The 144,179-nt window shown below is 35.9% G+C and overlaps 1 non-coding gene across 1 annotated transcript; it reads right to left on the bottom strand.

The window, feature by feature from the left end:
* Positions 1–103,670: 103,670 nt before the first annotated feature.
* LOC141722103 (small nucleolar RNA R71) lies at positions 103,671–103,777 on the bottom strand. The gene has a single exon (XR_012575134.1). It is a non-coding gene; the product is annotated as a small nucleolar RNA R71 (small nucleolar RNA).
* Between the last annotated feature and the right edge of the window lie 40,402 nt (positions 103,778–144,179).

Genomic DNA, 144,179 nt, shown 5'->3' on the forward strand with positions numbered 1-144,179 from the left:
GAATAGTGTGAAAACAATAATTGCATGAGTGTAGCATACTCATGTCTAGCCATTCTCAACCCTTTGCTACTATAACTCATGGTAAAAGCCTTGAATTCACAAGAATCAAGGATATTCACTTGGAGTTTTAACAAAACACCACCATGCAAGGTCAACACATAAATTTTTCTACTCTAAACTCTTAAGATATACAAGAACAACATGTAGGGAGTAGGATTACTTGATAATAGGATGATTGTTTGAGTGAGAAATGAAGAAAGAAGGGGATGGGGGCTCGGTTTTTGGGAATTGCCGAGAGGGGAGGGGGAAAAGCCGAGAGGGAGGGGGAGGAAGGAGATGAGAGTGAAGTGGTGGGGTGAAGTGAAGTGGTGATCACTTCTTTGAGTTGTTTTTATGTCTTGATTTGACTATATTGTGAGTGGGTTTGAGAAATGACAAGGGTATCCTTCTAGCTAGAATTAAGCTAACTTGCATGGAAGGTCAAGGAGGTAATTTGGCTACTAGTTCATGAGTTAGTGGGTTTGGAATTGTCCTCTTTGTCCTTGAAAAGAATGAAAGGGTGGTTTGCATGCAAGGGCTTCCTTGTAATTTGCTAAATATGACAACTAAAATTTATAAAGATTTATTTTTATAAAATAAAATACAAGTTCAAAAATTATAAAATTTATACCATAAAATAACTTGGATTTTTACAAATTTTATAAAACTACTTTTGAATTTTGTGAACAAATAACTTTTAAAAAGATATTTATTCAAGGTTTAAAAATATTCCTTATAAATAAAAAAAATGAAAGAAATAAATAAACTTTTGCTTTGAAAATTCATATACCATATATCGAAAATTTAAGACGCAGAATTCTCATTCACACAAGCATACAATAGTTGCATATATTGGCATTCGGCTTTATAATTATACCAAATTTACAATTAATATTACACAAAAATGCCGGTTGTAACACTTGATGATCACTTATACAAAACATCTAAGTAGATTTTACTTAGTGAAATAATGTAGCACTCGACGGATAAGAATTATAGTCCCGACGGATAACTCATTATAGTCCCGACGGATGATTAACTTATTATCCATCGAGTGAGTAGCATATGTAATAATAAGTTTGTAGCACAGTGATGTATGCACCTTTGTATAGAATCTGTAGTAGCATATATGTCATGTTGACTTTAACTAGATATGCAGAATATGTTGATTAATTGTAAATAAGTAATGTCTTGTAATTCTGTATAAGTGAAATGAAGTCAAGTGCCAAAATAGCTACCGACGGATGATTAACAAAGTCTTCGACGGATGATCAAATGACTATCAACGGATGTTTAACATAGCAGTCAACGAATGATCAATTAAGTCATCGACGGATGATCTGAAAGTCGACGGATGATCATATCAAGAATTCAAACATCAGTTGAATAGTGAAAGCTGACACACAACCATCGAGTTGGATACAAACACATTGTGGAAGCCCATTAACTGGGTAATAGAGGACGAAAAGCAGCAAAGATTAAGACTGTTAGATTTTATATTTGTTCAGTCTTTTTGACTTTGTAATCTTGGTATTATATAAACCAAGAGAGTAGCAAATAGAAAAATAACTGAGAGAGAGTTGAGAAACACGAAAACAGAGAAATCTTCGTAAGCTTAATCTTTAGCATTTCCTGTATTCTCAGCAGTTCTATTTTGTAAGCAGCTGTGAGCATTTCTGCACACAGAGTCCTCTCGAAATATTATATATATCTCTGGTGGAATTGTTTAAATCCACCAGAAAGTTTTTAAAGACTCTTGTTTTTAATTACTTGTGTTTTGATTCATTTGAGTTTATATTCCGCATTGTGCTAATTAAAACAAATATATCAATAATCGAGTTGAACATTTTCATTTCAAGAAAAAGGTTCAAGAATTCCATTCAACCCCCCTTCCGTAATTCTTGCTACATTGTCAAGGGACTAACAATTGGTATCAGAGTAAGCTCTTAATCTACAAAGAGTTTAAAGATCAAAACAATTCAGTAAGATGAACAAGAAAGATGTTGGAGTCAAGATTCCTTTTCTTGATAAAGATAATTACCATCATTGGAAGGTAAAGATGCATCTTCACATGCTTTCTCAAGATGAGGCCTATTTGGACTGCATAGAAAGAGGTCCTCATGTTCCAATGAGAGCTGCAACAGGAAACGAGACATCTGTTCCAAAGCCAAGGCATGAATGGTCTGATCCTGACATTGAACAAGTCAGGAAAGATAAAAAGGCCATGAACATTCTGTTCAATGGTGTTGATGCAGACATGTTTGATAACATCATCAACTGCAAAACTGCCAAGGAAGTTTGGGACACAATACAGATAATTTGTGATGGCACTGAGCAAGTAAGAGAAAATAAAATACAGCTCCTGATTCAGCAATATGAGCATTTTTACAATGAAGAAAGTGAGTCACTCACTAACATTTTTAGTAGATTCCAAAAACTACTAAATGCTCTTAAGTTGCATGGAAGAGTCTATCAGACTAAAGACTCCAATCTGAAATTTCTCAGATCTCTTCCAAAGGAATGGAAACTAATGACAGTCTCATTGAGAAACTCACAAGATTATAAGGAGTTTACTTTGGAGAGACTGTATAGCATTCTGAAAACCTATGAGCTTGAGATAGAGCAGGATGAAAGAATGGAGAGAGGAAAGAAGAAAGGAGGATCCATTGCACTAGTTGCTGATCTGGAAAAGGAGAAGGAAGTGAAGATGGAAGCTGTGGAATCAACTTCAAAGGTCTGTGAAAGCAAGGGTAAGGGGCTAGCTGCAGAAAATGAAGATTCATTGAGCCAAGATGACATGGAGGATATTGATGAGCACCTAGCATTCCTTTCAAGAAGATTTGCCAAGCTCAAGTTCAAAAAGAACTTTGGAGCAGCCAAGCCAAATAAAAACATGGTGGATAAGTCAAAATTCAAATGTTTCAAATGTGGCTTGGCAGGGCATTTTGCAAATGAGTGTAGAAAGTCAGAATCCAGCAAGAAAAGGTTTGAGTCTGTAGATTATAAGCAAAAATACTTTGATCTACTCAAACAAAAGGAAAGGGCTTTGATTACACAAGAGAATGACTGGGCAGCTGATGGTTTGGATGAAGATGTCAGCTATGTCAATCTAGCCCTAATGGCCAAGTCTGATGAAACAGAGACAAGTTCCTCAAGCAATCAGGTAATCACTACAAACCTTGCACATTTATCTAAAGCTGAGTATAATGATGCAATAAATGACATGTCTACAGAATTGTATCATTTGCGTGTTACACTTAAGTCTCTCACTAAGGAAAATGCTAAAATCAAAGAAAAAAACTTGTTTTTAAGTGAGAGGAATAATGTGCTTGAGTCTCAATTTGTTGAGTTTGAGAAACTAAAAATTGAGTGTAGGATTGCCAAGGAGGAATTAACTGAGTCCTTGAAAAAGGAAGAAATTTTGAAGAAGCAGCTCGATCGTAAACAAGAGGTGATTAAAGCATGGAAAACATCCAGAGATGTTCATGCTCAAATCACCAAGGTTCAAGGAATTGAGTCTTTTTGTGATGAAGCCTGAAAAAAGAATAAGGAGAAACTAGAACCTATTTTGGTAGATGGGTTGCTGACAGATGTAGACTTGACGGATGATGAGCACTATCCGTCGGATAACAAAAAGTGTTATCCGTCGAATGATAAAAATCCTCATCCGTCGGCTGTAAGCAAACCCATTAGCAAAGCCAAATTAATCAAGCTAAATGATAAGTATGGGTCTGTTTCCAAGAACTTTGTTTCAGGAGAGTCAAGTCAAGCTAATAAAGGGAAAAAGGCTAATGTTGGTCACATGACTGTCAAACAGTTAAGTGACAGACTTGAGAAAATAGAGGTAAAAACAGAGACTAAAAAGAAAAACAATAGGAATGGTAAGTAGGGATTAACAAACACAATAACTACACACCTGATAAATATGCTCCTAGATAGATCTGTGTCAAGTGTGGTAGTATAAATCATTTGTCTGTTAATTGCAAATCTGCCATGCCTACTCCCATATCTGTTCAACCTCAATTTCCTAACATGAATGACATGCCTCCCATGCCTGTTAATGCTATGCCTACACAGAATATGAATGCACAGTTTGCTAATATGCCATTTGCACCTAATCCATATTATGCTGCATAGAATATGCCTCAAATGCCATTTATCATGCCTTACTGGAATAACATGTTTGCACCAAGCATGCCATTTCCTGTCAGCCATAACATGCATGATAATTCTGTTGCATCTAGTGGTTTCAAAGGCCCAACCCAAATGACTAAGGAAGAATCTGAAATTCCTAAGTCAAATGAGTTAAGACATAAGAAACAGAAGAAGAAAGCTAACAAGGCAGGACCCAAGGAAACTTGGGTACCAAAATCAACTTGATTTGATTTTGATGTGTACAAAGAAACAGAAGAAATCTTTGGTACTTAGATAGTGGTTGTTCAAGACACATGACTGGTGATTCTACCCTGCTCACAGAGTTTAAGGAAAGAGCTGGCCCAAGTATTACTTTTGGAGATGACAGCAAAGGATATACTGTGGGATATGGCTTGATTTCAAAGGACAATGTCATCATTGAAGAGGTTGCCATAGTGGATGGTCTCAAACACAATCTGTTGAGTATCAGCCAGCTTTGTGACAAAGGCAACTCAGTAACCTTCAACAAAGAAGCCTGTGTTGTGACTAACAATCAAAACAACAAAGTGGTTCTCACTGGTGTGAGAAGAGGAAATGTGTATCTAGCTGACTTCAACTCAATTAAAGCAGAATCTGTAACTTGTCTTCTCAGTAAAGCAAGTCAAGATGAAAGTTGTCTATGGCACAAAAAGCTATCCCATTTAAACTTCAAGACCATGAATGAGCTGGTAAAGAAAGAGCTAGTTAGAGGCATTCCTCTAGTGGAGTTTACAAAGGATGGACTGTGTGATGCCTGCCAAAAAGGGAAGCAGATCAAAGCATCATTCAGGAAGAAACTTGATTCAGCAATTGAAGAGCCTCTATAACTCCTTCACATGGATTTGTTTGGACCAGTCAATGTATTGTCAATTTCAAAGAAAAGATTTTGCCTAGTAATTGTAGATGATTTCTCAAAGTTCTCTTGGACATATTTCCTAAAGTCTAAAGATGAGGCTAGTGAAATCATCATCAATCACATAAGGCAAGTTAACAATCATCCTGATTTCAAAGTTAGAAGAATCAGGAGTGACAATGGAACTGAGTTCAAGAACCATATTATGAGAGCATTTTGTGAGGAAAATGGGATCTTGCATGAGTTTTCAGCAGCAAGGACTCCATAACAGAATGGAGTCGTGGAAAGAAAGAATAGATCTCTTATTGAAGCTGCAAGGACAATGCTTGAAGAATCAAAATTACCAACATATTTCTGGGTTGAAGCTGTAAACACTGCATGCTACACTCAGAACATCTCTCTGATTAATCAAGCAAGATGCATGACACCTTATCAATTGTTCAAGAACAAGAAGCCAACTCTAAACTTTCTTCATGTCTTTGGCTGTAAATGCTATATTCTGAGAAATCAAACTGATCAAAATGGGAAGTTTGATGCTAAAGCAGATGTAGGAATTTTTGTTGGATATGCTGTTGGTAAAACATATAGAGTCTACAATCTAAGAACCAGCATTGTTGTTGAATCTATACATGTTGTGTTTGATGATAAAAAGATTGAAGGACTAAAAGATGGAGATTACCATGAGAGCCTCAAATTCAACAATGTTGAGATGGTCAGTGATGAAAGTGCTGATGAGAGTGATCAAGAAACAGTGTCTAAGGATAATGCAGACAAATCTACCACCAATGAAGCACATAACTCAACATCCGTCGAGTTACATAATGCTTCATCCATCGGAAGGCAATCTGTGTTATCCGTCGGAAGACAACCTGCCTCATCCGTCGGTACTCAAAATTCACCATCCGTCGGGTTATCTAAAGGAGCAGGAAATCAAGGAAGGTCACCTATAGAAAGTACCCCTTTCTCAAATCAAAGATCCACAAACTCAGGGGGAGTTTCTAGCAATCAAAACTCAATCACACATCAAGACAACATTGAGGTCTCTTCATCTAGAGCTAATCTACCTCAACCAAGGAAATGGACAAAAGATCACCCCTTTGAACAAATTATTGGTGATGTTTCTTCTAGAGTTCAAAGCAGGAGAGCAACTCAAGAAGAATGTCTATACATCAGCTTTCTGTCAAAGGAAGAACCAAAGAAGGTAGAAGAAGCCTTGTTAGATCCTCATTGGATTTTAGCTATGCAGGAGGAGCTAAACCAATTTGAAAGGAATAAAGTTTGGAAGCTGGTACCCAAGCCTAAAGGAAAGAATCCAATAGACACCAAATGGGTATTCAGAAACAAGATGGATGAAAATGGCATAGTAGTAAGGAACAAAGCTTGATTGGTTGCTAAAGGCTATTGCCAGCAAGAAGGAATAGATTTTGATGAAACATTTGCTCCTGTTGCAAGACTTGAAGCCATCAGAATCTTCTTAGCCTATGCAGCCCATGCCAATTTCAAGGTCTATCAAATGGATGTCAAAAGTGCCTTTCTGAATGGAGATTTGGAGGAAGAAGTGTATGTTAGTCAACCTCCTGGTTTTGAAGATCCAAATTTTCCAGAGTATGTCTATTATCTACTGAAAGCACTTTATGGACTGAAGCAAGCACCTAGAGCCTGGTATGACACTTTATCAAAGTTCCTTTTGGAAAATCACTTCACAAGAGGTACTGTAGATAAAACTTTATTTTTCAAAAATGTTAATGGCTCTAGCATACTTGTTCAAATTTATGTAGATGATATTATCTTTGGCTCTACAGATGAGAAACTTTGTAAAAAGTTTGCCAAACTAATGCAAATTAAGTATGAAATGAGTATGATGGGAGAACTAACTTACTTTCTTGGTTTACAAGTTAAGCAAGTTAGTGATGGAATATTCATTAGTCAAACTAAATATATTTTTGATCTTTTAAAGAAGTTTGATCTAATGGATTGCACATCTGCAAAAACTCCCATGGCCACTGCAACTAAGCTTGAACTAAACACTACTGAAAGGTCTGTGGATATTTCAAGCTATAGAGGCATGGTTGGCTCACTTCTGTACTTAACAGCTAGTAAGCCAGATATAATGTTTGCTACATGTTTATGTGCTAGATTTTAGGCTGATCCTAGAGAGTCTCACTTAATAGCTATTAAAAGAATTTTCAGATATCTCAAGGGAACTCCAAAACTTGGCATTTGGTATCCTAGAAATTCTGGTTTTGATCTAACTGGTTATTCAGATGCAGACTATGCAGGTTGCAGAATTGACAGAAAAAGCACAACAGGAACTTGTCAATTTCTAGGAAACAAGCTTGTGTCCTGGTTCAGTAAAAAGCAAAATTCAGTTTCTACTTCTACAGCTGAAGCTGAATATATTGCTGCTGGCAGTTGATGTGCACATATTTTATGGATGAAAAATCAATTGCTAGACTATGGTCTGCAAGTTGAGAGGATTCCTATTTTCTGTGATAACACAAGTGCAATTGCCATCACTGAAAATCCAGTGCAACATTCAAGGACAAAGCACATACACATCAAGTATCATTTCATAAGGGAACATGTAATGAATGGTACTGTAGAGTTACATTTTGTTCCAAGTGAGAAGTAACTTGCAGACATATTCACCAAAGCACTGGATGAATCCACCTTTTCTAGGTTGGTAAGTGAGTTAGTTATGCTTAATTACTCTTGAATCTATCTGAGTTATTTTGCAAGTTGAAAAGTAGCCAGAAATTTAACTGATTTTTAGTCATGAATGAAATTTTGACTAAGTCAAAATTTGCATCTCGACGGGTGACCATTATCCATCGAGTTAAGTCATCCGTCGATATATAATGTGCAAATAAAAATCAATTATTTTTCTGGAATCTTTTAAAACTCGACGGATAACAGTTTATCCTCATCCGTCGAAGTGTCTAAATCTTAACCGTTAATTCCCTGAACATTATCCATCGAGTATACTTACAGTTTGTAAGCATTACACGACGGATATTGAGTGGAATTTTTACAGTTTATTTTTTAAAACGGCTAATTTAGGAAATTTATATTGGGTAATTTACTTCTCTTTATTATTTTTATCCGTTGTTTTTGAGCAAAGTATAAAAGCTTATTTCATTCTAATCATTTTCTTTTATCATTCTCAAACTCAACTGTGTTTATTTCATTCTCTCTCTAGCAAAAATCCTCTTTCTCTTCAAGCTTTCCTTCTCTAACAATGGCACCTGTAGTAAAGATTATGTCTCAGACTGGGTTCATTTATGAGAAGAACAACTTCACTGCTTTGGTCAACAAGGGCATTCAGCAATCAGAAGACTATCACAAGATGATGGACTTCGTGAAGAACTGCAAGTTAAGTTTTGCCATGCTTGAATCACCCACTATCTTTTATGAAGTTGTAGAAGAGATGTGGACCTCTGCAATTTACAACTCTACTGATAAAACCATCACTCTGACCATCAAAGGTAATGAATTATGTATCAATAATGATGTGATAAAAGCATGTTTCAAGATTCCTGATGATAATATAACTTCACCACACACTGACACTGATTTGATCAATATGCTTAATTCCATACATTATGCACTTCCTACTAATAAGCTAAGTGATATTAGGAGATTAGGTCTTAGGAAGGAATGGAGTTTTATGTGTGATGTTGTAACTAAAGTTTTCTCTGGAAAAATCAGTAATTTTGATTATGTGAACATTTCTATGCTTAACATGCTATACATGCTAGTTACAGACAAATTTTACAATTTCAGTGACCTTGTCATATATGAGTTAGGTTTTAAACTAGGTGAGTTAGCCAAAAGGGGAAAGAACATATATTATGCTAGATTTTTTATTCTATTGGCTAACCATCTTTGTCAAGAAATTGCACTTGAGAACCCAAACAACAAATTAGCTTGTTGGGTTCAAGAGAGAAGAATCATTGCAGATTTGAATAGAGCCAACCACCATAGGGATGTGCCAATGTTCTATTTCCCTGTAATGCCGACACCTCAGGTAAGTGAGGTAAGTTCATCCATACCCTCAACTATTCCAATCTCCTCTATTTCTTTGACTTCAGGAATAGCTATGGCAACTGTGACAATGACCAAACAGTTGCCTACCAAAGCTGCCAAAACAACTGTAATTTCTAAATCCAAATCAAAGAAAACCCCCTCTGGTATCTCTCAAAAGGTACCAGTTAAAAAATCTACCAAAGCAAAAGAGGGGAGTGTGAAGGAGGGTCAGATAGGTGAGGGAAGGTGTGAACATCAAAGAAACCCTAAGGATAAGGTTGCAGAGTTGAGTGAATCCCAGCCTAGCCACACTGCAGTTTCCCAACAAACTGCAGTGCTTAAAAAGGACAAAAGCTCACTTCTAGCTGCATCCTCCCAAAAGGATGTGGCTATTGAACAAACCTCTCATCGAAGAGCACAGGCCAAAAGGGTTAGGGACATAAGCTCACCCCAAACTTACACTAGAAAGAAGAAATCCAAAACAACTGGGGATGCACAGGGCACACACACAGTGTAAACTGGTGCTAAAGACACAGTCCCTGCACCTTCTCAAATTCAAATTGATGTGGCTCCAATAAATGTGGAGTCACAGCCAAAATCTCTTATAATAGAAGCCACTGAAACACCATACTCACCAACTAACTTAATGGAAGTGGATATGATAAACACTTCAATTCCTGATTCCCCTTCTTTAACTCTGTTGGGGAAGCCAAAATCTAGTGCAAGTGAGCATCATCTTTTAGATGATTTGTTGGCTCACTTGCCAATTCTTTCAGATACTATTGTGACATATGTGCCTCAAATAACCTCAATCAACACAGAGTCAACAATAATTTCTCTTCCCACCTCATTCATTTCTACTCTCTCGATGGATATTTCTTATCCGTCGAGTAGTGATTGTATCCCGACGGATAAGCTTAACAGCAGTTATCCGTCGGATAGCTTTACCACTCACCCGATGGTTATCACTTATCCGTCGAGTGTCTCTACACAACTTCAAACTTCAATTATTTCTAGTGCAGAAGATATAGTGGTAATACAAGCACTCTTAGGACTGAGAGAGGAGAGTGCTTTGAGTGAGAGGCTGGGTTGCTCCCAGGCAAAAGGAGAGGAAAACAGTGAATCTCAGCAATCCATTTATTCAGGATTGGCAAAAGTGAGTGAGAGGAGTCCCACCTTAGTAGGTGAAGGTGAGGGTGTGAGGGTGGGGAGCCAGGGTGAGACCCTGATGCAACAAAAGAGAGAATATGAGAGAAAGGTAGGTACAGGAGAAATAAGGGTGGATCCAGCCATTGCTAGTGAGTCAACGATTGTGGATGATGCTGAAAAGGAAAGACAATTTCAGCAACTTTACAAAGCTGAAATTGATAACATTTCCTTGGATGCTGACATTTTTACTCATCCTGTGTCAGCCTATCAATTGTTGGCTGCTCAGGGCAATGTGGAGGCAGAGCAGACTTTGAATTTGGTGCACACCACAGAATCTCTTCAAAGAGATAAAGCTGCTGTTAACAGGATACCTTCTCAAGCTGGAGAGCCACCTGAAGAATTTGGAGTAAATTCTAATGATGATGACTCTGGTTCTTTGGATGGAAGCATAAACTTAGGGGGAGCTGAAGGCCCAAATTCTGCTTTAAGTTTACCTGAATGGGCATGGGCAAAGGAATCTACACCAGGACAATTTGAGGTGTCTTTGGTCAAACAAGTAATAGCTATTCAATAGGCCCTTCAGGAAACTTCAGATGCTGGTACCAAAGCTGTTCTTCAAGCTCACCTAGACTCTCTACATCTAATAAAGATCCAGCACTTAAGACAGAATCTCAGTGTGGATGAATTGAAAAGAGATATAGCTGACTTGAAGACCTATAACTCTGAGAAGCTGGATTCCGTAATGTCATATGGTACCATGCAAGATCTACTACTAAGATTAAGGAGAGAATCAGAATCTGAAAAGAAGCTAGCCAAGCTGGAAAACAGATTCAAGTTATTGAAGATTCAGTGGCTATTCTTCTTCAAAATTAACAGACTCAGACAAATATTCTCATGCAACTGGCTAAAGTACAAGGCCTAACTCCTCAACTTGATGATAACAAAAAGGGGAGAGAGAATCAAGTAAGAGGGAGAAAGGACCAACAGAGGGGGAGAAACTTCAAGTACAAATCAGCAAAGTAATTGTACCTTCAATTACTATCTCCAAGCCACCAGTTGTAGATGGTATAGATCTAATTAAAGCAGCAGCAACAAATTTGAAAGTTGCTGAAAAAGGAAAGTTGAGTTTAATCAACTGGGAAAAGATTGATGAGGAAATTCAGAGTAAGTTTAAACTAGTTGAGGAGCCAGTTAAGTCAGCCATCCATCACTCTCATGTCAAGCCAATCAGTGTGAATGAGATGAGCATGAACTATCTGGAGAAAGGACAAACTTCCTGCATCAAATCACAAAAGGTTGAAATAATTCTCAAACCAAGGGCAAATTATCCAAAGTCATCTTTGAAGAATCCCTTGGACACTGTGTATGAGACACCCAAGCCTGATGAAAAGAAGCTTCTGTCAAGATCCATTGTCTTCTATAAAGATCCAGCTGATTCAGCCTCAAAAAGGAGAATTGCTAAGATATTCAGAAATGGAAAGGAAATTTGTATGGTAGCTAGACATCCATAATTTGCTCAAGCAAAGAAAGAAGAGAAAGCAAGATTAAAGAAGGAAAAGAGGCAAGCTGCTCTAGATGCTAAGAAATCTAAATAAAAGAAAGAGCAGATTGTCATCTTGGCCAAGCTACAGGCTGTAAACTCTTCTCAACAAATTCCCTCTCAACCATCTGAAGCTGCTGAATCAAAGAAGAAGATTGAAGAACAGAAGAAATCCCCAAGAAAGAAGGAATTGGCTAGAAGAACAAAAAGGAAACTGGATGTTGTTGACAAGGAATTGGAAGATCAATTTCCTAAGGAATCCACACCAGCTAAAACTCAAACATCAAAGCCCTCTGTGGTATTTGAAGACATAAGGGTGGTGGATCCCTACAGGAACATACATGGAGAAGCTATTGTGCCAAAGGATGAGCCAATAGAGTGGGATAAATTACCAATTCCTGACTTCAACTTGCCAATCCTTACCAAGCCAAAAAGGACAAAATCAAGGGCAGTCAAGAAAGTGAAGCTGTCACCTCTCAAATCCAAGTTAGTAGTTAAAGCTCAACCCAAGGTCAACAGGGGAGACTACTTGTACTTGTGTGACATCAAAGAATTCTCAGATCTAAACCTTTATCTGGAGGAACTGGATGAAGTAAGGGCAATTGATGCATACAGAAACCTACCTGAAAGGTTGGTGTTCAAGTACAAAGGAGGAAGGAAGATTCAGTGGCCTCTTCACAGGATACTTCAAGAAAGCCAAGCAGTGTTGATCAAAGTCTATCCATCCTTCAAGAAAAACTTTGGGTTCAATGTAACTGCAAGAAGACTAGTATTGAAGAAGATTGAAGAGCTGAGGAGTGTTAGAGCTAAAGATGCACTCCCAAAGACTCTAATCATCCCATACACAGGGAGAAGAGTGCATCTAAGGCCCTACTGGCTGATGGAATTCATTGATGACAAGGGTGTGAGAAGATTCTTTAGACTAGAAGACCAATTGAGTATCTCTAGCAATGAGACTCTCTTGGAGATGCATGAAATGCTAGATCTCTCAGAATCTGATGAACTAGAATTCCACAGGAAGCTCCAGAATCAAATTGAAGAAAACAACAGAAAGCTTGGAAGAAGATCCAGACCTTCAAGAAACTAGAAAAACCTGCTCAGGCTAGAGGAGCATCTTGAACTGACTGTGAGCCAAACCTTGTACATTTTGTTTAATTGAAGCACTTTCAGTTTTATCTACTTATCTTTAAAGATATATGTTTAGGATGTTTTGTTATCATCAAGTATCTCTTAATTTATGGCTACAATTCCAGTAGACATAAATTGGGGGAGATTGTTGTGAATATGTTGTGTACTTGATGATCACTTAAACAAAACATCTAAGTAGATTTTACTTAGTGAAATAATGTAGCACTCGGTGGATAAGAATTATAGTCCCGACGGATAACTCATTATAGTCCTGACGGATGATTAACTTATTATCCATCGAGTGAGTAACTTATGTAATAATAAGTTTGTAGCACAGTGATGTATGCACCTTTGTATAGAATCTGTAGTAGCATATAAGTCATGTTGACTTTAACTAGATATGCAGAATAGGTTGATTAATTGTACATAAGTAATGTCTTGTAATTCTGTATAAGTGAAATGAAGTCAAGTGCCAAAATAGCTACCGACGGATGATTAACAAAGTCTTCGACGGATGATCAAATGACTATCAACGGATGTTTAACATAGCAGTCGACGGATGATCAATTAAGTCATCGACGGATGATCTGAAAGCCGACAGATGATCATATCAAGAATTCAAACATCAGTTGAACAGTGAAAGCTGACACGCAGCCGTCGAGTTGGATACAAACACATTGTGGAAGCCCATTAACTGGGTAATAGAGGACGAAAAGCAGCAAAGATTAAGACTGTTAGATTTTATATTTGTTCAGTCTTTTTGACTTTGTAATCTTGGTATTATATAAACCAAGAGAGTAGCAAATAGAAAAATAACTGAGAGAGAGTTGAGAAACACAAAAACAGAGAAATCTTTGTAAGCTTAATCTTTAGCATTTCCTGTATTCTCAGCAGTTCTATTTTGTAAGCAGATGTGAGCATTTCCGCACACAGAGTCCTCTCGATATATTATATATATCTCTGGTGGAATTGTTTAAATCCACCAGAAAGTTTTTAAAGACTCTTGTTTTTAATTACTTGTGTTTTGATTCATATGAGTTTAAATTCCGCATTGTGCTAATCAAAACAAATATATCGATAATCGAGTTGAACATTTTCATTTCAAGAAAAAGGTTCAAGAATTCCATTCAACCCCCCTTCTATAATCTTTGCTACATTGTCAAGGGACTAACAATTCTGTTTCATATTATTGTAATTTGTAGCATGGTGACTCCTCAATCTAGGCCCCTGATTGTGAGGGTGTCACAGTTTGGTATCAGAGCTACAGGTTTTTGTCACTGAAACAAGTCAGGATTAGGTGGGTTGTAGGAATGTTAAGTTAGGAATTGAGTTTTAAACTATATAGAGTTTGGGTTGGGATTGTAGGATATAGTCTCGACCTTAAGATCTCTACGATACAATGGCGTTAGAATTTAAGATAACCTTTTTCGTTTCACCTTGCATACCTATATTATCGCAGATGCCGGATAGCAGCATCAGTGATGATGAATCGGATAGGACTTCTCCTACCGACCATTCAGCCTTAGCGTCTAGTCATGAGTACAAGTCTGATATTGATTTTGAGGAAGAAATTGTGTGACAGCCGGTCAGATCGACTACCGGGACTCTTGTCTTACCAGCTATGGAACCTGTTTCGGCCCCTGTGATAATTCTAGTTCCACAAATTCCCTACTATATTTATGCAGAGCTATCACGCGACCAAGAAATGGTGTTTGGACAAGGTTCAGAATTAAGATCCTTAGTTGATCAGATGTCTAACGAGACTAGGCAACGGGTATACATTTCTGAAAGTGAGTCGGTATATAGGATTGAACGTCTAGAAGAGATGGCATGTGGTCGTCTTCGGGAAGGATCATCTATTTACACTTCTTGGGAAAGGACTGGGAGACTGATGAAGTTGGAAAGATGGATGTGGACTGTGTTAAGGATTGCTCGACAAAGGAGATATTAAGCTATTGGGAAAACAAGTTGTTGGCGTGGTACTCAGCTCAGTTAGTAGAACTTGTTTAGATACTATTTTACGTCAGTATCGGATGGTTCTAAGTAAATCTTTTCAGATGTGTAGGTCACCATTGATTTCGATAATTTCCTTGTTGTCTAGCAGCTTGTGACAGTTGGGGTTGTTTTTCCCATTATTTTACCCCTTTGACTAATCATCGGACTGCTGTTTTCTCTCCTGTTATTTTTGAACTCAAGTGTTGGAACCATAACTTTTACATTTACAGATGTACGCTTTTTTTTCATATTTGTTGAACACCTTACTATTTCCTCCATATGCAACTTTTATATACCCATCTTAACATTCCAAAATTGTTTTATTACCAATAAACCATACCTTGTTATTTCCTTGAGGAAAGTGAGCAACTTATAGGATAATAAGACTGCATGAGTTAAATCTTTTTATTGTACTACAAAGATAGAATTAAATCCTTTTACAAGGATAGAAATTACATGGTTTCTTAAGCATGTAGCATATTGCTTAGAAAGTTGCTTGTTTACTCGTCAAGAGGATATCGCTCTCAAGCCAATTTCTCAAACCTATAACACTGGAAGTTTGGAGTCAAACTGACCCTACCATAACCCAAATTTATAACCAGTCTGACAATAACTGCTGCTTTGACACAACAATAACAACATCATCAAGCCGTAAGTGGTAAGTTTTATATCCTCATAAGATGCCAAATTCCCATAGGCTCAGGAAACTGCGGAACTGACCAAAGCCAGAGTTTGGCTTAAGTAAATACATAAAACTTTTGGCTTGGTTAAAGTTGGTGAAGACCAAAAGACAGAGTTTTCAAGTTGGTTTCTAGTGGAAATCAGTTAGAGAAATGGAAAGAGAAAGTACGATGACATGGTAGAGATTTACAGAGCCGTTTCTAGTAAAGGATACACAAGACTGTATGAAGGAGCACTTGGGGGTAAAACTTTGAAGTTGAAAATAAGAAAATATAAGCAAAGCGGTTATAAGCCCAAGATTAATGATTTAACATAAATGGTGTCAGAAATAGGCTTTTAAGGATGTAAAAAGAGTCAAGAGCTTCAAGCATCGGATTAAGCAGCAGGTTAGAAGCTGGATGGCTGTATTTGAACATCGAACTTATGGGAGCAGTGGTTTATAAGGCTGTGATTATAAAAGAAGAAAGTAAGTGATCTAGGGAAGAAAAGAAACATATATAAAGTTGAAGAAAATAAAATGGATTACTTTACTGAGAAATGCCACGAGCATAAGTGTAAGAGTGGATCCGGATTTTACTTGTAACAAGTGTGGTATGGTGGGCTATTCTATAAGGTATTTTAAGGAACTACTCCAAACAACTAAAATTTTAAGGAACCATCACGAGCATTGGAATTTTTAGGTAAGGACCTTCATTATATCTAAGAAAGATATAGTTCAAAATGTGGAAGTGGTAATAGGAACGCTGTAATTTAAGATCAACCGTTATGACCAAATTTGGTTATAAGAGTAGTCGATCAGGACAGAGTTCACGTTGGTCAGGTATGTTAACATTTTGACATTAAGATAACATATTGTTCTTTCATCGTGAATATGATATCTTCCAAATTAAGAAAAATTTGATAGAACCCTAGGAATGGATTTGTTATAGGATTACGATGCACAAATAAGTACAAGAAGAAACAGATTAACATGAAGTCTATGAATGACGAGGAAGTTATGCTTCAAGGACAAAAGCACGTTAAGAAATTCAGACCCTTATTTTAAGTTAAAAGGATTGTGAAGACGAGGATGTGAAGCCTATGTGTGACACACATGTAGTGAATATCCGTCAAGAAATACTCACGATTGAAGAAATCCTCATGATTAAAGAGGTCAAGGTGTGTTTACAGATAAGCAACTTTGCTTATCTCATAGTAGAGAAGTGAATTTTTAGTGCGATACCTAGAATTAAATCAGTGGCAAAAGACTCCACAGAGTGGTACTAGTTGAAATGAGAAGACTGGCAATTCGACTTCCAGAAATTTTGATAAAGGAGTTATAAGGCTTAGTATATCGATTATGGAAAGCTCAATTAGACAATCAAGCATAAGTAACTGAAATGATGATTGAGTTGAACTGTTGGGAAGAGCAACATACTTCTCTATGGTTGATTTAAGAATGGAGTTACTATCAAGTAGAAATTAAGTTTGAAAATCTGCTAGAGACAGTAATTTATACAAGGCTTTAATAATGTGTTATTTATTCAAATACGTAGGGTGAGTACACCAAACACTGGAAGGACGACTTGATGATCCTAAGAAAAGAAAAGAATAGCTGTATGTGAAGTTTTTAAATTTTGAGTTATTAAAGAAATAGGTATCCGTGAGGGAATCAACGTAAATTCCACAAGTGTTGAAATTTAAATGAAGTGGGAAATGATAGAGTTATCTACGAAAACAAGGAACTTTAGTAATGGCCAACTCTTATAAGGAAATTGTTTAAGAAAGATAATGACATCAGTGACAATGATAATAAGGAGGAGGGAAAAGTTTGATTAGAAAGATAAGCATGAGAGATTTTTTTTTTTTTTTAGTTAAGGAAAGGGTTAGTGTCCTAACCATGTTGGTTCTACTTGGTGATCGAGACAATCTTGCGATTTATAATGGTATTTCTTATAATGGGTTAGAATGCATTTTGGTACAATATGGTCAGATATTGAGTATAGTTACCGAACAGCGAAAGTCTTGCAAGTAAAATCATTTAGCAAATGATTTGAAACTAATAGAAACTTGAGTGCCCCAAGATTTGGAGACATTTATTCGTATAGAAACAAGTAAGAAAACCCGTATGGATTAAAGGAGCCAGAAGTTTTGTCTTTATATAGAAAGGACTTAATATAAGACAAGAACGATGGTAGAAATCGATCAAGTTAGTACACTTCTAATTGGTTAATGAAACATTTCTACAAGACAACTAGATGAGGATAATAGTCATGTGGTATGGGGTTTCAGAGTGTATTGCGAAAGGTATAGGCAAAGAATTACTCAAAGACTTTGGAATAAGTTCCAAGTTTGTGTAGACACTAAAATGTAGATGAGAACAATTCATCGTCAATGAGTGCATCTTCAAAAGAAAGGATGATTCAGACAGGGGATGATATACTAAGAGTGGGCATCTTATACAGTAAATAAAACTAAGGATGAACATCCGTCGTTAGTGGATTTATACCGTAGCAAACATAATGCGAATATTGGTATATCACCTTATGGGCTCTATGTGTAAGAAGACCATTAATGTTATCAAACGAACCTAGATAGATTTTGATCTATGAGTGTATTACGAGGAAAGAGCGATTCGGAAGCTCCGAGTGTGAATAACGTGGAAAGAGGTTATTGCTGCAAATATTCATGTTGGTGAGTTTCCGTGATTGATGGAAAAGAAGTAATGAATCTGGTATGAAAAGCTACATTGATGTGGATGTGTAATCGACTCTCGAGATACGAAAGAATGTGTTATAGTTGTTATACGAGTACGTGTATGAGAAACCTATGAAAATGACCAATGATAAATTTCTCTTCTACCACTCTAAAGTGTAATTTTTATTGTTTTCTAAAAGTATCCAGAATCTGTTCTATACTTCCAACTCCCTTCGAACATCTTTTGTTTCCTTGAAAATTTGGTCATCTGATTGAGATAAACAATACACGTATTGTGGCTGTTTGTCTTCGTGACAAATAGTTTGGTGGGATGCCACCTAAATGTATGTTGTGAACTGTATGGTACTATGACAAGCCATCTTAAGTACTAATATGGTTGTTCTCAATCATGTCAATATCATTTTCATTCTTTTCTTCTTAATAATTGAACCTTAGTTCCAATCAACTATTCTGAAACAATGTGTTTCATCGACAAACTTTTGAATCAAGAATTGGCGCAAGTGAGAATTTTGCATTTTATATTCCTTGCCTTCAATCCAAATATGTTGGAGTATAGACGAACCATCAAAAGAGATTCTGTGCATCAGGATTTATGCAAAGATTTGAAGGACAAGATAAGTCGTGTTTGAGATGATATTATCTCTGCATATACCCCATGTTCACATTATATTGTGTAATGGTTCTTAAAATTTAGGATTCCAATTGCAGACCATGAAATAGAATATAGATACTTAAGGATTTAGCTTGTCTTATGAGGAACATCTGATAAAGATGGTAGATCGGAGAGAAAAGCGCTTAGGATTAAATCTGTGTCCCTAGTGAAAGGCTCGAGAAGTATCCCTAATTGTTTACTTAGGCGTGATTCTGGGGACAGAATCCTTTAAGGGGGAAGAATATAACGACCATAAAATTTTAATATAATGATTATTTGTTTCTATGCTATTTATGTGAAAGTAGAGAATAAATATATATAATTATATATTTACTCCAGTCTGATGTATTTCAAAGGAATTGTAATAAAGTGAATTGTTGATTTATTGATGCTATAATAGCATTATAAAATTTAAAGATGGAAATTTAAATGTGAAAGTAAAATGTGAAAGTAGAAATTGAAAAGTGGAAAAGTGGGAATTATGGAAATATGAGAAGTCAGTTAGAAAAATAAAATATGTGATATTTATATGCTAAAGTGTGGTTTAAGTGATTATTAGTATGTTTGAAATTTATTTATGTGATTATTAGAGTGCTTGGAAATTAATTTATGAAATTTTAAGTGAATATTGAAAAATAAAGTGTGAATAAATGTTTATTTAAAATTCTGAAAAAATAGTTGGAAAACAATACATTTTTATTATTATTCTACAATCATTATTTTGGTATTAAAAACTTTATAATAATGTGAAAGTGAGTATTTTGGGCTATTTCCTATTTTTAATTCGAATTAAGAACTGTTTTTGCACTTTTCGTAGCCAAACTTGTAAAATTCATACAAAAATAACCGTGCATCAGACAAATATTTTAAAAATATGCACGCGAAGCTAATTTCGTGCTCTACATTTTAAAAATATAAAATTTATAATTTTCAGAACTTTCAGAATATTTTGTATTTTATTAAAAAACATTTTTGCATTCATTTATCAAAGGAAAACTATTAAAACAAAAACTTTTATATGTGAAATTACCAAAATACCCTTATTTTATTAAATAAAACATCAGCCTCCCTCTTTCTTTCCTCATTTTATCCGAGACATCATCCTCCCCCATCTCTTCCTCTCAGTTTTCTTTTCCCCGGCCAAAAACCACACACACAAGCACACAACTTTTTCTTCTTCCTTTGTTGCTAGGTAAGAATCTAATCTTTTCTCTTCTTTTACATTAAACTTGTACTTTGCATGCTGGTATCCGTATGTATGTATAGTTGTGTGTATATTTGAGTTTGGTGTTGTTGAGGGAGAAACTAGAGTTTCATGTGATTTCACTTGGGTTTATTGAGTAATAGAGTGTTAGTGTTAGTTAATTCGAATTGCATGTCATGGATTATAGTTGCATGTTGGAAATTGGTGTCTTATGTGTGTTGTATACATGCGGGTGTATGTATATGTGAAGAATGTGTATGTATAAGGTGTTTCTTGGTGAAAATAGTTGTTAATTTAGTTGTTTAAAGTACTAAAGTTTTGTATCATGAAAGTATATATATACATATATATATATGCGGCTTATGTATATGTATATATGAGAGAATGGATTTCTTGACTTATGTGATGTAGTTGATGGTGATAAGAGTGTTTAAGTGAATCTAATTGTTTAAAAAGTGTTGTATGTAATTAATCTCCTTTAGCATGTAGTGTTCTTTTATGAATTTAAGTTCTAAACATAATTATGGCAATAAATTAGTAATGCATGCTAAGATATCTTGATGTATATTAGTTTTGATATATGCATATCATTGTTTTGTTGTTGCTGAGAGAAACATGTGTTTAAATGGCTTTCTGTGTGAAATTGATTGTTAATATAGTTATAAAAATATAAGGTTTGATTTCAAAGTATTAGGTTCTGTTTTCTTGCTAAATTCGTATAAAATTCATTACAGGTCGGAATGTTATGATTTCAGAGTCTCTAGAAAGATAATTCAATTCTCTACAACTTTGATTCTTTAAGTTTTTCGAACTTCTGCTTATAAGGAGGTGATTTCTGCAGTTTTTGTAACCTGCCAGAAAATTTTCAAAACTGAGAGGCAGACTTTGAAAATTTATAGTAAATTAAATATTTATCAGAAAATTTTAAAGAATACCATTCTGAAAAGATCTTTTCAAACTATACATCTTGTGTTCACAACTCAGAGTCATATTATGGGATTTAGGAGTCTTAAATGTCAAATTACTTCTGTGATCAGGGCCTGACTCTGTTCGGGCAGCCCATATTTATCCAATTTCCGAATTCATTATTTATCCGGTTTTAATGAGCCTTACCCTTCTGGAAAGATCTCAGAAGTATCTACAACTTTCATGTTTTATGATTTTTCATTTGACTTTAATATAACAGAGTAAATTGGCATTCTTTCGAGATGGTCGGGTTATACTTTAACTCTTAATAGTCTATGTATAGGACATTTTGATGAGTAATCTTGTATCTAGCTTTAATATGGTAAATACGATATAATATGTGTGTTTGTGTGATGGCGTGTGCTAGTATGTGCCTTATTGAAATTGGTTTATGTCCTTGGTTGTTAAATGTGTTTGGCTATTTGGTCTGTTTTGATTGTAAACTAGTATCCATAATAATGTACTAGTTATGTAAAGTGTTTATAAGTCAATGTACTTAGTTTTTATAGAATGGTTTATTATTTACTTGTTTATTCTTGAAATAGTATAAAGAGCAAGTAAGTTGAATGGTATGTTTGTGATGAAATTTGTATAGTAGTATTATACTACCATAATATAGTATTGTGATTGCATATGAGGCTGATTGCTTGTGTTTGGGTGTCGACAATGGTCGACTGGTATGTTGGAAATACAGAGGATATGCTGCCGAAATTTCGTTAAAATCTTTTAAAGATCTAACGTAGTTTGGCTAGCTATCCAATGTAGTTTCACTTATCGAGTAACTAGACTATCTTCGAAAAGCGATTACGTTTTCAAGATGCTTAAATACTATTATAGTTTCATTAGGTTAGTTGCTAGTCGAATTAAGTTATCAAATGACGATCAGTTATTCGAATCAACTTAGTTTGACTTACAATTAATTCGTCAAACTATAATATGGATTTCAAATTCTTTTAAACTTAAAGTTTGTTTTCTAACATGATCAAATAATTTGCAAGAGAGTTTTAAATTTAAAATTTTGTTTCAAATAAGGAATTATTTCCTAAGTTTGAAATTGAAGATCGGATAGTGACTATATGTGCAATATGTGTTATGTGCTATGTGACCTGTTTATGATATGTGTGCTATATATGTATATGAAATAATAGTACATATATGAGTATAATGTAGGTATCGCGAAAGGGGTAGTTAAGGTAGACGTTTAAAGTGAACGTCGAACTGTATTTAGAATGATCCTGAAATAGAGTTCTTACTCGTGTAGAGTTAAAGAGTGAGTACGCAAGCGTAGGAAAGGAAAAAGTTAAAGCTAAGATCCAGTAAAGATTGTGGTTTGGCAGGACTGTGATAGTGTGATACTTTTGAGAGGCAAGTAACGAAACCTCAACTGCTCTCTCTCTCTTACTTATATTCCTGCATGTTGATTTAAATTTTGAATACCATATCTCAGCCATTGATAAATAAGCATGTTTCCTTTATATTTTCAAATGCTCACAATTTCATTCATTATGAGAACCTTTTGGTTCATTATTGATAATACCTATGTTTGAAACCATTGCGTTCTTTTTGATACCTGATACTTGACATGATATCCCTGAGTTTCAAAAATGAACTTAAATATGATTTCAGACTTTCCAATAAGGTCTTATTTCATCAAAAGGTTGGTAAAGCTTAAAATTGAAAGATATTTTCATAAATGATATAGGAATTCCGTCAAAAATGTTTTCTACGGATTCCTATAGATTGGAGGCGTAAGTGGCCAAGTGACGCCGGTCCAGCATTTTTGGTTGTGTTGCGCTAGCAATGGCAATAAGTCTAGCTGACTAGTTTTGGAACTAGTCTTAGGGGACCCTATATACATGGAAGCTCAGAAGGACGATTAGGTCCTGATGGGAGGCATTATGTGGCTGATCACCCGTATTGTCTATGACGTTGTAGGAAAACTCCAATCAAAAGATATGTTTTGAAATAAAGATTTCCTTAGAAAATGTTTGCTTGAAAAGGTTTTTGAAAAGATGTTAGAAAAAAAAAATTTATGAAGAGTTTTGAAAGAAAACTTGAATTTTGAACTGACGATAAGGAATTTTTCTATAATTCCTTTCCTTATTCCTTATATTGGATTTCCATTTGAATATCATAGTTGGCCTTGACACCTATTGATCCCTAATAGCTTAACTGTTTTAATGTTATTGTTACTTGCTGAGCTTTTGTAGCTCACATTGCTTTGTTATCTAAATTTTACAGTTAAGCTCGAGTATGGTTGGATTTAGAAGGTCAGCTAGGAAGAATGCTAACTTTGGACCTTCGCGCACAGTTAGATTCGATATGACATCACAGGTAGCTAGAAAGGGGGTAGATCAGTGGCAGCTTCTATATGAAGTTATCTTTTGTATTTAGAAAAGATTGTAATAGCATCATGTTGGGTAATTAGATGTAACTTGTTTCATACCTTAACCTGTATTAGATCCTGTAGCAGTGCAAGGGGTCATGGCATTATGTTTATGATTCTGTTTCATATTATTGTAATTTGTAGCATGGTGACTCCTCAATCTAGGCCCCTGATTGTGAGGGTGTCACAGTCTAGTCTTCTTTCCAAGTTTTTCATTGTTCTCTTCAATTTGGTGTTGAAGTTGTATATAGAAATCAGATTCATCTTCATTAGATAGATCCAGCATTACCTGCATTTTCTTGAGAGTTTCATTGCTTGATATCTTTAGCTGGTCTTCTAATCTGAAAAATCTTCTGGTATTCTTTTCATCCTTGAACTCCATCAACCAATATAGCCTCAAGTGCAATCTACTTTCAGTGTAAGGAATAGTTAAGATTCTTGGTAGTCCACTTGGATCTCTCCAACTTTGTCTTATATTTTCAATTGAGTATCTCCTTTTTGGCCACCATGGTGAATCCAAATTTTTTCTGGATTGCAGAGAATACTTTCACTAAAACAGAGTAGCCTTCATTGACAATCCTATGAAGAGGCCAAGTGAATTACTTTCCACCCTTGTACCTGAACACTAGTCTTTCTGGGAGTCTGTTATGTGAATCAATTGCTCTCACTTCATATAGCTCATCCAAATAATGATTAATGTCCGAAACTCCTTTATGTCACAAATAAATAGTTGATCTCCTTTGTTGAATGTTGGCTTGGGTTTAGATAAGGTTTTACATTTAAATGGGATAGCTTTGATTAGTTTTCTTGGTATGTTCTTTCTTCTTTTAGAAGTGGTTGGTGTAAGACATATATCATAGCCTATTTGTATATTCGAGGATTTAACTCAACTCAAATAAGAATGTAATAAGTAAATAGTGGATCTACCGTCAAAGAGATCTCGCAAAGTAACATCTGTCAGAGGATTCAGAAACAAGGTTCATCTACAGACTTGAGGAGTTAATTCACTGGAAGAAGTTCAAGAAATTGATCAAGCCTCAGTGATATAAATCAAGATCGTGGATTTAATCAAGTGACAGAGATCTCGTCAGTGTATCAAAGAATTACAAGGATTTAATCTGAAGAAAATCAGTTGTCAAAGTCAAGACATGAAGAAACGTCACGGAAGTTAGTCACTCATGAACCAGACAGTACATCGAGTGTCAACATTGAAGTGGTGGAATTGATTCATAATTTTCAGTGATTTTCAGAAGATATTCAGAAGAATGGTTGCTGCTCAGGATTAGTATTAATTCTCAATTAATTAATTAAGTCATATAATTTAATTAAGAAAATAAATTATATCTGCAAAGATTAATTTATTTATTAATTGAATTAATTGATTAATTAATTCAGAATTAATATTAAGGATTTTCAGAATTTAAATTGGTTTAAAAATCTGTTTTAATTCAACAAGACAACCGTTTGTATTAGTATGACAATCGGTATGACAATCAATAGTCATACCGAAAGTCATGCCAATTCATTTAATTGTCTTATCAGAATTATTATTGGATTAAAATCTATTTAAGTTCACAAAGACAATCTGATTGTACTAATATGACAATCGGTATGACAATCAATAGTCATACCGAAAGTCATACTAGCTCAACTGATTGTCTCACCGAAAGTCTCTCCAGTTCAACAGATTGTCTTGCTAGCACAATTGGATTTTCTCACCGATTGTCACTCCAGTTCAACATTTCGGTTGATTACTTAAAGACAAGCAGCAATACATTCAGAATGCAATCCAACAGAAGTCAAGAACACAGAAAGAAAAACCAGGAGCCTTAGAAATATTTCACTTTTCATTTGCTTATTTCAAGATCACATTTCTAGTATTTAAAGTTAAATCCAAACCACTAGAAATCTTTATCTTGTTCTTGTGTAACAATCTAGCGGATCAAAATCCCTAGAACTTAATCTCAAATCGCTTTTAGCATTTGATCCTTTTTATTGCAAAAATAGAAAAAGTTCATGTCGAATTTATTCTAGATTTTTGATAATTAATTTGAGATTAATCCCTTGTAATCGATACAGTTGTTGTAACACCCTTCAAGTTTAATAATATTCTTATTTAACTTGAATTTTGTTTCACATTTTTTATTCCGTATTTATTCGATTATTCGATACTGTTTGTATTCAACCCCCCCCCTTCTACAAACACATTGGGACCTAACAATTGGTATCCGAGCCTTCTTATTAACGAATCAAGATCCTAGACTTTTGTGATTTTTTCAACTCCTTGAATTTTTATTTATTCAAAAATTCATAATGACTTCACAAAAAGTTGGAACCGTTAAAATTCCCCTATTTGATAAAGAAAATTATATCATGTGGAAGAAGAAGATGCTCTTGTTTTTACAAGTGGCAAATCCCAAATATCTGAACTTGTTAAAGAAGGGTCTAAAAACTCTGATGGTTATTGAACCAGAGGTGATAGTAGATGATGTTGTGATTACCAAAGCTAGAACCTATCCAAAAGTGTAATAACCCCAATTTTTAGAAATTTTTTGAAACCCTTATGAATAGTGATTTTGCAGATTATTGCTGAATAAGAAAACTGTTCATGCCACACTATGTAGTGTTTCTTTTATGGATATTCTGAGATTGTATTGGTACTCTATATGATATATAAGTGTATGTAAAGATCGTCAGAATCCAAATTTGAACCTTTTGATTTTTCCCGAAAATCCACCAGATATCGAAAGAATTGAGTATAAGGTAACAGGATAAAAAGGATTTAAATTAAAGGATTATAAGAGAGGATCATAAAAGGATTATAATGTATTGAGAAAGGTTAAGGAAACCCAAGTAATAAGATCCCGGGTATGATCCCTCAAGCGAGAAACGAGAACGAAAGTTAAGCGAACCGTATAACAGATCAGCGGTCATTAGGCAAACAATTAGGAAGTTAATCAAGGAGGTTAGGGATGATGAGGTCATCCAACCAATAAGAAGAGGGCAAGTAAGGGATGATGACATCACAAGGTGACATAAGCATGACATAGGGGGGAAGGAGGTGTGGATGAATGATAACCACACAAAGTTCAAGGTTAATAAGGTAATTAACCAAAAACAAATCAAAAGCAACCAAGCTAGGCAAAACAACTCACAAACACAAAATCATTTCATTTCTTCAAACATTGCTCTCGGCTTTTCTTCATTTCAAGAAGAAGAAATTTCAAAATTCAAGTTCCAAGCTTCCTAAATTGGTAAGATAATTATCTAGTACTCCTTATGCATAGTTATGGCTATTCTATAAGTTTAAGCCTCCAAATTATTCTCAATCTCTTCCAAGAAATCAATGAAGAAGATAATGAATAGTGATTTCAAGATTTTTAACTTGATTTTTCTTGTTTTTCCTTTAAGATCCAAGCATCCCTAAGACATCTCAAGGCTTCTTAAGGCTTCCTAGCTACTCACATCACTTCAAGGAAGGTATAACATCTCCAAACCCTAGCTTTACTTTGTATATTAGGATGATTTTGATTGTTATGGTAAAAGAGTAGCTTCATGCTTGCATGTTTAGAGTTTGGGTTGGAGTTGTAGTAAAATGGATGTTGAAATCTTATTGATTAGTTAAAGGACTTAAGTATAATTTTAAATCCATGTTTGAGAATAACATAAATTGGAGAACTTGAGGTGTTGGGGCTGTTGTAGTGTGATATGGATGGATTTTGGTTGTATGAATAAATTGGGGTTGATTGGTGGTTGTTTTGGAATGGTATAAATTTGGGAAATCGCGTAAACATAGCCGTCATAATGTCCGATTTACTTTAGACTGCTTTTGTTCATAACATTAGGACCCGAGAACTCTCTGCTAGGTTTTGACCATTACCATGTTTAGATATTTCATGTTACGAGCTTCGTTTTGATATGTGGTTCGTTTGATTCCGATGTACGGTTTAGGAGGAACGGCCGTTTTAAGTAACGACGTTTTGCGAACGAACCATTACCCCTCGCCTTACTTTGAAATATAGGTTAAAGACCTTAAAGGACTAATTGGAGTATGAAACAATTATGTTAAGTGTATTAGGAAGTTGGTAAGGTACTCGCGAAAGAATCGCCTTAAAACTCGTAATGGTTAATTTATTAAAAATGGTGGAGCCGAGGGTAATCGAGCGACTTAGGAGAATCAGTAAGCGCAAAGCGAGCGTTAGAGTCTAATTTGGTTAAAGTATAGATTTACAAGTAAATTTGGTTTAATTCCAACTTACATGTTGTTTATAGGTTACCAGACTCGTCCCGAGCCATTTGTAACCCCCAGTCGCTCAGGCAAGTTTTCTACCCGTATAACTGTTATTGTGATGTATATGTGTATATGCATGATCTTGTGATAAATGCATATTTGTTATTAGCAAATTCTTGCGATATATTGTAGCATGTGATATGGTATATATGCATGCCTGTTTCGTATTCTTGATTTATATATCTGTTGGTTCAAATGCTTATTAGTTGCATAATACCTATGCTAGAGATAAGCGGTATTTGAGTATACCCTTGGTATAGGGGATCAAAAGGTGAACTTTTTCTAAAACCGGGAGGCGAGGCTCCCGAGTATTATATATATACATATATATATATGAATAGTTTTTAAAACTATTAATCGAATAAGGTTTATTCGATAACTTTATATTAGTTAATGAATATTACTTGAATATTCATTCGAGGATTTATGACTCCTTTTATTTTATTTAATGAATATTACTTGAATATTCATTCGAGGATTTATGACTCCTTTTATTTTATTTAATGAATATTACTTGAATATTCACTCGAGGACTTATGACTCCTTTTATTTTATTTAATGAATATTATTTCGAATATTCATTCGAGGGCTTATGACTCAGTTTATATTATCTAATGAATATTATTGGAATATTCATTTGAGGATCTATGACTCCGATTATTTGCTGAGATATATTCTTTATTTTATTAAAGAATAAGGTGTTGATAATCAAACTTATCTTTGATTATTCAAATAAAGATAGTACTTTCGTATAAGTATATCTTTGGTTATTTAATACTCATTTCAAGTATAAGTTTTACAACTTCTAACTAAATTATTTGTATAAAGATTATTCTTTATGGGAATATTATTTAAATAATAATATTCAGATATTTTCTAATATATCGGGACTGATCTATTTCATTAAATCAGCATTACTCCAAACACTCTTTAAAGTGTTTTCAATTCTTTAAAATGATTTTTAAAAGTTAGAGCGGATCCCAAAACTCATTATTATATATTTAAGATCTTCCTTTTTAAAGGGGATTTAAATACTCGATCAAAACCAGAAGGATCCGGCTCTGTGGTGTATTTTACATTCGCAACGAGGTTGCTGTTTTGATAAATGAATTGATTACTTACCCAACGTTCGAAGTAAGTCCATCTATTGAGTCGGCATAAGCAACATGGGCTCAGTGGGCGTCCATGAAAGTGTAAGTGGCTCAGTGGGAGTCCATCAAATGCGTAAGTGGCTGAGTGGCAGTCCAGCATAAGGTCCTATTGCGACCAGGGTGATGACCAGTGGGAAATTCGTCCATCTACTAGTAGAAAAGGTTACTTATTGGTATCTTTGCCTGATCAGCAAGATATCGGGTTTATGCCACAATTCTTTTTCCTTCCAAAAATTTATTGGATGTTACAAACTCTGTTCATACTTTACATGACAGAGGTTTTCAGGAAATGTATAAAGAAGATGTATAAGTGGATATATATATATATATATATCGGAACTTAATGAAGTATATCATAACTTCATTTCCTTCAATAATACTTCAAAGATTAATCTATTCAAATCTTGTCTTGTAGTCTCATCTATGTGATGTACTGTTGAAAGCTCATTATAACTTGAACGGTGGTAGTTCAAGTAGTATTTGGCAAAGATATAAGTATATTGGAGTATCTTGTAACTTCATCTTTTAAACTTATATCTAGTAAATGATTATCTTATGTATATCAAAGATTTTCAGAAAAACGTTGAGACAAGGTTAGATATATGAGATCACCTTGCAATGATAGTTTTATACAGTTATAAACTGGAACTCTGTGTATATTATGCATGGAAGAGGACTTCCAAGATTTTGAAAAGTATATATGTATATATACTGAATATTTTGCGACTTCATCGCATTAAGATATCAAACTTGGTTCATTTCTTTTGACCAAGACTTTCATGAGTACTATGAGAAGGCTCATATATTGTTAATCATTATATATATTATTTTGGTGGGCTTCCTGCTCACCCTTGCTTTCTTCTTTCATCACACAACAACAGATAGAAAAGATGAACAGGACCAAGCTCCCGATTCGCAAGCGGTTGGAAAACGTTCCGCAGTCTCCTGGAAGCGTTGATGCCGCCGTAGCTGAGGTAGGAGCTACCAATAGGCTAGGTTTTCAACTATTGATGAACCAGACTTATGTATAATATGAATTGTATTAATGGCAAGGAATATGTAAATTTATTCAGAACTCTTTTAAGGTGTAACGGTTTATAACTGTGGAATATAAGGACTTGTGTTATTTTTTAGTGTTCATCTCTGAGACTATAACTTGTGGTGTGTGTGTTTATTGTGGGGTCACAGTACAGAGTAGTTGATTATTTATTAAGATTGGGTGTTTTTAAGGGAAATGGAACTCGTGACAACCCGGATCCCCGACCCCGGATTTGGGGGTATTACAGAAATGGTATCAGAGCCAAGCGTTATAAACCTCAGAGATGATGTGACGTTAAGATAATAAGTTCATTAAGATAATAAGAACTCTTTCCAAGTTCATAGTAGGGCTACCTAACGTATTACTGACAGTTAAAACCCTTACGGGAACCCTTATAAATATCGTGATAGTAACATAGTTCATTCTCGTATAGGGCAGCGGGGCACCGAACCCTGAGGTTCAGGAGCATCAGTATGAGGATATTTTATTACAAGTTGGAGATCAAATTGTGAATCCGATAGAGTACCCTAATGAGGGACCGGATGAGATTCATATTGAGAATGTTGCGGTTGAGGATGTTATTCCGGAAAGGATTGTGGCTGTGGAGGATCTCATGGAGGATCCTGATGAGAATGAAGAGAGGACCGCTGAGGAATCGATGACCGTAGTCAGGGAGACTACCAGAGAAAGAATAGCCGCGAGCGTGGCACTAGAGGATGAAGAGTTACCAAGGGCACAAAGGTTAATGAGGGCAGAAGGAGTGGGGCCTTCCACGACACCAATTATACCAGTATCAGACCCTCTTCCAGAGGTTCCTGTAGACATCCATGAGGTTCCACCAATTCCTGTTCCCTCCCCTGTATAGAGCCCAGCACCTACTGAGGAAATGCCACCTTTATCTCCTGCACCATTGTCACCTGATACCGTGCTTGGTTATCCGTTTGGATCTCCTGGGTCTGCGCCACCTGCACCCCATGGACTGCTAGATGCTACCACTCAGGCTTCTCTTATCGCCAATTATCACATGACTTTGGGTGGCCTGTCCGAGGCCCGTAATGTTAGGAGTGATCTGTTGGATCGACTTACTGCACCAAGGATTGAGGGCGGGGTACTTCCGGCAGGATTAGCTCATAGCATGGAAAGGATTGAGGCTACCACCCGTGTTACAGCTAGAGGCCATCTTGAGGGTCAGATTGATCTAGCTCTACTTGCAACTATCTTAGACCTCATCACCTCTGTGATGGAGCAGGTTAGGGATGTCGTGCGTGCCCGCATTTCTTGATCCATGGTAGTGTGCAGAGCCAGAGCAATCAGACAAGGGTTTCATGTAGCACCGCTTTTGGAGGATTAGCCTAAGTTATGAATGATTAGTTTTAATGACTAGATGATTATCTATGGTAGTACTTTTGGGATAGAAGCGATCAGATCACATGATGTAATTCTCTTTAATGTGTTCAGTTGTTGTACCCTCGAACCAATGGTTATGTATATATTCGTTAATTTCAGTTCAGATCAGTTTGTTGTGAAAAGTTCATATTGTTAATTGCACTATTAACACTTAAGAGAGTGTCATGAAGTTAATAGAACTTGAGAATTCAAAATTTGCAATCATGCAAGGACAGAACGAGGGAAAGACTTAAGCAAAGTAAGTAAGACAAATATCCAGAGATTCTCAAAAAAAAAAATTTCAAGTAATATGCCCCCACAAGGAATAAGATTAGAGCAAACCCTGAACGTGATAGTCAGGGAGGTCGCCATCAAGATAAAAGGAACCCATAACATAATGAAGTGGAAAATGAGGATTTAAAACATGTAGGATGACCCCGATTATGGGGAGGAGGAGGGAACGTCCAGACTAAGGAAACAGAAGTTGAGTAAGGAAAGGAGACCCGAGACGGTACTCCTATATGACAATTTATGGACCTTTCTAGACAAGACTTAGACTATTATCCCCAACCACCACCCTGAGGAGACAGTGCGGTGAGAAATTCTTTCAGGACCTTTAAGTCGTTAAGCTCTCAGAGTTCCAAGGAACAAGCTGACCCAGTCGAGGCAAGAGCCTGGCTAAAGGAAATATAGGAATCATTTGAGATTCTAAATGATGGACGAATCACAAAAGACTGTTTTGTCACTTACCCTCCTAAGAGAGAGGCCACCCGCTGGTGAAAGGCCAAGGAGGGCACGGAGCAAGAGGTAATAATAAACTGATTTAAGTTCAGTCAACTGTTTTGGGGAAAGTAATTCCCAAGGTTATGGAAATAGTGTAAAAGCTTTAGAGCCAGAACAAAGGCGGACGAGTATGATGAAATATGAAGCTAAGTTGTAAAAGTTGTCAAGATTCGTTCTGAGGACACAAATCTAGAATGACGGGATGTTTGAAATAAATGCTTATGTTGTGTTGGTTCATGAAATAATGATAAGAGAAAGGAAAAAAAAAGAAAAAAAAGAAACTGAAGTGGAAGGGAATATAAAGGCAATAGAGTTTGAGGTATGATAAGGGAGTTGGGTATGAGGAAACCCTAAAGACTCGTAGCAATAGAAATAGAAGAGTATGTATTCGTCGGGATGAGGGTGATTCACCATGAGTTAAAAATTGATGGTTGAAGGCATAAGAGATACATATATTTTATCCCCTGTAAGTTGGGAGGATTCGAGGAAACCTTGAGATAATTCGAAGGATAAATAATGAGACGCGGATAGACTGAGGAGACAAGGAAGTAAGAAATTAGGAAAATTGGGTGAAGGAAGTGACCTTCAAGAATGTGAAGTGTAAGACAGTGGCTCGATACCCAGAAAGGGAGACGCCAGGTATGAAAGATATCCCAACATTGAGGTGACTGTTGAGATAAACAACTAAAGTAAATAAGGAATTATTAAGAAGAGGTTCACGTTGAACACGACCAATATCTTCCAGAACATCCTTGTTATCGTTACCAAATTAGGCAAGAAAAGCGGATAACCGTTGTTACCTTTTGGAGGCCATATTGATTGACCTCATTTTGAATACAGTTGTTATTGTGAAATTAGGCATATACTATCGAGGTGGGAATGATTGAATAAGACACCCTTATCAGGGATATATGACTTGATTTATCCATGGAAGGATGCATGTACCTTTTTAAAGGTAGAATTAAGGATAGAACATCGGTAACTTAAAACGAATCCTAGGGGAATGCATAAAGGTTGGCATTTCACCCTTAATAGGGATAGTATGAGTTTTGACAGTATGAATTGGAAAGGATTAAGGTAATAACAACCTTTAAGAATCAGTGGAGAAATTTTTCAGAAGTATATAGACAATGAATCCGGTATTAATAAATGGTATCTTGATATGCCCTATATCTAAGGAATACAGGAGGAACGATTCAAGGATAACCTTAGAGGTTTTACAAGGAGAAAGGTAATATTCAAAATTCTCAAGAATAAAAATGTTGATAAAGGAAATATGACGTAATTATAATGATGCCAAGTGGGGCACGTGTTAAACCACGAGAAAGTATGGATCGAACCAGTAAAGGTTGAAATTGTTCAGGGCAATTAGGACCTAAGATAAAAGATGTTCTAAGTATGATTGAGAGTTAGTCGTGACAGTGATTAACCTCTAAAGACTGAGGCAATAACTCATTGAAAAATGGTTATATTTTTTTTTACTCATCAGATTTTAAGGAAAACATCTTCACATAAGCAGTGATTGAAATGAGGTAGAAAATTTATTTGGAGGTGGTTAAAATGACATTGACTGTAAGGAAATTTTACTATCAGGAAAGGCCAAAGAGGTGGCCGACACTTTAAAGGTAAGAGGATAATTATAGGCGCTTGTGCCAAAGGAATATAGTGATGATGGTTAAGGTTGTGAAGGTTATATTATGGTTTGGAAGATTGACATTCCTTCTGATGACTGTGCAATACCCAACCGTAATAGTAGTTGGTAAAGGTTTAATTCGTGTCATCACCATGAGCGGGCTATCTATCTCAGAAGGTACTATCTTGAGATAAGCCAGGACCATATTTCAAAAAGGACTAGACGAACCTTCGAGTTAAGTCTTCCATTGAAGGTATATGATTAAGAATGGGATTAACCTGCTATCGTTGCTTTGATTGAAACTCTTCTGTAATTTTATCTGCTTTATGTCATGTATGTACATTAAGATCTAGAGTGTTCTTCATGAATCATGAATGGTAATTATGTTACCTCCTTAGGAGAATTCTATACGACATGTATGGACTCCGTATGGTTAGATATTAAGATTTCTTGGAAAGTGAATTACGACAGTAGGTCAGTGGTGGACCATAGTAATGCAGCAATGATTCTGCGAGTAATGAGTCGATTACAACCATGAGATTGGGTACTACTAATCGGGTCGTGGTGGTGTATAAATTATCATTGTAGACTAATTAGTAGATTATCTACCTATTGAATATTTATTCCTTCTTATGAAAAGAGAGTCGTGTTACTATATGAGGAAGGTTGCGGTGCAATCATAGAATTCTAGTAACGATGATGTCTAGAATGAGATCCCAGATTCGATTTTCGATATCGAGGGAGTTTCAAAGGTGATTGTGTATAAGCTCGAGGAAGAGCAAGGGTCCATAGAATGATGGACGGAATAGCAAAAATATTTAATCATGTGAAGTGCGATGCGATAATACTTGATATATATACACATATGTTTTGTTCTCCTATGACAATACTTTATAGTTCAGAGGTAGGCTCCAAGCCAGTTATTTTGTGGCAGTATATTTTTTTTTCATATATACAATTCTCTTCAATTCGTTCTTTCTTCTTCTTTTCATTTCATATAAACTGAGAAGAACAACCCTTTCAAAAGGGGAGGTATTGCCGAATGACTATCTATCTGTGTGATAGAAGCCGAGTAGGATACCAGCTATTGTTTAATTGCTTGTCAAGTACTAAAGGCTGGCCACCTTTTGTACTAACTATGCAATAGAACAAGTGTTCATGATCATAGTGATCTCTCAATAAATTCTTTTCCTTCTATATGATGGATCAAGCTTTCGAAGATGGAAGCAGCTAAAGGAAGTAGTATCAGTACGGTGGTATTCTAATTCTAACACGTTCGTGATACTAAGGTTGACGTGGTTATTAAAAGGTGGTAGAACGCTAACGAGCAAAAATGTAACCAGTATAGTATTATATACGGAAGATAGTAACGACTACGAACTGGAAAAGAATGGATATTGAGAAGCAAAAGCTATAATGCTAGAAGCTATGATGAGAGTCGGTGTAATAGACTTGAAAGAATTTGGAATGATCACTTAACGCGGATTAAGTTTTCTCACGATAATCGATCGTATGTCAGTATCGAGGTATCGTCTTATAAGATCCTTGAGGGAAGACAATGTCGATCTCCCTTATGATAGGATGGAGTTGGAGAGCGCAAGATGCTCGGACCAGCAGTGGTCCAAAGGACCAAGGATATAATAGATTTAATCAGAGGACGGCTGGTAGTAGCCCAAGATGGGCACACGAAGTATGTTGATTTGACACAAAAGGACAATGAATAGGAAGTAGGGGACCTAGTGTTGTTATAGGTATTCCCTTGGAAAGGATGGATGAGGTTCAGAAAGAAAGGAAAGCTAAGCCATGAATTGTTGGACCCTTTGAGGTATTAAGACGTATTGAGAAGTTAGCATATGAGCTAGCCCTACCCCTGAACCTGTAGCAAGTTCATAACGTATTTCACGTATCAATGTTAAGGAAGTGTAATTCGGATGCCAGATAAATAGGGGCATATGAGCGCATAGACATGCAACCCGACATAACCTATATGGGGCAACCAGGAAGGGTTATAGAGTCAAAAGGAACAAGTGCTTAGGAGAATGGTTATCAAACTAGGCAGAGTTTGGTGGTAGGACCACAATATGGGAAAATTTACTCGGGAGTTAGAAAGTGCAATGCTAAGAGAGTATCCCTAATCATTTTCTATCTGATTCCGGGACGGAATCCTTTTAAGGAGGGGAGACTGTAATAACCACAATTTTTTGAAACCCTTATGAATAGTGATTTTGCAGATTATTGCTGAATAAGAAACTGTTCATGCCACACTATGTAGGGTTTCTTTTATGGATATTCTGAGATTGTATTGGTACTCTATATGATATATAAGTGTATGTAAAGATCGTCAGAATCCAAATTTGAACCTTTTGATTTTTCCCGAAAATCCACCAGATATCGAAAGAATTGAGTATAAGGTAACAGGATAAAAAGGATTTAAATTAAAGGATTATAAGAGAGGATCATAAAAGGATTATAATGTATTGAGAGAGGTTAAGGAAACCCAAGTAATAAGATCCCGGGTATGATCCCTCAAGCGAGAAACGAGAACGAAAGTTAAGTGAACTGTATAACAGATCAGCGATCATTAGGCAAACAATCAGGAAGTTAATCAAGGAGGTTAGGGATGATGATGTCATCCAACCAATAAGAAGAGGGCAAGTAAGGGATGATGACATCACAAGGTGACATAAGCATGACATAGGGGGGAAGGAGGTGTGGATGAATGATAACCACACAAAGTTCAAGGTTAATAAGATAATTAACCAAAAACAAATCAAAAGCAACCAAGCTAGGCAAAACAACTCACAAACACAAAATCATTTCATTTCTTCAAACATTGCTCTCGGCCTTTCTTCATTTCAAGAAGAGGAAATTTCAAAATTCAAGTTCCAAGCTTCCTAAATTGGTAAGATAATTATCTAGTACTCCTTATGCATAGTTATGGCTATTCTATAAGTTTAAGTGTCCAAATCATTCTCAATATCTTCTAAGAAATCAATGAAGAAGATAATGAATAGTGATTTCAAGATTTTTAACTTGATTTTTCTTGTTTTTCCTTTAAGATCCAAGCATCCCTAAGACATCTCAAGGCTTCTTAAGGCTTCCTAGCTACTCACATCACTTTAAGGAAGGTATAACATCTCCAAACCCTAGCTTTACTTTGTATATTAGGATGATTTTGATTGTTATGGTAAAAGAGTAGCTTGATGCTTGCATGTTTAGAGTTTGGGTTGGAGTTGTAGGAAATTGGATGTTGAAATCTTATTGATTAGTTAAAGGACTTAAGTATAGTTTTAAATCCATGTTTGAGAATAACATAAATTGTAGAACTTGAGGTGTTGGGGCTTTTGTAGTGTGATATGGATGGATTTTGGTTGTATGAATGAATTGGGGTTGATTGGTGGTTGTTTTGGAATGGTATAAATTTGGGAAATCGCGTAAACATAGCCGTCGTAATGTCCGATTTACTTTACACTGCTTTTGTTCATAACATTAGGACCCGAGAACTCCCTGCTAGGTTTTGACCATTACCATTTTTAGATAGTTAATGTTACGAGCTTCGTTTTGATATGTGGTTTGTTTGATTCCGATGTACGGTTTAGGAGAAACGGCCGTTTTAAGTAACGACGTTTCGCGAACGAACCATTACCCCTCGCCTTACTTTGAAACATAGGTTAAAGACCTTAAAGGACTAATTGGAGTATGAAACAATTATGTTAAGTGGATTAGGCAGTTGGTAAGGTACTCGCGAAAGAATTGCCTTAAAACTCGTAATGGTTAATTTATTAAAAATGGTGGAGCCGAGGGTACTCGAGCGACTTTAGAGAATCAGTAAGCGCAAAGCGAGTGTTAGAGTCTAATTTAGTTAAAGTATAGATTTACAAGTGACTTTGGTTTAATTCCAACTTACATGTTGTTTATAGGTTACCAGACTCGTCCCGAGCCATTTGTAACCCCCAGTCGCTCAGGCAAGTTTTCTACCCGTATAACTGTTGTTGTGATGTATATGTGTATATGCATGATCTTGTGATAAATGCATATTTGTTATTAGCAAATTCTTGTGATATATTGTAGCATGTGATATCGTATATATGCATGCCTGTTTCGTATTCTTGATTTATATATCTGTTGGTTCAAATGCTTATTAGTTGCATAATACCTATGCTAGAGATAAGCGGTATTTGAGTATACCCTTAGTATAGGGGATCAAAAGGTGAACTTTTTCTAAAACCGGGAGGCGAGGCTCCCGAGTATTATATATATATATATATATATATATATATATATATGAATAGTTTTTAAAACTATTAATCAAATAAGGTTTATTCGATAACTTTATATTAATTAATGAATATTACTTGAATATTCATTCGAGGATTTATTTATTTAATCGAATAAGGTTTATGATCTATTTCATTAAATCAGCATTACTCCAAACACTCTTTAAAGTGTTTTCGAGTCTTTAAAATAATTTTTAAAAGTTAGAGCGGATCCCAAAACTCATTATTATATATTTAAGATCTTCCTTTTTAAAGGGGATTTAAATACTCGCTCAAAACCAGAATGATCCGGCTCTGTGGTGTATTTTACATTCGCAACGAGATTGCTGTTTTGATAAATGAATTGATTACTTACCCAACGTTCGGGAAGTAAGTCCATCTATTGAATCGGCATAAGCAAAATGGGCTCAGTGGGCGTCCATGAAAGTGTAAGTGGCTCAGTGGGAGTCCATCAAATGCGTAAGTGGCTGAGTGGCAGTCCAGCATAAGGTCCTATTGCGACCAGGGTGATGACCAGTGGGAAATTCGTCCATCTACTAGTAGAAAAGGTTACTTATTGGTATCTTTGCCTGATCAACAAGATATCGGGTTTATGCCATAATTCTTTTTCCTTCCAAAAATTTATTGGATGTTACAAACTCTGTTCATACTTTACATGATAGAGGTTTTCAGGAAATGTATAAAGAAGATGTATAAGTGGATATATATATATATATCAGAACTTATTGAAGTATATCATAACTTCATTTCCTTCAATAATACTTCAAAGATTAATCTATTCAAATCTTGTCTTGTAGTCTCATCTATGTGATGAACTGTTGAAAGCTCATTATAACTTGAACGGTGGTAGTTCAAGTAGTATTTGGAAAAGATATAAGTATATTGGAGTATCTTGTAACTTCATCTTTTAAACTTATATCTAGTAAATGATTATCTTATGCATATCAAAGATTTTCAGAAAAACGTTGAGACAAGGTTAGATATATGAGATCACCTTGCAACGATAGTTTTATACAGTTATAAACTGGAACTCTGTGTATATTATGCATGGAAGAGGACTTCCAAGATTTTGAAAAGTATATATGTATATATACTGAATATTTTGCGACTTCATCGCATTAAGATATCAAACTTGGTTCATTTCTTTTGACCAAGACTTTCATGAGTACTATGAGAAGGCTCATATATTGTTAATCATTATATATATTATTTTGGTGGGCTTGCTGCTCACCCTTGCTTTCTTCTTTCATCACACAACAACAGATAGAAAAGATGAACAAGACCAAGCTCCCGATTCGCAAGAGGTTTGAAAATGTTCCGCAGTCTCCTGGAAGCGTTGATGCCGCCGTAGCTGAGGTAGGAGCTACCAATAGGCTAGGTTTTCAACTATTGATGAACTAGACTTATGTATAATATGAATTGTATTAATGGCAAGGAATATGTAAATTTATTCAGAACTCTTTTAAGGTGTAACGGTTTATAACTGTGGAATATAAGGACTTGTGTTATTTTTGAGTGTTCATCTCTGAGACTATAACTTGTGGTATGTGTGTTTATTGTGGGGTCACAGTACAGAGTAGTTGATTATTTATTAAGATTGGGTGTTATTAAGGGAAATGGAACTCGTGACAACCCGGATCCCCGACCCCGGATTTGGGGGTGTTACAAAAAGAGCCTGAAGATTTTACTCCTGCTGAAAAGGAAGAAGCCTCCTTGGATGCCAGCCTTCAATTAATATTAATTGATTCCCTTGATCCCTTGATGAACAGACATGTGATGAACTGTAAAAATTCTAAACACATGTGGGAAACTATTGAGGTAATTAATGAAGGCACAGAGGAAGTTAGGGAGAACAAGTTGGAGATCCTAACCTCTGAGTATGAACACTTTAAATCCAATCCAGAAGAAGGAATTACTGAAGTGTTTGAGAGGTACAATGTATTGATCAACAACCTGAACATAAATAGAAAATATTATTCAATCAGGGAGGTCAACAAAAAGTTCCTTTTAACAATGCCAACTCATCTTGAACATAGAATCACTGCCATTAGAGAAGCTAGAGATCTGAGTGAGATTTCTTTGGATAGACTCTATGTTGTGTTAAAAACCTATGAGTTGGAGCAGATTCAGTAGAAGGAAGTCTATGGGAAAGATAGAATGGTCAGCACATCTACTGCTCTTGTAGCTGAAGGTCAACAACAACAACAATCTCAACAGTCGGAAAGAATGGTACAGTCTTCCAAGGCTGAGGAAAATATATTAGTAGCAGAATATGATCCTCCTACTACAAATCAATCCAGTGATGATTTTTATTCCTTGGAAGAGCTGGAGCAATTGGAAGATGAGTCAATGGCCCAAATTGTCAAGAGATTCTCCAATGTCAGATTCAAGAGAAATCCCAAGTTCAAGTACAAGTCCAACTACAACAAATTCCAGAAAGGTGGATCTTCATCCTCTAACACCAGCAGTGGTGGATACAAAACAGGGATGGTTGATCAGAGCACCATTAGATGCTATAACTGCAATGAGTTGGGACACTTTGCCACAGAATGTAGGAAGCCAAAGCAAGTAAGGAAGAACTCTTATAATTCCAATCAGAAGAGTAACTCTGAAAGGGCTTATCTGGCAAAAGAAAGAAGCTGGGATGATACTGATAGTGAAGATGAAGAAGAAGGGAATCTTGCTCTTATGGCTATTGATGGAAAAGCTTCACCGTCAAGAAAAGAGGTAAAATATACTGATGTTGAATTAGTTTATCATTTATGAGGTAACTTAGATTATGCTCGTCGTGATAATGAACTGTTAAGTTTACAGATCAAAGACCTTGAGAAAGAGGTCAATGAATTAAGACTTGTGCACATTAATCAAGACAATTTAAAAGAACAAGTATCTTTTCTAGAGAATAGAGTTGACTGTTATAGAAAACTCGAAACTATTCTCAAAGACAAGATCACCGGTCTTGAGAATAAGGTTAGAGCCTACTTCAATTCTTGTTCAAAGGCTAAATAGTTCTATAGTAAGCAAGTTGTTAATCAAACATCTGGAATAAGTTATGTTTACAATGTTGCTATTGGAGAATTATGCATAAACTCCCCTCCTCATGTCTGTGCTAAAGGGAGGGAAGTACCACATGTGCTTAAGGGTGTTGATGAACCCCTCTATAAAGCTTCAATTGATGAACCATTTGATGCGACCTCTTCTGTTATTCAAGAAGAAATACGTGCTGAAGATCATGCTAATGAGAAGGTTGTTTCCAAGTCGAGTGTGTCGAAAGTTCCAGTCAAAGTTGTGAAAGCAACTAAGACTAACTCAGACACACATGAGTTGGATAACAAAAATGCCATGTCTACCATGCATAAATTGCCTGCTGTTAATACCTCTCATAAAGTATGTGGTGTTTCTAATTGTATGTCTTGTGCTTTTAATATGATGTATGCTTATTTTAATGGTAATCATGTTTCTACTGATAAGACTACTCCTCGTCAGCATCTGAATAACAAGAAGCATGATAGGTCTAAGACTGCTAGTCCTTCTAAGGCTAGAAAGGAGACATTTGTGCCTAAGCTTAAACAGAAATTTGTTAAGGCTGTTTACAAGGTCAAATGTTCAGTCATTGAGAGAGTTGAGACCATTAAAGTTAAGAATGTGGTTTTTCCTGACAAAGGACAATTCTACAAGTATGTCGGGCCCAACCAAGTTTGGGTTCCGAAGAAGGTCTAATCCATTTGTAGTGCAGGGCATTAAACAGGTGGATCCGGTAGTGTGGATTCTTGACAGTGGATCATCAAGACATATGACCAGAGATAGAGCCCTGCTATCAAATGTGGTTGAGAAAGCTGGCCCCCTGATTACCTTTGGAGATACCAGCAAAGGTTTATCCGAGGGATATGGCTGTTTGTAAGCTGGTAATGTTATCATTGAAATCAAACTTCTTTCTACATTAGTGATTTCTTATTTCATGTAAAATCCTTTGAAATCACTAGTTGTAAATCATTTCTCTCAAAAGATAAAATGTATAATTTTTATTTATTATATATCTTAAGTACATTTTATCTCTCTATTGCAATATGTTCTGTGATACAGGTTCAGTCTCCAATGACTTTCTTTCGGTGACAGTCATGAGGTTGAAAACCCACAATGTCTATCCCACACTGTAAAGACAAACACAGAAACAGAACCAACCAACACTCTCTTACCACTAAATGTAGTATGAATGAGCGTGAGGGAGATAGTGCCTTAGTGCACCACATAAGGAAGGTTCTGTAGTCAACCCAGTAGCTCTATCTCCTACATAGATGAGTAGTATTTAAACCGAGACAACTGCTAGCCCCCATACATCTTCTTAAAAAGATGTAATGGCTGAAAAGGCACATAAACAGTTACTAGATTCATTTTCTCAACAGGGTGCGTCTATTGAAATTTGCCTGTCGGCCATGGTATCCGATGTAGTGTCACCACCTCAAATATAAACAATTCTTGATGCACAAGGAAAGGGTACACACACAAAGGATGAGTTGATGGAAACAAGAGTTTCGACCATTTTAAGGTCTAATTCGATTGTTTAAGGTTCGTTAATGGACCAATTGTCTTTACAGGTGTTAGGAGAGGATACTGATCCAAAAGCCATATGTCAGTGGTCAGTGTCTACCTCCCCAGGCTTAAATCCCCTGGATGCATCTGCGGATAGTGGATCGGACATAGGTGAAGATCGACAACTTGTTGACAATGATTCAGATATTACCTGATGAGTCACAAGGAAATGTCTTCACAGAAATTAGAAGGGAACTTTGATCTTTATACTAAATTCGTTGGATCATTGTTTACCTTCCCAGAATTCAAATCTGGAACCCTAAAAGGGAAACTAGCAACTTGTAGATTATGACTCAGATTCATCTGACGAGTTTAACAAGGATGGGGATTTGCGAACTCCCATTGCACTACCTGTGCCCTCCTTAAGGATGGCTAAGGTGATTTTCCTTGCAGGTACAGCTGAATGTTAGAGCTATGAGAGGAGTGATACACTTGTGAGAATGAGTGTAAACACGAGTGAAGAGAAGAGTGAAACACATGTGAGGTACACTAAAACAGAATCACACACTCACAGTGAGGAAGAAAGAGAAACTACTTGTTATTTCTTTTCCAACCCAGTGAAATATGAGAACTCCTTCAGACGACGGCATACATTCCTTCACTAAGGGGGAGATAAAAGCTTAAGTAATAGTTTGGAGGATTCCTCAACTAAGGGGGAAAAATAGCAGGGAGGGAGAAAAAGATCCTACATGTACACTACACCACACCATTGTTGTTTGTAACTACGGATCCTATTGTACGGGAGAGGTGGTAAACACAAGGTGATTTTCTAGTAAGGGAAGAAGCTATTAGGGGAGTACCATTGGTTTTTATCTGCGGATCCTATTATACGGGAGAGGTGGTAAACGAAGGTGATCTTCTTTAATCAGTTGATTCTCATAGGGGGAGAAGCTAGAGAGATATGGGCTTCTCAACTGGAAAATATGGTTGTACATATGAAGATGAAACTACTTGAAGATATGTTCAGTCTAGAGGAACATCTATTTGGAATCTGGAAAATGTTAAATCTAGTCCAGAACTTTTCTACTATTTACTTTGCATTTCTGTTTATATCTTTTTCTTATTTGTTAGTTGAGTTATCCTCTAGGTATTTTTGTGTTATTGTCTAACAAACAAATAGGGGGAGATTGTAAGACATATGTCATAGCCTATTTGTATATTCGAGGATTTAACTCAACTCAAATAAGAATGTAATAAGTAAAAAGTGGATCTACCGACAAAGAGATCTCGCAAAGTAACATTTGTCAGAGGATTCAGAAACAACGTTCATCTACAGACTTGAGGAGTTAATTCACTGGAAGAAGTTCAAGAAATTGATCAAGCCTCAGTGATATAAATCAAGATCGTGGATTTAATCAAGTGACAGAGATCTCGTCAGTGTATCAAAGAATTACAAGGATTTAATCTGAAGAAAATCAGTTGTCAAAGTCAAGACATGAAGAAACATCACGGAAGTTAGTCACTCATGAACTAGACAGTACATCGAGTGTCAGCATTGAAGTGGTGGAATTGATTCATAATTTTCAGTGATTTTCAGAAGATATTCAGAAGAATGGTTGATGCTTAGGATTAGTATTAATTATCTATTAATTAATTAAGTCATATAATTTAATTAAGAAAATAAATTATATCTGCAAAGATTTTATATTTATTAATTGAATTAATTGATTAATTAATTCAGAATTAATATTAAGGATTTTCAGAATTTAAATTGGTTTAAAAATCTGTTTTAATTCAACAAGACAACCGTTTGTATTAGTATGACAATCGGTATGACAATCAATAGTCATACCGAAAGTCATGCCAATTAATTTAATTATCTTATCAGAATTATTATTAGATTAAAATTTATTTAAGTTCAGCAAGACAATCTGATTGTACTAATATGACAATCGGTATGACAATCAATAGTCATACCAAAAGTTATACTAGCTCAACTGATTATCTCACCGAAAGTCTCTCCAGTTCAACAGATTGTCTTGCTAGCACAATTGGATTGTCCCACCGATTGTCACTCCAGTTCAACATTTCGGTTGATTACTTAAAGACAAACATCAATACATTCAGAATGCAATCCAACAGAAGTCAAGAACACAGAAAGAAAAAGCAGCCGCCTTAGAAATATTTCATTTTTCATCTGCTTATTTCAAGATCACATTTCTAGTATTTAAAGTTAAATCCAAACTACTAGAAATCTTTATCTTGTTCTTGTGTAACAATCTAGCGGATCAAAATCCCTAGAACTTAATCTCAAATCGCTTTTAGCATTTGATCTTTTTTATTGCAAAAATAGAAAAAGTTCATGTCGAATTTATTCTAGATTTGTGATAATTAATTTGAGATTAATCCCTTGTAATCGATACAGTTGTTGTAACACCTTTCAACTTTAATAATATTCTTATTTAACTTGAATTTTGTTTCACATTTTTTATTCCGCATTTATTCGATTATTCGGTACTGTTTGTATTCAACTCCCCCTCTACAAATACATTGGGACCTAACAGTTGGTATTGGAATGTTCAGCTCTGGAATATGTAGGCTTTCCTAGTCTATTGGTTCATCATTGGGAATGATTGGCTTACCATGAAAATTCACACCAGGACGGACCTTGATTTCAACTAGCTCCATTGTGGGCATAGTTGGTTGATTTGTAGTAGTAAACTGAATTGGCTTTGGTTCCTCCTCCTCTTCTTCAAATACCATCTTCCTTTTAGCTCTTTCTTTCCTATACCCCTTTCCTGATTTCTGCTTTGGTTCCTCCAGCTTCTCAGTTTCAGTTAAGATAGCAGGCTTCTCACCTTTGGACTTGGTGACATACTTCTCAGCTTGTTTCTTTGCTTCTAAGGTAGCCTGCTTTTTCTGAGATTTGAGCCTCAAATTTTCTTCTCTCTTGGATTCTGCAAATTAAGGATGTCCGGCCATTACACAAATCAATTTTCCATGTCTGTAAATTTTTTCTATTATTTTCTTCAAAACTGAGTCTCTTGGATCTTTGTGATTTGCAATGGAGTGACCTAGCAGCTTCTTTTCATCAGGTTGAGGAGTTGCATAGACTAGTTCCAATGGATTCTTGCTTGAATATTTTGATGAGTGATTCTTAGGTTTTAGATTCACAGTGGCCTTTTGATGTCTTCTAGATGAGGTTTGACCCCTTTCCATATTCCCCAACCTCATTTCACTTATTACAATTTATCTCAATTAAGTGAAGTGCTTTACAGATTTTTCTTGATTTGCAATTGGGCCAAACACCTTTTCAATTTTCTCATCAATCTTCTGCATTTGTTCTTTCAGCTTGAGTTCAGTTGCGGCTATGTTGATCAAGTCAATGTTGTTCAATATTGGTGGCTTAGAGAAGGTAATGGCTGGAACTATTACCTTGCTAACTTGGATATGCACATTTTCCTCCCACTTACTGAGTTGGGCAATTCCATCCTTCTCCCCCTTTTTCTTATCATCAAGTAATGCAGGGGTTGGAGTTTGAGCAGCCACCAATTTTTGAAGAAGGAGTGTTTGATGTACTTGGTTAACAAGCACCTTGGTAAGAGAATTCTCCACTGTTGTCAACCTAGAATCCAAAGTATCAATTTTTCTACTCAACTCATAGTCCTTCCTGATTTTCTGGTGAATGTCTTTCATTGTTGATTCATCAAGTTTATACTCCATTATTTCATTGATATTCCTTCTTGACTTTTTCAATGTTGGTCTTGATATCATCTACATCTTGACTTTAAGATATTGAATCTTGTGCAGTTGTAGAGATTCAAGAAGGGCCTGAAGAAGACATTTGGTATTGGCATCTACGGTGGCTTGAAGAGCTGATTGAGTTTGATGGATAAGCTAGAATAGAGTAGATTTAAAATGATAATAAGTGCAGTCCATCCAGGATGGAGTGCTTGTGGTTGAGCTAGGTCCTGCATCTCCCCCTATGTTCATGTCAGCATCTTCCTCATTAGAAGCATCCACAAAAGAGGCACTGGAATCTAACTCAAGATCATCACCAGCTATAGGTGGAAGAGAGTTGATTGCATTCTTTTCCCTTTTCATGGAGGCTGTTGTGTGGACCAAATTAAGAGTCTTCTCAGCATCCTCATTGCCCTGTTCAGCTAGAATTTGATATGCTGATACAGGATGAGTAAATGCCTCAACATCAAAAGAGACAAAATCTAAAATAGCTTGATACTCTTGCTGAAATAGTTGCTCTTTTTCTACATCATTGACATCCATAAACCCATTCACAATGGGATCTTCCCATTCTGCTGTACCTGCTTTTCTTTCATTATCTCTCTTTTCTTGCATCAAGGGCTCCCCTTGGCTTCCCACCCTCACACCCTGACCTTCGCCATCTAAGATGGGACTCCTCTCACTCACTTTTGCCATGTAGGACGAAATAGCATGCATTTGATCACTCTTTTCCTCTCCTTTTGCTTGATAACAACTCATCCTCTCACTCAAGTCACTCTCTTCCCTCAATCCTAAGAGTGATTGAACAACCATTAAGTCATCTACACTAGTAACATGTTTAGAAATTTCAAGCTGTGTAGAGACACTCAACGGATGAGAGATATCCGTCGAAATAGCAGTTGTGAATATTGACTGATAACCACTGTGAAGATTATCCGTCGAGAGACAATCACTAGTCGACGGATGAGGAATATCCGTCGAGAGAGTAGAATTGATAGAGGTAGGAGTTGAAAAAACTATAGAATCTGTGTGATTGATTTGAGATTATGCACAGATTTCTCAGTATTATCATAAAAAAATGCCAAGTGAGCCAACAAATCATCTATAAGATGATGCTCACTTACTTTAGATTTTGGCTCCTCCATGAGTGTCAAAGATGGAGAATCAGGAATTGATGTGTTGTTCATATCCACATCCAGTGAGTTTTTGGGAGAATTGTGTGTGTGAGGTGTTTCAATTGTGAAAGATTTTGGTTGTGACTCCACATTTATTGGAGCCACATCAACCTGAGTCTGTGATGGTGCAATAACTGAGTCTTTGACTACAGTTGACACTGTGTATGCACCCTGTGACTCCCCCATTGGTTTATATTTCTTCTTTTGGATGTAAGTTTGAGGTTGGTCTGTGTCCCTTCCCCTTTTGGCCTGTGCTCTTGGTTGAGAGCGTGTCTCAATAGTCACATCATTTTTGGAGGATGTAATTAGAAATTAGCTAATTTTCTTATTAAGCACTACAGTCTGTTGGAAAACTGCAGTGTGGCTGGTTTAGGTCATATAAACCTCACTCTCCTTATCCTTAGGGTTTCTTTGATGTTCACCATGTCCCTCACCTGTCTCACCACCTTTCACACTCCCCTCTTGTGCTTTGGTGGTTTTTAAAACTAGTTTTTTTTAGAGGAACTAGAGTGGGGTTTCTTTGACTTGGATTTTGAAATTTTGGATTTTGTGGCTTGGGTAGGCATATGTTTGGTCACTATCACAGATGTCATAGCCACATTAGTTTGCAAAAAAACTTGAGGTTGGGAAAGAGTAGAGACAAAAACAGTTACCTCACTTACCTGAGGTGCCTCCATGATTGGCAAATAGTTGAGAGGCACTTCACTTTGGAGATTGTTCATGTTAAGATCAGCAAGTACCCTCTTTTCTTGGACCCAACAATCAAGCTTATTTGTTGGGTTCTCAACCAAGAGGTCCTTGGACACATGATTTTCTAGCATCATAATAAACCTAGCATAGTATATGTTCTTTGACCTCTTTTTAATGTCTCCTAACTTATACCCTAGTTCAAACATGATAGAACTATTGAAATTGAAGTACTTGTCACTTAAAACCATGTAAAGCATATTAAACATAAATGGCATCAAAATTTCTAATCTTTAATGAAAATGTTTTTATAAAAGAGTCACAGAGAAAGCTCCACTCTTTTCTAAGGCCCATTCTCCTAACCCCACCTAATTTGGCAGGATTGTGAGAATTACCCATGGACATATGCATAGTGCTCACATATGTGTATGTGTGTGGAACAAGTATGTTATTTTCAGGTAAGTGAAAGCATGCTTGAATTTCATCATAATTAATGCAATAGTCATTACCTTTCAGAGAGAATGAAATGGTCTTATCTTTAGAGTTGTACATTGCAGTAGTCCAAATTTCCTCCACAACTTCACAGTAGATAACTGGATATTCAAGCAACACATAGCTTAGTTTGCAACTTCGAATGAAGTCCGTCATTTTGTGATAGTCCTCAGAAGTAGCAATACCTTTGTTCACCAGTGCCGCGAAGTTGTTCTTCTCATAAACAAATCCAGATTGAGCCATAATTTTGACTACATGTGCCATTGTTGTGTATCACACCAGTTACAGAGAAAAGGGTTTTTATTTTGGAGACGAAGATAGTAAAATTGCTTTGAGAAAAATAAAATTAAAATGAAAAATGAAAGGGCAGCTTTTATACTTTCTCAGAAATAAACAGGTAAAATGAAAAAGTGCAATAAAGTACCCAATGAAAATTGCCCAAAATAGCAGTTTAAAAATGAAATAAACTGTAGGAATTCTAGAGATTATCCATAGACATATACTTACATACTATAAGTAAATTTAACGAATAAGAGATATAATTAAAGGCTATGATTAAAGCAATTCAATGAATATAGATTAAACAAATATTCGTCGATATATAAAGTACCCAGAAAAATATTTGATTTTCAACAGATAATGAAATTCAACGGATATTCACTTTCAACGGATAATGAACATCCGTCGAGATGTAAATTTTGACTTATCCAAATTTCATCTTGTTAGGAAAAATCAAATTTGTTTCTGGATGCAGTACTAATTTCTTAGACATTAAAATAACTTAGGAATAATTAAGCACACTTATCTCACTTACCAACCTGGTGAAAGTTGACTCATCAAGTGGCTTGGTAAAGATGTCTGCAAGTTGCTTCTCACTTGGAACAAATTAAAGTTCCACACTATCATTCATGACATATTCTCGAGTGAAATGGTACTTGATATCAATGTGCTTTGTCCTTGAATGATGCACATGATTTTCAGTAATAGAAATGGCACTTGTGTTGTCACATAATATTAGAATCTTGTCCACATATTGACCATAATCCAATAACTGATTTTTCATCCATAGATACTGTACACAACAACTACCAACAACAATATATTCAGCCTCAATTATAGAAGTAGAAACTGAATTTCGTTTCTTACTAAACCTGGACACTAGCTTGTTTCCTAGAAATTGACAAGTTACTCTTGTACTTTTTCTATCAATTCTACAACCTACATAATCTGCATCTGAATAACCAATTAGATCAAAACCAGAATCTCTAGGATACCAAATACCAAGTTCTGGTGTTCCTTTGAGATATCTGAAAATTCTCTTAATAACTACTAAATGAGATTCTCTAGGATCATCTTGAAATCTAGCACAAAGACAAGTAGAAAATATTATATCTGGCCTACTGGCTGTTAAATATAAAAGTGAGACAACCATGCCTCTATAGCTTGAAATGTCCACAGACTTTTCAGTAGTGTTCAATTCATGTTTAGTGGCAGTGGTCATGGGAGTTTTTGCAGATGTGCAATCCATTAAGTCAAACTTCTTTAAAAGATCATAAATATATTTGGTTTGACTAATGAATATTCCATCACTAACTCGCTTAACTTGTAAACCAAGAAAGTAAGTTAGTTCTCCAATCATGCTCATTTCATATTTACTTTGCATCAATTCGGAAAACGTTTTGAAAAGTTTCTCATATGTAGAGCCAAATATAATATCATCTACATATATCTGAACAAGTATACTAGAGCCATTAAAATTTCTAAAAAAAAGAGTTTTTCAACAATACCTCTTGTGAAATGATTTTCTAAAAGGAACTTTGACAATGTGTCATACTAGGCTCTAGGTACTTGCTTCAATCCATAAAGTTCTTTCAAAAGTTAGTAGACATAATCTAGAAAGTTGTGGTCTTCAAAACCAGGAGGCTGACTGACATAGACTTCCTCCTTCAAATCTCCATTCAGAAATGCACTCTTAACATTCATTTGATAGACCTTGAAATTGGCATGGGTTGCATAGGCTAGAAAGATTCTGATGCCTTCAAGTTTTGCAACAGGAGCAAAGGTTTCATCAAAATATATTCCTCCTGGTTGACAATAGCCCTTAGCAACCAAACTAGCTTTGTTCCTAACTACTATGCCATTTCATCCATCTTGTTTCTGAATACCCATTTGGTGTCAATATGATTTTTGCATTTAGGTTTGTGTACTAGCTTCCAAACTTTATTCCTCTCAAACTGGTTTAGCTCTTCCTGCATAGCTAAAACCCAATCAGGATCCAACAAGGCTTCTTCCACTTTTTAGGCTCTTCCTGAGACAGAAAGTTGTTGTATAGACATTCTTCTTGAGTTGCTTTCCTTGTTTGCACTCTTGAAGATGCATCACCAATAATTAGTTCAAATGGGTGATCTCTAGTCCATTTCCTTTGTTGTGGTAGATTAGCTCTAGATGAAGACGCCTCATTGTTGTCTTGATGAGTGAATGAGTTTTGATTAGAAGAAACTCCCCCTAAGTTTATGGATCTTTGATTTGAAGTTGGGGTTATTTCTATGTGTGATCTAAAATGTCTTTCAACTTCTATTGATGGCTCAACGGATGTTGAATTATGCCTTTTGACAAATTATGCAATCTGTCGGTCAACGGATGATGCACCATTTCTTTCTACGGATGTTATGCTACATCTTTTGACGGATGAAGAATTATGTGCTTCATTTGTTGCTGACTTATCTGTATTATCCTTAGAAATTATTTCCTGATCACTTTCATCATCACTATCATCACAGCTCATCTCAACATTGTCAAATTTGAGGCTTTCATGGAAACCTTCATCTTGCATTCCTTCAATCTTCTTATTATCAAACACAACATGTACAGATTCCATAACAATATTGGTTCTAATATTGTAGACTCTATATGCCTTTCCCAAATCATATCCAACAAATATACCTTCATCAGCTTTGGCATCAAACTTCCCCTGTTGCTCAGTCTGATTCCTTAAATATAGCATTTGCAGCCAAAGACATAGAGAAAGTTTAGTGTTGGTTTTCTATTCTTAAACAATTGATAAGGAGTCATGCATTTTGCTTGATTAACCAGAGAGATATTCTGAGTGTAGCATGCAGTGTTTACAGCTTCTTCCCAAAAGTAAGTTGGTAACTTTTATTCTTCTAGCATTGTCCTTGCAGCTTCAATAAGAGATCTGTTCTTTCTTTCCACCACTCCATTTTGTTGTGGAGCCCTTGCTGCTGAAAACTCATGCATGATTCCATTTTCTTCATAAAGCAACCTCATAATAGAATTCTTGAACTCAGTTCCATTGTCACTCCTGATTCTTCTTACTTTGAGATCAGGATGATTGTTGACTTGCATATATAATTGATAATGATTTTACTAGCTTCATCTTTAGATTTTAGGAAATATGTCCAAGTGATCTTTGATAACATATTTACTGGTCCAAACAAATCCATGTGCAGTAGTTGCAGTGGTTCTTCAATTATAGTATCAAGCTTCTTCTTGAATGATGCCTTGATTTTCTTTCCCTTTTGACAGGCATCACACAGTCCATCCTTTGAAAACTCAACTTGAGGAATGCCTCTTACAATATCTTTCCTGATTAATTCATTCATAGTCCTGCAGTTCATATGGGACAATTTCTTGTGCCACAACCAACTTTCATCTTGACTTGCTTTGATGAAAAAAACGTAATAGAATTTACACTTGATGAGTTGAAGTCAGCTAGATACACATTTCCTTTTCTCACTCTAGTAAGAACCACTTTGTTGTTCTTTTTTGTTTGTAACAACACATGCTTCTGTATTGAATGTTACTGAGTTGCCCTTGTCACATAGCTGGCTGACACTCAAAAGATTGTGTTTGAGTCCATCCACTAGAGCAACTTCTTCAATGATGACATTGTCTTTAGAAATCAAACCATATCCCACAGTATACCCTTTGATGTCATCTCCAAAAGTAATACTTGGGCCAGCTCTCTCATTGAACTCAGTGAACAGGGTGGAATCTCCAGTCATGTTCCTTGAGCAACCACTATCGAGATACCAAAGATTCCTTCTATTTCCCTACACAGATCAAAATCAAATCAAAATAATTTTGGTACCCAAGTTTCCTTGGGTCCTTCCTTGTTAGCCTTCTTTTTAGGTTTCTTAGGCTTGTCCTTATTTGACTTAGGTGATTGAGATTCAACCTTGGTCATTATAATGGGGCTTTGAGAACCATTTATAATTGTAGAATTATCATGCACAGGTTGGTTAACATGAAATGGCATGTTATGTGCAAACATGTTATTCCACTATAGCATGCTAAATGGCATTTGAGGCATACTGAATGCCACATAGTAAGGATTTTGTGCAAACGTCATATTAGCAAATTTTGTATTCAAATTTTGTGCAAACATAACATTCATAGACATTGTGGGCATATTGGGAAATGAGGGAGGTGTAGACATTGGTGCACGCATAACAGATTTGCAATTAATAGACAATTGATTAACATTACCATACTTAACAAAGATTTTTCTAGGTGCATATTTATCAGGTGTGTAGTTGTTATGTATGTTAATTTCTACTTTCCCATTTCTGTTATTTTTCCTTTTGAAGTCTTCCTTGACCTCAGTTTTCTCCAATCTTCCATTCAGTTGCATCGTTGATAGATGCCCCATATTAATTCTTTTGTTCTTCTTGACTTGACATGATTCTCTTGTAACAAAGTTCTTGGATACTGATCTATATTTCTCATTGAGTTTAGCTAGCTTGGCTTTGCTAATTGTTTTTTTCAATCGACGGATGTGGTTCCTTGTCTTTCAATGGATAACTCTTTTTATCTTTCGATGGATAATCTTCATTATCCGTTGAATCCACATCCGTTGAAAATCCTTCTACCAAACCAGGATCCAGTTTCTCCTTGCTCTTTTTCCAGGCTTCTTCACAGAATGATGCTATGCCTTGAAGTTTAGCAATTTGGGTATGTACATCTCTTTATGACTTCCAAGCCTTGATTACCTTTTGCTCCTGTTCAAGCTGCTTTCTTAAAATCTCCTCTTTCTTTACAGATTAAGTCAGTCCACTTTAGCAATCCAACACTCTATCTTCAGTATCTCAAACTCAACAAATTGAGTTTCTAACACAGTATTCCTCTCACTTAAAAACATATTATTTTCCATAATTTTTGTGTTTTCTTTAGTGAGAGATTTAAATGTAACACGCAAGTGATATAATTCTGCTGACATGTCATTTATAGCATCATTACACTCATCTTTAGAAAGATGTGCTAGATTAGTAGTGATTACCATATTGCTTGAAGAACTGACTTCTGCTTCATCTGATTTGGCCATTAGAGCTAGATTGACATAGCCTGTATCTTCATCGTCATCAACCCCATCAGCTGCCCAATCATTTTCTTAAGTCATGAAAGCCATTTCCTTTTGTTTGAGAAATTCAAAGTACTTCTTTTTGTAATCCACAGGCTCAAAATTCTTTTTTTTAGAATCAGGATTTCTACATTCACTTGCGAAATGACCACTCAAGCCAAATTTGAAACACTTGAATTTGGATTTATCCACCATGTTTCTATTTCACTTGGATGCTCCAAAATTCTTTTTGAATTTGAGATTGGAAAACCTTCTTGATAGGAAAGCTAGATGTTCATCTATGTCCATTTCATCCTAAATGATATGATCTTCATGCTCAAATACTAGCCCTTTTCCTTTGCCTTCACAAATCCAAGAGTTTGGTGCAGATTCCACAGCTTCAACCTTCATCTCTTTCACTCTCTCTTTTTCATCTACCAAAGCTATAGATTATCCCTTCTTTCTTCCTTTCTTTATCTTCTCATCTTGTTCCAACTGAAGCTCATAAATTTTTAGAATGCCATACAGTCTCTCCAAAGTAAATTCCTTGTAATCTTGAGAATTTCTGAGAGAGACAGTCATAGGTTTCCATTCTTTTGGTAGAGATCTAAGGAATTTTAGGTATGAATCTTTTGTCTGATAGACTCTTCCATGCAGCTTCAGTGCATTTAGTAGTTTTTGAAATCTACTAAAAATGTCACTCAAGGATTCACTATCTTCAAAATGAAAGTGCTCATGTTAGGAGCAATTGATTATATCAAACAGAAACTATCAGAAACATCAACGGATGATGACTACAAGCATCGACGGATAATGACTGCATCGACGGATGTTGATAATCGACGGATAATGATATCAACGGATGATGATGTCAACGGATGATGAAATCAGTATTTGTCACATCAGTTGATCTTTGAGAAGGAAGAGGAAACAAGAACTCAAAGCGGTGAAGGACTTTATCTCAAAAGCAATTGTATAGGTTTCCTTGTTGTTAATAGAATAGGATTACTTATACATTGGTATATGTGCTCTATATAAAGCACATATTATGTTCATGCTATAAGCATTGCGACATTGTTATATCTTTCGCATAATCTAGCAGCTCTCAAGGATATTTGTTTATCCTTTTGAGAGAGTACGATTGTAATGAGTTTTTATTAGTTAGTATAAAAACTGTTGATTCTATTGAAGCTTTGTCGAATTGATTGTATTAACTGTATTCACCCCCTCTACAGTTGATTAAGGGCCTAACAATTGGTATCAGAGCTTGTTGTTAACGTACAAACAGTTTAAGATCTAAAAATCCATCAACCATGTCAGACAAAGAAGAAGAAGAAACACATAATCCAAATCCAAAGCCACCACCCCTAGCCACATCACAAATAAGCAGCAACATGAGTAGGTATGAAGCAATCATGGTGCCTATCCTGAAGATACATGAATATTCAATCTGGAAAGTCAGGATGACCATGTGCTTGGAAGCCACAGATCCTGAATATCTGAACATGACCTATGATGGTCCTCACAAACCACTGAAGATAGCTGTTTCGCTTGCAGGACAACCAGAAAAGATGATAGACAAAGACATGAAGGACTACCCCTGAAGATATCTCATCTATCATGAATGATGCTAAGGTCAGACTCATCCTGCATATCAGTATTGATAGTGTTATGTACAATAGATTTATTGGATGTAAGACAACAAAAGAGATATGGGATGCTTTAGAAGTAAAATGTCAAGTTACAATTGCTATCAAGAAGAACAGGAGGACAGTACTTACTCAATAATATGAGCACTTTGACTCAAGGGATAATGAGTCCCTAACTGAGATCTATGACAGATTTCAGAAGTTGTTGAATGACTTATCCCTTGTCAACAAAGAATATGATTTGGAGGACTCAAACTTGAAGTTCCTACTTGCTCTCCTTGAAAAGTGGGACTATAAAGTCACATCAATAAGGGATAACTATCAACTTGACATCACACCTCTAGATGAGATCTATGGAGTTCTGAAAACTGATGAACTAGAGATGGAGCAAAGAAGCAAGAGGAAAGGATCAAAAGTTAGACCAGTTGCACTTAAGGTTGAAGAGAAGCTAAATGACAAAGCTAGGAGAAAAAGCTACTCCAAAGGGAAAGCCATGATTGCAAAATCAGATACTGAATCATCAAATACCGATGATGACTCAAATACTGATACTGAATTAGATACTGATAGTGATCATAACAACAATAAAGATATGGATCAGATGGATGCCCTACTGGTTAAAAGCTTCAAGAAGATGGTCTACAAGAACTTCAAGAAAGGGAGAAGATTTTCCAGAAAAGGTTCCATTTCCTCAAACTCTTATAAGAGGAACAACATGAGAAATACTGATGGGAAGGAATCAAGATCTGGAAAAATTGACAAGTCAAAAGAGAGATGTTACAACTGTAATGTAATTAGACACTTTGCAGCTGACTGCAGAAAATTCGGAGCTGAGAAGAAACAAGCCTTGATCTCAAGGAAGAGAAACTGGGATGATTTATCAGATTCAGATGATGGAGTCAATTATGCTCTCATGGAAAAAGCTGATACTGAGGCTGACAATGCTGAGTTAAAGGTACCTCAGACTACTCTTGCTTTTGATACTGATGATATCTATGAATTAAGATTATTTCTTAAGTCTCTGCATGTTAGTTTTAGGGATCAAACCTTAGAGAATAATAGAATTAGGAGTGAAAACTCTGTGTTAAAGAAAAGGAATGATCACCTAGAAATTGAGTTGCTTTCCATGCTAGAAATTCAAAACGAAAGAGATAATGTTATTTATGTAAGGAAAAACTGCTAGAAAAATATGCTTATCTAGAAAAAGAGCTAGCAAAAGAAAGAGAAGTCATTAAACTTTGGACTAACCCAGGAAATTCTAGATAATGGTTGTTAGGGATCAGGATTAGGATACTTAGCTAGATCTAATTATGATAAGAAAAGTGGAAAAGAAACTGAGATAACAAAACCAATAAAAACTGATAGCAAGGTCAAACTGAACAAGGTTCAAATAAAGGCCATTAAGTTTAATTATAGTGTTAATACTATTAAGTCAATTCATAAGGAAGGTACTACCTCAACACCTAGATCAAACTTAATTACTGAAAAGAGTGAACAAGTTCACATAAATTCAGTATATATTGGTTCAATGAATCAGAAACAACTTAAGCAAAAGCTGAAGGATCTACACATGAAAGATAAGAGGAAAAGGTCTAGGAAAAATAGGAATGGCAAGATAGGTGTTAAAAAGAATGAAAATTATGTAACCCCGCCTAATGCACCTAAAAAGACTCGTTCAAACTGTGGTAGCACTAATCATCTTGCTAATTTTTGCAAGAAGAATAAAAAAGATGAATGATGTTTCTTCCAAATCAGAGTTAAGGAATAAAACAGTTAGATATAAACCACAGAGACCTTGTTTTCATTGTGAAAGTGTTTGGCATTCTATTTATACATGTAAAGAGTATCACAGTTTGTATTATGATTATTATAAACTGAAACCCTCTTTAATTAAAGTAAAATCTGTTTCCGCCTGTATAAATACTGATAGTAGGGATGTTAACATAAATTCTGATAAAAAGTCTTCTACTGCAGATGTTAACAAACTTAAAAAGGCCAAAGGATCCAAGCAAGTTTGGTTCCTTAAAAACGGTAACTGATTCAAATTACTGATTGCAGGGTGACAGGAGGAATTCTCTAGTTTTGGACAGTCAGGACATATGACTGGTTATAAATCCCTACTATCAGAATTTAAGGAGAAGGCCGGCCCAAGCGCTTCTTATGGAGATGGCAACTTAGGAAAAAACTTGGGATATGGCAAAATCAAAGTTGGAAATGTCATCATTAAAAATGTAGCTCTAGTTGTAGGACTCAAGCATAATTTGATTAGTGTGAGTCAAATCTGTGACAGAGGTTACCATGTCAACTTTTATAAGGAGCATTGTGAAATTTTCAGTAAGTCTGATGTGGCGCCCCAAAATCTAGGGCCAGGGATCTAGGAGGCCACACCATATGAATCACGTATAACACTTATCTCGTACAATAATATATAATACAAACACCTTTCCCCACACTTATACACACACACATTTACAGGTTATTTTTGGTACGAATCTGATTTATATCTTATACTACTTGCGAACGCGTATGCTCGCATGTAATTTTAGCGCGTATTTTTGCCCTAACATGTATCAATCCACAAATTGATAATTGTTACAATCCCAAAAGTGATTAAATCTTACCGCGGAAGTAACCTTCATGTAAGGTTAGACTGTCGGCCAAATATACGTTTCTTATTTATTATCTTACATAAGTCATACTTGTAAATAAGTCGGACTAAAAATAACTGAAAACCAATCCAGCTTATTCGGTCTACCTCAGGTACAACGCCAAATATCCTATGGAACATCTGGCCGTTTCCTACCCATTTCCTGGCCGTGAGTTTCATGATAAGCATCTTCATTCACTGTTATGTTGTGTCAATTTAAGAAAACAAGTGTGAGCTATAATGCCCAGCATAATAATGTACAGTATGAAAAGACTGTATGAGTAATTCATGCATAATTTCCATATACGATAAATATGTTTATTTAAAAATGTTTTCCTCGGTGATACACACCTTCTTTCAAAAACATTCTTTTTGTTGACTATTATCCTATGAATACCTTAATGTTAAATCCAGCACCTAGGCTTGGGTTACAGTATTGCATCACAATTCCAATTGGAAGAATTTAGGACATTCACTGAAGAAGTCGTAATAAAGAAATAGTAACCTTTTCCACAAGTAGAAGGACGACACCTTCATATCCCGGTTATCACCCTTGCTGCATTCGGGCTACGTGTCCCATTTCGGGTATACACATACTTCACAAGTTCCTGAGTACACAGAGTACCTTTGCCTGCGGTACCTTCTCCCTAGTACTCTTCGTACTAGAGTCTACCCCTCCAAGTCCTTTGAAGAATTCTACCATATCTCAGAACTCGAACCACATCGAAGTTCCCCAAGCGTTTTGCTTGTTGATAGAAACAGCTCATCTTGTAAGTATATATATATATGTACTTCCGAGAATTTTTCGGAGGAAGTACTAAGGAGGTGAGTTGACCGTTTTCAACAGATAATTAAATAAGGGGGAGTTTCTTTTGAAACTGTATTCAGAATATTTAAAATAAGTCGATATAATATTTTTCGACGATTTGAAAGTATTCGAATGACTTTCTGAAACTCAGAAAGTATTTTTAAAGTAGGTCTTATGATTTTTAAATCATATTAAATTAATAAATAAATATTTAATATTTAAATAATAATTATTAAATAATTAGACCTCAAATAACTATATATTTTAAAATAATATTTAAAATAATATTTCTCAACTAATTTATGTTTAAATAATTAAAGTAATCATTAATAATATACTTAATTGAGTTTGAAATAATAATCGTTGGAGAATACTTCTCCTATATTAAATGAATAACTGAGATAATATTCATTATTTGAATAATTAAATATAGTTGAGGGAATATGATCTTTGGAAATTATTTTAAATAAATTTGAGGTATTTAATACTTCGCAAGTAGACATCGAGTCCCTTGGGATAAAACAAGTACGGACTTTAAATCGTCCAAAACATCTCAGGAATGACTTCCGTGTTTTTGTTTAAACTCCGAATGACTCTCGGTCTTATAATAATACTTCACGCTCATGGTGGCGCTAAAATATTATACGATATATATACATCGTAACACAATCGCTATTGATGTGAAAACTCAAATACTAGTATCATGTCAAGCATGACATTTATGCAAAAGACAGTAAAACAATCTTTTCACAACACAACAGTATATGGAGTTAGGTTCGTAAACTTGCCTGGGTACTTTAATGTAATAACCCCAAAAATTTTGGACTTTTTGTAATCCTTATGAATAGTGATTTTGCTGATTAATAAAATTTTTCATGCCACACTATGTAGGAGTTCTTTTATTGATATTCTGGGATCTTATTAGTACTCCATAAAGTATATGAGTCTATGTAATGATCGTCAGAATCCAAATTCGAACACTTTAATTTTTCCCGAAAATCCACCGGATACCGAAAGAATTGAGTTTAAGGTAACATGATTAAAAGGATTTAAATTCAAGGATTATAAGAGAGGATCATAAAAGGAATATAAATATTGAGAAAGGTTTAGGGGAACCCAAGTAATAAGATCACGGATATGATCCCTCAAACGACGAATGAGAACGAAAGCTAAGCGAACCGTATAATAGATAAGTGGTCATTAGCCAAGTAATTAAGGTTTAATCAAAGAGGTTAGTGGATGATGATGTCATCACACCACAAGGAGAAGACATGTGTTAAAAGATGACATAATCATGATGACATAAGCATGACAAGTGGATAGGTTTTATTGGTTGATTATTAGCCAAGTATAATTTACCATGGTAAATTCTAAAAAGTAGCCAAACAAAAAGGGAAAAGCAACCAACAAAAATCATAACACCAAAATAGAAGTTGACTTTGGCTTTTCATGAACAAAGCTCTCGGCCTCCCCCATTTCAAGCAAGAAGAAATTTCAAAACTCAAGATCCAAGCTTTGTTATTTGCTAAGGTAATTATCCTAGGTCCTTTGTACTTAGTTATGGCTATCCTAGGAATCTAAGCCATAAATTCCTTGACAATCCTTTTCAATAAATCATTGAGAAAGAGAGTGAATAGTATTTTCAAGAATTATAATTGTTTGATCTTATGTTTTTGGTTAGATCTAGCTTTGGTAAGGACTTTCAAGGGCTATTTCAAGCTTTTTAGTTACTTCTACTAACCAAGAAAGGTAAAACCTCATACCCTAGCTTTACTCTTGAGTATTTAGGAGTTATTATGCTTAATATAGTATATTAGAAGCATGATCCTTGTTTGTTAGAAGCTTGGTTGGATTTGTGGTGATTTTGGATATGAATCTTGGTTATTGGTTAATGAATCTTAAGATATAGTTAGTAGTTCATGTTTGTGGTTGATTAAATTGGAAAACCTTGAGGTTATGGACTGATGTGGTATGGTTTAGGTGAAGTTTTGTTGTATTGATGGTTATGAGTTGGTTGGTGGTTAATTGGAGTAGTATAAATATTGGTAATCATGTAAACATAGCCATCGTAATGCCCGTTTTTATTCAACTGTTTGTACTTAATGTTTGGGACAGAAATCTCATTGACCAATCTGTGACTTTGCCATGTTTAGCTAGATCGTGTTGTAAGCTTCGTTTTGATATGTGGTTCGCTTGGATCTGATGTACGGTTTACGAGAAACGACCGTTTTAAGTAACGGCATTTCGCGAGCAAACCATTACCCCTCGCTTTACTTTGAAACCTTGTTTAAGGCCCTTAAAAGACTAATTGGTTTACGAAACTAATTATGTAAGGTGGGTTAGGCAGTTGGTAGAGTATTCGCGAAAGAGTCGCCTAAAAATTCATAACGGTTAATTTATTAAAATTAGTGCAGCCGAGGGTACGCGAGAGATTAACGCAAATCGTCAAGCGTATAAGCGACCATAAGCGACCGTTAGAGTATGAGTGAGTTTTGACTAGTTTCTTAAGGGACCGTGGTCTAATTTCGGCTTATGTTGTTGTTCATAGGTTACCGGACCCACTCTAAGCTTAAGTCTACCCCGGAACGCTCAGACAAGTTTTCTACTCGTTATACTGTTGTTGTGATGTAAATATTTTGATGCATTATCTTGAGATAAGTGCATGGTTATTATTAGAAATTCTTGCGATATATTAGAGCATGTTGATATGATATATATGCATGCCTATTTTGGAATCTTAATATTTCTCTGTCGATTCAATTGATTATAAACTGCATAATACCTATGATAGAGATAAGCAGTACTTGTGTATACCCTTAGTATAGGGGACTTAGAGTTGAACATTTTTCTTAACCGGGAGTCGATGTTCCCTAGTATATTATATATATATAGTTTTCAAAACTATTACTTGAATAATGTTTATTCGATAGTTTTATATTATAAGTGAATATTAGTTTCTTTTGAATATCCATTTAAGATTCCTATTGCGATCAAAGACTATTTTAACTATTTAAATAGAGTTTCTACTTATGAAACTTATTTTATTTTATTAAATGAATATTAGTCAGAATATTCATTCGAGGGCTTATGACTCCGCTTATTTTATTAAATGAATATTAGTTTTAATATTCATTCGAGGACTTATGACTCCGCTTATTCTATTAAATAATATTCTTTCTTTTCTTAAAGAATAATGTTTCGATAATTACCAAGTATTCAGAAAATGATTATACTATCAAATCATTCTTACTTTAAATATTTCCAGAGATTATTTTCAAACTTTATAAAAACTATTTTTGTAAAGTTAGAGCGGATCCTAAAACTCGTTTTCAAATTTAAGATCTTCCTTTCGAAGGGGATTTAAATACTCGCTCAAAAATCTGAGGGATCCGGCTCCGTGATGTATTTTATATTCGCAACAAGGTTACTATTTTGATAAAAGAGTTTGATTACTTGCCCAATCTTTGGGAAGTAAGTCCATCTAAATGCGTCGGCATAAGCGACATTGGCTCAGTGGGAGTCCATCATGGTGTAAGTGGCTGAGTGGAAGTCCATCAAAGCGTAAGTGGCTGAGTGGCAGTTCAACATAAGGTCCTAATGCGGCCAGGGTGATGACTAGTGGGGAATTCATCCATCTACTAGTAGAAAAGGTGACTTAATTGGTATGTTTTCCTGATCAGCAAGATATCAGGTTTATGCCAAGGTTTTCTTCTTTCCAAATTCATTGGATATTGCAACTCTGTTTATAATTTTCATATCAGAGGTTTTCAAGGAGTATATGAGATATATATATATAGGTGTATATATATATATATCGGGACTTAATGAAGTATCTCGTAACTTCATTTCTTTCAAATGATATTTCAAAGATTGAATCTATTCAAGTCTTATCTTGTAGTCTCATCTATGTGATGAACTTTTGAAACTGATTATACCTTGAACGGTGGTAGTTCAAGTAGAATTCGGAAAAGATATAAGTATATTGGAGTATCTTGTAACTTCATCTTTTCAACTTATATCTATTAAATGATTATCTTATGCATGACAAAGGTTTTCAGAAAAAATGTTGAGACAAGGTTAGATATATGAGATCACCTTGCAACGATATTTTTATACAGTTATAAACTGGAACTCTTGTGTATATTATGCATGGAAGAGGACTTCCAAGATTTTGAAAAGTAAATATATACATATATACTGAATATTTTGCGACTTGGTCGCGTTAAGATATCAAACTTGGTTCATTTCTGCTTGACCAAGACTTTCATGAGTACTATGAAGATGTTCATATATTGTTAATTATTATACATGTTATTTCGGCGGGATTGTTGCTCACCCTTGCTTTATTCTTTCATCACACAACAACAACTAGACAAGATGAACAAGACCAAGCTCCCAATTCGCGAGTGGATATGAAATGTTCCGCAGTTTCCTGTAGGCGTTGATGCCGCTATAATTGAGGTAGGAAATACCAATATGATAGGTTTTTAACTGTTGATGTACCAGACTTATGTATATTCATGAACTGTAATAATGGCAAAGAAAATGTAAATTTATTCAGAAACCCTTTTAAGGTGTAATGGTTTATAATTATTGAATAAAATGACTTGTGTTATTTTTGGTATTCATCTCTGAGACTATAACTTGTGGTGTGTGTGTATATTGTGGGGTCACAGTACGCAGTAGATGGTTTTTTATTAAGATTAAGTGTTATTAAGGGAAATGGAACTCGTGACAACCCGGATCCCCCACCCCGGATTTGGGGGTGTTGCCGAAATGGTATCAAAGCCCAGAGTTATAAACCTCAGAGATGATGCGTCGTTAAAACGATAAGTTCACTAAGATAATAAGAACTCTTCCCAAGTTCATAGTCGGACTACCTAACATAGTACTGACAGTTAAAAACCCTTATGGGAACCCTTATAAATATCATGATAGTAGCATAGTTCGTTATCGTATAGGGCGGCGGGGCACCGGAACCTGAGGTTCAGGAGCATCAGCATGAGGATGTTTTATTACATGTTAAAGATCAGATTGTGAATCCGATAGAGTACTCTAACGAGGGACCGGATGAGATTCATATTGAGAATGTTGCGGTTGAAGATGTTATCCCAGAAGGGATTGTTGCTGAGGAGGATCTCGTGGAGGATCCTGACGAGAATAAAGAGAGGACCGCTGAGGAATTGATGACCGTAGTCAGGGCAACTACCAGAGCTAGGATGGCACTTGAGGATGAAGAGTTACCAAGGGCACAGAGGATAATGAGGGCAGAAGGAGTGGGACCTTCCACAACACCGATTATACCAGTATCAAACCCTCTCCCAGAGGTTCTTGTAGACATCCATGAGGTTCCACCAATTCATGTTCCCTCCCCTGTACAGAGCCCAGCACCTATTGAGGAAATGCCACTTTTATCTCCTGCACCATTGTCACCCGATATCGTGCTTGGTTATCCATTCGGATCTCCTGGGTCTGCACCACCTGCACCCCATGGACTGCTAGGTGCTACCATTCAGGCTTCTCTTATCGCTGATTATCATATGACTTTGGGTGGCCTGTCTGAGGCCCGTAATGTTAGGAGTGATCTGTTGGATCGACTTACTACACCAAGGAGTGAGGACGGGGTACTTCTGGCAGGATTAGCTTATAGCATGGACAGGATTGAGGCTACAACCCGAATTACAGCTAGAGGCCATCTTAAGGGTCAGATTAATCCAGCTCTACTTGCGACTATCTTAGACCTCATCACCTCCTTGATGGATCAGGTTAGGGATGTCGTGCGTGCCCGCATTTCTTGATCCATAATAGTGTGCAGAGTCAGAGCGATCAGACAAGAATTTTCATGCAGCACCGCTTTTAGAGGATTAGCCTAATTTATGAATGATTAGTTTTTAATGACTAGATGATTATCTGTGGTAGTACTTTTGGGATAGAAGCGATCAGATCAAATGATGTAATTCTTTTTCATGTGTTTAGTTGTTGAACCCTCGAACAAATGGTTATGTATATATTCCTTCCATTCAGTTCAGATCATTTTGTTTGTGAAAAGCTCATATTATTAATTACACTATCAACACTTAAGAATGTCATGAAGTATATAGAACTTGAGAATTCATAATTTACGATCATGTAAGGACTGTACGAGGGAAAAACTTAAGCAAAGTAAGTAAGACAAATATAAAGAGATTCTCAAAAAAAAATCAAAGCATTATGCCCCCCACAAGGAATAAGATTTGGGGCAAACCCTGAATGTGATAATCAGGGAGGTCGCAATCAAGATGTAAGGAACCTGGAACATAATGAAGAGGAAAATGAGGATTTTAACTTATAAGATAACCCCAATTATGGGAAAAGGATTAAACATTTCATACTGAGAAAACAGAAATCGAGCAAGTTAGGGAGAACCAGGATGGTACTCCTATGGGGAAATTCATGGACCTGCCTAAACAAAAATTATACTTTTACCCCCAACAAACACCCAGAGGAAACAATGTGGTGGGAAATTCTTTCAGGACCTGTAAGTCGCTAAGCTCTCAGAGTTCCAAGGAACAAGTTGACCCAGTCGAGGCAAGAGCCTGGCTAAAAGAAATAGAGGAATCATTTGAGATTCTAAATGATTGACGAAGCAAAAAAGACTATTTTTACCACTTACCTTCCTAAGAGAGAGGCCACCCGCTGGTGGAAGGCTAAGGAAGATAGAGAGATAGTGTAGAAGTTTTAAAACCACGCCAGAAGCGGACAAGTATGATGAATCATGAATCTAAGTTATGAAAGTCGTCAAGGTTCGTCTGAAGGTCACGAATCCAGAATGACGAGATGTTTGAAATCAATGCTTATGTTGTGTTGGTTCATGAAATGGTTGTAATAGAAATGAAAATAAAAGACTGAAAGGGGAAGGAGTATAAAAGGATATAAAGGAAATAGAGTTGAGAAGTGATAAGGGAGTTAGGTATGGGAAACCCTAAGAAACCCTTGCAATATATATAGATAAGTGTGTCATCATCAGCGCGATGGTGACTGATCATGAGATAAATTCAAGGTTGAAGGCGTAAGCGATACGTATAATTAATCCCCTTTAAGTTGAGAGTATTCGATGAAACTTTGAGATAGACCGATAGATTAATAAGGAAACACAGATGGGCTGAGGAGACAGGATAATAAGATATTAGGAAAATGGGATGAAGGAAGTGACCTTCAAGAATGGGAAGTGTATGTAAGACCTGTGACTTGATGCCCAAAAAGGGAGACACTGAGTATAGAAGATATCTCAACATTGAGATGACTGTTGAGATAAACAACAAAAGTAAATGAGGATTTAGTAAAAAGAAGTTCACGTTGAACATGACCAATATCTTCCAGAACATCCCTGTTATCATTACCAAATCAAGAAAGAAAAGCGGATAACCATTGTTATATTTTGGAGGCCATATAGATTGACCTCAGTTTGAATAAGGATGCTATTGTGAAAATTGGTATAGGCTATCGAGGTGGGAATGATTGAATAAAATAATCAATCAAGGATATATGACTTCATTTAACCATGGAAGGATGCAAGTACCTTCTTAAAGGTGGAATTAAGGATAGAACCTCGATAACTTGAGATGAACCCAAGGAAAATGCATGAAGGTTGGCATTTCACCCTTAATAGGGACAATATGAGTTTTGACAGTATGAATTGGAAAGGATTAAGGTAACAACAACCTTTAAGGATCAGTGGAGAAATTTTTCAGAAGTATAAAGACAATGGTCCTAGTATTAGTAAATGGTATTTTGATATGCCATGTATCTAGGGAATACAGAAGGAACGATTCAAGAATAACCTTAGAGGTCTTACAAGGAGAAAGGTAATATTCAAAGTTCTGAAGAATAGAAATCTTGATAAAGGAAATATGACGTAATTATAATAATGCCAGGTGGGGCACGTGTTAAACCATAAGAAAGTATAGATCGACCCAGTGATGGTCGAGATTAGTGAAAACAAGAAGGACCCAAGATAAGAAATGTCCTAAGAATGATCGAGGGTCAGTCGTGACAATGTTCTCATCTAAAGACTAAGGCAATGAGTTATGGAAAAATGGTGATATTTTTTTTCTCACCAGGACTTAAGAAAATCATTTTCACATAAGCAGTGATTTGAAATGAGGTAGAAAATTTAGTTGAAGGTGGTTAAAATGACATTGATTATAAGGAACTATCACTATTAGGAAAGGCCAATGAGGTGGCTGACACTCTAAGTGTAAGAGAGAAATTATAGGCGCTCGTGCCAGCGGAATACAGTGATGATGGTTAAAGCCGTGAAGGTTTTATTATGGTGTGAAAGATTAACATTCCTTCTGATGATTGTGCGATACTCAACCGTACTAGTAGTTTGGTAAAGATTTAATTCATGTAATCGCCGTGAGCGGGCTATTTATCTTAAAAGATCCTATCTTGAGATAAGCCAGGACCATGTTATGAAAGGACTAGATGAACCTTTGAGCTGCATGTCTCCCAATAAAGACATATGGTTAATAATGGTATTAACCTGCTATCGTTGCTTTTATTGAAACTCTTCTGCTATTTTATTTGCTTCATGTCATATGTACGTCAAGTTCAGGAGTGTTCTTCATGAATCATGAATGGTGATCACATTCCCTCCTTAGGAGAATTCGATACGACATGTATGGACTCCGTTTGGTTAGCTATTAAGATTTCTAGAAAAATGAATGACTACAGTAGGTCAGCGATGGGCCATAGTAATGCAACAATGATTCTGTGAGTAATGAGTCGATTACAACCGTAAGAGTTGTATTAGAATGGATGTTGAGATTGAGTACCACTAATCGGGTCGTGGTGATGTATAAGTTATTATTGATAGACCAACTAAGCCGAACATTTACCTATGATATATTTATTCCTTCTTATCGATAAAGAGTGGTATTACTATATGAAGAAGGTTACGATATAGCAATAGATTCTAGTAACTATGATGTCTAGAATGAAATCCGAGATTCGATTTTTGCTGTCAAGGGAGTTTCAACGATGATTGTTTATAAGCTCGAGCAAGAGCATGGGTCTATAGAATGATGGACGGAATAGCAAAAAATATTTAGGCATGTGAAATACGATGCGATAATACTTGATGTTGAGATATATACATATATATGTATTGTTCTCTTGTGATAAACCTCTATAGTTCAGGGGTAGACTCCAAGCCAAATGTTTTGTGGTAATATTTTTTTATATAATTCTCTTAAATTCTTTCTTTTCCCTTCTTTTCATTTTTGTGTAAACTGAGAAGAACAACCCTTCCAGAAGGGGAGGTATTGTCTAATGACTATCTATCTGTGTGATAGAAGCCTAGTAGGATACCACATGTTGTTTAATTGCTTGTCAAGTACTAAAGGCTAGCCACCTTCTGTACTAACTATGCGATATAACAAGTGTTCATGATCATAGTGATCTCTCAATAAATTCGTTTACTTCTATATGAAGGATCAAGCTTTCGAAGATGGAAGCAGCTAGAGATGAAGTGGTATCAGTACGGTGGTATTCTGAATCTAATGCGTTCGTGATACTAAGGTTGACGTGGTTATTAAAAGGTCATAGAACGCTAACGAGAAAAAGTGTAACCAGTATAATGTTAGGTACGGAAGAAAGTAACGATTACGAACTGGAAAAGAGTGGGTTTTGAGAAGCAAAAGTTATAAAGCTAAAAGCTATGAAGAGAGTCTTTGCAATAGACTTGAAAGAATTTGGAATGATCACTTAACGCGGATTAAGTTTTCTTATGATAATAGATCGTATGTCAGTATCGAGATGTCACCTTATGAGATCCTTGAGGGAAGACAATGTCGATCTCCCTTATGTTAGGATGGAGTTAGAGAGCGCAAGATGATTGGACCAGCAGTGGTCCAAAGGACCAAGGATATAATAGATCTAATCAGAGGACGGCTGGGAGTAGCCCAAGATGGACATAAGAAGTATGCTGATTTGACAATGAAAGGACAAAGAATATGAAGTATGGGACCTATTATTGTTAAAGGAATCCCCTTGGAAAATCTTGGAAAGGATTGTTGAGGTTCGGAAAGAAAGGAAAACTAAGTCCACGATTTGTTGGACCCTTGGATATATTAAGATGTATTGGGAAGTTATCAAATGAACTAGCCCCACCCCCGAATCTGCAACAAGTTCGCAATAAGTTCCAAGTATCAATGTTAAGGAAATATGATCCAGAGGCGAGACACATAGGGGAATATGAACACGTAAACCTCCGACCAGACTTAACCTATGTGGAGCAACCAGTGAGGGTTACGAATCAAAAAGGAACAAGTGCTTAGGAACATGGTGTTAGATATATTTGATAATGTCATGACTAATATGATTTATGTTTAGTTTTCAGATCTTACTTAAACAGGACAAATCAGTACTTAACTGAAATCAGCACTTATACTGAAGTCAGAACTTAAGTCATCAGTACTTATGGTTCAGGAGATATTTATCAGGAGATAATATCATAACTTAAAGGAAACTTTCAGATAAGGAAGGCGGCTGATTGAAAGGAAAGAAGATCGAGACAAACGTAAGAAGAGATATGCATGAAGAAGGAATTCTATGAAGAATGGATACTTGGAAGAAAAGATATCTGATTGATATATTTTAGGAAGCAGAATTATATTCCATATCAGTTAGCGATTATCTTGTAACTGTGTAGTATATAAACACAGACATAGGGTTTACACTATAAGTGTTATCATTATCGAGAATATTATTCATTGTAACCCTAGCAGCTCTCGTGATATTTGTTCATCACTGAGAGAGGACAATTCCATATTGTAACAGAGTTTATTGCATTGAATAAAGTCTATTTTCTGTTACTTGTGTTATTTGAATTCGATTTGATTGTTCTATACACTGTATTCAACCCCCTTCTACAGTGTGTGTGACCTAACAAGTGGTATCAGTGCCTATATGTTAACACACAAATAGTTTAAGATCCAAAAACAATCATGTCTGAAGCAGAAACTCCAACCAAGCCCACCAAAACTGAAGAACCACCAAAGACTCAAATCCATAGTCGATATGAGGCTATTAGAGTTCCCATACTGAAGCCATCTGAATATCCCATATGAAAGGTGAGGATGACTATGTTTCTGGAAGCTACTGATCCAGAATATCTTGACGGAATCCATGAAGGACCTCACAAGCCAACAAAACTCGATATTGTAGTTGCAGGTGAAGCAGCAAAGTCTGTACCAAAGGAGAAGAGTGATTACACTGCTGAAGATATTGCTTCTATTGCTAAGGATGCTAAGGTATGACACTTGCTATATAATGCCATTGATAATGTAATGTCAAACAGGGTAATTAACTGCAAGACTGCAAATGAGATATGGGATGCCTTGGAGACAAGGTGCCAGGGAACTGATTCGATTAAGAAGAACAGGAAGACAATACTCACTCAAGAGTATGAACACTTTGACTCAAAGCCTAATGAGTCATTGACTGATTTATATGATAGATTTGTCAAACTCTTGAATGATTTGTCACTAGTTGATAAGGAGTATGATATTGAAGATTCAAACCTTAAATTCCTGTTAGCTCTTCCTGAAAGTTGTGATTTGAAGGCAACAATTATAGGGACAACTATAATCTTGAAGAAACAACTCTTGATGAAATTTATGGGATGCTCAAAACTCATGAACTTGAGATGCAACAAAGAAGCAAGAGGAAAGGAGGAAAGTCAAGGACAGTTGCTCTTAAGGCTGAAGAAGAATCCCCCAAGGCAGCTACCTCAAGGAAAGGCAAGGGAAAAGCGCTCATCACAAAGTCTGATACTAAGTCATCAAGTTCTGATAGTGATGATGACTCAGAAACTGAAAGCTTGCCTGAGATGGATGCTGATGAAGAGATGATAAAGTTGTGTGCTCTTATGGTGAAAGGAATCACAAGGATTGCATACAAGAAGTTCAGGAAGGGAAAGAGGTATTCCAGGAAAGGTGGAAGTTCTGATAAGAAGAATTTCGGAAAATCTGAAGGCAAAGGAGGGAAGTCTGACAGAGGAGATCACTCAAATGTCAAATACTACAACTGTGGTGAGAAAGGCCACATATCTCCTGATTGCAAGAAAATGAAGAGTGACAAAGGCAAGGCTCTTGTCACAAAGAAGAAAAGCTGGACAGACACTTCAGATTCTGAAAGTGATGAGAACTATGCCTTGATGGCAAATGCTGATATGGCAAATGCTGATAGCAGTCTCGAAGCTGCTGAGATAAAGGTACCTCAAACTACTTATGCCTTTCATACTGATGATATTATTGAGTTGAGAAGATATCTTAAAACCATGTTTATTAGTTATAGAGATCAAACTTTAACATATGAACGATTAACTTCTGAAAATCTTGCTTGTAAAAAGAGGAATGATTATTTAGAAAAAGAGTTAGTCATGTTCCATCAAACTCAGAAAGATAGAGATGATGCTTTCTATGTTAGGGATGAAGTACTTAAAATGAATGAATCTCTAAAAACTGAGCTAGAAAAGGAAAGAGAGATTATCAGGACTTGAACTAACTCTGGCAGAACAACTCAGAATTTGTTAAGTAGTGGAAACTGGAAAGAGGGCTTAGGTTATGGAGATGATAAGAATGATAAAGGAACTGTAGATATTAAGCCTATAGTTGTTAAACAAAAGCCAAAGTTAAAACCTGTTAAGTTTGTAGCTGTAAAGTCTGAAACTGAGAAATCAGAAGTTAAAGAGGAATTAACTTCTGACAAACTAAAACAGGAAAAGACAACTGAAGTAAACGTAGGCTTAATGACAAAGAAGCAGCTTAAGCATAAGTTGAAAGATGTAAAGAATATAAACAAGGTAAAGTCTCCTAGGAAAAATAGGAATGGAAAGGAAGGTATAAATAAAAGCAATGATTATAAGCTTGTTCCTAATGCTCCTAGAAAAACATGTCATAACTGTGGAAGTTCTAACCATCTGGCTTCTTTTTGCAGGAAGAATATGAACATAAACTCCTTACCTTCAAAGTCAGGAGTTAAGAGTCAGTTTGTTAGATATAGGCCACAAAATCCTTGTTTTCATTGTGGTAGTTTATGGCATTCCATTTATACTTGTAAGGAATATCATAGTCTGTACTATGACTATTATCAAATAAAACCTTCTTTAAAGAAATTTAGCATTGTTCCTTCTAGTGTAAGTTCTGATACAAAGTCTGATAGTATAAATACTTATAAGAAAAATGTTAACATAAACTCTGATGCTAAATCCGCTGCAAATGTTAACAAACTTAATAAGGCCACAGGATCCAAGCAATTTTGGGTCCTTAATACTAATCATTAGTGGTCTTTGTGATTGCAGGGCAACAGGAAAAACATCCTAGTTCTGGACAGTGGATGTTCAGGACATATGACTGGAAATAAAGCCCTGCTATCAGACTTTGTGAAGAAGGCTGGCCCAGGTGTTTCTTATGGAGATGACAATATTGGAAAAACATTGGGATATGGCAATATCAATCTTGGGAATGACATCATTAAAGAAGTAGCTCTGGTCTCAGGACTTAAACACAATCTGCTGAGTGTTAGTCAAATCTGTGACAGAGGTTATCATGTGAATTTCTTTGAAAAACACTGTGAAATTGTAAGCAAATCTACAGGCAAAGTTGTTCTGAAAGGATACAGGCATGGTAACATTTATGAAGCCAAGCTTTCAACAAGTACTGATGGGTCTGCAATTTGTTTGGTGAGTAGAGCATCAATTGAAGAAAGCTGGAATTGGCACAAGAAACTCTCTCATTTAAATTTCAATAATATAAATGAACTGGTAAAGAAAGAACTTGTGAGAGGACTGCCAAAGTCAGTATTTTCTCCTGATGGCCTTTGTGATTCTTGTCAGAAGGCTAAACAAAGAAAATCTTCATTCAAGAGCAAGACTGAATCATCAATTCTTGAGCTATGGTCATAGTGGATGAGTTCACCAGATACATATGGGTGTATTTCTTGCACATAAAAAGTGAAACTACATCTATCTTGATTGATCATGTCAAGCAACTGGATAAATTGGTCAAAGATTCTGTGAAGATAATAAGAAGTGATAATGGCACTGAGTTCAAGAATTTGACAATGGAAGAGTTCTGCAAAGACCATGGAATCAAGCAGGAATTTTCTGCTCCTGGAACTCCACAGCAAAATAGAATTGTTGAGAGAAAGAATAGAACTCTTATTGAAGTTGCACGAACTATGCTTGATGAAGCAAAGCTACCAACCTATTTTTGGGCTGAAGCTGTGCAGACTTCTTGTTTTACTCAGAATGCAACACTTATTTACAAGCAAGGAAAGACACCATATGAGATGGTGAAGAAAAAGAAGCCAAAACTGAAGTATTTTCATGTATTTGGATGCAAGTGTTTTGTTCTTAAGACTCATCCTGAACAGCTATCCAAATTTGACTTAAAAGCTGATGAAGGAATTTTTGTTGGATATCCACTTTCCACAAAAGCCTTCAGAGTCTACAATTTAAGAACACGGGTTATCATGGAATCTATCAATGTCACCTTTGATGATAACAAGATTACTGGACTTGAAGATTTCAATTATCATGATCAGCTGAGATTCAAAAATGAAGACTTAAATTCTGATACTGAAAATCCTGACAGTCTAAATCCTGATACTGCAAACTCTAATGGATTAAACTCTGATGTTATTCAAACTGTGGTGACTACGTCAAAGGAAGATGCACCTGTGCAGGGGGAGCATACTGAAGATATAACCACATCTCAAGAAGCATCAGAACATACAACTGGCTCTTCAAGTTCTGATTCATCAAGTTCAGATAAGCCAAGTTTTGATAGTTCTGGAAACTTAAATTCTGAAGGATCCAACTCAGAGAGCATAGTTTCAGGGGGAGCATCAGAAAATGTTGATGAAGATAACATGGATCATGGGGGAGCATCCAGTTCTAGAGAAAACCCTCCATCTGCAAGGAAGTGGACTAAATCACATACACCAGTCTTAATAATTGGAAATCCTGATGCAGGTGTCAGAACTAGAACAACTACTTCAAGTGAATGTCTCTATAATTCTTTTCTTTCTCAGACTGAACCAAAGAAAGTAGAAGAAGCTCTTCAAGATGCTGATTGGGTGCAAGCAATGCAGGAAGAGTTAAATGAATTTGAAAGAAACAAAGTCTGGACCCTAGTGCCAAGACCAAAGAACAGATCTGTTGTTGGTACAAAGTGGGTGTTCAGAAACAAAACATATAGTGATGGCATAATTACAAGGAATAAAGCAAGGTTGGTTGCAAAAGGATATTCTCAACAGGAGGGAATTGATTATGATGAAATATTTGCACCAATTGCTAGATTGGAAGCCATAAGGATATTTTTGGCTTATGCTACTCACAAAAAGTTTATTGTCTTTCAAATGGATGTGAAAAGTGCTTTTCTCAATGGAGAATTGGAAGAGGAAGTATATGTTGAACAACCTCCAGGCTTTGTAGATCCCAAATATCCAAATCATGTCTACAAGCTTGATAAAGCACTTTATGGCCTTAAGCAAGCTCCAAGAGTGTTAGGTCTCAATATGTTTGTAGAAGGGGGGTTGAATACAAACTATACCGTTTAATCGAATAAAATACGGAATAAAAAAAGTGAAACAAAATTCAAGTTAAATAAAACTATTATTAAACTTGAAAGGTGTTACAACAAGGGTATCGTTTACAAGGGATTAATCTCAAATAAATTATTCCAAATCTAGAATAAATTCGACATGAACTTTTTCTATTTTTGAAATAAAAAGGATCAAATGCTAAAAGCAATTTGAGATTAAGTTCTAGGGATTTTGATCCGCTAGATAGTTACACAAGAACAAGAAAAGGATTTCTAGTGGTTTAGATTTAACAATGAATACTAGAAATTAATGATCTGAGAAATTGCAATAAGTTCTCTGCTGTTTTCTTGGTTCTGTGTTCTTCTGTTAATTTGATATTCAATGCTCTGTCTGTTGAAAATCAGCCGCTGCTCTTTTATATTAAATCAATTCTTGATTTAACTAGCAAGACAATCCTGTTAGCTCAGCAAGACAATCCCAATAGCTGGTAGAACTTTCGGTAGGACTATTGATTGTACTAGCAAGACAATCACCACAGCTGGTAAGACTTCCAGTAAGACAATTTAAATGAACTGGCATGACTTTCGGTATGACTATTGATTATCATACCGATTGTCATACTAATAGAAAAGATTGTCTTGCTGAATTAATTTTGAATTTAAATTCAAAATCAATTCTGAAAAACCATAATAATTCAGAATTAATTAATCAATTAATCCAATTAATCAATAAATAAATATTTGCAGATATAATTTATTTTCTTAATTAAATTATATGACTTAATTAATTAATAGAGAATTAATATTATTCTTGAACAGCAACCACTCTTCTGACAATCTGCTGAAAATCACTGAAACTTATGAATCCATTTCACCACTTCAATGTTGACACTCGATGTACTATCTGGTTCATGAATGACTAACATCTGTGATGTTTCTTCAAGTCTTGATTTTCTTCAGATTAAATCCCTGTAATTAATTGATACCCTGACGAGATCTCTGTCACTTGATTAAATCCACAATCTTGATTTATATCACTGAGGCTTGATCAATTTCTTGAGCTTCTTCCAGTGAATTAAGTCCTCAAGTCTGTAGATGAACAATGTTACTTAATCCTTTGACATATGTTACTTTGAGAGATCTCTCTGACGATAGAACCACTATTTAGTTGTTACATCCTTATTTGAGTTGAGTTAAATCCTCGAATAAACAAATAGGCTATGACATATGCCTTTCAATCTCCCCCTATTTGTTTGTTAGACAATAACAATAAATACCTAGAGGATAACTCAACTAACAAATAAGAAAAATATATAAACAGTAATGCAAAGTAAATAGCAGAAAAGTTCTGGATTATATTTAACATTTTCCAGATTCCAAAAGAAATTTATAAGTGAATAGAAGATAGATGTTCCTCTAGACTGAACATATAACTACATTAGTCTATCTTGATTCATAAAGCTCTAATTATATTACATTAAGTTTTGAGCTAATTGAATTCAGTTGTCTTCCCTTCCGAATTCACCTTCTTCCAAATCTTGAAGCAACTCCTTGTCAAAGACACGATCCTTTTCAGAAGTGAAGCTGGCTGGTCTGACTGGTTGAACTCCAACTGACTTTAGCTTATTCTTGAACTGATTGTACCTTTTAATATTCTTTTCACAATAAGCTTGAATCAGATCAGCTGCTTGAGTTTTTAACATGGATGAATATCCAGAAGTTCTTAAGTGATGTTACATCCAGACAAGATGCTTAACAGAGTAGTCTTTAAGAGATTGTGAATCGAGCTGGCAGATTTGAAGACAGTCAGACTTAAAGAATCTTACCTGATGAGGATTGTTGACCACTTGAGGACTAGCCCTGCTGGCAAACGTTTTGAGCCTTTCTCAAAGAACTTCATTCAATTCTGAGCTTCTTTTGACTTTGTTGAGAAGAACCCAAATATCTGATAAAGAACGATTCTTAAACAGATGAAGTGATACCTTGAAAGATCCTTCGCTATGACAATATACAAATATGCTCATTTCATTTAGAGATCTGTCAAAGGCAGCTGTGATCCTTGAGACTTCAGTCTTGATAGCATTCATGTACACGTCATTGTTTGGATTAGAGATCTCCAGCTTGTCAAGAAGATGTAGAAACTGCCTATCATTATTTGTGCTCAGCTGAGGCATATCAAGTACTCTCCTAGCTTCATCCCATTTTACACCAATCTTCAGTTTGACATCTCTTCTCCTTTCTTTAGCTTTAATGTCATGAAGATGTTGCTTTTCAAGAGTTTCTGTTCGTTCAATATTTTTCCTCATATCAATGATCTGGGATACCTTTTTGAGTTCAGCTTCTTTTTTTTTCAACTCTGACTGCTGCTACTGAAACTCTTTCTCAAAAACAGGATCCACTTGAGCTTCCTCTTCCCATTCTCCAAAATCACTTTCCTCCTCAGCTTCAAAGAAACCATTTTTATCTTCCAAGACTGGTTCAGTGGGAATGTCAAAAATATCAAAGTCATCATGTTCTCCACTATAGTAGACATCATCAGCCTTCCCTGTGCCTCCAGCAGACGAATCTTTTTCTTTTCCCTTTCCACTTCTCCCTTTCTTCTCCCCCTTAGTTGAGGAATCCTCTACAGACTTTCCCTTAGACCCTCCATGACCTCCATCACCTCCAGAGCCTGAGCCTCCACCAGACGGCCCTTCAAAGAAAGTCCTTTGTTCTTCATTAGGGCAGTGAGAATTTTTGATCATGAAGTACAAGTACTTCATCCCTTCATTGAGATGTTCCATGCCCGTTTCTATCTTTAGAAATCTGGAGGAGTCCAGCGAATGATTCATTTCAACTAGGTCTTCAAGAGAAGTCATTCTTGTATGGAGAGAGCAGAAGTTTGAAATGTCTTCAGCTGATAAAGTTGGAGCTGCCTGGATTGAGTTAAGCTTTGGTACAATAGAGGTCTTCAAATCTGATATCTCAGTCTTGATGAGAGCCAGCTGATTATTGATAGAGGTGGAAGAAGAAGACCGTTCAACCACTTGTGCTTTGAATGATTGAGCCTCAGCTTGACTTTTTGCAAGTTGTTCTTTCAGATCAGCAATTTGAGCTAACAGATTTTCAGTGTTTGTTTCTGTATGTGCGCTCACCTGAATATCTCTCCTGTTTGATTCACTCAACTCACGTGCTTGTGTATCTCTCAATATTATTGCTCGTGAGGAGTCTTCCTGATGCTGATCTTCTGTACCTGCAATTGAAATCACCCTAGCCTCTTCAAGAGAGGTCAGTGGTGGTGCAATGGGAATTTGCGAGTCCCGATCCTCAGTCAAACCTATATTTTCATGTGAAATAGATGTCTGAATTGCTTCAGGGATAGATTGACCGAGTTGCCCTCCACTTTCTCCAGATAAATCTGCGAGTGGAGAATCCCGTGAGGGAGCCAGAGGTGTTGGATCTGGGAGAGGAGAAAATGACTCTATTAAAGGTGGCTGAGAGTCAAATTTTCCCTCAGAAGCATGTGACAGCTCTTCTGCCGTAACTATGGCAGACACTGTAACCGACTCAATGTGCACTCCTCGCTCTGTGTCCTGAGTATCATCTATTGGTCTGTATGCTTCCATTGTGAGTAATGGAAGTGTTCTTGACTCAGTACAGGATGTCATGGCCCTATGGAGAATTTCAATAGATTCATCCTGTTGATAGAATGTCTCTAGTAACTGTTCACTGGACATATCAAAGTCCATGTCTTGTTGGGAGGACAAGGATGGGCTTTCAGATGCCTCAGTAAATGTTCTTCTTTTCTTGGGAGGAGGCAGAGCTGATGGTTCATTCACATCTAACAGCATACTACTTCCTACTAACCTTCTAGGTAACATTTTAGACAGTGGGGGAGAGGTTGAGATAGGTTGTGACTCTGTGTTTGGCTCTATGACCTGGGATTGAAGCTGCGGTTCTACAACTTCATGGTCAGCCCTATCAACCGCTGAGGGTCCTTTTACAGAAGTAGGAATAGTTTGTGAGTGAGAAATTATTACCTGCAGTGGAAGAGCATCTGATGTTTGAGCCTAGGTGGCTTGAACCACTGGAGGTTGAGCTTGCTGTTCATGACCGGGAATATTGAAAATTGGTAAAGGAATGTAAGTTGCCATGAAAGCAGATACAAGTACTGGAACTTGCATGAATTTGAAGGTTCTGTCTTGGCGTGTATAAATCTTTTTGCTTACTGGAGGGGGTTCAGTTACTGAAGAGTTAGCAAAAAGAGCCTTATGCTCAGGTGTGAGAAGATGTTCTGCTATAAGCATAAGAAAACGAGCATAGTAGCATGAAACCCTACAATTTGTAGAATGATCACGTAAAGCAGTAGTGAGACGTCTCAGAAGAATGGGTAAAAGTAGTTTGCCAAAATTGATCCTTTGATTGAAAACAACCGCAAGACCAATATACTGCAGAGTGGAAGTGATGTTGTGAAAGTTGGATTTAGTGCAGTTGGCAAACACTTTGGAAAGTGTATCGAAGAAAATATCCCATTCAGAAACCAAATTGGATTTAGACAACTTGGTTAAATTAATCACCCCCTGATAGTGAATAGCATGGAAAAAGTTTGAAATATCATTTTCAGAGGGTAAATTACAGAAATTGTCCATTGGAAAATTTAACGCTCGATTGACGACTGTTTCATCAACTACATACTGTGTGTTTGCCACGGTGAATGAAAAATATTTAAAATCATTGGCCACAGTAGAGGTTGTGCAAATCAGTCTGAGCAGATCGACATTTAAAAGCATATTTGATTTAATAGCAGAGCTAACAATCGAATGGTCATTTAAAAATCTAATCCACGGCTTAAATATTTCCACATCACACTTTTCTGGATTAAAATAACTAACAAGATTATGCGAGACAATTTGGAAATTGAGAGCCATTAAAAAATATAATAAAACACACACTTTCAGAATTTTAAGAGTAATATTAAGAAAATTCGAATTAATTAAAAAAATTAATAATTCGAATTAAATCAATTATATCCGAAAAATTTAGAAAGTAATGTATCTCGTTAATGTTCTTAACTCACAATAAAAGATCTGAAAAATGCACAAGTCACAAAACAAAATTAACTAAAAATACCCAAAGACAAACAAAAACTGATTTTGAAGGGAACAAAAATGAAGTGAAATTAAAAATAAAAAATTGGGCAGCACTTCCTCACTGTATGTATACACACGTATATGTATATATCACTGTAAAGTGTGCTGAGTAAAAACTCGAGCAAGAAAAATATCAATGGAGATGGGTTTGATCGAAGAGAGAGAGAGAGAAACAATGATGTTGTCTGTTGAATGGAAAAACTGAAATGAATACAATCACAAAACAAAGAAAAACAATAAGTAGGACAACCGGTATGACAATCGAGGAAAGTCATACCGATTGTCATACCAGACAAACGGTTGGAAATAAAAGGGAAAAAATAACTGGTACGACAATCTGATAGTCATACCGATTGTCATACCAGTTTAAAATACATGAATTAAACCTAATAAACTAGAAAGACAATCGATAGTCATACCGATTGTCATTCTAGTTCAAAATGAAAAGAAATATATTTGATATATAAATTTTATTACTGGCAAGACTATTGATAGTCATACCGATTGTCTTGCCAGTATAAAAATATTCTGAACATAAAATAAACCAGTTATATATATACTGAAATGACTTTCAGCAAGACAATTTCAATTATCTTGCCGATTGTCATTGAAGTAATAAACAATTATAAACAATATTTAAATATATACACAGTTATAGAATATATATATATAAACGATATTTCTTTTATTCCAGAAATAGATTTTTTTTGAATTTTAACAAATAAAATTCATAGAAAAATATTTTTAGAGAAAACAAAATATTCTGAGATATTAAAATTTAACAAGCGAATAAATAAAGAAGATAAGATAATAAAACTTACATAGAAATAAGCAAGAAAAATGATAAATATGATAAAATAAATTTGCAAATGAATTTTTCATTCATGAAAAATTCATTTGTAAATTCATTCAAGAACGGATCTCAGATATTAACTAGTTTAATCACTAAAGCTATTAAACATACCCAATTAACCAACTAATCTGGTAAATGTGGATTCATCAAGTGGTTTAGTGAAAATATCTGCTATTTGTTCTTCTGTTGGAACAAAAATAGTTCAACAGTACCATTCATGACGTGCTCTCTAATAAAATGATACATGATGTCAATGTGGTTGGTCCTTGTATGCTGCACAGGGTTGTTGGTGATGGCTATTGCACTTGTATTGTCATATAGAATAGGTATTTTGTTCAATACAGAGCTATAGTCCCGTAGCTGATTCCTAATCCACAAGATCTGAGCACAGCAGCTTCCAGCAGCAATATATTCAGCCTCGGCCGTTGAATTGGAAACTGTTTGCTGTTTCTTACTGTACCATGAGACTAGTCTGCTACCTAGGAATTGACAACTCCCTGAGGTGCTTTTCCTATCAACAACACTTCTGCGTAATCTGAATCTGTATATCCAACAAGGTTAAAACCAGATTCTTTAGGGTACCAAATACCTAGATTTGGTGTTCCCTTAAGATATCTCAAGATTCGTTTAACAGCAACGAGATGAATATCTCTAGGATCCGCTTGGAACCTTGCACATAAGGATGTAGCATACATAATATCTGGTCTACTTGCAGTAAGATAGAGTGACAAGCCAATCATACCTCTGTAGCTTGTGACATCTACCTTAATGGAGTTTTCACATGGTCCAAGCTTGACGGCTGTAGTTGACGGAGTCCTTGCTAATGCAGAATCCTCTAGATTGTACTTTTTGAGGAGTTTCTTGAGATAATTGGATTTACAAATAAAAGTTCCATCTAACCTTTGATTTAATTGTAATCCAAGAAAGAACTTCAGCTCTCCCATCATGCTCATTTCAAATTTGTTGTGCATTAACTTAGCAAATCTCTTACAGAGATTATCATTAGTAGACCCAAATATTATATCATCCACATAGACTTGGACTAATATAGTATCATTCTTATGCTTTTTAGAAAAGAGAGTTTTGTCTATGACACCTCTTATAAAGCTATTTTCAATAAGCAATTCAGAGAGAGTGTCATACCATTTTCTCGGAGACTGTTTGAGTCCATAGATAGCCTTGAAAAGAAAGTAGACAAAATCCAAATGATCTGGATCTTCAAAACCAGGAGGCTGCTCTACATACACCTCTTCATCCAGCTTTCCATTCAGAAAGGCACATCCATTTGATAAACTTTAAAGTTAGAGAATGCTGTGAATGCCAGAAATATCCTGATGGCCTCTAGTCTAGCCACTGGAGCGTAGGTTTCATCATAATCAATGCATTTAGCTTGAGAATACCCTTTAGCTACCAGTCTTGCTTTGTTTCTTATAACCACACCATCTTCGTCTAGTTTATTCATGAATACCCACCGAGTACCAACAGCTTTCTTGTGTGTAGGTCTAGGTACCAGTTTCCAGACTTATTGATGTTCAAACTGATTGAGTTCATCTTGCATAGCAATCACCCAATCTGGATCAGTCAGTGCTTATTCAATCTTCTTAGGTTCCATCTCAGAAAGAAATCCTGAGAATAGACATTCATTTTGAGTGTAGCACGTCTAGTTCTGACTCCAACATCTGGATCACCAATAATCAACTCAAAAGGATGAGCTTTATTCCAAACAGTCTGTCTTGGAAGATTTGATCTTGATGATTCGCCTCGAAACACATTGGGATGTTGTGTCCTACTAGTTGATCCTTCAGCATCTCCCCCTGAGTTGTTGTCAGGTTGACTTGATGATTCTTCATCAGTAGCAGTGGTATCTCCATTGTTGCCAATGTTTCCATCACCATTACCTTGAGTATCATCATGATTAACAGGTTCTTCACCAGCAACAACCTCAGGTTCTTGATCATGTTCTGATTCTGAATCTGACATATCATCAAATTTTAGTTTCTCAGAAGGATCTTCAATTTGGATACTAGGGAGTTTAGTGTCATCAAATGTAACATTTACACTTTCAGTTACTTTGTGTTGATCAATGATATACACCCTGTATGATCTTCTTCCATATCCAACAAAAATACCCTCATATGCCTTTGCCTCGAATTTACCACGACGATCATCTCCATCCTTGAGCACGAAGCATCTGGCACCAAATACATGAAAGTATTTGATAGAAGGTTTCTATTCATTCATAATCTCATAAGGAGTTTTCATGAAGTCTTTATTGATTAGAGTTCGATTCTGAGTATAACATGCAGTATTGACAGCTTCAGCCCAAAAGTACATTAGAAGACCTGATTCACTTAACATCGTTCTTGCAGCTTCAGTCAATGTACGATTCTTCCTTTCTACCACTCCATTTTGCTGAGGGGTTCTAGGAGCTGAAAATTGTCTAGTAATCTCTTTGTCTGTACAGAATCCATTGAGAAGTGAATTCTTGAATTCTGTTCCATTATCTGACCTTATTGCTCTAACAGGGACATTAGAATCTAACTCGATCAACTTGATATGATCAATCACAACTTGTGGTGTTTCATCCTTAGAGTGAAGGAATAAAACCCACGTATATTTGGAATAGTCATCAACTATCACAAGACAGTAACACTTCTTTGACATCGAAAGAACATTAACTGGTCCAAATAAATCCATGTGCAATAATTACAGAACACCAGTTATGGAGGATGTGTCAGTGCCTTTGTGACTTGCTTTCTTTGACTTTCCTTTCTAGCAAGTCTCACACAGTCCTTCTGGGGAGAATTCCAGCTGAGGCAGACCTCTGACCAATTCTCTTTTGACAAGAAAATTCATTGTTTTGAAATTGAGATGGGAAAGTCTCTTATGCCATAGCCAACTCTCATCTGACGATGCCTTTGAATAGAAACAATTGACTTCAGGATTGCTTCCAGAGTTCATGTCAGCTACGAACAGATTTCCTTTCTGGATTCCCATCAAGGAGGTTTTTTCATTTTTCTTGTGCAGAATCTGACACTTCAGCTTGTCGAATAAAACATTATAGCCGTTGTCACAGAACTGACTAATACTAAGCAGGTTGTGTTCAAGTCCTTGCACAACATACACATTTTCAATGATAACATTACCAGCTAGGAAACAGCCATATCCCTCAGTTAGACCTTTGCTGTTATCTCCAAAGGTAACCACTGGGCCAGCTTTCTCAACCACATTTGATAGCAGGGCTCTATCTCCGGTCATATGTCTTGACGATCCGCTGTCAAGAATCCACACTACCGGTTGTACCTGTTTAATGCCTTGCAATACAAATGGATTAGACCTTCTTCGAAACCCAAGCTTGGTTGGGTCTGGCATACTTGTAAAATTGGCCTTTATCAGGCAAAACAACATTCTTAGCTTTAATGTTCTCAACTTTCTCAATGACTGGACATTTGACCTTGTAAACAGCCTTGACAAATTTCTGTTTAGGCTTAGGCACAAATGTCTCTTTTCTAGCTTTAGGAGGACTAGCAGTCTTAGACCTATCATACTTCCTATTATTCACTGCTGACGAGGAGTAGTCTTATCATTAGAAACATGCTTACCATTAAAATAAGCATATATCAAATTAAAAGCACAAGACATACAACCAGGAAAACCACATGCTTTATGAGAGGGATTAACAATAGGCAACTTATGCATGGTAGACATGGCATTTGTGTTATCCAACTCATGTGTGTCTGAGTTAGTCTCAGTTGCTTTCACAACTTTGACTGGAACCTTTGACACACTTGACTTGGAAACAGCTTTCTCATTAGCAAGATCTTCAGCACAGATTTCTTCTTGAATAATAAGTGAGGTCTCATCAAATGGTTCAGCAATTGATTCTTTATAGAGGGGTTCATCAACACCCTTAAGCACATGTGGTACTTCCCTACCTTTAGCACAGACATGAGGAGGGGAATTTATGCCTAATTTTCTAATAGCAACATTGTAATCAAAACCTATTCCAGATGTTTGATTAACAGCTTGCTTATTATAAAACTTTTTAGACTTCAAACAAGAATTAAAGTATGCTTTAACCTTAGTCTCAAGATCGGTGATCTTGTCTTTGAGAATAGTTTCGAGTTGTCTATAACAGTCAACTCTATTCTCTAGAAAAGATACTTGTTCTTTTAATTTGTCTTGATTAATGTGCACAAGTCTTAGTTCATTGACCTCTTTCTCAAGGTCTTTGATTTGTTGATTTAACATTTCATTATCACGACGGGCACAATCTAAGGAACCTCCTAGATGATAAACTAATTCAGTATCAGTAAATTTTACCTCTTTTCTTGATGATGAGGTGTTTGCATCACTAGCCATGAGAGCAAGATTCCCAACTTCTTCATCTTCACTGTCAGTATCATCCCAGCTTCTTCCCTTTGCCAGGTAAGCCCTTTCAGATTTACTCTTCTGATTAGAATCATAAGAGTTCTTCCTAACTTGTTTTGGCTTCCTGCATTCTGTGGCAAAGTGTCCCAACTCATTGCAGTTGAAGCATCTAATGGTGCTTCGATCGACCATCCCTGTTTTGTACCCACCACTGCTGGTGTTAGAGGAAGAAGATCCACATTTCTGGAATCTGTTGTAGTTGGACTTGTACTTGAACTTGGGTTAAATCTGACATTGGAGAATCTCTTGACCATCAGGGCCATTGACTCATCTTCCAATTGCTCCAGTTCTTCCAAGGAATAAAAATCATCTCCTGATTGATTTGTAGTAGGAGGATCAAATTCTGCTACTATCACATTTTCTTCAGCCTTGGAAGACTGTACCATTCTTTCTGACTGTTGAGATTGTTGTTGTTGTCGTGGTTGTTGTTGTTGTTCTTCAGCTACTAGAGCAGTAGACGTGCTGACCACTCTTCCTTTCCCGTAGACTTCCTTCTGCTGAATCTGCTCCAACTCATAGGTTTTTAACACACCATAGAGCCTTTCCAAAGAAATCTCACTCAGATCTCTTGCTTCTCTTATGGCAATGATTCCATGTTCGAGATGAGTTGGCAGTGTTAAAAGGAACTTTTTGTTGACCTCCCTGATTGAATAGTATTTACCATTAATGTTCAGGTTGTTGATCAATGCATTGTACCTCTCAAACACTTCAGTGATTCCTTCTCCTGGATTGGATTTAAAGTATTCATACTCAGAGGTTAGGATTTCTAACTTGTTCTCCCTAACTTCCTCTGTGCTTTCATTAATCACCTCAATAGTTTCCCAGATGTGTTTGAAATCTTTACAGTTCATCACATGTCTATTCATCAAGGGATCAAGGGAATCAACTAAGATTAATTGAAGGCTAGCATCTAGGGAGGCTTCTTCTTTTTCAGCAGGAGAAAAATCCTCAGGATTCTTTACATAAGTTCTAGCTTTGGTAATCACCACATCATTTTGCTATTACCTCTGGTTCAATAACCATCGGAATTTTTGGACCCTTCTTTAACACTTCCAGATATTTGGGATTTGCAACTTGTAAAAACAATAGCATCTTCTTCTTCCACATAACATAATTTTCTTTATCGAATAGTGGAATTTTAACAGTTCCAACTTTTTGTGTAGTCATTATGAATTTTTGAGTAAATAAAAATTCAAGGAGTGGAAGAATCACAAAAGTCTAGGATCTTGATTTGTTCGTTAATCAGAAGGCTCTGATACCAATTGTTAGGTCTCAATATGTTTGTAGAAGGGGGATTGAATACAAACTATACCGTTTAATCGAATAAAATGCGGAATAAAAAAGTGAAACAAAATTCAAGTTAAATAAAACTATTATTAAACTTGAAAGGTGTACAACAACGGTATCATTTACAAGGGATTAATCTCAAATAAATTATTCCAAATCTAGAATAAATTCGACATGAACTTTTTCTATTTTTAAAATAAAAAGGATCAAATGCTAAAAGCAATTTGAGATTAAGTTCTAGGGATTTTGATCCGCTAGATAGTTACACAAGAATAAGAAAAGGATTTCTTGTGGTTTAGATTTAACAATGAATACTAGAAATTAATGATCTGAGAAATTGCAATAAGTTCTCTGCTGTTTTCTTGGTTTTGTGTTTTTCTGTTAATTTGATATTCAATGCTCTGTCTGTTTGAAAATCAGTCGCTGCTCTTTTATATTAAATCAATCCTTGATTTAACTGGCAAGACAATCCTGTTAGCTCAGCAAGACAATCCCAACAGCTGGTAGAACTTTCAGTAGGACTATTGATTGTACTAGCAAGACAATCACCACAGCTGGTAAGACTTCCAGTAAGACAATTTAAATGAACTGGCATGACTTTCGGTATGACTATTGATTGTCATACCGATTGTCATACTAATACAAAAGATTGTCTTGCTGAATTAATTTTGAATTTAAATTCAAAATCAATTCTGAAAAACCATAATATTAATTCAGAATTAATTAATCAATTAATCCAATTAATCAATAAATTAATCTTTGCAGATATAATTTACTTTTTTAATTAAATTACATGACTTAATTAATTAATAGAGAATTAATACTATTCTTGAACAGCAACCACTCTTCTGACAATCTGCTGAAAATCACTGAAACTTATGAATCCATTTCACCACTTCAATGTTGACGCTCGATGTACTGTCTGGTTCATGAATGACTAACATCTGTGATGTTTCTTCATGTCTTGATTTTCTTCAGATTAAATCCCTGTAATTAATTGATACCCTGGCGAGATCTCTGTCACTTAATTAAATCCACAATCTTGATTTATATCATTGAGGCTTGATCAATTTCTTGAGCTTCTTCCAGTGAATTAAGTCCTCAAGTCTGTAGATGAACAATGTTACTTAATCCTTTGACATATGTTACTTTGAGAGATCTCTCTGACAATAGAACCACTATTTACTTGTTACATCCTTATTTGAGTTGAGTTAAATCCTCGAATAAACAAATAGGCTATGATATATGCCTTTCAAAGAGCATGGTATGAGACTTTAGCTTAGTTTCTTTTGGAAAGTGGATTTAACAGAGGAACTATTGACAAAACACTGTTCTACCTCAACCATGGAAAGGACTTACTTTTGGTTCAGATATATGTTGATGATATCATCTTTGGTTATACAAATGACAGACTTTACAAGAAGTTTTCCAAACTGATGCAGTCAAGATATCAAATGAGTATGATGGGGGAACTTAGCTATTTTCTGGGCCTTCAAGTCAAACAGAATGAAGAAGGCACTTTTATTTGTCAAACCAAGTACACCAGAAATTTGCTGAAGAAATTTGGAATGCAAGATTGTTCAAGTACATCCACTCCCATGGCCACTGCAACAAAATTGGATAAGGATACTGGTAAATCAGTAGATATTACTGATTACAGAGGTATGATTGGCTCTCTAGTCTATCTAACTGTTAGTAGACCTGATATCATTTATGCTACCTGTCTTTGTGCAAGATTTCAAGCAGATCCAAGAGAACCTCACTTAACAGCTGTGAAAAGAATTTTCAAGTATCTTAAGGGAACAGCTGATCTGGGATTGTGGTATCCCAGAGAATCAGACTTTAAACTAATAGGTTACTCAGATGCAGATTTTGCAGGTTGCAAAATTGACAGGAAAAGCACAAGTGGAAGCTGCCAATTTCTTGGAGGCAGATTGGTTTCTTGGTTTAGCAAGAAACAAAAGTCAATTTCCACATCAACTGCAGAAGCAGAATACATTACTGCAGGAAGCTGTTGTGCACAGATTCTTTGGATGAAGAATCAGTTACTGGATTATGGGTTAACATATTTTAAAATCCCTATTTACTGTGATAATCAAAGTGCTATTGTTATGACAGGTAATCCATTTCAACACTCATTGACAAAGCATATCAGCATTAGGTACCACTTCATAAGAGAACATGTGAATGAAGGTATAGTGGAATTGCATTTTGTTCCAATAGATCAACAACTAGCAGATATCTTCACCAAACCACTGTGTGAAGCTACTTTTACAAGATTGGTAAATGAACTTGGAATGGTTTCAGGTTCTTTCTCTAAATCTGCTTAGCTTTTGTTCTGATGCATCAGACTTTATGATCAGTATTTACAGATAATGTGCCTAATTGAAAATTGCTTAAGTACTGATTGTTGTCTGATTTGAATTTCTAAACTCTGATAGTGATATAAATGTTTCTGTGACTATTCAATCCAATGAGGATAAATATGCTAGATGCTGACCTAGTAGCCTTTAATATACTAACAAATCCCATGTTAGAAGTAATTATTTATGTGGAAATCTATTGACACAAGCAAATTCTGATATTGACCTTAGTTAAGTTTACTTTGTCTATCTTATTACTAAGTCAAAAACTAGAATAATGCTTCTCATCTGTTAAGTTTTGATGTTAGTAAATCTGATGAATGTACTAAGTGCTGATAAGCCTCACTTATCAAAAGAAAAGGAAAAGAAAAAGAAATAAAAATTAGGTACTCCTTTGAGATCTAGAGTAAAAACTGTGGAAGGGAAGACCCAAGTGCATTGCTGGTATTAAGTAATATGCATCAGAAAAGCAAAAATAAATATTTTTCTTGGTGACTTTTCACACACTATGATTATTGGAGAAATACTCTGATAATAGCATAAATTCTGATAAGCAGTCGTGATTCACTTACACTGAGAAGCCACTGTAAAATGGAATTTCAAAAGATGCATAAAATGAGCACAAAACAGTTGAGGTAGACTCATGCATGATCTCATTCTAAAGTAGACTTCAGAATCATGACAGGTTTTGAGCAACGTTCTTAGTTATGCCTTATTTTTAAGATGTATTGAAGTGAATCAGACTTTAATCTTTATCTGATATTTAGCTTACTGCACACACATTCACTCCATATGAATGATGAAAATTACTGTGGTGATAAATGATATTTTAGATGAACAATTTATGTGTCAGATTGCATAAAGTCTGAGGACAAGTTCTGATGATTAAGTTCTAAAGAAATGAAATCAAAATTTGTGTGAAGAATTGCAGAAATAGGCATTCATTTTTTGAGTTAAGAAATCATGTTCTGATGACTGTTAAGTTCTGATATGAGTCTAAGTACTGAAACTTCACTCTGATTCTTTACTTGACTTATTTGTGGTTACAATCTTAAACAGTCTTATTTAAAATCAGAATATGTTTGGGTGAGATATTAACAGTCAATATAATTAGGGTTAGTGGCACACATCCATGCACAGTAATTTTTACTTGTTTCATGTGCGCATTAAATCCTGTTTTACACTTCCAATGGTTGTTTTTCTTCTCATCAGTCTAGGGAGATGAGGTAGAATTATTTCTACCTATAATCATTAAATTTTCCTTGCGTCTCCTGACATTCCATTGGCTATATAAACCAACACTTCATTCCAGCCAACACATCTCTCATTTTCTCACAAACTCACTCTCGTCTTATTCTTATCACCACAAATGGCTGCGTTTGGCTGGTTTTACAAATTATGGTACCGAGACAGTACATGTTTTTCTAAATGGAATTCCAACTCCATACCATATCAACAACATCCCTCACAATCTCTGGATTCAATTTCCAGAGATCATTAAACGTGATATGTTGACAGTTCGAAGAGATGTACATCTCTGTCATCTTCGACAGCAGGAGCGAATCATTCATCTCGCTGTTCTTTTTGTTGAGAGTAGGAAGAAGAAATAGTTTTTGCTCCCTGTTTCTCTTCACTGTCAGCTTTGTCTGGCTTCTAAAGCTTAGGACAAAAGCTGTTGATGTTAGGACTTGTAGCTTAGGACAATCTTGTACTTTTGTGATGTAATTTAAATTTCATGGAATGTATTTGCTCAATATATTAATGAAATTTTATATTTATGCAAGATTTTGTCTCTGAGTCATTTGATATTCTGATGCATTTTTAAATCCTGATTTATCCATATTCTGATGACCGTTTTATCTCTGATACAAATCCAGTTCTGATTCTGACGTGTCAATATTTGCTATTTGGTTTCTTTACGGTCATACTCTAATTGGTCATTTTTTACAGAATATTGGTCTCGCAGTGAAAATAATTTATTAAGTGGGAACAGTTTTAAATTTTAAACTAAAACTGAACTACCTTAATTAATGGGATTACTTGGTAAGTGGAACAGTTTTTCCTTGAAAAACTGCATGTGATAAGTAATGATTACTGTATTCCCGTGCCCATTAATTATCCTTTACTGCTGCATGTCTGACAGGTGTCCAACGGTTACTTTTTGTACCGTGTATAAGTAAAAAAGAGAAAGGATTCTAAAATCTTTTATTTACTTTAACATTTTATCTCTCTCTTTTTACTACTATTCTCTCTCATCTCCTGACGCTTTTTCATACAGACATTTTCTCAAACACCTTACAGGAAACCTAATTTCTCAACTTTACTCATGGCACCTAAGGATTTGATTATAGATGGAGCCAAGTTTGTACCCAACAACTATGCTGCAATCTTGAACCATGCTGAAGCTCCATCTGATTTGCATTTTGTGCAAGATCTTCTAGCACACAGTGAGATTGGGTATGCATTGACCCAACCTCAAGTCATTTCAAGCCAACAAGTTCTGACATTCTGGCGGACTGGGCATTTTGATAATGGTGGTGCTACTAGTACTCCAAGCATTATTTTTGAAGTAAATTATGTTGAGCATGTGGTAACTCCTAGAGCAGTTCGTAAAGCTCTACACTTACCAGAAGGCTGCATTTTCTCAACAGCGGAGGAACCTGTTCTACAGCAACTCATGGCCAATTTGGGGTATGAGAAGAGTTTGGCCAAGCTTGGACAGTTGAAAAGAGCACATATCAGAAAGGAATGGAGATTTTTCTTCGACTACATCACTAAGGCATTCTCCAATAAGTGTTCCAACTTTGATGTCATTCCAATTATGAGTCAACACATCGGGTATGCTATTATACACCAAACTCATTTTGATTTTGCAAGAGCTGTGCTAGGTTTTATAGGGGATAGGATGACAGAAGATAGGAATGTAGTATACTTTGCTAGATTCTGTCAGCTTATATATAACTTTTGTTGTGCTGATGAACCCCAACCTACCACTGACCTATTTCCAACCTTTAAACTTGCAAAACGGGCTTTTAATGACTTGGTAAATGCTGACCTTAAGAAGAAGGTGGTTAGACCCTTACAGATACCTCAGTCTGTAAAACAGATCCTGGTAAATGCTGATCCTCAAACCTACAGATATGTTTACCCTGATGTTCAACCCACCAACACATCCCAGACACCACAACACCCATCAGAACATACCATATATACACCTCAACCTACTCAGCCCTCTATCAGAACATATATCAAACCTTCACAGATATCTCAACCTTCATCATCAGCACATACTGTGAGGCCTTCATCTTCAAAGCCCAAGAGGACAAAGACTGTACCTCAGACACCACAAAAGAGAAGGAGGATTGTTCTGAGAGATGAGTCAGGCAGTGAGGAACAGATTCCTGTGTCAGAACCTGTTGTCAAAGAAGCTGAGAAGGTCTCTTCTCAAAAGGATACTGGAATTGGGGGCTCTAAGCTTCTCAAAAGGCTTAGAAGGATGTATTCTGCTGAAACTCCCAAGGAATCTCCACCTTCAAATAGATACAAGAAACAGAGAGCACAAAGGTACAGGGATGATTCAGTTTCAGAGGATGAGGAAGCAGCAGCTAAGGAAGGAGATCAGGAATCTCTGATCTCAAAAGAGCCAGAATTTGCCGAAGCTACTGCATCTACACCTCCATTGTCACCAACTCAGGAAACTGCTCAAGATAAAGTATCTACACCACCTGTGTCTCCTGTAAATGAACCAGTATCTACTGCAGACCCAGGCACAAGTGCTGAGATTGATATTCATAAACTAATTATGCCTGAGGTTCTCTACTTAGAAGCTCCACCAGCTCCAATCAATCAATCAACAACACCAATTCCTGATGCTAATGAAATTCCAGAATTGTCTACAACACCTTCTCTGCATCTAGACATTGAAGATCAGACTATAGGTGGGCATCAGAATCTGGTTGTTGATAGGAACTTGGAAACAGATTATCACTTAGAGGATAATGTTGATGTTGACGCCTTAATAGACTCTCATACTGTTCTTTTATCAGAGGATGTTGACTCTGTAAGTTATGATGCTGCAAATGCTGATGATACTGGTGATACTGCTACAAATGCTGATGCTGATGAAGATGGTCCTTCTGGACATGCACCTCTACAAGCTCCTTCAAAAGAGATGCACCAGTACATTGAATTGAAACTCCTAGAGGACAGGAGTGGACTAAGGAGTGGAACACAGTTACCTTTGTTCTAAATGAAAGAATTCTTGCTGAGCACTTGGCAAAAGCTGATGAGATGCTAGTTAATGATGATTTCAAGACACAACTGAGAGTTACTGCATTGATTACTAGACACCTTCAAGGTCAACACTCAACAACTCATGCTAAGGTGCATAAAATTCAAGAAGCTTTACTCAAGCAAGAAATGACTATGAAACTTGAAAAGAAAAGTTTTTTTCCAACCTACCTTTGACAGAGTTGCTTACATTGAGAAAACCCAAGAGAAGCAACAATCTCAGATTGATAAAATTTTGAAAAATCAAGCTTCTCAGCAATCTCAACTCGATGAGATTCAATCCTCAGTGGAATTGCTTGTCTCTCTTCTTTTACCTGCTGATGCCAAAAAGGGGGAGAAAGTAATTAAGTCCAAATGCAAAACTGTTAAGACACTGAAGGGGAAGGATGATGAAAAAGATGACCAGGGAAACTCTGGAATGGGTGGAGGTCATGATCAAGGTAGAGGTCTCTCATCAAGAAAAGCTGGAACTACAAGTCATAGAACAAGTTCTGATACTGGGAGAAGAATAACTTCTGATACTGGTAAAAGGATAAGTTCTGATGAACTTTTGGATCTTGATGAGGAAATTTCAAGACAGTTATTTCTGAAAGAAAATCCAGGAATGGACTTTGAAAGTCTAATGGAAGAAGAAGCTAGACTTAAGTCAGAAAAAGTCAACTCCAAATCTGAAGCTTATGTTGGTAAAAAGAAACTTCCTACGGCTAAAGGCATTGTGATAAAAGAAAGGACAAATCATGTGGCAACTAAGGTCAAATCACAATTGCAGATAGATCCAAGGTCCAAGGGCAAAGAAAAATTTGGTGAACCTATAAAGGTTTATGTGCCTCCTATGGATGAAGAAATTTCTGTTGAAGATGCTGATCTTACTCTGACTTCAAGGAAGATTTTTAAGACAACCTCTGACATGGCTCAAGTTGTTCAGAGTCAAGATTTAGTTAGTTCTGATATAAACATGAAGCAAGCAACCTCTGACATAGCTCAAGTTGACTTGATATCAGAAGATAAGTCAAAGGAAACCTCTCACATTGCTCATGTTAAATCCTCAAAGTTACTCCTACCAGGATTCACTAAATCCAAATAGACTCAACCGTTGAAGACTGCAGCAAGTGGTTTTGAAGCAAGAGTGGTTACTGGAAAGGAAGCAAGAGATAAATCTGGATTGGGTAGTGTTGATGAAAGAAGAGTGCAGAACACAACCAATGATCCAACTTCCTTAAGTGAACCAGGTGTTGGAGCAACTCCTGAAAGATTGAATCAACTAGAATCTGTACAGATGGTCTACCATACCTACTTGAAAGAACACATCTTATTATATTTCATGACAGATGGTAGGGTTTACCATATAAGGGAAAATGCTATACCACTGAAGTATTTTGAAGAACTAGAACATGTTTTATTCTTACTTCAAGTGAATGACAGAATAACAGAAAGTGCTGCAAACTATTTGAAGACTCAAATTCAGAGACAGAAAAGGCTTTATTCGGTAAAGTCTGACAGCACATATCTTCCAAAGTACAGAGATCACAAGGGTGATATTGTTGAGATGAAGCCTAACTCTGCTAAGATTATAACTACCTTTCTGGGTTATAAGGCTGTAGAATTCAATCTTGAGTCTGATAAGGCATATTTGATCAGACTGGATCAGGACATAAGAAAAGCTAGAATAAATGATCTCAGGGCTGCTATCTTTCAAACTGGTGAAGATTCTGCAGAACTCAAAGATGCTAAAAGGAGGATGATTGATGAACTCAGATATGCTGAGAGATGTTTGTTAAAGAACTATCTCAGAACAACTCCAGACATCAAAGAGATCATAAAGTGAAGCCAAGTTAAGATCTACAACTGCTCAAATTTTGATATATATATACAGACTGAAGTTGTTATCATAAGTTAAAGTTGGTAAAGCTTTAAGGACTATAAGTTGGAGTTATCTAGTCCATTTCTCATGCATTTGTACTTAATGTTTTTGACATCATCAAATATCTGTTAAACTTGTATATTATACTAATTTACAAGTTGGGGGAGATTGTTAGATGTATTTGATAATGTCATGACTAATATGATTTATGTTTAGTTTTCAGATCTTACTTAAACAGGACAAATCAGTACTTAACTGAAATCAGCACTTATACTGAAGTCAGGACTTAAGTGATCAGTACATAAGGTTCAGGAGATATTTATCAGGAGATAATATCATAACTTAAAGGAAACTTTTAGATAAGGAAGGCGGCTGATTGAAAGGAAAGAAGATCGAGACAAACGTAAGAAGAGATATGCATGAAGAAGGAATTCTATGAAGAATGGATACTTGGAAGAAAAGATATCCGATTGATATATTTTAGGAAGCAGAATTATATTTCATATCAATTAGCGATTATCTTGTAACTGTGTAGTATATAAACACAGACATAGGGTTTACACTATAAGTGTTATCATTATCGAGAATATTATTCATTGTAACCCTAGCAGCTCTTGTGATATTTCTTCATCACTGAGAGAGGACAGTTCCATATTGTAACAGAGTTTATTGCATTGAATAAAGCCTGTTTTCTGTTACTTGTGTTATTTGAATTCGATTTGATTGTGCTATACACTGTATTCAACCCCCTTCTACAGTGTGTGTGACCTAACACATGGCTATCAAACTAGTCAGAGTTTTGTAATAGAATCACAATGTGGAAAAAAAATTGACTTGAGTTAGAAAGTGCAATGCTAGAAAAGTACCCCCATTTGTTTTCTATCTGATTCTGGGACGGAATCCTTTTAAGGAGGGGAGACTGTAATAACCCCAAAAATTTTGGACTTTTTGTAATCCTTATGAATAGTGATTTTACTGATTATGATAATTAAGGAAATTTTTCATGCCACACTATGTAGGAGTTCCTTTATTGATATTTTGAGATCTTATTAGTACTCCATAAAGTATATGAGTGTATGTAAAGATCGTCAGAATACAAATTCGAACACTTTGATTTTTCCCGAAAATTCACCAGATACTGAAAGAATTGAGTATAAGGTAACATGATTAAAAGGATTTAAATTCAAGGATTATAAGAGAGGATCATAAAAGGAATATAAAATATTGAGAAAGGTTTAGGGGAACCCAAGTAATAAGATCCCGGATATGATCCCTCAAACGACGAATGAGAATGAAAGTTAAGTGAACCGTATAACAGATAAGCGGTCATTATCCAAGTAATTAAGATTTAATCAAAGAGATTAGTGGATGATGTTGTCATCACACCACAAGGAGAATACATGTGTTAAAAGATGACACAATCATGATAACATAAGCATGACAAGTGGATAGGTTTTGTTGGTTGATTATTAGCCAAGTATAATTTACCATGGTAAATTCTAAAAAGTAGCCAAACAAAAAGGGAAAAGCAAACAACAAAAATCGTAACACCAAAATAGAAGTTGACTTTGGCTTTTCATGAACAAAGCTCTCGGCCTCCCCCATTTCAAGCAAGAATAAATTTCAAAACTCAAGATCCAAGCTTTGTTATTTGCTAAGGTAATTATCCTAGGTCCTTTATACTTAGTTATGGCTATGCTAGGAATCTAAGCCACAAATTCCTTCACAATCTTTTTCAATAAATCATTGAAAAAGAGAGTGAATAGTGTTTTCAAGAATTATAATTGTTTGATCTTATGTTTTTGGTTAGATCTAGCTTTGGTAAGGACTTTCAAGGGCTATTTCAAGCTTCTTAGTTACTTCTACTAACCAAGAAAGGTAAAACCTCATACCCTAGCTTTACTCTTGAGTATTTAGGAGTTGTTATGCTTAATATAGTATATGAGAAGCATGATCCTTGTTTGTTAGAAGCTTGGTTGGATTTGTGGTGATTTTGGATATGAATCTTGGTTATTGGTTAGTGAATCTTAAGATATAGTTAGTAGTTCATGTTTGTGGTTGAATAAGTTGGAAAACCTTGAGGTTATGGACTGATGTGGTATGGTTTAGGTGAAATTTTGTTGTATTTATGGTTATGAGTTGGTTGGTGGTTAATTGGAGTAGTATAAATATTGGTAATCACGTAAACATAGACGTCGTAATGCCCGTTTTCATTCAACTGCTTGTACTTAGTGTTCAGTACAGAAATCTCACTGACCAATCTGTAACTTTTCCACGTTTAGCTATATTGTGTCGTAAGCTTCATTTTGATATGTGGTTCGCTTGGATCCGATGTACGGTTTAGGAGAAATGGTTGTTTTAAGTAACGGAATTTCGTGAGCGAACCATTACCCCTCGCTTTACTTTGAAACCTTATTTAAGGCCCTTAAAAAAATTGGTTTACGAAACAATTATGTAAGGTGGGTTAGGCAGTTAGTAGAGTATTCGCGAAAAAGTCACCTAAAAATTCATAACGGTTAATTTATTAAAATTAGTTGAGCCGAGGGTACGCGAGCGATTAACGCAAATCGTCAAACGTATAAGCGACCATAAGCGATCGTTAGAGTATAAGTGAGTTTTGACTAGTTTCTTAAGCGACTGTGGTCTAATTCCAGCTTATGTTGTTGTTTATAGGTTACTGGACCCACTCTAAGCTTAAGTCTACCCCAGAACGCTCAGACAAGTTTTCTACTCATTATACTGTTGTTGTGATGTAAATATATTGATGCATTATCTTGAGATAAGTGCATGGTTATTATTAGAAAGTCTTGCGATATATTGGAGCATGTTGATATGATATATATGCATGCCTATTTTGGTATCTTGATATTTCTCTGTCGATTCAATTGATTATAAACTGCATAATACCTATGATAGAGATAAGCAGTACTTGCGTATACCCTTAGTATAGGGGACCCAGAGTTGAACATTTTTCTTAACCGGGATCGATGTTCCTGAGTATATTATATATATATTGTTTTCAAACCTATTAATCAAATAATGTTTATTCGATAGTTTTATATTATAAGTGAATATTAGTTTCTTTTGAATATTTATTTAAGATTCCTATCGCGATCAAAGACTATTTTAACTATTTAAATAGAGTTTCTACTTATGAAACTTATTTTATTTTATTGAATGAATATTAGTCGAAATATTAATTCGAGGGCTTATGACTCTGCTTATTTTATTAAATAAATATTAGTTTGAATATTCATTCGAGGACTTATGACTCCGCTTATTTTATTAAATAATATTTTTTATTTTCTTAAAGAATAAAGTTTCGATAATTGCCAAGTATTCGGAAAATGATTGATACTATCAAATCATTCTTACTTTAAATATTTCCAGAGATTATTTTCAAACTTTATCAAAACTATTTTTGGAAAGTTAGAGCGGATCCTAAAACTCGTTTTCAAATTTAAGATCTTCCTTTCGAAGGGGATTTAAATACTCGCTTAAAAATCTGAGAGATCCGGCTCCGTGATGTATTTCATATTCACAACGAGGTTGTTATTTTGATAAAAGAGTTTGATTACTTTCCCAACATTCGGGAAGTAAGTCCATCTAAATGCGTCAGTATACGCGACATGGGCTCAATGGGAGTCCATCATGGTTTAAGTGGCTGAGTGGCAGTCCATCAAAGCGTAAGTGGCTGAGTGGCAGTCCAGCATAAGGTCCTAATGAGGCCAGGGTGATGACTAGTGGGGAATTCATCCATCTACTAGTAGAAAAGGTGACTTAATTGGTATATTTTCCTGATCAGCAAGATATCAGGTTTATGCCAAGGTTTTTTTCTTTCCAAATTCATTGGATATTGCAACTCTGTTTATAATTTTCATAACAGAGGTTTTCAAGGAGTGTATGAGATATATATATATGTGTGTGTGTGTGTGTATGTGTGTATATATATATCGGGACTTAATGAAGTATCTCATAACTTCATTTCTTTCAAATGATATTTCAAAGATTGAATATATTCAAGTCTTGTCTTTTAGTCTCATCTATGTGATGAACTTTTGAAACTGATTATACCTTGAATGGTGGTAGTTCAAGTAGTATTCGGAAAAGATATAAGTATATTGTAGTATCTTGTAACTTCATCTTTTCAACTTATATCTAGTAAATGATTATCTTATGCATGACAAAGATTTTCGGAAAAAATGTTGAGACAAGGTTAGATATATGTGATCACCTTGCAACGATATTTTTATACAGTTATAAATTGGAACTCTGTGAATATTATGCATGAAAGAGGACTTCCAAGATTTTGAAAAGTATATATACATATATACTGAATATTTTGCGACTTGGTCGCGTTAAAATATCAAACTTGGTTCATTTCTTCTTGACCAAGACTTTCATGAGTACTATGAAGATGCTCATATATTGTTAGTTATTATACATGTTATTTCAGTGGGCTTGTTGCTCACCCTTGCTTTATTCTTTCATCACACAACAATAGCTAGACAAGATGAACAAGACCAAGCTCCCAATTCGCGAACGGATAGGAAATGTTCCGCAATTTCCTGTAGGCGTTGATGCCGCTGTAGCTGAGGTAGAAACTACCAATAGGCTAGGTTTTCAGCTGTTGATGTACCAGACTTATGTATATTTATGAACTGTAATAATGGCAAAGAAAATATAAATTTATTCAGAAACCGTTTTAAGGTGTAATGGTTTATAATTGTGGAATAAAATTACTTGTGTTATTTTTGGTATTCATCTCTGAGACTATAACTTGTAGTGTGTGTGTGTATATTGTGGGGTCACAGTATGTAGTAGTTGGTTATTTATTAAGAATGAGTGTTATTAAGGGAAATGGAACTCGTGACAACCCAGAACCCCGACCCCGAATTTGGGGGTGTTACATTTAAAGTGGAGGATGCTCTAGGGTCCGCTCGGAAATCTATAATGATAAACATATATCATTTCGGTAGATCTCGTTCATATTTATGGCGACTCATACATATGCGCTACTTATTATTCGTTCCCGCAACTCATTTTACTCTTATTATTCCTTTAAGCACACATCCTTGTCACGTTCCCTTTCTTTTCGAAATCCTTTATGTGCGTTTATGCCTTTTACATTTCAATCTTCGGCTCCACTTATAATTCCTAATGGTTTTCTAATCGCGCGGTCTCGGCTCCGACATTTTTATAAAATTAAAAATTCCTTATTTTCACTTTAAATTTTTATAGCAGTTAATAAACTCTATTTCTTACTCTCTGTAAAAATTTCATGATTTTTGAATATTTTTGGATGAAGCCGAATGGAAGAAGAAGGGAGAGAAGAGAGAGTTTTGTTGGCTAGCCATTCTAGGTTGCAAGCTATTCTACTTGGTTTAGATCCTAGGTTACTATTTAGTAGCTTTTACGTTATCATTCTATCTAGCTAGGTTACTATTTGGTTACTTGACCGTGGTTAGTTTCTTACTCCAGTTAACTTGTATATTTAGCTTGGTTTGATACGTTTATTTATTCATTTACGCGTTCGCTCGGTCGCTTATTTGTTTTCGTAATAAACTCTCGTAAACGGTTTGTGGTGTAAATCATTTCTTATACGTTCTTTACATTTTGAAGTATCGTACTTGGATTTGAATTTGTAAGACTTTAAATTTGTAATTATATTGTGATTCCCGTAATCCTTGATGGTTCATATATATGGTCGTTTTTTAAAGTTCATTTTCTTCGAAAACTAATAATGTTTACATACACTCATTTGGTACGTATAATCATGTTATCGACTCAGAAACTCGATTTTTCATGCACAACATAGTGTGGGCTAAAAAGTTTTCCCCGTTTGTTAGGGTTACTATTCATTAAGCGTTTTACAAAGTCTGAAAAATTCTAGTTATTATAGTCTTCCCCTCTAAAAAGGATTCCGTCCCGGAATCAATTAGAAAAAGTGGGGATATCTATTCTTCATTGTGTCTTCTAGTTCCCAAGTTGACTCTTCAACATTCTTATTTCTCCACAAGATTCTGACCAGCTTCACAGTCTTGTTCCTCAGCACTTGTTCTTTTTGGTCCATCACTCTTATTGGTTGCTCAACGTAGGTCAAGTCTGGTTGTAAGTCTACCTGCTCATACTCTATCACATGTCGCACATCGGCATGTTATTTCCTTAGCCTTGACACATGGAACACGTTGTGCACTTGTTGCAGATTAGGAGGCAAGGCGAGCTTGTAAGCTAGAGGTCCTATTCTCCTCAAGTTCTCAAAGGGTCCTATGAATCTGGGGCTTAGTTTCCCTTTCTTTTCAAATCTCATCACTCCTTTCCATGGAGATACATTTAACAGCACTGAATCTCCTACTTCATACTCTCTATCTTTCCTAGTATGGTCGGCGTACTTCTTTTGTCTGTCTTGAGCTGCTACCAGTCTCTTTCTAATGAGTCCCACCATCTCTCAGGTTTGCTGGACTAACTCGGGTCCTATTATTTTATGTTCTCCAACCTTATCCCATCATAAGGGAGAACGGCATTTTCTTCCGTAAAGAGCTTCATACGGAGGAATTGTTATGCTAGCGTGATAGCTATTGTTGTAGGAAAATTCGATCAAGGGCAAGTGGTCATTCCAATTCCCTTTAAAGTCGATGGCACACACTCGCAGCATATCTTCTAGGGTCTGATAGTCCTTTCACTTTGCCCATCTGCTGGGGGGTGGTAAGCGGTACTCATATTTAGTCTAGTGCCTACACACTCTTGGAAGCTTCTCCAAAATCGGGAGTTAAACCTTGAGTCTCTATCTGACACTATGGCAACGGGAACACCATGCATCACCGTGATTTCTTTTAAGTAAATGCCTACTAACTTGTCTACGATGTACCTTTCGTTGATTGGAAGGAAGTGCGCGGACTTGGTTAGTCTATCTATAATAACCCATATGGTATCGTGATTGGTTTTAGTCCTTAGTAGGCTTGTCACAAAATCCATGGCTATATGCTCCCAATTCCATTTCGAAATTTCCAGGAACCGTAATAATCCACTCGGTCGCTGGTGTTCAACCTTCACTCTCTAGCATGTCAAGCATTTGCTGACCCACTCTGTTACTTCTCTTTCATGTTAGGCCACCAATAATATTCCTTAAGGTCATGGTACATTTTCCTACTCCCTGGGTGGATTAAATATCTAGAGCTCTGCCCATCGTGCAACAGCTCATCTTTTAGTTCTTGCACATTCGGAATCCAAATCCGGGACGCATACCTCATGATCCCTTTCTCATCTTTCTCGCATCTGACTTCTTCACCGGTCAATGTTTCTCTTTCTTCATTCATCTTCTTTTCTTGACACACTCATATCTTTTCAGTCAGTTCCGGTACTAACTTGATCTCGAATAGTCCTTCTGATCCTTTACCGGTTATTCTCACGTCGATCTCCATCGTTTCAAATTCCGTAAATAACTCCTCAGATGTCATTATCAGTTTAAGTCTCTCCTTCCTACTGAGGGCGTCAGCCACCACATTGGCTTTACCCGGGTGATACAAAATTTCATGGTCTGTGTAATTCTTAGGTAATTTTATCCATCTTACTTGCCCTATGTAATCACGATAGATAACTTGTTCATTAAACCTTTATGTTGTCAAATTCTATAGACATATCGGGTCTCAACATAATTGGTGTCTATTCAGCTTCTATCTCTTTTGTGGATATCTGGTAGTAGGGTATTCGTACAACGAAAGTTGGCGTTTACTAGTTTCATGTTATCTGATTAGTTGTCATCGCCATTGTATGCTAAGGTTAAGAACAATAACTTTGAATGAAGTATTTAATAAAGTTAGAATCCCATGTTTGTCACATATAGTTAATTCAATCACTTTTATTCTTAGTTAATTGCATGTTAGTTTAATCTTAGTTATAAACATCTCAACTTGTTATTGACTTAGCATTGAGCGATAGCCATACCATTGTTGCATAGGTGCATTATCTTAAGTTAACTAAAAAGAGTCTATGTGGGTATGAATCTGATTTATATCTTATACTACTTATGAACGCTTTTACTTGCGTGTAATTTTAACGCGTGTTTTCGCTCTAACAAGTTTTTTGGCGCTGCTGCCGGGGACTCGGTGTTAATTTTTAGTTTATTTGTTTGTCATCAGTGATCGTTAAAGTTCATTGACTCAGACATTGTTACTTAATTCCTTGTCATGTTTCAGGTACTCTAGCGAGCGTGTATGCATATGCGTTCTCGATCTTGTAAGAGAACCCTGGATCAAGCTGAGGAAGAAGTTGTAGTAGCTAAGGAAGTTTTTGAAGAAGTTCTTATTGAGGAGAAAGTTGAAGGAGAAGCTCTTATTGCAATGGGAGAACCAGAAGCAAATCTAAAGGCTTTGATGGATTACTCTCAACCGAAGATTATTGATATTCAGTCTAGCATTTTCCGACAAGCCATCTCGGCTAACACCTTTGAGATCAAGTCGAGCATAATTCAGATGATACAAAATTCAGTTCAGTTAGGGGGTTCTCTGACAGAAGACCCCAACATGCACATCAGAGATTTCCTCGAGATATGTGACACTTTCAAATTCAATGGAGTTTCTGAAGATGCTATTAAGTTGAGGCTCTTCCCATTCTCTCTGCGGGATAAAGATAAGTGCTGGTTACATTCTCTACCACCAGGGTCTATCACCAAATGGGAGGATCTTGCTCAAAAGTTCCTAACTAAATTCTTTCCCATGGAGAAGACTGCTGCAATAAGAAATGCACTTACTCAATTTACTCAGCAATCTGGAGAATCTTTATGTGAGGCTTGGGATCACTACAAGGAGATGCTTAGAAAGTGTCCTCACCATGGGATGCCTGACTGGATGATCATTAACTGCTTTTATAATGAATTGGGTGCTACTTCTAGACCCATGCTTGATGCAGCATTAGGAGGATCCTTGTGGGCTAAAAGCTACGATGAAACTTATGAATCGATTGAATTGATGGCTGCTAATGAGTACCAGAATCCTACTCAGAGACTACCTCAGGGCAAGGTAGCAGAAATTCTGGAAGTGGATGCAGCTACTGCTATAGCTGCTCAGCTTAAGGCTTTGACGATGAAGGTGGATTTTTTGGCTAATTATGGAGTTAATCAGATCACTAGTGTCTGTGAGCTTTGTGCTGGTGCACACGAGATTGATCATTGTGCTATTTCTAGTGAATCAGCTCAGTTCGTGAGCAATTTTCAGAGATCGCAGCAGCCTGTTCCAGCAACCTATCATCCCAACAACCGCAATCATCCTAACTTCAGCTGCAGCAATACTCTGAAAGCGGTTCAGCAGCCTTATAGGCAGTATGCAGCAAAGCAATATAACCCTCCTGGTTTTCAGCAACCATAATATGCACCAAGATAACAACTCCAGCTGCAACAATCTAATGAAATATTTGAATTGGAGGAGTTGAGGCTCATGTGCAAGAGCCAAGTGGTGTCTATCAAGACCTTGAAGAATCAAATTGGGCAAATTGCCAATGCCTTGCTAAATCGTCAACCTGGTACACTCCCTAGTGATACTAAAGTACCAGGAAAGAGGGAAGCTAAAGAGCAGGTTAAGGCAATTACATTGAGGTCTGGGAAGGTTGCAAATTCCGAAAAATCTCAAGTTTCGGAAGAAAAAGCTGTGGATGAAGAAGAAGTGCAAAAGGAAGCAGACATGGAAGCAAGGAAGACTACTGTTGAACAAACTCCTCCTGAGGGTAATACAAGGGAGAAACAAATCTATACTCCACCTCCTTTTCCTAAGAGGCTACAAAAGAAAAAGCTGGATAAGCAGTTTGAGAAGTTTCTGGAGGTGTTCAAGAAACTTCATATCAACATACCTTTCGTTGAAGCTCTTGAACAGATGCCTAGTTATGCGAAGTTTATGAAAGGTATTCTCTCTCAGAAAGTGAAGCATGATGACTTGGAGACCGTTGCTCTTACGGAGGAATGCAGTATTGTGCTACAACAGAAGTTGCCTTCGAAGCTTAAAGATCCTGGAAGCTTCACTATTCCTTGTACCATTGAAAAAGTGTCATTGGACAAATGCTTATGTGACTTGGGAGCTATAGCATCAATCTGATGCCCTTGTCAATCTTCAAGAAATTGGACTTACCTGATCTAAAGCCTACTTATATGACCTTGTAGTTGGCCGATCGGTCTATTACATATCCACGAGGCATTGTGGAGGATGTCTTGGTCAAGGTGGATAAATTCATCATTCCTGTTGATTTTGTAATTCTTAATTTCGAGGAGGATAAGAAGATTCCCATAATCTTGGGAAGACCATTCTTGGCTACTGGTCGAACCTTGATTAATGTATGGAAGGGTGAGCTTACTATGCGAGTGCTGGATCAGGATGTGGCGTTCAATGTTTTTAATGCCATGAAATTCCAACTGAGAACGAGGAGTGCTTAAAAGTGGAGTTGGTCGATTATGTGGTTACTTCAGAACTTGATCAATTGATAAGGTTTGATGCCTTAGAGAAGGCCTTGTTGGGGAATTCAGATATTGAAGATAATGAAGGTGATGAGCAGTTGCAGTATCTGAATGATTCTCCCTGGAAGCGAAGGTTGGATATGCCTTTTCAATCTCTTGGAATGGAGGAGTTAAACAAATCTCCAAAGCACCTCAAGCCATCTATTAAGGAAGCTCCTACACTTGAGCTTAAACCATTGCCTGAACACTTAAGGTATGCTTTTCTAGGTGATGCATCTACTTTGCCTGTAATTATTGCATCTGACCTTTCAGGTAGTGATGAGAAAAAGCTCTTAAGAATTCTGAGAGTTCAAATCATCAATTGGATGGACTATAGCAGATATTAAGGGAATCAGACCTTCTTATTGCATGCATAAAATTCTGCTAGAGGAAGGTAGCAAGCCTACTGTTGAGCAACAAAGAAGGCTTAATCTGATAATGAAAGAAGTTGTGAAGAAAGGAATCCTCAAATGGCTAGATGTAGGGATCATCTATCCCATTTCTGACAGTTCTTGGGTGAGTTCAGTTCAGTTTGTACCGAAGAAAGGGGGCATCACAGTTGTTGCTAATGAGAAGAATGAGCTCATTCCTACTCGAACAGTCACGGGGTATAGAGTTTGCATGGATTACAGGAAGCTGAACAAGGCCACAAGGAAGGATCACTTTCCTCTTCCTTTTATTGATTAGATGCTTGACAGATTGGCTGGGCATGAGTACTATTTTCTTCTGGATGGCTATTTTGGAAGACTACTTTCACTTGTCCATTTGGGACTTTTGCCTTCAGAAGAGTTTGTTTTGGGTTGTGTGGTGCACCTGCCACATTTTAGAGATGCATGATGGTTATCTTCTCTGACATGATTGGTCAGAATATGGAGGTATTTCTGGACTATTTTTCCGTATTTGGTGATTCTTTTGACGAATGCTTGTAAAATCTTGGCGCCGTTCTTAAAAGGTGTGTTGAGACCAATCTGGTTCTCAACTGGGAAAAATGTCATTTTATGGTGCAACAAGGCATTATTCTTGTGCATAAGGTCTCTAGTAAATGTCTTGAGGTGGACAAAGCCAATGTGGGGGTTATCGAAAACCTTCCTCCACCAATTTATGTTAAGGGAGTCTGCAGCTTTCTTGGATATGCGGATTTCTATAGGCGTTTCATCATGGACTTCTCAAAATTTTCTAAACCTTTGTGCAATCTTCTAGAAAAATTGTTCCGTTCAAGCTTGATGATGAGTTCCTAGCTTCTTTTGAGTTCTTGAAGAAGAGTTTAATCACGGAACCTGCCATAACTGCACCTAATTGGGATGAACATTTTGAGAAGATGTGTGATGCAAGTGACTATGCAGTTGGAGCAGTTCTTGGGCAGAGAAAGAACAACATATTTCATGTGGTCTACTATGCTAGTAAGACCCTAAATGGTGCTCAACTGAATTATACTACTACTGAGAAAGAACTCTTAGCCATTGTCTACGGTTTTGAGAAGTTTCAATCTTATTTGCCTGGGGCGAAGGTGACAGTTTTCACTGATCACGCTGTTATTCGCTATCTCGTCTCAAAGAAGGACTCGAAGCCTAGATTGATTCGACGGGTTTTTTTACTTCAGGAATTTGAGTTAGAGATCAAGGACAGAAAAGGTACTGAGAATCAAGTTGCTGATCATCTCTCTCGTTTGGAAGATCCAAATGTAACATCACAAGATAAGACATTGATAAATGAGTCTTTTCCCGATGAGCAACTATTTGGGGTGCAGGAAGAAGAACCGTGGTTCGCAGATATCGTGAACTATCTTGTGAGTAATATCATGCCTCCATACTTATCTTTTGCTCAAAGGAAAAAATTTCTTCATGAGGTGAAGTGGTACATGTGGGATGAGCCATATCTGTTTGGCAAGGAGCTGACCAAATCATTAGGAGATGTATTCCATACAGCGAAATGGGGGGGGATCTTGCGAGATTGCCATTCGATTGCGTATGGAGGCCACTATGATGGAGAAAAGACAGCAGCTCGTATCCTTCAAGCAGGATTCTTCTGGCCTACTTTGTTTAAGGATGCGCATCAATTTCTTTTAAAGTGTGATCGATGCCAACATGTGGGTAATATGTCTAAGAGGGATGAGATGCCTCTTAATGTGCTTCTCGAGGTTGAAGTCTTCGATGTTTGAGGAATTGACTTCATAGGGCCATTTGTCTCATCTTGCAATAATCAGTATATTTTGTTGGCGGTTGATTATGTCTCGAAATGGGTTGAAGTTAAGGCTTTACCGACAAATGATGCAAATGTAGTGCTAAATTTTCTTCATAAGCAGATATTCACAAGGTTTGGGACTCCAAGAGTCATAATAAGTGATGAGGGACCGCATTTCTGCAATCGCAAGTTCACTGCCATAATGCAAAGGTATAATATAAATCATCACATTGCTACAGCCTACCATCCTCAGACTAATGGTCAAGCCGAGGTTCTAGTAGAGAAATCAAGCGAATTCTAGAGAAAGTTGTGTGTCCATCAAGGAAGGATTGGTCTTTGAAGCTTGATGAATCTGTTTGGGCGTATAGAACATCATACAAGACTCCTCTTGGCATGTCGCCGTTTTAGTTGGTTTATGGTACAACATGTCATTTGCCTGTGGAGCTAGAGCATAAAGCGTATTGGGTTTTGAAGAAGTTGAACCTTGATTTGGATGCAACTGGAAACAAAAGAATGCTTCAATTGAATGAACTCGATGAGTTTTGACTTCAAGCGTAACAAAATGTACAAGGATAAAGTCAAGAGGTGGCACGATAGGGGTCTAGTGCTCAAATCATTTGTGTCGGGGCAACTAGTGCTGTTATTCAACTCTCGTCTCTGTCTTTTTCTTGGAAAGTTGAAGTCGAGGTGGTCAGGGCCATTTATTATCAAAACTGTGTTTCCACATGGAGCGGTGGAGATTTTTGAGAATGATCCAGGCCAAAAATTCTAGGTGAATGGACAGAGGTTGAAGCATTACTATGGGGTTACAGAAAACCGTGAGGTGGTTAGTGCCGTTTTATTATCTACTTGATCTCAACTTTCTACATCAAGCTACTGATGTAAACCAAGCGCTTCTTGGGAGGCAACCCAAGTTTGTTGTACAATAGTAGATAGAGGAAGAAGAAAACAAGGAGAAAAACACACAAAAAAATCAGAAAAGAAAAAAAATTGGAGTTCAACTAAAGAAGCACGGCGCGCCCGCGCTGAAGAGCGGGGAGGCCGCGCTGAAAAGTCAGAAAGTGTGTGCGCCCGTGCTGGTATGCAGGGCGGCCGCGCTGGAATTCCAGAAGCACGGCGAGCCCGCGCTGCCAGGCAGGGCGGCCGCGCTATGTCCCTGTAGTCGAATAAAAAGTCAGCGGAATAAACAGAAAATTGGGGACTTCATTACAATATCAATTCAAACCCAAATTTTACTCTCCCACATCCCATATTTCCCTCTACAAATCAATTTCCATCACCCCATTATTCTCATTTTTCCTATAATCAATTCCCACTTCTTTTCCATAACTGTTTCTCTCCAAATTCCTATATACACACACACTTATGCACAAACTTCTCCATCACTTCTCAAATTCTCACACACAAATCTCTCTTATACATACATCTCTTATTCTCTCTTATTCAATCTGAATGGCACCCAAAAGATAGCGAACCCAAGTTAACAACATCACCACTGATTGTTCGAGTGTGGGTGGTGTGAGGCCCATGTTTTCAACTCCGGAGGCTAAGGCGGAGTACACGAGGCTGCTTTCGAAGCCTATAGCCAAGGAGCGAGGTTTTCTGCCATCGGGGAGGGATGGTAAGTTGTTGGAAATGATTGTGGGGATGGGGTGGATAGATTTTTGTGAGTCACCCGCTGCGCTTTCTATGAGTGTGGTTCACGAGTTCTACGCGGATGCAAAGGCGGAGAAGAACGGTTTTACTGTGGTGAGGAGAATGACGGTGGACTACAGTATTGAGGCGATTCGGAGGGAGATTGAGTAGCCCGAGAGGAGGCCAGTGTAGGAGAACCGGAACAAAAAGACGGGGGATGATTTTAAATTAGATTTGATCGTTGCTACCATGTGTGTACCTGAGACTCACTAGAAGTTCAAGAAGGGCACGAACGAGTATGCCACTTTTCCTTCCTCGTGCATGAACAGGTTTACACTTGCATGGAATTATTTTACTTGTGCAAACATCATGCCATCTTCTCACGTGCATGATGTTACTGTGGAGCGTGCACAGTTATTGTGGGGGATTCTTCAGGGAGACTATGTGGATCTTGGGATGGTGATTTATCATGGAATATTGAGGTTTCTGTGAGGCAGTACTACGGGTTCTATACCCTATGCGTCCATTGTGACAAAGTTGTGTGTGGCGGTTGGCGTTCATTGGCCCGCGCATGAGTAGTTGTAGCTCCCTAGTGCCCCGATTGATAGTTTGACGCTATTGAGTATGCAGGAGTGGTATGGTGGGAAGCCCGATCTTAAGGGGCTTGGATATTCTTATGACCATCTGCCTGGTGGAAGGCCAGCTCCTCAGGCATATACTAGTGGCACGACTCAGGTGAGCAGAGCAGCTTAGAGAGCTGAGTTGGGTGAGGAGGCCGGTCCATCACAGTAGCAGCAACAGCAGGAGGAAGCACAGGGTAGTCCTGGGATGAGTTAAGTGCATTATAGGCGCTTGATGTGGAGGATGGATGCGATGCATGACATCCATAGTCGGTTTGCATAGGACCTTACCTAGGTGTTGGGGACTGCATTCAGAGCCACAGGAGTTGACATCCAGTGGCCAGTATTCGGTGAGGACTCTGTGTATTCGCCTCTAGAGACTCCTGACACACCACCCGTTAAGGGTGATGACCCTGATTCTGAGTAGGTATGCCTGATTCCTTACTAATACCTTCACTGAGGATAGTGAATATTTTAAGTTTGGGGGTAGTAGTTAAGGATGATATGTTATGTGTGAGTCGCATATAGTTTGCATATTCCTGCTAGTTTAGTTCATATAGTTGTATAGTTTAGTTCATATAGTTGCATATTTTCCATGTAGTAGTTTTTTTATTTTTTGCATGATAGTTTGTTCATATAGTTCATGCATTTGCATTATAACATGATCCCTTAGATGATTTTTCCGATTGATTTGTGATATTGATGCTAGTGTAGTGATGTCGTATTTAGTGATGTTAAGTCCTATCAAGTTGATTTGCATGCTAGAGGCAATTATAATTTCACTAAGTCTTATAGGTTGCTTGAGGGCTAGATCATGGTCATGGTTTGATTGTTTGTCGAGGTTTAATCACATGTTTATATTTAAAATTTAGGATATTCTCTTAATGATAAAATAACATGGATATTTAAAAATTGGAGTAAAAAAATTTGGATTTCATTGCTAATTGTTATGGCTAGGTGTCAAATGGCTAGTAGCCAGCTCATTTTATATGAGTAGTCAAGGGTTGAACGAGATGGAGCGAAACACACTCGTTCAAAAATCATGTGAAAAAAAAGAAAAAAAAGGAAAAAAAAGTGTTATGCATAATTGATCACGAGTGGGCTCTTTAATACTCAAGTTATTAAGTTCTTGGGGGACTTTGTGCTTAGTGACCTAAGGCTTTTATAGTCTGGAATCAACTAACCTAACGCTCGTTACATGGGTATTATTGTATAAGTCTCTTATGGACCTCACTCATTGCACGATCAAATAAGCATATTTGTGTTGTTTATGTGTTAAGAATAAAAGCATGAATCCATATAATAACTCCGATATAAGAATTGAAGTGTTATAAGTCATTTTGAGTTTAACTTTCATTCTATTTATAACCCTGTGATTGCCTTGATGAGTAGTGAGTCATGATTATTGATCTAGTTGTGATAGTATACCTGTAAGCATTTGCACACACACATGATTCTGGCTTGTAAGTTGATTTGTGGGATTTGATTGATCTTTGTGAGAACATCTGCATTTGTTGATATGTTGCTTGTCGGGTGGTTTAGTTAATCTAAGGGGATCATTGCATTCATGCATTTTTATTTCTTGTTCTTTGAGTCTGTTTATGCTTGAGAACAAGCATCGGTTCAAGTTTGGGGGTGTGTTAAGTGGCATTTATGTCCACTTAGAATGCTCTATAAAGGCTTGAATTGGTGTTTGTACTCGAGTTATTTGTGTTTTGATATATTTTTGCAGTGTTTTGCATTTCAGTCATAAATAAAATAATCAGGAGATTTAACATTATTTTGGTGATAAATTGGTGTTAGGAAGATGTCTCGGGAGTTTGCTCGCAGATCGCCAACTCAAACCAGCAAGAAAATAAAAAGTAGAAGTTTTTTTAGAGAGTCAGCGCGCCCGTGCTATAGTAGCGTGCGACCGCGCCGGGATGCGCGCACCCGCGCCACGTCGGGTTCAAGAATCCTGATTCTACTACAATTTTGATCTACTGGACTTCTAATCTGCATAGGCTGCTATATATTAATAACTTATGATCATTTTTGAAAACAAGACGTACCATAGCTTAAGGAGAAGGCGTAAGAAGACCGTATAGCACAATTCAACCAAGGTGAAGAGGATCTAGTTTATTCTTGTGATTCTTTGTTTTAAGTTGTAATCTTGGATGCTAGTTTTCTTAGTTGTGAACCTATACTCTTGTGTAACGTACTTGGTTTTATTATTTATTCAGTATAAAGACTACGTTTATTATACCATGCTTTTATCGGAACCCATGTTGATGATAAGTCCAAATATGGGCTAATAGTTATCATGGGGTTCTAACGGATTTACCTATGGATTTCTCTAGTTAATTGTTTCGATATCTTGGTCTGTGGTTATTGATTGAGATACTAGTACTGGTTGTGCTTATTCGTCTTATGTGTGTAGCTAACATAAAAGATAGCGTGTTAATCTCTATTGAAGCGACAGTGAATTTAGAGATTTAGAGCTTGCCATGCTAGCATAGGTTCATGTATTTATTATGCATGATTCATAGGTAATTTTAACCATCTTACTTGCCCTATGTAATCATGATAGATAACTTGTTCATTAAAATTTTATGTTTTCAAATTCTATAGACATATAGGGTCTCAACATAATTGGTGTCTATTCGGCTTCTATCTCTTTTATGGATTTCCTGTAGTAGGGTATTCGTACAACAAAAGTTGGCGTTTACTAGTTTCATATTATCTGATTAGTTTCCATCACCATTGCATGCTAAGGTTAAGAACAATGACTTTGAATGAAGTATGTAATGAAGGTAAAATCCCATGTTTGTCTTATTTGGTTAATTCAATCACTTTTATTCTTAGTTAATTGCATCTTAGTTTCATCTTAGTTATAAACATCTCAACTTGTTATTGTTTTAGCATTGAGCGATAGCCATACCATTGTTGCATAGGTGCATAATCTTAAGTTAACTAAAAAGAGTCTATGTGGGTACGAATCTGATTTATATCTTATACTACTTGCGAACGCGTATGCTCGCGTATAATTTTAGCACGTGTTTTCGCCCTAACATGTATCAATCCACAAAGTGATAATTATTACAATCATAAAAGTGATTAAGTCTTACCGCGGAAGTAACCTTTATGTAAGGTTAGACCGTCGGCCAAATATACATTTCTTATTTATTAAATTACATAATTCATACTTGTAAATAAGCCAGACTAAAAATAACTGAAAACCAATCCAGCTTATTCGGTCTACCTGAGGTGTAATAACCCCCAAATTTTTCAACTTTTTGTAACCCTTGTGAATAGTGTTTTTGCTGAATGAGAAAACTTTTCATGCCACACTATATAGGGGTTCTGTTATGGATATTCTGAGATTTTATTAGTACTCTATACGGTATATAAGTGTATGTAAAGATCGTCGGAATCCAATTCCGAACACTTTGGTTTTTCCCGGAAATCCACTAGATACGGAGAGAATTGAGTATAAGGTAACAGGATAAAAAGGATTTAAATTAAAGGATTATAATAGAGGATCATAAAAAGGAATATAATGTATTGAGAAAGGTTAAGGGAACCTAAGTAATAAGATCCCGGGTATGATCCTTCAAACGATAAACGAGAACGAAAGTTAAGAGAACCGTATAACAGATCAGCGGTCATTAGGCAAACAATTAGGAAGTTAAGCAAAGGGATTAGAGAGAGTGATGTCACCCAACCAATGAGAAGAGGACAAGGAGGGAAAGATGACATCACCACATGACATGGGCATGACATGGGAAGGAAGGAGATGTGGTGGCTTTTTAACCACACAAAATCAAGGGCAACAAGGTAATTAACTAAATCAAACACAAAACCAATCAACCAAGCCAAGCAAATCACTTTCATCAAAATCAAAAAAAAAAAAGAAACCAAGGCATTGTTCTTCATGCTCTCGGCTTTTTGACATTTTAAAGGCAAGGAATTTCAAAATCAAAGATCCAAGCTTCCTAAATTGGTGAGTTAATTCCCTAATCATCCTTATGCTTAGTTAGGGCTATATTATGAGTTTAAGCCATCAATTCCTTCTCAATTTTCTTCATTTAATCAAAGAAGAAGACAATGAATAGTGTTTTCAAGTTTTTAACTTGAATTTTTTCTTGATTTCCTTGAAGATCCAAGCATTCCTAAGACTTCTCAAAGCTTCTTAAGGCTTCCTAGCTCCTCCCACCACTTCAAGGAAGGTATATCATCTCCAAACCCTAGATTCCTATGTATTATAAGATGAATTTGATTAGTAGGGTGATATTGTATCTTGATGTTTGTGATTTAGAGTTTGGGATTGAAATGGTATTGAATCGGATTGGTAAATCTTGTTGTTTTGGTTAAAAGAATGTAGTATAGTTAAATTCAAGCTTAGGCATAAGTATGAATGTTAAAATTGAATTGGTTGGGGTTGTTATGATGTGATAAGGATGGATGTTGGTTGTATGTTGGATTGAGGTTGAATTGGGTTGGTTTTGAATGGTTTTAAATTGGGAAATCACGTAAACATAGTCGTCGTAACGTCCGATTTTCTTTAGACTGTTTTTGTGCATAACATTAGGACCCGAGAACCCCCTGCTAGATTTTGACCATTGCCATGTTTAGATAGTTCGTGTTACGAGCTTCGTTTTGATATGTAGTTCGTTCGATTCCGATGCACGGTTTAGGAGAAACGACCGTTTCAAGTAACGGCGTTTCGCGAACAAAACTTTTCCCCTCGCCTTACTTTGAAACATAGGTTAAGGACCAAAAAGGGTTAATTAATGTATGAAACATTTATGGTAAGTGTGTTAGGCAGTTGGTAAGACACTCGCGAAGGAATCGCCTTAAAACTCGTAAAGGTTAAATTATTAAAAATGGTGGAGCCGAGGGTACCCGAGTGACTTAAGAGAATCAATAAGCGCAAAACAAGCGTTAGAGTCTAAGTTAGTTAAAGTATAGATTTACAAGTGACTTTGGTTTAATTCCAACTTACTTGTTGTTTATAGGTTACCAAACTCGTCCTGAGCCTTTTATCACCCCAAGTCGATCAGGCAAGTTTTCTACCCGTATAACTGTTGTTGTGATGTATATATGTATATGCATTATCTTGAGATAGATGCATGTTGGTTAATTAGCAAATGTTGCGATATATTGAAGCATGCTGATATGGTATATATATGCATGCCTGTTTCGTATTCTTGCCAAATATATCTGTTGGTTCAGTTGATAATACCTATGCTAGAGAATAGCGGTAATTTGCATATACCCTTAGTATAGGGACCCAAAGGTGAAAACATTTTCTAAAACCGGGAGTCGAGGATCCCGAGTAGATTTTGGTATATATGTATATATATATATATATATATATTTATATATATATATATGGTCATAGTTTTCAAAACTATTAATCGAATAAGGTTTACTCGATAACCTTATTTTATTATTGAATATTATTTCGAATATTCATTCGAGGACTTATGACTCCTTTTATTTTATTATTTGAATATTATTTGAATATTCATTCGAGGGCTTATGAATCTTTTATATTATTTATTGAATAATATTTGAATATTCATTCGAGGGCTTATGACTCAGTTTATATTATTTAATGAATATTATTTGAATATTCATTTGAGGATCTATGACTCCGATTATTGCTGAGATATGTTCTTTATTTTATTAAAGAATAAGGTGTAAATAATCAAACTTATTTTCGATTATTCAAATAAAGATAGTACTTTCGTATAAGTATATCTTTGGTTATTTAATACTCGTTTCAAGTATAAGTTTTGATACTTCTACTTCAATTATTTTTATAAAGATTATTCTTTATGGGAATATTATTTAAATAATAATATTCAGACATTTTCTAAATATACTGGGGACTGATTTACTTCATTAAATCAGCTTTACTCCAAACACTCTTTAAAGTGTTTTCGAGTCTTCAAAATGATTTTTAAAAGTTAGAGCGGATCCCAAAACTCATTTTTATATTTAAGATCTTCCTTTTTAAGGGGATTTAAATACTCGCTCAAAACCTGAGGGATCCGGCTCTGTGGTGTATTTTATATTCCCAACAAGTTTGCAGTTTTGGTAAATGAATTGATTACTTACCCAACGTTCGGGAAGTAAGTCCATCTATTGAGTCGGCATAAGCAACATGGGCTCAGTGGGCGTCCATGATAGTGTAAGTGGCTCAGTTGGAGTCCATCAAATGCATAAGTGGCTGAGTGGCAGTTCAGCAGAAGGTCCTTTTGAGACCAGGGTGATGACCAGTGGGGAATTCGTCCATCTACTAGTAGAAAAGGTTACTTATTGGTATCTTTGCCTGATCAGCGAGATACCTGGTTTATGCCAAAATTCTTTTCCTTTCCCAAAATTTATTGGATGTTTCAAACTCTGTTCATACTTTACATGACAGAGGTTTTCAGGAAATGTATAAAGAAGATGTATATGTGGATATATATATATATATATCAGAACTTAATGAAGTATATCATAACTTCATTTCCTTTAATAATATTTCAAAGGTTTAATCTATTCAAATCTTGTCTTGTAGTCTCATCTATGTGATGAACTGGTAAAAGCTCATTATACTTTGAACAGTGGTAGTTCAAGTAGCTTTATAAATGATATAAGTGTAGTGAAGTATTTGGTAACCTCATCCCTTGTTTTTACTTATATCTAGTAAGTAATTATCTTACACAGGATAAAAGATTTTAGTAAGTATCCATTTAGATACTTATATTATTGTTATCACTATGTATTATCTTGCGAGCTGTAAGGCTCACTCTTGCTTTATTTCTTCATCACACAACAACAGTTAGGAAAGATGGCCAGACTCCAGCAGACCCAGCACAAGCGTGTGGGAAGCGTCCCGCGTCTTCCCGATGATGTTGTAGCTGCTATAGCTGCAGAGGTAGATCTATTGGTAGATCAGGCACTCTACTTTTGAGAATCAAATTATGTATAATTATAACTTGTGGCAGATAATGGCAATTAACTGTAAATTATCAAGTAATCATTTTGGGTTGTAATAACTTTTAAATTGTGGATTCAAAGACTTGTACTTATTTCAATTTCATCTCCGAGACTATAACGGGTTGTGGTGTGTGTTAGTGTGGGGTCACATCATAAGGTTATTTATTATTAATTAAGTGAAGTGATATTATGGAAAGAAAGACCGTGACGACCCGGATCCCCGACCCCGGATCTGGGGGTGTTACATGAGGTACAACACCAAATATCCTACGGAGCAGCTGGCCGTTTCCTACCTGTTTCCTGGCCGTGAGTTTCATGATAGGCATCTTGATTCACTATTGTGTTGTTTCAATTTAAGAAAACAAGTGTGAGCTATAATGTCCGGCATAATAATGTACGGTATGAAAAGACTGTATGAGTAATTCATGCATAATTTCCATATACGATAAATATGTTTATTTAAAAAAACTTCCTCGGTGATACACACCTTCTTTCGAAAACATTCTTTTTATTGACTTATTATCCTGCGAATACCTTAATGGTAAACCCAGCACCTAGGCTTGGATTACGGTATCTCATCACAATTCCAATTGGAAGAATTTAGGACATTCACTGGAGCCATCGCATATGATGATCAGTCGTAATACGGAAATAGTAACCTTTTCTACTAGTGGAAGGACGACACCTTCGTATCCCGGTTATCACCCTTGCCGTATTTGGGCTACGTGTCCTATTTCGGGTATACACATACTTCACAAGTTCTTGAGTACACAGAGTACCTTCACCTGCGGTATCTTTGGTAGTCTCCCTAGTAATTTTCGTACTAGAGTCTACCCCTCCAAGTCCTTTGAAGAATTCTATCATATCTCAGAACTCGAACCACATCGAAGTTCCCCAAGAGTTTTGCTTGTTGATAGAAATAGCTCATCTTGTAAGTATATATATACTTCCGAGAATTTTTCGGAGGAAGTACTAAGGATGTGAGTTGACCGTTGTCAACAGATAATTAAATAAGGGGGAGTTTCTTTTGAAACTGTATTCTGAATATTTAAAATAAGTCCAGATAATATTTTTCGACGATTTGAAAGTATTTGAATGACTTTTTGAAACTCAGAAAGTATTTTTGAAGTAGGTCTTATGATTTTCAAAATCATATTAAATTACTAATTAAATATTTAATATTTAAATAATAATTATTAAATAATTAGACCTCGAATAATTATATATCTTAAAAGAATATTTGAAATAATATTCCTCAACTAATTTATGTTTAAATAATTAAAGTAATCTTTAATAATATATTTAATTGAGTTTGAAATAATAATCGTTGGAGAATACTTCTCCTATATTAAATGAATAACTGAGATAATATTCATTATTCGAATAATTAAATATAGTTGAGGAAATACGATCTTTAGAAATTGTTCTAAATAAATTCGAGGTATTTAATACTTCGCAAGTGGACATCGAGTCCCTTGGGATAAAACAAGTACGGACTTTTAATCGTCCAAAACATCTCTGGAATGACTTTCAGGTTTTTGCTTAAACTCTGACCGAATCTCGGTCTTATAATTATACTTCACGCTCATGGTGGCGCTAAAATATTCTACGATATATATACATCCTAACACAATCGCTATTGATGCGAAAACTCAAATACTAGTATCATATCAAGCATGGCATTTATGCAAAAGACAGTAAAATAATCTTTTCACAACACAACAGTATATGGAGTTGGATTCGTAAACTTTCCTGGGTACTTTGAGGTGGAGGATGCTCTAGGGTCCGCTCGGAAACCTATAATCATAAACATATATAGTTTCGTTAGATCCCATTCTTATTTATGGCGACTCGCATATACGTGCTACTTATTAATCGTTCCCGCAACTCATTTTACTTTTATTATTCCTTTAAGCACACATTCTTGTCACGTTCGCTTTCTTTTTGAAATCCTTTATGTCTGTTTATACCTTTTACATTTCAATCATCGGCTCCGCTTATGATTCCTAATGGTTTTCTAATCGCGCGATCTCAGCTCCGACATTTTTATAAAATTGAAATATCCTTATTTTCACTTGAAATTTTTATAGAACTTAATAAACTCTATTCCTTACTATCTGTAAAAATGTCATGATTTTTAAATATTTTTAGGTTGATCATTTCTATTCCCAAAGTTTGTAATTCGTAGCAGTTTTTGTCGTGTAAATCACTTTTACTAAAACGGTCATAACTTTTGTTCTGTAAATCGAAATCAAGTGATTCAAGTGCCTAAACGATCCTTATAACATTTTCTATAATAAGAAAGTGTTAATTTTCAAGAAACTATAGTTTACACATTCGGGAACGTCTGTAGAAACTTTAAGTTGAGTTTTGTTCGTTTTAACGAGGTTACGATTATGATTCGAGTTTTGTTTACGTCTTAAATCAGTATACCACCATCAATAACCATCATATCATCATCTCAACACTAAATCCTTTCAATAACATCATGTTCTTGAGACAACAATCATCAACCTTAAAACTAATTAACTAAACATCAAGATAATAGCAAATCAACTACCAAAATTAGGTTTATAACTAGGATTTCAAAGTTTCTTGAAAATTAAACCTTAAATAAAGATTGGTAAAAGATTTATACCTTTCTTGAAAGATTTTGATGTGTTCTTGATGATGGTGGAGTCTTGGGGATGCTTGGTTGAGTTTAAGGAACCTAAATCAAGCCATAAAAACAAGAAACCAAAAAAAGTTACTATTCATTACTATTCATTATCACTTTTCTTGAATTTATTTCACCCATCAAACCTTAATAGAATGAGCTCAAAAATTTATCTTACCTTATTTTAGAATGTATGAAGTTTGGGATTTAATGGTGGAATTTTTCCATGGCTAGAACTTGTTGTTTTGAAATTGATTTCTTTGTTTTTCTTGGATGAAGCCGAATGGAAGAAGAAGGGAGAGAAGAGAGAGTTTTGTTGGCTTTCTTGAAATGCTTCTTGTATGCATCTAGTGATATAATATTGTATATATTAACTAGTACTACTAAATCCATGAAAATCTTGGCTAGTCATTCTAGGTTGCAAGCTATTTTACTTGGTTTAGATCCTAGATTACTATTTAGTAGCTTTTAGGTTATCATTCTATCTAGCTAGGTTACTATTTGATTACTTGATCATGGTTAGTTTCTTACTCTAGTTAGATTGGTTTGATATGTTTATTTATTCGTTTACGCGTTCGCTCGGTCGCTTATTCATTTTCATAATAAACTCTCGTAAACGGTTTGTGGTGTAAATCATTTCTTATACGTTCTTTAAGTTTTGAAGTATCGTACTTGGATTTGAATTTGTAGGATTTTAAATTTATAATTATATTGTGATTCCCTTAATCTTTGATGGTTCATGGATACGGTCATTTTTCAAAGTTCGTTTTCTTCGAAAATTAATAACGTTTACATACACTCATTTGGTACGTATAATCATGTTATCGACTCATAAACTCGATTTCTTATGCACAACATAGTGTGGGATAAAACGTTTTCCTCATTTGTCAAGGTTACTATTCATTAAGCGTTTTACAAAGTCTCAAAAATTCGAGTTATTATATTTGATGGCAAGATCACATTGACTGGTGTGAGACATGGTAGTTTATATGAAGCCAGGGTCTCCACAAGTTTTGATAATTCAAAAGTTTGTCTACTGAGTAGAGCATCTGTGGAAGACAGCTGGAACTGGCATAAAAGACTTTCTCACCTCAACTTCAACAATATCAATGAACTTGTGAGTAAAGATCTTGTAAGAGGATTGCCCAATACAGTTTTTACTCCTGATGGCTTATGTGACTCATGCCAGAATCCAAGCAAAGGAAAACTTCTTTCAAGAGTAAAATTGAATCCTCAATTCTTAAACCATATCATATACTTCATGTTGATCTCTTTGGTCCAGTGAATGTTATGTCAATTTCCAAGAAGAGGTATGCACTCGTAATTATTGATGAATATACAAGATACACATGGGTGTATTTTCTGCACACCAAAGATGAATCTCCATCCATTCTTCTTGATCATGTGAGGGAGCTGGAGAATGGATCACCATACAAAGTGAAGATCATCAGAAGTGATAATGGAACTGAATTCAAGAATAGCTCTATGGAAGAGTTCTCCGAACTCAAGGGGATAAAACAAGAGTTTTCTGCTCCTGGAACTCCACAACAAAATGGAGTTATTGTAAGAATGAATGGAACTCTGATACATATGGCAAGAATCGTGCTAGAGGAAGCAAGATTACATACCTACTTCTGGGCTGAGGCTGTGCAAATTGCTTGTTTTGCACAAAATGCAACATTGATCAACAAGCATGAAAAAACACCATTTGAGATGGTGAAGGGAAAGAAGCCAAATTTGAAGTTCTTTCATATTTTTTGTTGTAAGTGTTTTGTTCTCAAAACTCATCCGGAGCAGCTGACCAAGTTTGAACTGAAAGCTGATGAAAGAATTTTGTGGGTTATCCATTGACTACAAAAGCCTTCAGAGTTTACAATCTGAGAACAAGAACAGTCATGAAATCTATACATGTATCTTTTGATGACAAGAAGATAACAGGTCTAGAAGATGCAGATGACCATGACAAATTGATATTTGAAAATGAAGTACCTTATGCTGGACTTTTAAATCCTGACTCTGATACAGTAAGTCCTGATATCACTCAAAGCTCTGAGATTCGACAGGACAGTGGAAATTCTTCTGAAACTGAAGCATATGTTGAGGGGGAACAATATAACTCAAATCCAGAGACTACAACAAGTGATTCATCTCAAGAGACATCAGTAGAAAAATCATCAGACTCAACTTCCTTAAATTCTGATGAGTCAAATACTGATAATAATGGGAACACTGATTCATGGGGAGCATCAGGAAACAGCTGTGGTACTAATCAAAGAAATAATAGAGAATTCATGGATCGAGGGGGAGGTTCATCTTCAAAGAGTCAACTTCCATCTACAAAAAAATGGTCTAAGTCACACACACCTGACTTAATCATTGGAAACCCTGGCAATGGTGTAAGAACAATAAAAGCCACTCAGAATGAATGTCACTACCATTCTTTTCTATCTCAAACTGAACCTAAAAATGTTGAAGAAGCTCTGCAAGATGCTGACTGGGTCATAGTAATACAAGAAGAGCTCGATAAATTTGAAAGGAACAAAGTCTAGACTCTTGTGCCAAGACCAAAGAACAGATCTGTAGTTGGCACAAAGTGGATGTTGAGAAACAAAACTGATAGTGAGGGCATTGTTACAAGGAACAAAGCAAGACTGGTTGTAAAGGGTTACTCATAACAAGAAGGCATTGATTATGATGAGCCATTTGCTCCAGTTCCAAGGCTAGAGGCAATAGGAATATTTATTGCCTATGTTGCTCACAAGAAGTTTAAGGTGTTCTAAATGGATGTGAAGAGTGCATTCTTAAATGGAAAACTCGAAGAGAAAGTTTATGTTGAACAGCCTCCAGGGTTCATTGATCCAAGGTATCCAGATCATGTCTACTTACTGGATAAAGCACTCTATGGACTGAAGCAAGCTCCAAGGGCCTGGTATGAAACACTTGCTTTATTTCTTCTAGAGAGCGGTTTCATAAGAGGTACAATTGATAAAACTCTCTTTTATAAATACCATAGTAGGAACTTGTTATTAGTACAAATATATGTTGATGATATCATTTTTGGATCTACTAATGATAAACTTTGTGAGAGATTTGCAAAGCTAATGCAGTCCGGGTATCAAATGAGTATGATGGGAGAATTGAGTTATTTTCTGGGGTTACAAGTTAAACAGACTGATGAAGGAATCTTCATAAATTAATCCAAATACACCAGGATTCTACTCAAACGATTTGAAATGCAAGACTGCTCAACTGCATCAACTCCTATAGCCACTGCAACCAAGTTAGATTTAAATATTGGTTTCTCAGTAGATATAACTGTTAGGTCCCAATATGTTTGTAGAAGGGGGGGTTGAATACAAACAGTACCGAATAATCGAATTAAATGCGGAATAAAAAATGTGAAACAAAATTCAAGTTAAATAAAAATATTATTAAACTTGAAAGGTGTTACAACAACTGTATCGATTACAAGGAATTAATCTCAAATTAATTATCACAAATTTAGAATAAATTCGACATGAACTTTTTCTATTTTTGCAATAATTAGAATCAAATGCTAAACGCGATTTGAGATTAAGTTCTAGGGATTTTGATCCGCTAGATTATTACACAAGAACAAGATAAAGATTTCTAGTGGTTTGGATTTAACTTTACAAACTAGAAATTATGATCTTGAAGTTTGCAGATGAAGGATGAAATATTGTCTTCTTTTTCTTTTCTGCTGTGTTCTTGTTTTCAGTTGTCTTGTGTATTCTGGATAATGAATGTGTTCTGCTTCTGCTTCTTTTAATCAAACAACAGACTTGAATGAACTGGAGTGACAATCGGTGAGACAATCTAATTGTACTTGCAAGACAATCTGTTGAACTGGAGAGACTTTCGGTATGACTATTGTTTGTACTAGCAAGACAATCTGATTGAACTAGCAAGACAATCCTCTTCCAGTGTAACTTTCGGCAAGACAATTATTTGTATTAGCATGACTTTCGGTATGACTATTGATTGTCATATTAGTACAATCAGATTTGTCTTGCTGAATTTAAATGAATTTTAATCCAATTTAAATTCTGAAAATCCTTAATATTAATTCTGAATTAATTAATCAATTAATTCAATTAATCAATAAATTAATCTTTACAGATATAATTTATTTTCTTAATTAAATTATATGACTTAATTAATTTATAGAGAATTAATACTAACCTTGAGCAGCAACCATTCTTCTGAATATTTTCTGAAAATCACTGAAAATTATGAATCAATTCCACCACTTTAATGTTGACACTTGATGTACTGTCTGGTTCATGAGTGACTAACTTCCGTGACGTTTCTTCATATCTTGACTTTGACAACTTGATTTTCTTCAGATTAAATCCTTGTAATTAATTGATACTCTGACGAGATCTCTGTCACTTGATTAAATCCACAACCTTGATTTATATCACTGAGGCTTGATCAATTTCTTGAACTTATTCCAGTGAATTAATTCCTCAAGTCTGTAGATGCACCTTGTTTCTGAATCCTTTGACAGATATTACTTTGCGAGATCTCTTTGACGGTAGATCCACTATTTACTTATTACATTCTTATTTAAGTTGAGTTAAATCCTCGAATATACAAATAGGCTATGACATATGCCTTACAATCTCCCCCTATTTGTTTGTTAGACAATAACACATAAATACCTAGAGGATAACTCAACTAACAAATAAGAAAAAGATATAAACAGAAATGCAAAGTAAATAGCAGAAAAGTTCTGGATAACGTTTAACCTTTTCCAGATTCCAAATAGATGTTCCTCTAGACTGAACATATCTTCAAGTAGTTTCATCTTCTTTTGTACAACCACATTTCCTGTTGAGAAGCGCATATTTGTCTTGCTTCTCCCCCTATGAGAATCAACTGATTAAAGAAGATCACCTTCGTTTACCACCTCTCCCGTACAATAGGATCCGCAGATAAAAAAAACAATGGTACTCCCCTAACAGCTTCTTTCCTTACTAGAAAATCACCTTGTGTTTACCACCTCTCCCGTACAATAGGATCCGTAGTTACAAATAATAATGGTGTGGTGTAGTGTACATGTTTGATCTTTTTCTTCCTCCCTGCTATTTCTCCCCCTTAGTTGAGGAATCCTCCAAACTATTACTTAAGATTTTATCTCCCCCTTAAAGAAGGAATGTATGCCGTCGTCTGAAGAAGTTCTCATATTTCACTTGGTTGGAAAAGAAATAACCAGTAGTTTCTCTTTCTTCCTTACTGTGAGTGTGTGATTCTGTTTAGTGTACCTCACATGTGTTTCGCTCTTCTCTCCACTCGTGTTTACTCTCATTCTCACAAGTGTATCACTCCTCTCATAGCTCCAACATTCAGCTGTACCTGCAAGGAAAATCACCTTAGTCATCCTTAAGGAGGTCACAGGTGGTGCAATGGGAGTTCGCAAATCCCCATCCTTGTTAAACTCGTCAGATGAATCTAAGTCATAATCTACAAGTTGTTAGTTTCCATTTTAGGGTTCCAGATTTGAATTCTGGGAAGGTAAACAATGATCCAAAGAATTTAGCATAAAGATCAAAGTTCCCTTCTAATGTCTGTGAAGACATTTCCTTGTGACTCATCAGGTTATATCTGAATCATTGTCAACAAGTTGCCGATCTGCACCTATGTCAGATCCACTATCCGCAGATGCATCCAGGGGATTTAAGCCTGGGGAGGTAGACACTGACCACTGACATATGGGTTTTGGATCAGTATCCTCTCCTAACACCTGTAAAGGCAATTGGTCCATTAACGAACCTTAAACAATCGAATATGACCTTAAAATGGTCGAAACTCTTGTTTCCGTCAACTCATCCTTTGTGTGTGTAACCTTTCCTTGTGCATCAAGAATTGTTTATATTTGAAGGGGTGACACTACATCGGATGCCTTGGCCGACAGGCAAATTTCAATAGACGCACCCTGTTGAGAGAATGAATCTAGTAACTGTTTTTGTGCCTTTTCAGCCATTACATCTTTTTGGGAAGATGTATGGGGGTTAGCAGTTGTCTCGGTTTAAATACTACTCATCTATGTAGGAGACAGAGCTACTGGGTTGACTACAGAACCTTCCTTATGTGGTGCACTAAGGCACTATCTCCCTCACGCTCATTTATACTACATTTAGTAGTAAGAGAGTGTTGGTTGGTTCTGTTTCTGTGTTTGTCTTTACAGTCTGGGATAGACATTGTGGGTTTTCAACCTCATGACTGTCAATGAAAGAAAGTCATTGGAGACTGAACCTGTATCACAGAACATACGGCAATAGAGAGATAAAATGTACTTAAGATCTATAATGAATGAAAATTATACATTTAATCTTTTGAGAGTAATGAAGTACAATAGTGATTTCAAAGGATTTTACATGAAATAAGAAATCACTAATGTAGAAAGAAGTTTGATTTTCTCCTAAAACTGTCTGCACATATAAAACAATATGTTTGTGCCTAGTGATAAGAGAGTTATAAATATGATGACTCTACTAGTTCATATTAAATTATTACTTCAGTTAGAGTGCCATGCCATGTCCTTGACGATTGCTTGAGTAGTACACTAGTTCATACCAACCTGAAGTGAGATTGTGAAGAAGAGATTGCATAGTCCAATAGATATGCAGCTGCAAAGTCCATGAAATGTGGTGCACTGACTTCCTCTTTTAACTCACCAACCAGGAGTACACTTGTACACATCTTACTAGAGTCCAATTCCAAGTGTAATGTGCAGCAGGTGCCTGATATGTCATAATATTCTTAAGTCTCGTCACTGGTGCTATATGTTAGATACTGCTTCCTGATAATAACCTAGCACAATATACAAATTTTCAATGATAACATTCCTAGCTTGCAAACAGCCATATCCCTCAGATAAACCTTTGCTGTTATCTCCAAAAGTAACCATGGGGCCAGCTTTCTCAATCCACATTTGATAGCAGGGCCCTATCTCCGTCATATGTCTTGATGATCCACTGTCAAGAATCCACACTCCCGGTTTCACCTATTTTAATGCCCTGCAACACAAATGGATTAACCCTTCTTCGGAACCCAAACTTGGTTGGGCCCGGCATTCTTGTAGAACTGTCATTTGTCAGGCAAAACAACATTTTTAATTTTAATTGTCTCAACTTTCTCAATGACTGAACATTTGACCTTGTAAACAGCCTTAACAAATTTCTGTTTAAGCTTAGGCACAAATGTCTCATTTCTAGCCTTAGAAGGACTAGCAGTCTTAGACCTATCATGCTTCTTGTTATTCACATGCTGACGAGGAGTAGTCTTATCATTAGAAACATGCTTACCATTAAAATAAGCATACATCATATTAAAAGCACAAGACATACAATTAGAAACACCACATGCTTTATGAGAGTGATTAATAGTAGGCAATTTATGCATGGCAGACATGGCATTTTTGTTATCCAACTCATGTGTGTCTGAGTTAGTCTCAGTTGCTTTCACAACTTTGACTGGAACTTTCGACACACTTGACTTGGAAACAACCTTCTCCTTAGCATGATCTTCAGCACGTATTTCTTCCTGAATAACAGAAGAGGTCGCATCAAATAGTTCAGCAATTGATGGTTTATAGAGGGGTTCATCAACACCCTTAAGCACATGTGGTACTTCCCTCCCTTTAGCACATACATGAGGAGGGGAGTTTATTCCTAATTCTCCAATAGCAACATTGTAATCATAACCTATTCCAGATGTTTGATTAACAGCTTGCTTACTGTAGAACTCTTTAGCCTTCGAACAAGAATTTAAGTAGGCTCTAACCTTAGTCTCAAGACCGGTGATCTTGTCTTTGAGAATAGTTTCAAGTTTTCTGTAACAGTCAACTCTATTCTCTAGAAAAGATACTTGTTCTTTTAATTTGTCTTGATTAATATGCACAAGTCTTAATTCATTGACCTCTTTCTCAAGGTCTTTGATCTGTAAACTTAACAGTTCATTATCACGACGTGCATTATTTAAGTTGCCTCTTAGATGATAAACCATTTCAGCATCAGAAAGTTTTACCTCTATTCTTGACGATGAAGCTTTTCCATCAATAGCCATAAGAGCAAGATTTCCTTCTTCTTCATCTTCACTGTCAGTATCATCCCAGCTTCTTCCCTTTGCCAGATAAGCCCTTTCAGAGTTCTTTCTTACTTGCTTTGGCTTCCTACATTCTGTGGCAAAGTGTCCCAACTCATTGCAGTTATAGCATCTGATGGTGCTCCGATCAACCATCCCTGTTTTGTATCCACCACTGCTGGTGTTAGAGGATGAAGATCCACCTTTCTGGAATTTGTTGTAGTTGGACTTGTACTTAAGCTTAGGATTCCTCTTGAATCTGACATAGGAGAATCTCTTGACAATTTGGGCCATTGACTCGTCTTCCAATTGCTCCAGCTCTTCCAAGGAATAAAAATCATCACTTGATTGATTTGTAGTAGGAGGATCATATTCTGCTACTAACATATTTTCCTCAGCCTTGGAACACTGTACCATTCTCTCCAATTGTTGAGATTGCTGTTGTTGTTGACCTTCAGCTACAAGTACAGTAGATGTGCTGACCATTCTATCCTTCCCGTAGACTTCCTTTTGTTGAATCTGCTCCAACTCATAGGTTTTTAACACTCCATAGAGCCTGTCCAAAGAAATCTCACTCAGATCTCTAGCTTCTCTAATGGCAGTGATTCTATGTTCAAGATGAGTTGGCAGTGTTAAAAGGAACTTTTTGTTGACCTCCCTGATTGAATAAAATTTTCCATTGATTTTCAGGTTGTTGATCAACGCATTGTACCTCTCAAACACTTCAGTAATTCCTTCTCCTGGATTTGATTTAAAATGTTCATATTCAGAGGTTAGGATCTCCAACTTGTTCTCCCTAACTTCCTCTGTGCCTTCATTGATCACCTCAATAGTTTCCTACATGTGTTTGGAATTTTTACAGTTCATCACATGTCTGTTCATCAAGGGATCAAGGGAATCAATTATTAATTGAAGGCTGGCATCCAAGGAGGCTTCTTCCTTTTCATCAGGAGTAAACTCTTCAGGATCTTTAGGATAGGTTCTGGCTTTGGTGATCACAACATCATCTACTATCACCTCCGGTTCAATAACCATCAGAGTTTTTATCCCCTTCTTTAACAAGTTTGAATATTTGGGATTTGCCACTTGTAAAAACAAGAGCATCTTCTTTTTCCACATAATATAATTCTCTTTATCAAATTGTGGAATTTTAACGGTTCCAACTTTTTGTGAAGTCATTATGAATTTTTGAATGAATAAAAATTCAAGGAGTTGAAAAATCACAAAACTCTAGGATCTTGATTTGTTCGTTAATCAGAAGGCTCTGATACCAATTGTTAGGTCCCAATGTGTTTGTAGAAGGGGGGTTGAATACAAACAGTACCGAATAATCGAATTAAATACGGAATAAAAAATATGAAACAAAATTCAAGTTAAATAAAAATATTATTAAACTTAAAAGGTGTTACAACAACTGTATCGATTACAAGGAATTAATCTCAAATGAATTATCACAAATTTAGAATAAATTCGACATGAACTTTTTCTATTTTTACAATAATTAGAATCAAATGCTAAACGCGATTTGAGATTAAGTTCTAGGGATTTTGATCCGCTAGATTGTTACACAAGAACAAGATAAAGATTTCTAGTGGTTTGGATTTAACTTTACAAACTAGAAATTATGATCTTGAAGTTTGCAGATGAAGGATGAAATATTGTCTTCTTTTTCTTTTCTGCTATGTTCTTGTTTTCTGTTGTCTTGTGTATTCTGGATAATGAATGTGTTCTGCTTCTGCTTCTTTTAATCAAACAACAGACTTGAATGAACTGGAGTGACAATCGGTGAGACAATCCAATTGTACTAGCAAGACAATCTGTTGAACTGGAGAGACTTTCGGTATGACTATTGTTTGTACTAGCAAGACAATCTGATTGAACTAGCAAGACAATCCTCTTCCAGTGTAACTTTCGGCAAGACAATTATTTGTATTAACATGACTTTCGGTATGACTATTGATTGTCATACCGATTGTCATATTAGTACAATCAGATTTGTCTTGCTGAATTTAAATGAATTTTAATCCAATTTAAATTCTGAAAATCCTTAATATTAATTCTGAATTAATTAATCAATTAATTCAATTAATCAATAAATTAATCTTTACAGTTATAATTTATTTTCTTAATTAAATTATATGACTTAATTAATTAATAGAGAATTAATACTAACCTTGAGCAGCAACCATTCTTCTGAAAATCACTGAAAATTATGAATCAATTCCACCACTTCAATGTTGACACTCGATATACTGTCTGGTTCATGAGTGACTAACTTCCATGACGTTTCTTTATATCTTGACTTTGACAACTTGATTTTCTTCAGATTAAATCCTTGTAATTAATTGATACTCTGACGAGATCTCTGTCACTTGATTAAATCCACAACCTTGATTTATATCACTGAGGCTTGATCAATTTCTTGAAATTCTTCCAGTGAATTAATTCCTCAAGTCTGTAGATGCACCTTGTTTCTGAATCCTTTGACAGATATTACTTTGCGAGATCTCTTTGACGGTAGATCCACTATTTACTTATTACATTCTTATTTGAGTTGAGTTAAATCCTCGAATATACAAATAGGCTATGACATATGCCTTACAATAACTAACTACAGAGGTATGATTGGATCACTCCTATATCTGACTGCTAGTAGACCTGATATCATGTATGCTACCTGTCTCTATGTGAGGTTCCAAGATGACCCTAGAGAACCTCATCTATTGGCTATGAAAAGAATTTTTAAGTATCTCAAAGGCACCATGAATCTGGGTTATGATATCCTAGAGATTCAGACATTGAGCTAATTAGATATTCAGATGCTGATTTTGAAGGATGTAAAATAGACAGGAAAAGCACTTCTAGAAGCTGCCAATTCCTTGGTGGCAGATTGGTTTCTTGGTACAGCAAGAAATAAAAGTCAATTTCCACATCAACTGTAAAAGCAGAATACATTATTGCAGGAAGCTGTTGTGCTCAGATTCTATGGATGAAGAATCAAATACTGGATTATAGGTTAGACTATTCTTCTATTCCTATATATTGTGATAATCAAAGTGCTATTGCAATGACAAGAAATCCAGTGCAACATTCAATGACTAAGCACATCAGTATCAGATACCATTTCATAAGGGAACATGTGGAAGCTGGTACAGTGGAATTGGTCTTTATTCCAACAGATCAGCAAGTAGCATATATATTCACCAAGCCTCTCTGTGAAGCTACATTCACAAGATTGGTGCATGAATTGGGAATGATTTCAGGATAATTCTCAAACTCTGATAATTAAGTCTGCTGATATTTTTGAAGCATGGTATCTTATTATTTTTCAGTACTTGTTAGATACTGATTCTTATGCTAAATATTGATGCCATGATAATATGCAAATTGTGCTAAATGATTTTATGTGAAAATTGCATGTTGAACTACTGATTTTGCTTACATATTCTGTTATTAGTTAAACTTTCTTTGACTAATAGGTTATGTCAGTAGTTGATAAGTCCTGATAGTCGTAATTAAAATGCTGATAATGATCAAGACTGATTGTTATAATTTATTGATTATTTTGAAATTGTTCGAAATAAATTGTTAAGCAGTATTTTTAATTAATCAGTGAGTTAGTGGAATATCTTTTAGTTCCTTAAATGGGTTGGTTACTGATGCAAGTATCTTGTAATACTTGAGTATTTACATTGGGAATAGGAATTTGAAGAGAGAGATTACTTTTTGCTTACATAGATATGCGTAATCGTGTATTTGCATTATGGTTAATTATTACTTGGTTAATCAAAGAGTCTCTTCAGTTTCCAAACCTTTCTGGTATAAATACAACCCTCCACTCTCAAAACTTCTCACTGACTTTTCACTTCAAACACTAATTCTTCAAGAGTTCTTGAACACAACTCCTTATCTTCTCAGATATTCATGGCTCAACGTCTGTTTTGCACTCGTACTATTGCTGGAACTTACTATCCTGCTTTTAAGCTTGATAAGGGTTGTGTCTATTATGACCCCTGAGGACATAGAGTTAATATTAATGATCAAATCTTTTGTCCTCATGATGTTCCATTATCAGTTTTTGAAAAGTTATCAAGTGATCAACAACTGGATCTCATGTTGTTTCAGTTAGAAATGACTCTTGAGGATGAGCGCTTAACCGAAGAAGCTGAGCAGCAGAGACTTGAAGCTCTTGAGTTGCAAGATAATATCATCTCTCTTCCGGGCACAATAAGTAGGATTTATCACCGTCGATCCTTGAAGAAGCAAGAAGCTCTGAAGAAGTTGAAAATGAAATAGTTTCTAGGAATAGTTTCTAGCTTTTGTTAGGACTGTTTTATGATTCTGCTTTGTATTCATCTTCTTCATGTTTAATGAAAATCTTTAAGTTTCTTTACTATCTTATTTGATTATTTGTTTACTTGTTTGTGTGTTCTTGAATGCTTTTACATGATATATCCAAATTAGTATTGCATGCTAAACTTCGAATGTTTATAACAGTACATGTGAATAAACTATTCTATGTTTAAGTTCATGTGATCACTTCAGTACAGATTGAGCACACTGTAGGAGGTAACAATTGTTAAAGAAGAAATTTATGAAAGATTTAATTCTTAGTCATTAAGAATTATTATCTTTGAGTGTTACATTCTATTCAAAATCTTTGAAACTTTCTTTTTCTCATCAAGAAAGTTGTTCACACTCATTTCTTAACACTAAATATATTACAATCTTAAATTTCTTCTCACAACTAAAACACTTGAATTCTTTTCTCAAATGTTGCCAAAAATCAAGTGACATAATTCTTGAATTGTGCTCACCACTCAGAAACAACATTAAGTTGGTTAGAGACTACTTGCTGAGGTAGATCTTAATGATACTAACAGAGACACAGAGGTTTCATCAGTTTTTACTGAAGACTGTGCTAGCTTTCAATAAACACATTCAGGTGTTTGTTTTTTGCAAGAAGAACAAGGTTTGAGATCATGGTACATGACAGTAACCTGATCAAATACTCTCCAATTCAAATGGAGGTTCTCATTATTGATGAACAACAACTGTCATAACCACAGTATCAACTGTGAGCTAAATTGTGGATTCACAAGGTATAAATACTGTTATTACTTTATCATTTTTTATTTTAAATACTGAACTAGTTCTTTCAGAATTTATTACATTTTCTTATATATATAAATCTTGTTGGTATGATTACATCTAGACCTTATTTAAGGACTACCTCTAGTTGTATGACCACATATCACCCTTCTTTAGCCACCTCTTAATTCTGTAGGACAATCTTTCTGAGCCTTTTTCTGTGAGATGTGTGAAAAGATTGAGAGAAAAAACAGAATTTAATAGAGGAAGGATCCTTCCTGGAAAAAGGAGAGCTATATGAGAGATAGGATTTAGTAATCCTTGTGAGGAAGCTCTGACTATTAAAAGTCATGTGATGTGTGGTGTGAGGAGTAGTGACACTACTTTAAGCGAATAGAGAGATTAAGGTTTATTTGCTATATGTTTGCAGGTGCTCAGAGTCCTAAAGAAACAAATGCTAAACAGCAGTCTGTTGAACATCAAGAACACTCTGATACACCAAAGGATATTAATCTCCCTACAAGTCTAAGTACTGATACTTTCTTGTAGTCCATATATTATACTATTCCACCATATAGTACAATCCATATTTTTGTTGAAAAATAGACCATTTATTCTACTTTACCATCATCGGAGAAAATCCCTGTTGTTGCTGAAGATGTAGTAGCACAACAGTCCATTCATAAAGTTTCATTCATATCAGAATCACCACAGTATGTTACAGGAATTGAGAGTCTGGAAGTTAATCTCGAAGCTCCAATTCATTTATCTACAATACTTGAAGATGTGGAGTTAACTCCTAAAGGTGTGGAAGCTTCTGAAGCAGATGGAATAAAAACTGCACAAAATCCGGTTACTGTTGAAGAATCTAATGATGGTGAAGAAGCTAATGTTTCTAATGTTATTCTAGATCCTAAGGATGATCTTTTCTTCCCTGAAGATATGCCTATGCCTGTGAGACCACAGAAAATGAAAGAGTTAGATGCTACAAAAGAAGAGGATTATTTTGATAATCCCTGGAATCCTCATTGGAAAGATAATACGTATCCTAATTCCAGAACACAGGATGTTGCACATCTAGAAACATCAGAACAGAAGATTACAAATCCTGATATATTGAATCACATGAAAGCATCAACTATATTTATCAGATCCTTACACACAGCTCATGATGCAAATACTACTCAAATCAATCAGATTATACAATCTTTGATTGCTTCAAAGATGACTACTCATCAGGAAATTTAGAAACAAATTTCACCAATAATTGCCAGAAAAATTACAATTGAATCCAGTCAAGCTAAATTGGAAGCTAAACAAGATCAAATATCTGCTCAACTTACAGAAGTACATAATTCAATGGAGCTGATTCTTTCTCTACTACTTGGTGATGATGCCAAAAAGGGGGAGAATATTATTAAATCTAAATGCAAACATCTTTCATTGACAAGTACGGATGCTGAAACTTCTGATGGAGGTAATAAGGGACAGAAGGATAGAAAAAGGAGAAAATAAGAAGAGTTGAAGATTTAACTGTTGCTGATGAAGACCAAGGTATTCTGGAGATAGAAGTTGTTGCTGAAGCAAGTCAATTTCTTCAATCTCTGAAAGAAAACTTTGTTCTACAAGGATCTAAAGATTCAATTATTTGACTCTAAGGAGAGTAGAAGAATATTTGCACAAGAAAATTCTGGTGTTGATCTTGAACAACTAAGGCAAATGGAGGAAGACTTCAAGAATTCCATGAAAACAACAAATATTGATATTGCTGTTATTTCTCAAGTACTTTATGAAGATAATCCTTTTAACAGACCAAACAGAGGTGTAGTTATAAGGGAAATCAGTCAAGCAGAAGATCTCATATCACAAATTATAGTAACTACTGACTTGAAGCTTAAAGGAAAAGAGAAGATAGGAGAGAAGTCAAAATTTTTAAAGTCTAATACCAAAGCTGTTGAAAAGAAGAAGAATGAAGATTTTTAAAGCTCTGAGCTGAGGAAGTAGAATTAACCTCTAACATTGCTCAAGTTAAAGAAGCAGTTCGGGATGAAGAGTAAAGTCTGATATTTACTAAAGCAAGATTGAACATGCATACTTGATTCCTGCATTTAGATAGTTTTGACATCATCAATTGGAACTTGTCCATAGTTCCATTATGAAAAAGTTGGGGGAGATTGTTGGGAGCAATTGATGATATCAAACAGAAACTATCAGAATCATCAACGGATGATAACTACAAGTATCGACGGATGATGACAACAAGCATCGACGGATGATGACTACAAGCATCGACGGATGATGACAATTCGTTTAGATAATGCCAGCGAATTCACATCTGCAACTTTTGGACCTGTTATCCCAACACCAATCGGTGTGAACCCTGTTAGGAATAAATGGGTATTCATAAGAAAATGAAATGAAAAGAATGAAATTATGATATATAAAGCCCGACTTGTAGCACAAGAGTTTTCTCAAAGGCCTGACATTGATTATCAAAAGACATACTCGTCAGCGATGGATGGAATTACTTTTCATTTTATATTATCTAAAGAAAAATTGGAAACACGTCTTATGCACGTCATTACTGCATACCTGTATGGTTCACTTGATAGTGAAATTTTTATGAAAATCCCAGAAGGGTTAAAAATGGATGAGTTCAACAAACCTCGTCATATATACTCCATTAAACTTCAACGATCACTGTATGGACTGAAACAATCTGGTCGTATGTGGTATAACAGACTTAGTCGTTATTTTCAAAGGAATGGGTATATTAGTAATCAAATTTCTCCATGTGTTTTTATCAAAAAAGCACAATCTGGTTTTGTGATTATTGCTATATATGTGGATGATTTAAACCTTGAAGGAACAGCTACAGAGGTTGATGGAGCTATCATATATCTAAAAACAGAGTTTGAAATGAAAGATCTTGGAAGGACAAAATACTGCCTTGGTATACAAGTCGAGCACTTGTCACCGGGAATTTTCCTCCACCAATCTACATATACAGAAAAAGTTTTGAACCGATTTTACATGGATAAATGTCATCCATTGACTACTCCAATGGTGGTTAGATCTTTAGAACCTGATAAAGATCCATTTCGACCACAAGAAGATGGTGAAGAGGTTCTTGGTCTTGAAATCCCATTTCTTGGAGCAATTGGTGCATTTATATATCTTGCAAATAATACAAGGCCAGATATTGCATTTGCTGTGAATTTATTGGCTAGATTTACCTCTGCTCCGATGGACAGACATTGGAATGGGATCAAGCATATATTTCGTTACCTTCCTGGAATAATTGATTTTGGGTTATTCTTCCTGAAAAACTCAACATCTCAGTTGATCGGATATGCAGACGCTGGATATTTGTCAGATCCTCATTTTGGCAAATCACAAACTGGATATGTATTTACATATTACGGCGCAGCCATTTCCTGGAAATCCACGAAGCAAACTACAGTGGCAACCTCAACAAATCACTCGGAACTTATTGAAATTCATGAAGCCAGTAGAGAATGTGTTTGGTTGCGGTCTATCATCAAGAATATTCAAGAATCACGTGGATTACCAAACATCACAAGAAATCCTACTGTCATGTTTGAGGATAACACTGCATGCATCGATCAACTCAAGGAAGGATATATCAAGGAAGACAGAACGAAATATATTTCACCAAAATTCTTCTACACTCATGAACTTCAAAAGAATGGTGTTATTGATGTACAACAAATTCGATCATATGACAATTTTGCAGATTTATTCATGAAATCATTACCGAATTTAACATTTGGGAAATTACGACATAACATTGGAAAGCGTCGACTCAAGGATTTGTTACAACAAAATTCAGAGAATGATTAGTTTTCAAATGTGAGATGTACTATTTTTCCTTCGTCAAAGTTTTTATCCCACTGGGTTTTTCTTTGACAAGGTTTTAACGAGGCGGTCTATGATCCATACTATAATGACAATCAAAGGGGAGTGTTATAATAGATTGACATTATAGTCAATAGTAAATAGTAAAGTTAGGCTTGTAAAAGAATAGTGAAGTTAGGCATGCAAAGAAATTGGTGCACTGCATTTAATTCTCTTGTTTGCTCTCCTGCCTATAAATACCTTCATCCGGTAATGGATAGAACACACCCAGGCAGCTTGCTTCTTTCTCTCGTTACTCAGCCCTCTTTATCTCTCTATCTGCTATCTGCTCTATTTACTTTCTACAGAGGTTCGATATAATATTGTTATAGCTAGTATTTTACAATAATAATGTGTTTTTACAAAAAAATGACTAAATAATTATTATTATCTTAAATTATAAAATTATTTTAAGTATAAATATTACTTAATTCAGATCATATTCGGTTTAATTTCACGTCAAGTTTGTAATGTCTAGACATAACCTGATATGGGAGATCCAAAAAATTAAATCACCTTTTTTAAAATTTCGTTACTACAATTTTCCAATTCGTTGTTTTTTATTTTTAATTAAAATTAAAATTAATGAAACTATTTTTTTTAAAATACAGTTGATGAATATGCTTTTAATGAAAGATGTATATATTCATGTATTATATATTATACTTTATTTATAATTTTTTAATTATTTTATAAATATTTTAAAGTATACAATAAATTTTCTAAACTAATATAATAACTTGACAATTACTATTATAGTTCAAATTTTCAATAAATATATATGTACTAACTAATTTATAATTTTAATAAAAATATTATCAATAAATAATTTATTTTTAAAATAATATTTATTAAATGAAGTGGGATGAGACGGGACTATATATTGCCCCGGAGGACTGGGATGGGGATTGAAAATAAATCCTCACAAAAAATGGAGCGGGAATGCGACAAATATTTTTTATGCACGATCTATATAAAATTTGAGATCGCCACATAATTTTTCACCCTAAAAATGTTAAATAGTGTTGGCGGTGCCGAATGTATGATGTTAGGTCACACACACTGTAGAAGGGAGTTGAATACAGTGTTTAGCACAATCAAATCGAATATAAGAACTCAAGTAACAGAAAACAGATTTTATTTAACACAATAAACTCTGTTACAATATGGAACTGTCCTCTCTCAGTGATGAACAAATTATCACGAGAGCTGCTAGAATTACAAAGAATAATAACTTCGATAATCATAACACTTATAGTGTAAACTCTATGCCTATGTTTATATACTACACAGTTACAAGATAATATTCTGATTGATATGGAATATAATTATGCTTCCTAAAATATTTCAACTAGTTATCTTTTCTTCCAAGTATTCTATTCTTCATATAATTTCTTCTTCATGCACAATTCTTTCTGTCTTAGTCTCGATCTTCTTTCCTTTCAATTAGCCGCCTACCTTATCTGAAAGTCATCTTAAGTCCTGATATTATCTCCTGATAAATATCTTCTGAACCTTAAGTTCTGATAACTTAAGTTCTGATATCTTAAGTTTTGTCGTCAATATAAGTGCTGATTTCCAGTTAAGTATTGATTTGTCCTGTAAGGTAAGATCTTAAAACTAAACACAAATCATATTACACATGACATTATCAAATATATCTAACAATCTCCCCCAACTTGTAAATTAACATAATATACAAATTCAACATATATTTGATGATGTCAAAAACATTAAGTACAAATGCATGAGAATTTGACTAGATAACTACAACTTACAGTCCTTTCAGCTTTACATCTTTAACTCTTGATAACCGCTTCAGTCTGTATAAACTTCAGAATTTAAGTAGTTGTAGATCTTTGACTTGGCTTCGACTTTCAATTTTTTCTGATCTCTTTGATATCAGGAGTTGTCCTGAGATAGTTCTTCAACAAACATCTCTCTGCATATTCAAGTTCATTGACCATCCTCCTTTTAGCATTTATCAATTCAGCTATATCTTCTCCAGTTTGAAAAATAGCTGCTCTGAGATCATTTATCTTAGCTTTTCTTATCTCCTGATCTAGTTTTATCAGATATGCCTTGTCAGACTCTAGATTGAATTCCACAGCCTTATAACCCAGAAAAGTAGTTATAATCCTAGCAGAGTTAGGCTTCATATCGACAATATCACCTTTGTGATCTCTGTACTTGGGACAGTATGTGATGTCAGACTTTACAGAATAAAGCTTCTGCTGTCTTTGAATTTGAGACTTTAAATACCCTGTAGCACTATCTGTTAATCTGTCTTTCACTCGAAGTAGGTATAGAACATGTTCCAGTTCCTCAAAATACTTCAATGGTATAGCATTTTTCTTAATCTGGTATACCCTTCCATATGTTATAAAATATAACAAGATATGTTCTTTCAAGAAGGTATGGTAAACCATTTGTACAGATTCAAGTCGATTCAATCTTTCAGGAGTTGCTCCAACACCTGGTTCACTTAAGGAAGTTGGATCATTGGTAGTGTTATGTACTCTTCTTTCATCAGAACTACCCAACCCAAATTTATCTCTTGCTTCCTTTCCTGTAACAACTCTTGCTTAAAAACCACTTGTTGCAGTCTTCAAAGGTTGAGCATGTTTAGCTTTGGTGAATCCTGGTAGGAGTATCTTTGAAGGTTTAACATGAGTAATGTCAGAGGTTTCCATTTCCTTATCTTCTGATATCAAGCCAACTTGAGCTCTGTCAGAGGTTTCTTGCTTCACTGTCATATCAGAACTTAATATATCTTGACTCTGAACAACATGAGCCATGTCAGAGGTTGTTTGAAAAATCTTCTTATGCATCAGAGTAAGATTAGCATCTGCTTCTTCATCAATTATTTGTTCATCCATAAATGGCATATAAACCTTTACAGGTTCATCAACTTTTTCTTTGCCCTTGGACCTTGGATCAATTTCCATTTGTGATTTGGCCTTGGTTGCCTCAGAACTTGTTCTTTCCTTTATCACAATACCCTTAGGTTGTGGGAATTTCTTTTCAACAACAGAAGTTTCAGATTTTGTCTTGACACCTTCTGCTTTGAGTCTAGCTTCTTCTTCCTTTAGACTCTCAAAGTCCATTCCTAGATTTTCTTTAAGAAATAACTGTTTTGAAATTTCTTTATCAAGTTCTAGAAATTCACCAGAACTTATCCTTTTACCAGTATCAGAACTTATTCTTCTCCCAGTATCAGAACTTGTTTCTTGACTTGTAATTCTAGCTTTACTTGACGAAAGTCCTTTGCCTTGACCTTGACCTTTATCCTTATCATAGTTTCCCTGGTCATCATTTCCATCATCCTTTCCTTTCAGTGTCTGAATAGATTTGCATTTGGACTTAATCACTTTTTCCCCCTTTTTGGCATCAGCAGGTAATAGAAGAGAGACAAGTAATTCCACTGAGGATTGGATCTCATTGAGTTGACTTTGGTGAGAAGATTGATTCTTCAGAATTTCTTCAATTTGAGTTTGTTGCTTATCCTGAGTTTTCTCAGTGTAGGCAATTCTGTCAAAGGATGGCTTGAAAAATCTGTTCTTTTCAAGTGTCAGATTCATATCTTGCTGGATCAAGTTTTCTTGAATTTTATTCACCTTGTCATGAGTTACTGAGTGTTGACCTTGAAGATGCCTTGTACTCAATGCAGTAACTCTCAGCTGTGCCTTGAAATCATCATTTATCAGCATTTCATCAGCTTTTGCAAGATGCTCAGCAAGAATCTTTTCAGAAGGAACAAAACTAACTGAGTTCCATTCTTTAGTCCACTCCTTTCCTCTATTAGTTTCACTCCAAGGTACTGGTGCTTCCCCTGTCACAAACTTCTTGACTAACTCAGCTTTATGAATAGTTTTTAAGGTGCATGTCCTGATGGACCAGCTGCATTAGCATCTAAATTTTCAGCAGCTATACCAGTAATTTCTTCATTAGCAGCATCAAAACTTGTAGATCCTGCAGTATCAGCATCCTCTGATAAAATAGCAATATATGAGTGAGGCTATAGAGGCTTCAACATTTTCCTCTAAATTCTGATCTGCAACCAGGTTCTGATCAACATTCAAAATTGATGTTGGTAATGGAGTGAGGTGAATTGGTGGAGCTTCCAAGTACAAAACCTTAGGTACAATCAGGTTATGAATATCAATTTCAGCACTTGTACCTGGTTCTTCAGTATGTACTGGATCAACTATAGGTGACATAGAAGGTGTAGGTATATTAGCTTGAGCAGTTTATAATTATGAAGTTTCTGTTTATGCAGAAGGAAGTGATTCAATAATAACTCGTTCTGTTGAGATCAGAGATTCCTGATCCCCTTCCTTAGTTGCTTCCACTATATCTGAATCTGACTCAACTATGTCCCTATGAGCTCTTTGTTTCTTTAATTTCCTCAAAGGTGGAGACACTGTAGGAGTTTTATCATCAGAATTTAATTTTCTAAGCCTTTTGAGGGGCCTAGAACTCCCAGTTACAGTATCTTTCTGAGAAGAAAACTTCTCAGCTTCTACAATAACATGTTCGGATATTGGAACCTGTTCCTCAATTGTTTTCTCAAATCAACAGAATTTAATCAAAACATTCATCAACACATAAAATTAAAAGTCGATGAAGTAAAAATTAATAAATTGCAATTAAACATGCACAGTCACATAATTTGAGAAACAAAGAACAAATCTTGAAATTTCAAGAAAATTTCATTAATATATCAGATGATTACATTCGATGAAATTTATCAATTACATGCAAAAACTACAAGATAGTCCTATTCTAGGATTCCTAACATCAACAGCCTTAGTCCTAAGCTAAGAAGCCCTAACAACTAACTTCTACGGCTGCTGACGAAGAGCACTGCAAGACGGATGATCCGTTCTTGCTGACGGAGAGCTTCTCTCCTTTCCTCCTCCAACCTATCAAGATGGAGATGATACTCCATTGATAAGAACAAGAGTTCTGTATGAACCTCTTGTGGAACTGAGTTCCAAAGCTCGTCAGGAATGGTGGTGACATGCCACTTCTGTTTCCATTCATCACAACTCAACTCGATGTTAAAGGTTTCATAGTTCAGGAACATGTTAAAACGGACCATTTTTGTTGGTATAAATAAAAAGAGACTGAGTTTATGAGAGAATGAAAGATGTATTGGCTGGAATGAATGGTTGGTTTAAATAGCCAATAGAATACCAAGGGACGCGAGAACTGGTTAAACAGTACAAGTAAAAATAATGACCCCTCGACTCCCTAGATTGATGTGAAATAATAACAGTCAGTAAAAGATCTAAAGCCAGAGTTAATGGGCACGGGATATGATAATTATTACTGTTCACATGCATTTTTTCAAGACATACACGCTAACCACTAACCCATAATGATTATGACTGTTTTATCACACATTAACCAATATTCTGTAAAAATATTATCGTTCAAGTAATGACCAAAAATAAACCAAGTACATAAATACTGTCACGTCAGCATCAAACTTGATTATTATTAGGATTTAAAAGTCATCAGAATATGGCTCCTTAACTCGAAAAGTGAATGTGTATTCCTGTAATTCTTCACACAAATACTGATATGGTTTCATCAGAACTTAATCATCAGAACTTGTGCTCAAAATTTATGAAAATTGACACATAGACTGTTCATCTAAAACAATATTGATCACCACAGTAATTTTCATCATTCATATGGAGTGTAAGTGTGTGAATTAAGCTAAATATCAGACAAAGATTAAAGTCTGATTCACTTCAGTACATCTTAGAAATAAGGCATAACTAAGAACTTTGCTCAAAATCAGTCATTATTCTGAAGTCTACTTTAGAATGAGTTCATGCATGAGTCCACCTCAACTGTTTTGTGCTCAATTTATGCATCTTTTGAAATTCTATTTTACAGTGGCTTCTCGGTGTAAGTGAGTCACGACTGCTTATTAGAATTTATGATGTCATCAGAGTATTTCTCCAGTAATCATAGAGTGTGAAAAGTCACCAAGAAAATTTTATTTTGCTTTTCTAATGCATATTACTTAATACCAGCAATGCATTTGGGTCTTCCCTTCCACATTTTTACTTTAGATCTCAAAGGAGTACCTGATTTTTATTTTTTTTCTTTTTCTTTTGATAAGTGAGGCTTATCAACACTTAGTACATTAACCAGATTTACTAACATCAGAACTTAACAGATAAGAAACACTATTCTAGTTTTTGACTTAGTAATAAAATACACAAAGTAAACTTAACTAAACTCAATATCAGAATTTGCTTGTGTTAAAAGATTTCCACATAAATAATTACTTCAAATATAGGATCTTTAGTATATTAAAGATTACTAGGTCAGCATCTAGCACAGTTATCCTCATTGGATTGAATAGTCACAGAAACATTCATATCACTATCAGAGTTTAAAATTCACATCAGACAACAATCAACACTTAAGTAATTTTCAATTTAAGCACAGAATACACTAAGATAGTAATATCTGTAAATACTGATCATAAAGTCTGATGTATCAGAACATAAACTAAGCAGATTTAGAGAAAGAACCTGAAACCATTCCAAGTTCATTTACCAATCTTGTAAAAGTAGCTTCACACAATGGTTTTGTGAAGATATCTGCTAGTTGTTGATCTGTGGGAACAAAATGCAATTCCACTATATCTTCATCCACATCTTCCCTTATGAAGTGGTACCTAATGCCGATGTGCTTTGTCATTGAGTGTTAAACTGGATTACCTGTCATAGCAATAGCATTTTGATTATCACAGTAAATAGGGATTTTAGAAAATTCTAACCCATAATCCAGTAACTGATTCTTCATCCAAAGAATCTGTGCACAACAGCTTCCTGCAGCAATGTATTCTGCCTCTGCAGTTGATATGGAAATTGACTTCTGTTTCTTGCTAAACCAAGAAACCAATCTGCCTCCAAAAATTTGGCAACTTCCACTTATGCTTTTCCTGTCAATTTTGCATCCTGCAAAATCTGCATCTGCGTAACCTATTAGCTTAAAGTCTGATTCTCTAGGATACCACAATCCCAGATCAGCTGTACCCTTCAGGTACTTGAAAATTCTTTTCATAGCTGTTAAGTGAGGTTCTCTTGGATCTGTTTAAAATCTTGCACAAAGACAGGTATCATACATGATATCAGGTCTACTTGCAGTTAGATAGAGTAGTGAGCCAATCATACCTCTGTAATCAGTAATATCTACTGATTTACCAGTATCCTTATCCAACTTAGTTGCAGTGGCCATAAGAGTGGATGTACTTGAACAATCCTGCATTCCAAATTTCTTCAACAAGTTTCTGGTGTACTTTGATTGACAAATAAAAGTTCCTTCTTCATTCTGCTTGACTTGAAGGCCCATAAAATAGTTAAGTTCTCCCATCATACTCATTTGATATCTTGACTGCATCAGTTTGGCAAACTTCTTACAAAGTCTGTCATTTGTAGAACCAAAAATGATATCATCAACATATATTTGCACCAAAAGTAAGTCCTTTCCCTGGTTGAGGTAGAACAGTATTTTGTCAATAGTTCCTCTGTTAAATCCACTTTCCAGAAGA

Source organism: Apium graveolens, chromosome 4, assembly GCF_009905375.1.
Source record: "Apium graveolens cultivar Ventura chromosome 4, ASM990537v1, whole genome shotgun sequence".
Taxonomy (NCBI): Eukaryota; Viridiplantae; Streptophyta; class Magnoliopsida; order Apiales; family Apiaceae; genus Apium; species Apium graveolens.